Below are 121,691 nucleotides of genomic sequence, written 5' to 3'. Positions count from 1 at the left end.
ATCTACAACAATCCTTCTTATCTTCAGCCCTTCCCTTTCCCTGTGCACGCTGGCCCTGAGGCAGACCCGGTCCTTTGGGAAGGGGCAGGAGGGGACCGCGAACCAGCGCTGGAAAACCTCCAGCGAAATAAAAAAATGTTGCACAACTTCCTTTGCCGGTAAATCACGGAGCTGTTTCACCCCATCTCCTTCCCGCAAGTCGTTGCTGGCTCTTACATGTGATGCATCACAGCCCTTTTAATGCTCTCGAAACCTGGAAGACATCTCTGAACCCTCGGCCTTTCGTCAGAGGTCACACTTCGTTGTTCCTTGTACTCGTTTCTCTCACACAGGAAATCCCGCTCTCCTCCCCACGCCTCTCTCCCACGGCTTTGTGTGTGCGCTGGGCCGGGGCGAAACACCCGGAGCGCTTTGTCTGGGGAGACGTGAGGCCAACCAGGCCGTTCCCTCTCACTCGTAACGGCCCTGACGGGCCCCAGGGCCCCTGTCAGTGCCCAAACCCCGCTCACCTGCAGCTGCAGGGCGGAACCCGGACCCGCCGAGAGCCGCAGGAAAAGGAGGCGGCACAGGCGGGGCGGGGACGCGCAGCCCCAGCGGCCGCCCCAGCGCCGCCCCCGCCCCGCCGGACCCGCCGCGTCCCGGGCCCGGGCCGGGGCCGCCGCACGGAACAGGAAGTGTCGCCGGGAGCCGGGAAAGGCTCGGCGGGGCCGAGCGGAGCCCGAGCCCAGCGAGGCCCCTCCCCGAGCGGCCGGCAGAGGACGATGGGGGCGGCCGGGCTGCTGTGGGCCCTGCTGGGGGCCCTGCTGCTCCCTCCGGTAAGGACGGCGCTGCCTGCGCTGCCGGATGGGGCCGCCCGGCGCTGCCGGCCGAGGGGCTCCCTGTGCCCGCCCGATGCCCGTTCCCGGGAGCTCCCGTCTCCCGGGCCGGGCTGGGCTGGGCTGGGCTCCCCCGGCCCAGGGGCGGTTTCGCTCCGCAGAGCGGCCCGTGGGGTTTGGGCCTCGGGAGAGGCCCCGCGGTTCCCCCAGGCCAGGCCGGCTCCGGTCACGCGTTGGGAGTCGGGATAATAAATCTCTCGGGTGCCTGCGTGGGTAAACCTGTTGTTTCTAGGGGCTTTTAAATTATGGTGCAGGAAAGGGGGGAAGCTCGTGGTGTGTGTACGTGTCCTGTCTTTTGTCCTGTCCAGTGCCGTTTCGGTTTCGGTGTGGGACATCCCTTTCCACAGGTGGACATTGAAATCTGGCAGGCTGCTTTCTGCCAAATGGGGTAGTGAAAGGGGGAAGCCAGAAACCTCTGTAATCTGCTGAGGCAGTATGAAGGGCATATCTGCATTAAATGGTGCTCCACTAAATTGTTTGGTTGTTGTTGTTTGCTTTTTTTTGACATAGTTTTTATCTTGTTTTGGTAAGATAGGATGCAGTGTACTTCCTGTGTAGGAAGTCACCATTGGATATGTGACAGGTGCTCAGCACTGTCTGTTAATGCCTTGAGAATGCTTGTGGATGAAGTAACTCGTGTCTTCTCTCTGTGAGTCCCACATAGTTGTCACTATGTTGGGGTTTTCTGAAGAGTGATTTTGCTCCTTAACCCAATGGTTGGCTGCTGTTGACAAGGGAAGGGGCATCTGCCCTCCAGTAAAGCTCCAGCCCCATATCCTGCCTCCTCCTTTGCTCTACAAATGCAGTCGTAGCAGTGGTGAGCATTGGATACTGTATCTGGAGTATTAACAGCATGGGGAGTTGGCCCTCAGGAAGGTCATAGGTGTTCGGAGCACCACTGCTGCTCTCTGGGCAGGGGCACATGTTCCCCTGGGTCACAGTGCCTGGAAAGAGGGAAGAAGGGACAGTTTGTGTGTGTCACAAGGCCACTGACAGAACAACAAAATGATGCTTGTTCTGTTCATGGCTGTTCTGTTCTCTTTCTTTCTTTCTATGTTATTACTTGCTAGGTACAAAATACCTTCTCCCTGCTCCGTACCTTTGAGTTTCTGTATGTCTTACCTGCATGTTAATTATGGTGGATGTTGTAAATATAGGCTTGGTTTGGTCTCTGTGTCTGCTGGTTCATTTGAGTTCCTGTATTCTGGTTACTGGTACACTCCAAAGCTCAGCAGTCAGCTCAAGCTTATATCCCTGCAGTGACAGGACATGTTAGGAAAATTAGAGAGCAAGAGACAGAGTGATACTTCTTCTCTATCAAAGATAAGGAATTATAAAAAAAGTGTTTAAAGGTGCTAAGGGAGGGAAATACAATGAGAGAACTACCTTTCAAAAATAGGAAGGAGTTCGTTTGGAGGTGAGGGGCCATTGGGAACTGTCTGAACCTGAAGTGAGAGGAGATGGTGATGCCCCTTTAGGTAAGGACAGCTGTCACGCCTCTACACCATGTGGGAACATTTTTATGCTAGAGCAAGTCAGCCTATGGAAGCAGGTTAATCTTTTTCAGAACCTGTTTTTGTGGACACACTCTTAGTTTTTCTCTTAAGTAACAAGATTGAAAATGTGCTCAGTAAGAAATTTTTACTTTGCATGTATACTGAGAGTAGGATTTGTTCAGTAGTGCAGCTGACTGCAAGGCCAGGTGCCCAAACCAGTAGCCCTTGTCTGTTGTGAAAGAAGGACACTGAAGCAATTAGAAAATGAGAGAACTTCAGCTGGATGCAATGGGATTTCAGTAGGGATGTTCCAAATGTGGTCCATCAATAGTGTTTCTTTTAATTTTTTTGACTTCTAAATGCTGTCTTCAGAGCTCAGCAATGAATACGTGTGGGTACATGTCACGCTCTGGTCCTGCCTCCCTCTGCCTCATGAGGATGAATTGTGTTCCCTGATTCATCCCCAGGGAGGGAAAGCTTGCCAAACAAAACAAGCATATCAAATAGGCAAGTAATCACTCCTTCTAGGTAGATTTACGCTTGTGTAGCATTAACAGTTGATTTCCTGGGACCCAGAAGACACTTATTATTCTACTTTGTGAAGCAGAAAGAGCTTTTGATAGATAGAAACATCTGGGGTTTGCACCTGTTGGGAGTCTTTACTGCTTTTAATTTGCCGTTAGTTTGTACTTTTAGGTGAGTGCACTTAAGAGGGAAGCTTGATAATTTTTGTGCTGATCATAAATCATGGGACAATTTATTTTAGCTGACAGCTGAAGAACTGTTCTATGTTAAACAGTTAATGTGCTCAGGCCCTTTGACACAGTTCTCCCAGCAGATGTTCATGAGCTGTAGCCAATATAATGGATTCCTCCGAAGAAGGCTTTTTGCTATTCAAACCAGGCAGACATAAACCTCTGAAACAATATCGTCACATGCTTTTCTTTTCTATCCAGTTCACACTTGCTGAAGAATACAGATCTGTGAGCTAGAGGAGAAATGCCTCTGTAGCACTGTTAATGGTTAGCATTGTATATCACAAGTATTTGGGCTTTCCCCCCATACCCACTTCTAGCTTAATGTCTCAGTGTTCTTTTATACAAATCTGGAATTTACAACAGGATTTAAGTTTATTTGTTTTTGATCTAATGACACTTCTTGCTATGGAGGTCAGTTTCTGTCTCAAGACAGACAGATGAAATGAATTCATCTCCTAGTTTTCCTAAGGTGACACTTCTTTGAGATACAAATTATGTTTGTTTTCAGTACTATGCAACTGTAGCTGCAGTTAATCTTTAGTCTGTTCATTTATCCACTGAAGTACCTGACCTTTATTAATGCTTAGGGAGAGGCATAGATCATAAAATTATTAGAAGTTTTAAAATTCAGATATATTAGTAAATAACAGAAATCATGTTATGTGAGGGAGTCTAATCTTAAGAAACACCAGTATTTCCTTAACTGGACAAATTCTTTTTAAAGTACACTAGTTGGTCTCTGTGTTTACAGTTATTTGAGAAAAAATATTTCAGGAATTGTTATATCATACCTTTATTAGTAGGGGAAATTCTAGAGTCTGCAAGGAGGGAAAGACTTTCATCTTTTTTCCATGTGCTGTTCTAATTGCTTTCCATGTAAAGTTTTACACTTTTTGGAAGGCATGGGATACAGAATTTGAAATCATTTGCCTGAGTTTCTTGCTGGTATTCTATACTTGGTGACATGAGCTGTGCCTTTCATGAACACATTGTGTTTGCAAAGAGGAGAAGCAGCATTACTGTAACTAGGTTCTTGTTTTCTGGCCTGCTCTCAAGCTGCCCATCTCTCATGGAATCAGTCATTATGTAAAATAATTAAGTGAATAAATTCTTTTTCTCCTAACAGCTCTTTCTCTTCCTAACAGCTTTTTAGAGGGATGTCTGTATGAGTGGTATTCTGAGCTTTGTTTAATTCAGAACACCCTGGTTTCTCGCAGGTGGCCGCGGATGAGGGGATCCTGCACGCCTCTGGGAGCGGGCTACCCCCAGTGACAAAGGATTACTGCATCATTTACAATTCTAAGTGGACATCTCTTCCAAAAAGCCTGGACAATGCTGTAAGTAGCTTGTAGTCACAGTCTCTGAGAACTAGAATGCAGTATGAATTTGGGTCAGCTATAGCTGGTGTTCAAAATGTTGAGTTAAGCAGGTGCTACACTGAATATTTACCATTTTGGGTCATGCTGTCCCCTCCCTGTCACCCCTCAAAAAAAAATTAGAGTGAGCTTTTCTATGCTTTAAAAAGATGGCTTCTAAAGCTTACAAAGGGGTTCTCTCTCTGTGCTTAGAACCGGTTTTAAATGTGTTTAAGTGTTCGTTTGATACCGTTAATTTCTTCAGGTGTTATCATTATGTCTATGTTTTATATTTGGGAGTTAAAGTTCTGTTTATTTGTTTACAAAATTGATAAACTTTTGAAACAGATTTTTTTTATATTGGTTCAGCAGTTTGATGTACTGTTTACTTGTCTTCAAAACATGTGGTGTAATAGATTATCTGGAGTGCATCATCATGCCTTATTTTCTTAGTGTGTTGGTGTGAGGCAGAAATTAATGTCCTTTAGGCACTCTTCATATAAATAGGAAACACTTTGTGTTTGGGAGTGGTCAAGGCACTCTGCCTTCCCTTCTGTCATTCATTCACAGAGTAACTCAATGTAAAAAAGAGTAAAAATCATTTGTCTGCCTCAGACATCTTTGCTGGGCTGCTTTAGTTAGTCAAGACATCCAAGTGGCTAAAGAAAATTGACAACAATTTAAAGATAATTGTCAATATGAAATTAAACTTTGAAATAAGGATATAATTTTTTTACTACTATTTTGTAGTAAGTAATACATTATCAGACTCAACAGGAGGTTTTGAACAAGCATTATACTTTGGAACTCTGATTGTGTTGTATCCATCAGTGCCCTTTTGGCTTGTGAAGCCTGGAAGTATCACAGAGTGTACATTGGATTCCCCAGAACTGCAAGTAGGGGTTTTCCTACGTAACCAGTTTGTTATGTTTAATTTACAGGAACAACTGCTGTGAAATTGCACTTAGAAACAGCCTGATTATTTCAGTTATATGCTGCTCTAAATGTCCCTCAGTATTGCAGGCTGCAGAAACTGCTGCTGTGATTTTGTGTTCCTGAATTAATGATTGTTTTCTGCTACACCTCTTTGTGGCAAACCTCAAATTAAGGACCGTAGTAATGTACTCATCTAGGTTAGTTTGTAATATCAAATTTCCTAGCTTTGTCATGTTTCTTTTCTCTGCAGACTTTCAGGACTCTGGAAAACCTGACTTCCACAGTCCTCTGCAGTTCATCTGAAGTTCCTTCTGGCACAATGAAGGACAAAGCAGTTGTAGTGATGAGAGGAAACTGCACCTTTTTGGAGAAAGCAAGAATTGCACAAAGTTTGGGTGCTAAGATGCTGTTGATTGCCAGTAAATCCGGGCTGGTAAGTTATAACACAGTTTTCTTGTGTGGTGAAATAGTGTCTTATCTGTTTGATCCAGTGAGGTGTTGTACAGGGTTAGCTGAGAGAAGCCCAAAAGCAGAGGACCCTGGCTATGGGTGGGATTCCAGCAGGAGTCATTAACCCTCCCACAGAGTGCTGGGCTGGTGGGACTGGTGTTCTGAGACTGAGTTATCTCTGTGCAATGCTGGGTTATATCAGCTGCAAGTATCTACAACCACATTGTATTGTTATTCTCTTCCTTATAACTTCAGTCATGTTTCTGAATGCAAATACTTGTCTTTATCATTCCCTAATTTTAGTGCATTCTGAACTCCATGTAATCTTAGGTGATACTGTTTTAGACAGGTATGATAAAAATAAGCTACGAAAATGTAATCCAAATTTGAAGATAAAAGGGTATTTTGAGATATTTTCACAGATACTTCTGTTGCTTTTTTGTTGTCTGTCACAGCTGCAACATTTTTGTACCAATATGTGCAATTTATGAATTTGTGTGATTATCATGAAAAATCAATCTTGTTTAAGAGGTGTAGAGAATAAAAACAGTTTTGATTATCCCTTGTAATACTATAAAAGCACAAGAGCTGTATGAATCCAGATGTGTTGTTAGTATCACCTGTTTTGATTTAAGTACATCTGTCTTCATTAACCTTTTGCACAGGGTGATGAATGAGCTTTTTGGTTTTTTACCTTCCTGGAAAGACACTGAAATTTAAAGGATAATCTGCTTTTAGGGATCTAACCTGCTTCGCAAATAGGCTCAACGTACTTATCACTTTTACTTTGCCTTTTAGTCTGCTATTTCAGACAACAAGACTGATTTTGAAGATGTGACTCTTCCAGTTGCTCTTATAAGATACAATGACATAGTAGATATGCAGCTGGTAAGTAACAGAACTTCAACATGTTATGGTTTGTATAAACTTAGGTATTTGAACAAATAATAAAATAGTTTCAGGTTAGATACAGATGTCTGCCTGTTTTGAATGTGCATAGATACTGCTTTCAGTTTCTCAGAAGAGGATGGACATTAAATCATGGAAGTGCTGGTCTTCCTAACTCAGGTGAATGAGAGAGAATGATTGATTAGAACACTAAGAATGGGAAACACAAAACTGGAGGTAAGGAAATCTTAGAGGTCTTCCTGCTAAACAAGATAAGCTGTCTTCCAGTAGACTTGTGTACAGTTACAGATCCTGAGAGACGTGAAGAGCTACAGCCTGAGAGGGCTGTTCCTTTGGAAGCTACAACAGTTGAGCTTGTAGCTATGGCACAATAGCTTTCAGGCAAGCAGCACCTTATCAAGTTGGATACTGGGGAGGGTGAAAGGGTTTTTTATCTTTGCCAGATGAGGAGCTTTCTCTTTATATGGCGTGACAGCATCTGTTACAGTGTTAGGCAGTATAGTTTGAGTTTCTGCTCATGAGTTTATGGTGAGATGCCAAATGCTTGTCATTAAAATGAGGCACTTGTGGTATCTGCTACGCTTTATAAGCAGGGAAGTTTGTTTTGGGAAGTATATAGAATATTGCAGAGAGTTTTAAGGAAAACAGTATATTTTCTTCAGTGTGGCTTTTTCTGTTGTTTTCGTTGTTTTAGGTTTTTTATTTAGTGTTAAATAGTTTTGCTAAGCAGGAGTTGCGTTGCACATGTTTTTCTGTAGGGAGCAGAGGCTAGCTCTAACCTCTGTAGTCTTAGCTTCTTCAGATGAATTTGCAAGCTCACTTCACCATTTCTGCTCTTAATCTTCAGAGCTGCCATGGGAGATTGTCTTAGGTAAGTATGCAAACTGAAACTGCCTAGATTTATAGGACTTTTTGGTTGTTTACTGTCTGTTCCCATTGAAGATTGCTACTTGCTGAGCACTGACACGACTGAAGGTTTGTGGTGACTGTTCTCAGTCTGCCGTAGCCTTGATAAATAATGTGGATTGGTTCAGGTTGTCCTCTGTCTTCAGATTTGTTCCTTCAAGTCAGACAAGTGTCATTTGCTTAGTTGAGTGATTTTAAAATGCCCTAGTAACATGAAAGGGAAGTGGGGCAAGGTTGGGTCCCTAATTGGTTCTCTGAGTCTTCTCTGCACCACTTTATTGCCATGTTTTGCTCAGGGTGGTGTCACGTAGAATCACTTCTGTATAGCCATAGTAATTCCCCAAAGCAACTTTGCTGGTGGATTGGTATGCCACATGATGTCTCATACTGCTGTTGAATCAGAGAGTTCATATTTGTCTTACAATGAGATAAAAGTAGTGAGGAACACAGCCCAGACTACAAGTGATCCTTTCCTAGTTCTGATCCAGTTTTTTGCCAAAGCCTTCTGTCATGTCACTGGCAGCTGTTGTTTTCAGTGGTATGTCCTGCTTAGACTCTGACAGCCATTGTACTCTTCTCACTACAGTTGTATTTCTGGTCTAACTCTTTTTAAGGCTTCCAGCTTTCTCCTTTTATTTAGAAGAGACAGACAGCACCAGTCTGAGGGTAACTGGTTTGTATAAGCATTCTTTTTACTTTTGCTTACAAGACTTCATCTCTGTGAGCCTTCACCATTTGAGGCAGGTCTGTCATGTTCTTGATAGCAATAGCACAGTGTCACAGATCTGGTCAGTGGACAGCTGACAGCTCTCTTGCAGTTGTTATCTGATGCAATCTGTTCGATTGGAGTGCTCCCTGTGGAGGAAGTTGAGACTTTGCAAGTTTTTAGGGAAGAGAAGAACAATATAGGAAGAAAAGGAAACAGTTACTTTAGATTCTAATGCAAACTATACTTTGTAAGATCTATGAAACTTAAAGGAAGAACTGGATTAAGATATGTTGGAATTTAATACTAAAAATGTATGAGCCTTTAGGTTTCTTGGGGGGTTTGGCACTTTTTTGAATCTGGTTTGGGTTTTTTTATTTTTTTACATAGAGGATGCTGTAATTTGGATAGAGTTTTTTTCTCTTTAATGTTATGTTCCACTTCATACAACTGCAGTGTTTCACTAGAATTTAATTTTATTCCTTGTTTTCTGAACTTCCATAACTGCAGGCAAAAGAATGATTCTGACTTTTTTTTAGCCTGCAGAAAGGTTATTATCTGTAATTAGGTAACTCAGATGCTGAAATGAATCAGCTTTCTTCATGCGGCCACTGTATTCCCCTGCACTACTGGGCTTCCCATTCAGTCTCTCTACTTCCAGTTTGATCTTCCTGTAGCCAAACCTGCCTGGCATGTTCTTCTGCTCTCCTGCTTTTATCTCGCACGCAGACTGTAAACAAATCTGGGGTTTTTGCAGCATCTCTGAAGTCTGTTCTCACTGCAGGGTAACTTTAGATGTCTTGACTTCCTTTGACTGCAACAGCAAGCCTGTCTCCCCTACCACCTTCCATTTCCTGTCAAATTATCATCCATTCTATGCTTCTTAAATCTCACCTTTCAGTCAAATGGAAGCATCTTGGTTTTGCTTTCAAGATTTTTGTAGGATTCAGTACCAGTTACATCTCCGTGTTCTCTTCCATTTTCTTCAGCGTCCTTCAATTGACTGCTTTATTTACTTAGGTCTTAAATTTTATAAATAATGTGATATTGCTTTCTTCTCTTTTGAATCCATCTCAAATCATATTTGTGTAAAGCTAGTAAATAACTTTCTGCCACTTTGATTTTTCGCTGTGTTCTATCTGAAGCATCATGTCTGTATCTGAACGGTGAGATTTGTGGTTTCAAGAGCTAGAGGTAGATCTCTGCTGGTATCTTAGTGGACCTGTGAGTTTGTATTTCAAGTGGATTACCTTAGATATGCTTTCCTGCAAACAAGACATCTTTGGTAGTACTTGATATATTTGGGCTAGAGGCACAACTTCTGGGAAGTGTGGAAAGAATGCAAAGAAGTACCATTTTGTCTTGTGGTACCCCTGTGTTTCCACACTGGTAGTAACAGGATTGTTTGCAAACCTGACCATCCTGAAAGATAACGTGGAAAGCATTGCTTCTTGGCAAATATATGGGACCTTTTGTGCACTAAGTTGAAAACTTCCTCTCAGCATTGTATAGATCAAGAGCAGGAAACCATGATGTACATCTTGTTGGAAAATAAGCCCTATAATTTCTTTGTTCTCCTTATGAACCAACTTGTGTGTTATTTTTCAGACACTTGGAAACGAAGTTAATGTGACTCTGTATTCACCACCTTTGCCAGAGTTTGATTACAGCATGGTTGTCATCTTCCTAATTGCTGTGTCTACAGTGGCACTGGGAGGCTACTGGAGCGGAGTAGCAGAACTGTAAGTTTGTGAAATGGAGCTGCTTAAATTACATGGACTGCAAAGTGTGTGAAAACTGTCACTATCATCAGTGAGAAATTATTTTGCTTTATGTTGGTAGTTATAAAATTAGAAGATCCAAGTGCAATTAGCTGCTTTGCCATGAAATTTTTGAGCACTGCAACCTCTGAAAAATCACCTCAGATCTTTGAGGAGCCTTGAGTAAAAGTCCCTGAGGGATAATGCAGCTCTTAGGAGAAGGAATGAGTTAACATTTTGATGAATTACCAAGTAGTCTGTACCTGGCATCATAGGTCTCCAATATCCACAACAGAAATTAGGTATTTTCATGACACCTTTCAAGTCCAGTGATTCAAGAGGTATTTCTGTAGTCGTATGTAGTGTCTGTATTGGCAGGGATCTGTACACCTGCTCCATTCCAGCCGGCAGTGCAGCACTCCTGTCACTAGGAACACTGGGAAATGCAGTTTGGTTGAGTCTGGCTGGCTCCAGATAAAGTCCAGCCTGGCTTATCTGCTTCAGCTTTGTGTGTTATCTGGTGGAGCAGCAGACCTGGGGCAGCAGCAGGTCTAGGACTAGGAAAGGGCAAGGAGGCAGCAGCAGTCCTTGTGCGGGGAAGAGGAGGGAGTGGAAGTGTAGAATGTGGCAAAGGCAGAGAAACAAGCACCCTGTGCTGGGTGTGCATCTTTAACAGATGCACAGAACTGGTTTTAGTCTGGGGTTAGCTGGCTATAGCTGGCCTTTGAGAGCATGGCATTATGCTGCAGTATTCTTGGGTGCCTGTGTATGCTGAATAGGCCAGTGTGTGTTGCTACCTTCCATGTCTCAGTGGTATTCTGGTGCTTTGGTCCCCAGAACAACAGGGAGAGGATTGTATGTGATAACAGCAGCTTCCTCTTTCCCACTAGTTACGCAAATCTAGTGATTTTAAAGAGATTAAAGAAGTAGAACAAGGGGAGGTGTGTATGTTTCTTTTTTTAAAGGTTGGATCTGATTATGCTTCTTTTTCACCCTGCAGTGCTACAGGGTGTGGCTGCTCTGACTGCTAAAATAACAAAATGTGATGCTGTCTGCCATATTGAAAAATACCTAGGTGTAATTTATTAAACTTGTGAAAGTGCTCTTTCATAAATCTAGGGTGAGCTTTTTTTTTTTAAAGCTGCTTATTCAAAGCATGTCTTCTGAGAAGGTGATTCATCTAACAAAGTGCCTTGCTCCTGTGGGTTTTTCCTCTTTTGAAGGTGACTGTTTGTGCTGAATTCAGCGTTTTGTAGTAGGTCCTGGGATTCATCAGGAACATGTTATCTGATGGGCAAGTTGCACTGGTGTCTGTACTAAAGAGTAGAAGGGCTATCTGCTCAAAGAACAAACACAGCAATTTAAGTCTCCTTATTTTGCATGGTGAGGTATAAATATGGAGTATGTATGTACAGAAATTTTACTCCTAGTGAAAGTCCCCAATTACACCCCCTCTCTTTCACTTACCTTTACACCTTATAATTACAGAGTAAAAGAACTAGTACATAGCCAGCTTCATTCTGCTAACATGAGTGGGTTTTACGGACACTTAATGTCTAATTGAGGTGTTAAACCAGTGTGCAATACTCATGATTTTGATTTATTGTAGACATATTTATCAAATTGTCTACATTTAGCCCAAGAAATTTTGTAGGCAGAGGTCATGCCCTAATGGATCGGAGTGTGTGCATCCTGGAAAGGAGTTTAAGAGTATTGGACTACTTTTCTTCACACAGATCAGGGTTTTTGACTGGGGGATGCTCCTTAAAGTTGGCAATCACCACACAATTGGAAAGGAGTGCAGTTAAGAATCTTTTCCTTGTGATCTATGCTAGGCTGGAAGTGCATATCTTCATTAAAAATGGAGAGAAACTCAAACAGCAAGCATACCATTTTTTCTGTGGTTTTAAGTCTAATAATAGTTTGAAGGATTAAACTGGAACACTGTCAGTCTAAATGCTCTACAGCCAACAATTATGATCATAGTAAAAGATTTTCATAATCTGCCATTCAAGGTAAATGTGTTTGTCATTTTCTTAAAACAGGGAGAATCTGAAAGCAATAGCAAGTCCAGGGGAGAGAGAAACCAGACGGAAGAAGGAGGAAAATGTTACCTTCACCCCTGTAACAGTTATCTTGTTTGTTGCCATCTGTTGTGTCATGCTGGTCTTACTTTATTTCTTCTACAAGTGGTTAGGTAAGAAACAATGAATAATCTCATTTGACTTATTTTTTTATGTGATCTTATTAGGTGTCTAAGTCTGAAAGTAGATTTCTAAACTGGAATGAATGTAATTTTTTTAATTGTTCTCTCCATGTGTGAGTTGAAGGTTAAAAAGATTCAATTGCTACTTAAAGGAGAGAACCTTTCTTCAACTGTCTTGCAAAGACTGTCTTAACAATGCTTATTCTGAATGAAGTGATGGGGAGAAGAAGTGATTAGCAATGAGTAAAAAAAACTGTCAACATTCTTGGGAGGATGGCAATGACAACCTGTTAGTGTTTAGAGTTTGCTTGATGAGAATGTTTTTTAGTAGCTGGGATTTGGTGTTTGGTTTTAGTTTTTTGTAGTGAAGATCTGGGTAGAAAGCAATTTTGATACCTCTAAGTCAAGTTTTTGTTTGATGAGAACTTTGTCATGGCAGAGACACTCAGAATTGAGCACTTTCTGTCATCAGCTGACTATAGTCTCCAGTGACTGTATCAAGCACTGGTATAACTGTTAACAGTTTATATGATGAAATCCTAGAATCCTCAAGGTTGGAAGAGACGTTCAAATGATCCAGTCCAATGATCCACCCAACACTACCACCGTAACCCCTAAACCATATCACCCAGCACTAGACCCAGACACCTCTTGAACACAAAATATCAAATGTATGTTGTTGTGTTTGATTCCTGTTTGTTATTTTTTGTCACTGATTCCCATCTTCATTCTTTTTATTTAGTGTATGTTATAATATCAGTCTTCTGCTTGGCCTCTGCGATGAGTCTGTACAACTGTCTGGCAGCATTAGTAGGAGAAATCCCATTTGGGCAGTGCAGGTATTGTTCACCTTCAGTTATTATGAGTGTGAGGTTTCCTTTGCATATCTTCTGGTTGCTACTCAATGTGGCGTGAAAATATGAGTTTGACAAAGTATTTCCTGTATGGTTTAGCGCATGGGATAGTTACAAAAGAAAATTACAAGCTTCTTTAATAGATATTAAAGGTATCTGTTGCATAATCAACAGTTAAAATAGTTGTGGGAGATTTTCTGCATTCCCTTCATTGGAAAGCATTGCTGTAGTCAAGTTTGAAAGGCTCTGCTTGGCTGTCTGAGCTTGGTTTTACCAAATTCTGATTGCCTGTCATGTGCTCACTTTGTTCATCAAGGAACTTTGTAAGGGGGGGATCCTGCACATTTGATCCTGTTTTGAACAAGTACTACCTTGTAGGCAATAGAGGGGTTTTTCCCTCATATTACTCTATACTGTTCCTGTGAAATGCCAAGTATTAACTTTACTGCAAGGGCAACACGTTGCTCATGTCATCCATGTTGGAAGGCAGCAGTTACAGTCCTGACTTGGGTGGTGTGTTGTCAGTGTACAGACAGCCTCTTTTTACTACTCTGGGTTAAATATCCTGCAGTTATTAGTGAGTATGGGAGTGCCCCTGTTTTCCTCTCTTGTATTTTCACTTCAAAAATCCTGAATGTTTAATGCAACAAATGATTCTTTTTCCCAAAAAGAATGATGCTTATGAACTTGGAATCATGGAATTCTGTTTACATGTTCCTTAGTGCAGGATATTTGTGCCAGGTGATCCTGTAGCCCATCAAAGGTAGAGATCAGGTAGAAAAGACAGCAGGTTTTGTGTAAGCTGCAGGACAGGCATTACTTCTGTCAGTTAATATCAGTTCAAGAACTGTCCCAGAAAACTGGAAACAGATATTGGCTCACAATTTTGCAGTACATAGTTACCCCATTTTAAATCTTCTATTATGTGTCCTAAAACTGATTTTCCTCACCACCACCCTTTTGTGCAATCATGACATGGCTGTCCCTCACTGACAGTTCAGTTAACTGACAGAAATGGATTTAACAAACTCAGCCTGCTTGCTGCCTTCTCTAGATGTGTTTGCTAAAATGAGGACAGGCCATCAAAGCCCCAATTGGCTGGTTTTCAGTGTAGTCCAGAAAAGGATTGGTGCTGCAGTTGCAAGAAAAATGTCACTTTAGTCTGGACAGAACAGCTGGGCAAAGGAGAAGCTTTTGGGATGAGAACAGCTGGTCAGCTTAAGGAAATGTGATAGAACAGGCATATGTCTTGGCTGTTGCAGGCTTTCTCTTTTAATTTAATTATTTTCTTTTAGGATTACATGTTGTAACAAAACCATTGAAGTGAGGCTTATTTTTCTTGCTGTGTTCTGCACAGCAGCAGCTGTTGTCTGGGCAGTGTTTCGAAATGAAGACAGGTAAGTGGTGCATTCTAACTTCAGAGTAATATGAATAATTGGCATTAATGAACTTCCCATGCTACCACTAATCCTGGAGTGTAGCATCCTTCTAAACTCCAGTGCCAATTTCAAAAAAGTCATGAAAGTATTTATGAAGCTTAACAAGCCTGGGAGTAATAGAGAACAAAGCTATGCAAATGAACTGTGTGGTAATTTGAAGTTACAAAAAAACCTGTGAAGATGAGGAAGAACTAGCTTGATTGCTAAGGATTGCCCCAGAAGGAAAAGGTGCAGAAGAGGTCCTGTGCTTCCTCTGGGCCTGTAGAAGCACAGGACCACAAGTACACAAGTATTGCAGTACATCCCAAGTGCCATCTTAAGCCAGATGCTCAGTAGGGCTCCCAATCAAGTGAGGAATCACACAAGTGGACACCAAGGCCCTCTTCTAGCCCATGTTCAACTCATTTTCTCTTTAGAACACTGATGAAGAAAACTGTTAGGGTATAATCCCAGCTGAAAACCAAGCCCCCCACAGCTGTTGGCTTAGTCCACCCCCAGTGGGATGGGGGAGAGAATCAGAAGGATAAAAGTGAGAAAACTCATGGGTTGAGAAAAAGACAGTTTAATAAGCAATAGTTAAATCAGAAGCTGCACATGCAAGCAGAGCAAAACAAGGAATTCATTCACCACTTCCCATGGGCAGACAGCTGTCTGCCATCCCCAGGAAAGCAGGGCTCCATCGTGCATTACAGTGACATGGGAAGGCAAACGCCATCGCTCTGAACATCACCCTGTTCCTCCTTCTTCCCCCAGCTTTATATGCTGGGCATGGCACACATGGTCTGGGATATCCTTTGGGCCAGCTGGGCCCAAGCTGTCCTGGCTGTGTCCTGTCCCAGCTCCTTGTGCACCCCCAGCCTCCTCACTGGTGGGGTGGGGTGAGAAGCAGAAAAGGCCTTGGCTCTGTGTAAGCACTGCTTGACTACCTACAGCATCCCTGTGTTATCAACACTGTTTCCAGCACAAATCCAAAACATAACCCATACCAGCTAGTGTAACAAGCTGTAAAAATGTATTTTTATTTTTAGGTGGGCTTGGATTTTGCAAGATATTTTGGGAGTTGCCTTCTGCCTAAACTTCATTAAAACACTGAAAATGCCCAACTTTAAGGTACTGTAAGTTGCTTACCTTAACATAGTATTCTACTGCCATGAATCTGGAAGTTTATTGTCAGGAAATAGATTTTCAACACTCAAGAAATCTATATTAAAAAATGTAATCTTTACAATTTTTAATAATTATTAAAAGACACTAACCCTATTTAAAGTGTTATGCCAGATTAAAAAGCATGGCATGGGGTGGGGTTGGGTTGGTTTTTACATGGTGGCACAGTAATGGTACCAGAATCCAGCTATGTAATCCTTGAAAACCCACAGTAATATTTTCTTCTCTTTTTTTTTTTGCCAGTCCTGTGTAATACTTCTAGGCCTTCTGCTTCTATATGATGTGTTTTTTGTCTTCATAACACCATTTATCACGAAGGTATGTCTGTGAATTTATCTTAACAAAAATGTCTGGTTACTGGGGCAGTGCTTTTGTCCAACAGGTCAGTGTTTTCAGAATTCTCAAGAAGGAAAAACTGACTTTCTTTTCTTTTTTACCCATTTAAAACAACAGTGGCCTAAATTTTTATGGCAATCACATGGCCAAAAGTAAACTGTCCCCAATTGAGGGACAGTGTGATGATGAGAAATTGCTGCCCTCCAGTTTTTTTCCTTCTTTTGCTTTAAACACCTGTATATTGGAACATGCTCTAGTATTTTCTGCCATGCTCACTTGCAGTGTAGTATGAATTCTGTGCAAGCATCACCTGCTCTTGTTTTGAAGCAGAAAAGCTCATGGCAGAAAAAGCTGACATGTTTTTATCTAAACTTCCAGCTACATCTAGTGGACTTGTAGTTTGGGGCTTTTTTTAACAGTGGTTTTAGGCTGGACTACATGATTTTTATTGTATAATACTGTACAATACTCGTGCATTTGCTTTGATGTTCAGGATTTTTCCAATCTTGAATTGTAGGTGGAGGTACAAGCAGTTTTTGTAAATGTAGTATGAAAATTTTGATGCATTAAACCACTAACTTTTGGAAAAATAACTGTAATTTCAGAATGGGGCAAGTATAATGGTTGAAGTTGCAGCTGGTCCCTTTGGAAACAGTGAAAAGGTATGAAAAGTCATTTTAACACGTGCGGCATAAAAATACTGACTCTGCGTAGCTAATTCGTAGTGCGCTTTTTGGCATAACTTTCTCACAAAATACAGCAGCTTCTGCTATTTTCTTATAAGTATTAAATTCCTGTTGACTTGGGTTTGATCCTAGAGTGATGGAAACTTGGTGGAAGTCCCTACTGAACGCTCAGCTCCCCATGAGAAAGTAAGGATTGTATTTCAGATACTGGATTTTTAAATTATTCCCTCTGAAAAGACTATTCTTTTGGGGAAAACCTGACTGTCCAAATTTCTCTTCAGGGCCTGGATGTCATTGATCAGTATTCTATAGTTAGGTTAATAATCCAGATTTGTTACTCCGATTACATGGTTAAATACTGTTTTAACTTTTTTTTTTGGTGTGTATATTATTTGTAAATCTGAAATTCCAGCTTACCTGTTGCCTTAAGCTTTATCTATTTTCTGTGTTGGTTTCTGGTTTTTACTTTAGGTTCGACCTATTTTAAAGTTCTGCATTAACAATAAATTAATTATATTTAAACTGTTTATTAAATTAAGCAACCAAAAATCCAAAACACCAGGATGCTTTAGATGAGATTTATATGGCTTCTGAAATAATGTTTTCCAGTTACCTGTGGTTATTAGAGTGCCTAGACTTGAACACTCTGCATCGACACTGTGTGACTTGCCATTTTCATTGCTGGGTTTTGGAGACATTATTGTCCCAGGTGAGCAAAGGTTTTGGTAATTGTAACTTAAGGTTAAATATTTTGGGTTTGATTCTCAACTGACTTACAGTAGAGCTTATTCACAGAGTAATTACTAAATCAAATGCTGCAGTTTGCCTTGATCTGTCAGTGCAGAATACAACAAAAGCCACAATAGAAGAAAGCTTGGTGTGTTGCAGAACACTTCAGTTGTGACAGGTTTTTTCTATTGTGCTGGATTGTGTAAATACAAGTCACATGGATAAATCCAGTTGTCAGTATTAACTAAATTTCATCCAAATCTCACAGAAAGTAGGTATTCTGTGACTTCATGGGATTTTTGTATCCAAGACTACATAATTAGAGGTGAAGTAACAGAAAATGTGTTGCCCAATTTTTCCATCTTTGTCAGAAGAGCTGAATTTTGCCATAGTTGGAGTGTTGAGCAAACTACTTAAGCACATGCAGGCAAAATTGCTGAATTTTAAGTGTGAGCATTAGAATCCTGTTGAAGAAAAGTATTAAAAATGGGTTGTTACTCTTCTGTGTTAAAAAACTGAAAACAGCCTAAAATAGCATAATTACTGAAAATGTAATTAGCTTGCTTAAAAAAACAAACCCTTTTAATATTGAGCTCGCTTGGTTCATCTTTCCAGTATGGTTTTGAATTCCTGGGCTTACTGTAGGATTTCTTAAACTGGTTTTTGGCTTTCCAGAAACAAATGGGAAGAAGATAACATACAGTAGTGGGAAGTCTTACTATAAATTTTTTTATGCTGTTTTCATTTGGAGACTGGGGAGAAGAAAATTCATGGCCAAACATTTCATTAATCCTTTTCCTTTTTTGATTTTTATTTTCTTTCAAGGGCTTCTGGTTGCCTATTGTCGAAGATTTGATGTTCAAACAAGTTCGTCTTCTGTATACTACATTTCCTGCACAATAGGTAAATCATGTGATATTTCAGTATTGTTGGTCTTCATAATAGCTTTGTTTAAATGTCAGAACTAGGTAGTTTTCTTCAGGTAGAAGTTCAGTGTTGTCAAGAATCTCTTTATAAACTCTTTTTAGTGTGCCTGCTAATATTTAAAGTGACTATTCTTAAAGGCAGTCAGTTGCTTTGAGAAATCTTGCAAATGCAGAGCAACCAGTTGTCTGTCTTCAGTTATATTAACAAGGAAGATACTGCTTTAAAAAAAATAATTCTGGCTTATCTGACTTAATCTAAAAATTCTCCTGTTCTTGATTGTGTCTGTATAAATATCTTTTTGTAGCTTATGCTGTTGGTATGGTGCTGACTTTTGTTGTTCTGGCACTAATGAAGATGGGACAACCTGCCCTTCTCTATCTTGTACCATGTACACTCATCACCAGCTCACTTGTTGCCTGGAGGCGCAAAGAGATGAAGAAGTTTTGGAAAGGAAGCAGTTACCAGGTAGGCTGGATGCCTTGGGTTAATTCCTTTGAGTATATGCTTCTTTGAGTATTTGGTAATAAATCACCTGCAGTCCCATTTTTGCTGGTCTTCCTGTGATCTTTTGGAACTAATAAGGAAAAGCAGTTTTTACTCTTAGAAAATCTTAGTCTAGGAGTTGACATGGAGAACAGAGCTTAAGGGAGATGAAATAGCTGGTTCGGTACTTAGGGAGGAAAAGTAGTTTGTTCTATTTTCATAAATCTGTTCTCATAATTTGACATTCCTCATCGATCATCTTGATGTGGTATGACATGAGTCACTGAACTAAGCATGCAGACTCCAATCTGCACTAGTCCTGTATCAGAGACAGTTCCAAAAAGGTTGGTGATCAACTAGAATTTTAGAAACTTTCCATGCATCACTGATGTCCTGCACTGTCAGGATTGTACCGAGCACTCAGCAACAAAATAGCTGGGTGGTTACATAAGTGTTTCCTGTCACAGCACACACTGTGGGCACACTGCCTTGGGCATTCTGCATTTCCCCCTTGGTTATGTTTGACACTGCCCAGGAATTGCACTCCTTAAAATCCCACCTGCTGTCTGTTGCCACGTGCACATTTCCCCGCTGGAACTCGCTGTAGTAGCTGAGTGTGCCAGTAGCCCTTGTGAGCTGGCACTGATCATAAGGCAGACCAATCTCAGATTACTCTACGTTTTGCTTGAGACCTAAAGTCCAATATGGTGTGAGTTCAGACACTCACCTGTGTCTAGGCTGTGTTGAACTCTGAGATTGGGTAGTTTCTTGTGGGGGAAGGTGAGTGTCAGGTTGATGGAAAGGAGCAGCTCCTGCTTTTTCAACTTCTGGATTGCAAGGTTTAAGTGGGTTAGGGGAAGTCAAGGGTAATTCTTGTAAATGTAAAACTGCAGGCAGGCAGCTCCTATAGTATTACAAAGCTAAACACTGCAGCTGAACCTTTTATTCATCTAACTAATATTGTACACCTGCTTCAGCTGGAGGTTGGCTAGGTGTGAAATTACTCCAGAGATTTTCAGCTTTAACTAAATACCTTTTTGTCTACAAAAGCACCTTTTCTCCTTTCTGAGGTCCAGTGAATAGAAATGTTCCTCTGTAGGTCTGAATGAATTTGGCTTACCGTGCATTTATATATAAATTGGTGACTGTTTGCTATCCTAAAATGAACAGCATCACATATATGAATCCCAGTAGCTCTGGGTTTGTTGGGGGCAAAATGCTTTGCAATTTATTTTCTTCACTTGAGTTCTGAGTAAGATTGGCCTAAGTAAATTTGGCAGGACAAAAATTTCTTGTACTTCTTGTAGCAAAACTCATACTTGAAAGAATTATGTTGCCATAGTAGTTATTTCGTGTCCTTTCAACTGGTTTCTTGAAGGATTAAAACTATTCTGAACTTCAGCTTGTTTTGAGGTCAGATGACTTCCATTTCTAGCATGATTTAAAATGTTGATTTCAACCCCCACTCCACCACCCCAAGTAGACTCATCTGTGATTGAGCACCTCTTTGTAACTTTGCTAACTCCTATTTTTCTATAACTATCTGAAGAATATTTTTATATTAATTTTTCTTCCCAGAAGGTGTTATTCAAGTTGCACTCTGGAAATGCTGCAGTGTTGATCTTTTCATTTGATGTTCTCCTCACCTAAAGCTGTATTTTGAACTGTCTTTACTGCACTTACAAACAAACATGCCAAAACTCCAAACAAACAAATAAAACCCCAAACCACCCCAACCCACACAGGCCTGGGGTTGAAATGTCCAGTTTTCAGTGCTCAGTCTAAGGAAGAAAGATAGAGAAAGGTGTCAGAAGACCTTTTTGGCTACAGCTGTGGTGATTTTGACTTGGGGAGAGGTGCCCCATTGACAAGGGTAGTCAGACTTGTGTAGAGGTTTGCTTTGTCCTCATGGGAGCAGAGAAACCTTGCACAGTTGTTAGAGCAAAGTGTCCTAAGAATAGGGGTAGAAGAGCATGTGCAGTGCATCAGGTGACTAAACTTCATGATAGTTCATTAGTTAGCTTTTTTGAGTCTTGGGTTTTTCTTTTTTTTCTTTTCTTTTTCTTTTGTTGGTTTTGTTGCAAATGGTTTTAATAATTGAATGAATTTTATTTAGGTATCGGACTCGTCCAGGACGCCTTTGCTACAAGGTGTGATTATGGTCTTCTTTTAATGCAACTTTCTTAATCATCTTGTGGTTTCTTTTTTCCTTTTTTTCCCCTCCGCTTCCTCTTTTCAGTCTTTTTTGCATCTACTTTTTAATTTCTCTGAATAGCTCAATATAAGGGGATAGAACTGAAGACAAAATATAAATCTGTCATCACACTTGAGTGTTTTGGGTTTTTTATTTTTTTAAAGGAATACAGGAAAATGTAATTAAGTAGCAACAGAGCCATGATTCCTAAGCCTGAAGGCAGGCTTCCTATGCTTCTCTGCTTTCTAACTTCCCAAATCCTTAGGAGTGTCTTAAAATATTTACAACTGATGTTATTTTCTCTTCTGTTACCTATATTGAAGTCCTTCACCTGATTTTTCTGTGTCGGTGCATTGACATGAAAACCTGCTTAGTGCTAAACAAAAATTGTCATATTCTGTTATAACGCTGAGCATGATAAATTTGCCTTTAGTAATTGCACCTACTGTCCCTCTGTCACCTGACTGCTGCACAGTGTCCTTTACCCCATCCTGCCTGCACTGCTTGCAGTGGGAGCCGGGATTCAGACCAGCTTTTGTGGTCTTGCCGCTGTGCAGCGTCTGGACTGCAGCGAGGTTTGACCTTTCTTGGCTGTAGCTCATGACTGCTAACACTGATGGTATTTATTTTTACTGTCCACATAGCTTGGAGAGAGCAGTGCAAGCTTTCAAATTTCAGCTTCATGTGGAATTTAAATATAATCTTGAATTATAGTTGCTGGTCTGGAGTTATACATCTATTTATAAAGCGTAGGGTGTCTGCTCTGTACACTGAAGACGATTTGAGATGGTGAACTCTCCCTGACTGTGTCTGAAATTCTCAATTAAAAAGTACTTCTCATTAGCTTCTTTCTTCTAATAAAGAGAACTTTAACAATTCAAGTCTCATTAAAAAGCCTTAATAATAAAGAAATTAGATATAAACTGAAGATGATATTAGAAAGTGGGAGGGGTTGAGTGCAAATTAGAAGCAGATGGTGAGACTGTATTTTTATAGCTTAAAACCATTCTGTCCTGCTCTGTGTACTCAAGTTCTTGGATAGGTTTGTTAAAACCAGTTTTTCAGTTTCTGCTTTATACATATGACAAATACTTGACTCCTCAAGATAGCTCTGAGGTCCCATAATTCATAGCTGAGATCATTTGTTTCTGTGTAATGATGCAGTCTGAAATTCTAGTTATGCTCCGTGTGGCTTTTTTATGGAGTAGTCTTGAGCTGTAATGAGTTGCTGCACAGGAAAACATTTTAACTATTCTGAAGCACAGGCACAGGCATTTCTTGGGAGAGTAATGTACCGACTTTCCTGCCACCTAAATAGGCAGTATTGCTGCTGTGGAGAGTATAATAAAGGTTTTTCTGTGTTTTCTGGATTGCTTATACTCATCATGCATGCCTGCATGATAAACTGATTTCATTCTTATTTTCCAGTTATTAATTTTAAAATACTAGTTTTTTTGCATCAGTACAAGCTATGAAATACTTTTAGTAGTAACATGAAAAATCTAGTGGACTAATGCAACTTTGAAATTTTCTACATAGGACAGTTGCAACTTCTAAGAGTTTGTCAGTTTTAAGTGCTCGGCACTTCTTATCTCCGTTTGAAGTAATAAATCAACAGATTTGGCACTGGCATGTTACACAGCATGCACCTGCATTTTTATAATCACATTTTTAGAAACTCACAGATTCATCATACCTGTGAGTTGTTAAGAATTCTGTGAATGCAGCATCATCCAAGTGAATCTTGCAGGCAAGTGTGTCTTAGGTACTGTGTAGTCTTACAGGGAGGAGTTGGTATTGCCATTTCTAGCTTGGCTCTGTGGGAGTGCTTTTTTGGGGTGAGTTTGCTGGGTTTAGTCTTTAATTGTTCACCATGTTAGGAGATAGGTTAAACATAAATGTATTTCAGTTACAAAGCTGTCTTAACACCTCCCCCTTAAAAACTGTCAGGAATTCAGATGTGGGAGCAGAGCTTCTAAATGTCTTCCACTTTTAAACATGTTCATCAGCTCTCCACAATGTCAGATTGCTTTGACTCTTTTGAGGGTTAAAACAACAACTTTGTCCAGGATTGTATTGAGGTGCCTTCATTTTGCTGCTGGTTGTCATAAATATTCCTGCAACTTCTGCTGAGGCTTTGAGGATGGAGTTGTCCTGAGAGAATCTACAATGGAGATACATGTGTGGGAAAAGCTGCTTAATGTGATCTCAGACTTTTAGAGAGGCACCTGTTGTCCCCAGCTTCAAGTTATGGGCTCTCCTTCAATGTGGAAGAGAGATTAGAAATGGGGTGGGGTGGTTTTTTTAGCTTTGTAACATTTAAATAAAAAGAAAACAAAAAACCCCCCATCAAAACATCCTTGATGCTTTACTGGGCCTTTTAAAGTTCTTTTCAGGTTTTTAAAAGTTAACTTAAAACTCTGATTATTAAGCTGAGAACTTAAAATTTAAATACAGGTGCTGTCTCCAGCATTTGTACAAAAAAGTACATTTTTTGCTACTTCCAGTGTTGTAGGATTAAGAAAAGAACCTTTGACTATGGAATACACCGAATTGTTGCGAATAGCGGTGACTCTTAACTCTAGAAGCATCTTGTCTCTGCTGACCAAAATTACCTTTTCTCTGCCAGCTGTTAGATGAGCTTCCCTGGGATGAAGGAGGATATATGGCACGACTTGATGTAATATGGTACTGTGAGGGGAGGTTGTTCTTGTTTTATCCTGGAAACAAATACTTCAGTCTTCATTCCAAGGGATGGTTTGAGTTCTGTAATTGTAGGGAGTGTTTTGCTTTGGGTGACTTTTGATGTGGATTTTTGGTTACAGTGCAGGGAGAAAAGTCTGAATATACTGAAATGAATGCAAAATTGTCATTGTCACAGGAGCTGGATGTTCACTGCTGGACTGAGTGTGTGCTGTTGCTGTAACTCAGTTCTTAGGTCTGTTGGCAAGACTGGTGCCTGCCTTTATTCTTTTTGTCTTAATTCTGACACACGAAGAAAGAGTTGTGAAAGACCTTTTCTGGTCTGAGTCAAATTGATATTGTGGCCACTAGGCTCTCCTGAGCATTACCCAAATCCCACTGACTTGTTTTTTGGAACTGTCAGCTTACTGCACAGCATGTTGGTGTGGCTGGACTGTGAAACAGCTTGTTTAAGCAAACCTGTTTTTGATAAGGTGTATTTGTGTGCCTTTCAATGAAACAATTTTGTTGGCATAAAAGAAGGAACGGCACAGAGATGGGTCACAGCTGGAGAAGAAGAGAGAAGTTAATGGAACTTGCCTCTTTGCCCTGTACATAGAATTATATCACACTAAAATGTGTACAGCACAACAGTGTTAGAGCCTGTTGCCAAGGATTCTCCAGTGTGTGCTAGTAAACAAGGAACCTATTGTGTGGAAATCTGCCCAGCTTAGATCAGAACCCACACAGTGAGCAGCTGTTTTACAGAAAGACAGGGAGAATTCTCACTCCTGGGCTGGTTATGCCACTAAGGAAGAACGTCCGTGTGGTTTTCTACCTTGTGATGCTGAACGCATTATCCCTTGTCCTAATAATCCTGCCACGCTGGGCACATGAGCTCCTTGGCACTTTGTTTTTCAGCATTGGTTGTGCTACTTGTGTATCCTCTATCTATGGTTGTCAGCTACCAAAACTGTCCAGTTCTTGGCCTCTTGTTAATTATGTTTAATTCTGAAGCCCTCAAACTGATGGTCTTGGTTTGTCTCACTAACAAATGTGTATTTTACCTGTGTAATACATTCAATGACTTTTCCCAAGGGGAAAACCAGAGCCTTCATTGCCCTCTAGCAGTACAGCAGTGGATAGGGAAATGGGGCTTTTTAGTTGGGACAAGTACAAATTTGTCTTGTGTTATTCAAGTGATCTAATCAGTTACATTAATTGGAAAGTATAATCAGTCTACATAATAATCTGGTTTAGATTCTCATCTGTTGCAGGACTTTACAGTTCCATTTCCCTTATCCCCTTTAAAATAGAAGGAAAAATTACAAAGAGATGTTACCAATAGTTAGTTTTTACTAATAATAATAGGTAGCCTTTACAGCCATGAAAAGAGAAAGCCACTCTTTTCTGTTCAAGCTGTTGCTTGCTACCTGTAAATGTCAGGTTAGATCCTAGAGTCTACTTCCAGTTCTGAAAACTGTGTCTTTGAAAAATTTGCTTAAACCCAATTGTTTTTTTTGTTCTTTGTATTTAATAATCAAGACACTTCTGACTCATAAGTTTAATTTCTTGTAGAGGACTTGAGTCCTTGGTTGGAGAATGCTTTTGTAGTGGAAAGCATTAGCTAATGGAGCTTTGATTATTTAGCTTGAATACTTCTTTGATCTATAGAGGACTTCCTATCTGTATGCTGCTAAAATGTACTCTAACAAATGTTTAATTATATCTCTCTTAGCTAACAAATACTTCGGATCAATGGGGGGAAAGCAGTATTTCTTTATAAAGAGCCATCTCTTTTCCTTTCTTTTTTCTTTTTACATTTAGATGATGGAACACCTGGATTACACAGGAAATGAAGAAAGCACAGCATCGGCCCCTGAACAGCCTGGAGGACAATAACATATGGGATCCTGATTCAAAATGGCATTTGAATTTTCAACAACTGAATTACACTAAATTTGGTGAAATTTTACAATAGAGTGTTTCCCACTCTGTGTAAAAGGGTTTTTTATTCCTGCACCTATATTTTTATGGAAAATATTGTTAACGACATAAAAGTAATCAAAATAGACTTGCATTTTTACAGCCAAACCATAGCTAGTAAAACTGTGCCTTATTTCAATTTAAATAAAAGGATATTTTCTATGCAATTTTCCAACTGTGTTTCTATACAGTATATTTTTGTACGAGTTGCTTGCCCATATTGGTTTGATGCCTGAACTGTTTTTTTAAAACTTTGATTGACTAGTCGAGTTTCTTTAAAAGAAAACACAGTACCTTTCCTAGGCTTTCCTTCCAGATTTTGAATGCAATGTTGGATTGTAATGCAGCTATAGCAACTGAGGAATGAAAGTATAGTTCCATTACTACAAGTAATTCAGTAAACAGTGTGTGTGTGTCTATGTACGTTGTAAGCCATAAAATCATTAACAGGGCAAATTTAGTGTGGGGTTGTGAGCTCTTCCTCCCTCCCCCCCCCCGTTGTATCACTGGCTTATGCCTTAACTGTGAAAATTGCTAAGCTTGGGTGCAAGTCTTTGGATTGTATACATCACCAAACATTTAAAAAAAAAAAATAAAAGGGGGGGAAAAGGTACTTACACAATGATCCTGAAAACTTCTGTGCAGCTGCAGTAGTTGACAAACAAGATGGTGCAAAAGGCAAGAGGTTTTTTGCTCAATAAATGCTGTTTTGGGCCATGGTGTGAAATGTTAACTCTGGCCTGGTTCTTCTGCTGGTTAAGAGTAGGTCTGTACTAGGTCTCTATTCGTGGTCTTCATTTGGCTGTGGATCAATTCAAAGGGATGGGGGAAAACAGGACAGATTTATTTTTTTTTTTTTACCTTTTGCATCTGCACCATACTTTTTAACTGTTTTTGAAAATTCTTTGCAATTGATAGACAAACCAGGTTTGAATAGTGCTAGTAGTGCCTGTGTTAGTTAAAGCCAATGCATGTGTTTAACTTGTTTAATGTTAATTTGTTTTAGCTCTTAAAGACTTGGAAAAGGATAAATAGTAAGAGTTTGAGTTTGTTTGACACTTGTTCTTTTTTCAGGAAACTGCAAATTGAGGGGGATTAGGCATAAAAAATTTGTATAGCTGTAATGCTAACACCTCACACCAAAGAAAACTGGAGAAGGCAACAACAGGAGACCATTGAGTTCACTTAGTGCTCATGTCAGGTAGCTGTTAAAGCATTTTTCCTATTCTTTGAATGAATGTCATTCCTATAGCCAGCACAAGTTCAAGAACCCTGGGAAAACAACCGAGTAAGCACATGCTGGGCAGGGGCAGTGAAGACTTTTCCTGCAGTGCCTCATGCGAGTGCCTCCCTGTTTGTCTGAAGGTCACCTTTGGACATAAGATATTAGGAAGAAATTCTTTCCAGAGAGGGTAATCAGACACTGGACTGGGCTGCCCAGGGAAGTGGTGGATTCTCTGTTCCTGGAGGTTTTTAAGACGAGACTGGATGTGGCACTTAGTGCCATGGCCTAGTAACCACGGCAGTGGTGGATCAAGGGTTGGACTTGATCTCAGAGGTCCCTTCCTACCCGGCTGATTCTATGATTCTATGATTTAGAGTTAGTTTTGGGCGTGTTGGCTCAGGAAAACTTACCCAGATTAAATCTGGCTTAGCTAGATTTACTGTGACAGTATGCTAATTAAGGCAATTGTAAATCTATATCGGCAGTTAACAAAGGCTTACTGCAAATTCATTCGCAGCTTTATGTGATTTATATCAAGTTTAAACTTTGGTTTGCAAGAGGGAGGAGCAGCCAGACTGACAGTCTGGATGTCAGTTGTTGCCATTCACAGGGATTGACCGCGGTGCCGGTTGATACGGTAAGATAAACACCTTGTTTGCAACTTCCCTAAGGAAACAGGATTTACAAGCAGGTTTTGTATGTTAGCAGTTCTCCTCCTTGACTTGAGCTTGAACTGACAGCCTCAGAATGCAATGGTCATCTTCAGTTTTTATTTGACTGGCATTTCATAAATTACAGCATACCTCAGTGTTCCAATAGCAGACTGAAAATGTGTCTTCTGATGTGTTGTCGTGCTCTTTGACAAGCCCAGTATCTGCCAAAGTTCAGTGATTTTGAAGAAGTTTCTGAAAATTTCTGAAGCAGATAAAGAAGTCATAACTCATTCAAAGTCATGCAGCCTTCAGAAGCTTCACAAACCTATGTTATATGACTTCTTTGTCTCTTTTGAAATNGATTTACTAAATTTTCAACTATAAATGATAATGGAATTAGTATAAAAAAAGACCTTTGGCAATGTAAGTGTATTCAGCAGCTGGCTGTGGAACCTGTGTCTTGTTCTGTGCCTAATAATGCTCCATGCCTGATCATGCCTGAGGTTTCACACACGTGCTGCAGTTTAATGGGGTGTAAACTAACTTTTTCCTTTCAAATGCTTAGGTGCTTTGTTTACAAAAATTAAGAACGGAGTTTAAAATTTTATATAAATAGTAGGTTAGTATTGACTACTGAAATGAGGTTTTTATAAGTTCAACAGAACTGATTGCAACACTTCTAGCAATTTTGAATGTTTTTAATATTAAATTTGGTTGAGCTAAACACTGTTAAAAGCCTTGTTAGTCATACTTTAGTAGAAAAATCTTACTACCTTTTCATTGTATGTTTACTGACAACAGCCCCCTTCCTTATGACTCTTAAGTTATCACCTTAAGAATGTTATTAATAAATGTTACTTGGAAAAAAGATAGTTGAGTAATTGCTTTGTTCTAACTCATCTTTTTCTTACTGTGAATGTTCATGGCAAAACAGTTACCACTTCATAATACCAAGTAAATTAAAAATCTGTGATGCAGCCCCATAAATGTGTAGTTGCAGTTTTTATCTGTGTATCCAAGTTACGAATCTGTTTGTAGGTATCTGTGTGGTAGGTTTGGTGGATTCCTTTTCTCTATATTTTTAATTTTCTTCTGGGGTGAAGAGCAGGGAACTGAAGTCTGTGAACTAGCCTACATCTGTTGGACTGGTCTGATCAGGGAGTGCTCGCTGCACAGCTGTTAGTCATGAGCTCTGGGAAAGCACACCTGACAAAAGTGAGCGAGGAATTTATTTAACACGTGCAAACTTCCTGATGGTAACAAGCTGCTTGCACTCAGCCCAGGAAATAGTGCTGCAGAAGTATTTTCAGCTGAAGGTGCTCAGCCTTTGACATGAGGGCAAGAAACAGCCACACCTCGGACACGAAACCCAGGCTGGGTTGGAAATGTTGACAGGGAAAAAAGTCACTGAACCTGAATAGACTTGGTATGTGATCCTTGAGACATCCCTACAGCCCTGGGATAGTGTGTTTGTATGCAACATGTTTTTAAATATTTTGAGCCTCTTCTGCTCATACATTGGAGGTTCCAGTAGCATTGAGTCTCAGTAAGTGAGTACTTAAATTCTTATTTTCTTTTTGGTTTATGTTTTGAAGGAGACTCTCTAAAATGTTCTTCAAATATACTTATTTTAAAAAATAAAGAAGTTAAGAACAGACACAGCTGCAATCAGCAAACTTGTTTTTCACTGTCTGTTCCCCTTGCATTCCATTGTTAAGGCTGCTCCATTTGACACATGGGCGAAACTGTAAATCTCAAAATTGCAAGAAGAGAGGTAGTTTCTTCTGAGGAAGAGGATGCTTGCCTGTTTAGATCAGTCCAATCTTTACAATACAGTTCCATTTAGACACAAGAGCAAGCTTTTCCATGTGAGTGTGGTCAAACACTGGTGTAAATTGCACAGAGAGAGGGTGGAGTTGGAGTTTCCACCCTTGGAGATACTCAATATACAAGTGGACACAGGCCTGGCAGCCTGCTCTGAGCAGAGTGATTGGAGTAGGCTGTTAGACTTAAGCACATTTAAAAGTTGTCTTTGAATTTGCAATGCTTTCAAAAGCTGAAGCACTGTTTTATTTTCAAGTAGCCCATACAGCACATTTTCTGAGTGAATGGTTTATCTTTAGGATTTTTAAGGAAAGAAGGAGAAGGGCAACTCAGACTGTTATCCCTTTTGTCAGAAGTGAGTGATCAAAGTTCAAGGTTTTGTGTGCTTGAGAGAGGTTGATGGTGGAGGCTCAGGTATCTCTGGAATTCCTGTTATTGATAAAGAATGTGCAAGATCCTGTTTCCCTGAATATAGAGGGCATCAAATAGCTGAGAATAGGTTCTTTGCTTGCAGCTCAAAGACCTTTTAACCAAGAAAGTGTTTAGATCAAAGAGCTTTTAGCTTTTTGTCAGGAGTGTGCTCACAGGTATTCTGCTGTCTGGTTTCAGTGACAGTCATGTAAAACAAGCTGATCTTCTCCTTATCTGTGTTATGGCCCCACCGACTTTCTGGGGTTGCCTTGTTGTTGTAACAGCCAGATTTAGATTTGGAAACAAAACAAAGTAAAGGAAAGTTTTTGCAGTTTCATCAGGGGTTGAAATGTGCTCGTGTTGGTTCTCTCAGTGTTTGCAGAACTGCTACCACAATGTAGCAACTTGTGCGTTGTACACACTTGGGAATACGAGGAAATTTGACAGGTTAATTGCTGAATTAAAAGTTCAGCAATGGCTCAGTTAATTTAATTTCCACCTTTGTTGTGATGTGTCCCTGTCAAAGCTACAAGAAAAGTGGGCTTCTTTTAATTAAATATTTCTTTCAAAATGTAAATGGAAACTTAGGCTGGGAAATTGATCTGTCCTTGTGGATTTAAGGCAACTCCAGAAAATTAGCAAACAGGTAAGTGAGTATTTCTGTGGTAGCTGATTTCAAAAATAAATTTTATAAGTAAATTTACATTAGAGTAACAATGGAACCAAGACCAAATGCATGCCCACTGCTACCTTTTCTCCGAGAAATGGAACAGCAAGCCTCCACAGGACAAAGTGATACTTTTGTCATGGTCACTGTCAAATAAGAGTTTAAAGTTGGACAATTAAGACCAGTCCCATATAAATTAAATTTAAAATTTTACATTTTGATTAAGAGTTACCTATCCCTAAATTAAAACAAAACACAACAAAACAAACCCAAAAAACAAAACTGTAAAGAAGCAGAGCTCTGTGAACTTGTCCCCAGTTTCTAAAATTCAGGCACCTCTGCCTCTTGCTGCTTTGCTTGCTGGTTCAGGCAGTGCAGTCCTGGAAGGAGATGTTGCACCTCTGCTTCTTGCACATGGAGCTTCTCTGTGCAAAGGCCTCCTCACTCTCCGACCACTGTGTATCTGCTCAGTGAAAACACAAGAATTTGTGAGCCAAAAAATTGCAGCAGGAACAATTTTCACAGGGAAGCTTGAGAAATTCTAAAAAAAAAATTATGGGGGGAGAAAGTTCAGAAGGAACAAAACTGAGATAAAGTTGTTTTAGTTGCATTTTTAAAGGCAGGCACTGATAAAATCTTGCAAAGGGCCATTATTATGTTGTAAATGTACCCACACAGTTCCTGGCAGCTGCTGGTTTACACATCTAAATAGAGATGAATGTGGCACACCCTTGGCAGTTTTGTGCAAGACTTCAGCCTTTGTGGGTTAAGCTCTCAAATGCAGTTTTCTGAGCAGGAAGTAATGTGTCATATTCCCAAATACAGGATACACTTACATTTTACTTTAGATGATGGGTTGGGTAATGTATCTCTTTTTGTATACTCATGGAGCATCTGAAAGGACAAATCCCACATTCAGAACTGCATGTGCTCAGTTAGCTCATTAATTTGGTGTCCCTTTCTATTAATAGGGAGTATCTTTAATGCAGATTTTAAAAATGGAAAACCCACCCCTCAGTTGCCTAATTGGGATGTGACAAGCCATGTTGCAAAGCTGAACTTGAGTTACTGGTTTTGCACTCTGAGCTTGTGTTTGGTCATCGAGTCCTTTGTGCTGCCATCAGAAAGCCACCCTACAGCCCTTTGCTATTGTTAGTGGTGATTTGCCACTCCCAGCAAAGCACTGAAGCACTGAGAAGCCTCACATACCATTCCCTGCATCTGTGTTGCAAAGTAAATGGCTGACTTTGCCCTTAGCTAACACCTAAATGCAGTGTTGTTAGAGAGGAGCTGAACTGCACTGGTGGCCTTTAGGTGATACCAGATCAGTTCTTTTATCTCCAAAGGCACCTCCATCTTCTCTTTTTACAGTTTTGGCGGCACAGTAAGCCATCAGTGTTATTTTGTCAATTTTAATACATGAGCAGTTTTGTTACTTTAGTTTAAATACATACATTGCTTGTGAGGTTGGAGTCTAAAACAGCTACAGGGAATAATTTGTTTTATGACTGTTAAATATGCAAAATTAATTTTTGTACATTTTTCTCCTGCTATATCTTGAATTTACCCTGGATTTCATGATCTCTTTCTTAAATGTACAGCTATGACACTTGTTTCTTTTGAGGGAGCATGTCTTCTTAGCTGTTAAAGCTAACACATTGCTCAGACTAACTACTTTTTGACTTCAAAACCTTGGTATAACGCAAAAAGATTACTAAACCTTCGGGAGCTCTTCAGAAGATATGTGACTCTGGAGTGTACCACATGCCAACAAAGTAATTACTAAATAGTTGAAAAACTGTGATGTTACGCACTTTTTAAGTTTTATTTTCCCCAGCATCAATGGCAAGAAGCCTCCTCCTTTTAGGTTATGTTTCCTAAGTGGTGTGATTAAGAGCAATAGGCTGTTTCTACTTAATCCCATATTGAAACAGTGTATTTTGAATTGCTACAAAGTTTCATGTTTGTAACCTTATTTGGTACTGGACGAACTGTTTTCACAAAAAGTCAGCAACACCAGCACTAGAAAAACCTTTCACAAATAATGGAGGGGACTTAGAGTTCCCATTAACCTGTGTCATAGTATGGTTTTTTTCCCTACTTGACAAATTTTGAACTTGCATGTGGAAAAAAAAAAGGTTTCTTCAGTTTTCAGGAGTAGCAGTCACAATGTAAACTGCTGAGTTTCCACTGTAGCTGAACAGCTGATTTACCTGGATAAAGCAGAAATGGATAAACCTGTGTCCAAAGGAAAAAAAAAAAAAGGCATTTGGGATAATTCACCTTTGTTTGAAAATTGAACCAATTATAACTCTTTTCCACCACAGATTACTGTAGTAAGGGATAAAAAAGGTTTTCTAAACAGAATCTGTTTGATCTTAAGTTGGATAGTAACTAGATCTCCTTATCAGTTGGCATTTGTGATTGATTTAACTACTTGAATTTCAGCACTTATTTTGAATAACTGCAGAATAGCAGCACATATCTGGTAAAACTTTTTATAGAATCAAACAAAGTTAAAACCAAGGTTACTTTCGTTTAATAGTAACCCATTTAATTTATCATCAAGAGGAATGCTGTATTTTTTTTCAGTGCATGAGTCAGTAGTTCATCTATGTGAGGGTGAGTGAGTAATGAAACAGCAGCATCCTGGCTATTGGATATTGCAATATTGAGATAAGGGCTTCCTTAGAAAGATTTCTTATACTTTAGCACTTACAGTGTGATCGAGTTATAGCTGGTTTAATATCATGCAGAACCTATTAAGGTTAACATCACAAATTTTATTAGTGCTGGTTATGATTATATAACAAACTCATCATGTCAAGGACAGACTGGTAGCTTAATTTGAGATACAAAAATGAGATACAGGAACCACATAACCATATAACCGGTTATATTCAATTTGAGATAGTAGAAGCTTGCTTGAGGTTAAAGGTCCTTAAATGCAGTGAGGTATAAAATAATGCTTCATTATTTCCTTGTCATTCACAGCTGACAGCTGTTGATTTGGAAGGATATATCAGAGGAATTTTGAGTTGAGTATTAGTGTGATTGAAAGGTAACAGTGTGACAAGTAGCAAATATTTCTCCCATTGCTCATCCCTCTAAGGCTGAGGTAGAGAGATTCACAAGATTTAACATCTGAACGTAAAAGAATTCACCTTTGGGTGACTAACTCTGCTAGCTTAGGGTCAAATCATGCCATGTTTTATATGGTTGATCCAAGTAATAAAAGGATATAAAGTGACTTCCCTAGGCCCTGTGCCATCACTGCCAGGTCACAGGGGCACTGTGTCCTGCCCCCCTTCCCAACACTCTGAGAGCTGATGCTCCCCCAGACAGCATGAGGCAGAGAGGATGTTGATGACTCATTTTCCTTTCATTTTCATCACAAGCTGTTCCAGTGAAACAAATATGCTCTCTCTCCATCTAACCTTAATCACAGTTGAACTCTCCAACAATTTAATGTCAATCTCTCTACAGTTTTGCAGGATCAACAGGGAAAAAAAACATGGAAATTCCTCACCTCAAGCATGGGACTTGATGATCTCAGAGGTCTTTTCCAACCTAGTTGACTCTGTAATTCTATGTTCTCCTAAAACTGCAGCTTGTACCAGAGAAGATTCATGTTCAGGCTGGCCTCCAGCTACTTTTTTCTAATTTCTTTGCTCCTTCTAGCTCTTGGGTTCACAAATATGAAATTTAGAGGCCAACATGATAACCAGTATAGCCCAAATATTGCTGTGAGACTGTGAGATGAGATAAAGGATCCTAGTTATAGAAGAATTTGCTCATTAACTTAATGTGGAATGTGAGCTTTAGATAATTAATGAATTAGAAAGGGAAGAAGAGGAAGAGAAGAAGTAGGAATGGGGTAATTTCTCAGAAATGCTTTATGGTGTTAACTGAGGAATTCAGAAATCCCCCACTTTCTCTGCTTTCCTTTGGAAAGTTCTTGAATCATCTCCAAAAAAATTTTACTGGGCTTCCACTGCTCCTGTTCCTGCTCCCTAAGCCAAGAACTAGCACATGGGAATTCAGGCAGGAACAAGTAGCTGCAGATCAGAAGGCTTGGGACTTCTACAGTAAGAGAGTAAATGTAGCCTGTTCCTTGTGTGATCTTTTACTCAGAACTAATTTAACATTTTCCCGGAAAAGCCAAATTTTCCTATTCTATTAAAATTGGGAGTCCTAGGAACCTAATTTTCATATGTATGTAAAATAGCATGAATTTTTCAGAAGTTAAAACAAGCATTAGGAGCTCCCCTGCAGCTGAGGAACTCCCCACAGCAACACCCTAATGTGAGCTGGATGCTGCAGGTGCTGGGTCTTCTCAAATTTGCACCTATTGTTTGCAGTAAAGGGGTCCTGGTACCAGAATTTACAACTGGATCTTTTGTTTCTTGTTATCCACAGTTCTGTTTAAACTTTCAGCTGCCACTTCTGCGGCCATTTTTTTTTTAAGCTTGGTTTGATTTTTGATCATCTCTGTCTAATAACTGGAGTGTGTCTAGTGAATTTGGTAGTATACCAACCCTCAGACTCTTAAGAAACTGTTTCTGTCATGCTGTGGCTCATCAGTTTTTGGCTGCATGAGCAGAGCCCTGTTACCCTGTGATGCACAAGCCCATGGTTTAGGTGTGAGCACACACTGTCAGCTCAGCCCAACACTGTGGCAGTTAATGTTGGCATTTTGCAGCAAGGGGAGATAGATGATAATTGGTTCAACAACTCACAACAGCTGACAAATGATCAGGTCTGACAATGAAAAATCAAAGGTTTTAAATTAATTTGAATGTTTGGATGGAGTTTTTACATAATTACTGCTCTTGTATGGCTATGGCATTTTAAAAATGGTACCAGGACCTTTGAGCCAGATTTAACTCACTTTTCATTGTGAGGGAAACACTGAACTATTGAACTGCATATGTCTTAAATAAAAGTTAATGACAACATAATATTAGATACTTATTTTAGATGCAAGATTTTTCTAGGACGTCCTTAATTTTTTACATATAGGGAACACAAATAATTAGAGCCACACTTAATTAATCTCTCTTCCCTTATAAATGCTGTTTACTGTAGCATAAAGTTTGTTTCAAAAGATATATAATGACACATGTAGTAGAAATTATCGTATGAGCTTTTTCGTTTGCGGTACCGATTCTCCAAGTTTGGAGATTGCATACCGGGACAAAAAAAGACAAGTTTCCTGCCCTGGGCAGTTCCTAATCTAAACTGTGAAGTGAGTTGATTGCAGTGGAAGGAATGCATCCACCTTTTCCCTCCAAAACGAACTTTCCCTCAGTTTCGCTCAGCGCAGTCACAGGGTTTGGGCACTGCCATGTGTAAGCGGGGCTGGTGAACGAATCTGAACTAATGCTGTTCCCTGCTCTGTAGCTCAAATCAGGAAAAACGCGGGTCATTTTCCGAAGGCAGCAGCCGGCGGGAACGTGCCCGGGCTGAGGTGACACCTCGATATCGGTAAGCGGAGCCCCGGTCCCTGCCCTCGGGGCAGCCGCGCAGCCCGATGCGAGGCCCGTGTCTTTGCGGAGGTTGTGGGGTGTGGAGCCCCCACCTCTGACCCGCGCGTTCCCAGCCCGGAGGGCTCCTGTCCCGGGAAGGTCCGTTTTTAACATCTCCGCCGTTACCTCACCAGCACGGCCGCTGCCCACCGGCAGCCGCTGCCACCTTTCCGAGGCATCTCGGGGCTCCCCTGCCGTGCGGAGGGGCCGAGACACCCGCGCCCCTCCCGTCCGGGCAGCGCCGCCCCGGCCGCCCCCTCCTCCCCCGGGGGCGGTGCGCGCTGACGCGGCAGCGCCGCGGCTCCTCCACCGGCCGAGTCGCACAATTATGAGAAAGAGGCGCCGGGCCGAGACCGCCGCCAGCCCTGGGTCCCGGTGTGGAGCCGAACCAGCGCCGTCCTCCGCACCCCGCGCCTCCCTTCGCCCCCCGTGCGCCGTCCTCGCCCGGCCGCTCCCCACCCAGCGCTCCGCTGCCGCCGAGCCCAGCCCCGATAGATGGAGACAGGCCCCGCCACCGCCGACGCCGAACCACGAGCAGGAGCTGCCCGGCGAGAGGAGAACCAGAGTCGGCGCCGAGACCCAGCCCGGCCCTGAGGAGAATGGTGAGGGTGTTCGGGTGCCGCGGCGGCGGGGCCGGAGCGCCCGGCGGGGCGGGGGAAGGGACGGGGCGACCGGCTCAGACCTGTCCCAGCCGGCTGCCGCGGGTCCCGGCCGCCCCGAGCCGCCTCCCCGCCCGGGGAGGAGGGAGCGGGGGCACCCCCCGGGCCGTGCCCCCAGCCCGCGGGGGAGGCTCGGGCGCCGCGGGGCCGGCCCCAAAAACCGGCGGGCGCCCCGGCGTCCCCCGCTCATCGCTCCCCGCCCGCGGGCTCGGCCGGGAGCGACCCGACCCGCGCCGCCGGGCGAGGCTCCCGCCGCCGCCCTCCCCGCCTCTGCCCCGGGGCAGCCGCGGGGCCGCGGCCGCTCCCCCGGGCACCCTCCACGCCCCGGGCAGCGCCGGGTCCCGCGGCCGAGGGACCGCAGTGCCGGGGAACGGCAGCGCCCGGTTGGTGCTCCGGCCGAGCGCTGCCCTGCCCGGCATGACGGTTCGGTGTAACCCCGGGGTTCACACGGTGCGCGGTGTGTTCTCTGGGCTGCAGCAGTTTCCCCCTTCTCATCTTTCCACCTAGTGAATATTTTTTTTTTTGGTTTCTGCGTGTTGTCATGTACAAGGGAGCATATAAACAGTTAGAAAGCGATGCGTGAGGGTCTGTAAAGAAACACAGTTTTAATTCCAGCTCTTTCTTCTGGCTGCTGCTCAGTTCTTTATCCTTATAAGTTTATTCCTTAGTTGATATTTATAGAATCTAGAGTGATTCATCACATCAAGTGCTTTCAAATAATTTTGATAATCTAAGTGTGGGTTTCTACGGTCTGTTTGAACACCCGGTTAAGTACTTTGTTTCATTTTAATTAAAGGTGTTTTATTTCACGGTATTTTGTTCCAGCCCACAAGGATTCAATGCCCGTCAGTTCTTCCATTTCTGAGTATATCTGTGAACTGTGTGGAAATGTGGGTTGTCTTTTTCTAGAATCTGCAAATCCAGCACTCCCCTAGGAAGAAGCTGAAAATGCAGCCTTCTGTTCTGACTTGAAAGAGTGCTTGGCATCTCCCACTTGTGTGGTACTTGCTCTTCTCAACTGAAGTGATTTCGTGTTGGGTTTTTTTCTGTTTGTTTGTTTTTAGTTTTGGAGAGTGGAGTTTTTTGTTTGGTTTAATTTTTTAGTTTAGCTCTGGAGGGTTTTTTGGTGCTGACATAGCTTGGAAATGTACAAATTGGTTTTAGCCATCATAGATTTGTAAACTCTAGGCTCAGCAGTTTTTCTGTCATTGTAACATTTTTGCAATGTTTTATATTTGCTGTGTATTTACTAAATATTTTGAAACCACTGTTTAACAGGTGTTTTGTCTGAGTTGAATATAGGACATTTTATGCAAGTTCATTTTGTTAAAAACTTCCCTACTACTCCATGACTATTTAGTAGCTTTGAATAACTGCTGGACAGTGTCCAACATTAAATCAGGAATTATTCTAAGGAGTGAAGTTGTTCAGTGTAGCAATTCCGGCTGTTCAGTCTTTTTTTCTAAATGTGTCTGTGTGGGTGAGATAAGTGTCTGCTAGATCATCCTTCATGCCTTCTGGTATGAGGCCATTCCTGACTTTGCTATTTCAAGTGTGTGGGGGGAACCTTTTTGCATGTGGAGCTGTTTAGGCTGGATTTGGACTGTTTGTACCTTAGTTTCCTGATGTTGTACTTTGATTTTTTTTTTTTTATTTGCTTACCATACAAAGGCACCTTGAAACATCACCTCGCATTTGACAGTTATCTCACGTTTAAGGATACTGTATCAGATCATCTACTGCCCCACATGGGTTATCTTGGAAAGAGTTACTCCATTGTGTTTTAAACCTTCCTTTCTTTTCTTATCCCTTGAGGCTCTGCCTAACTAGTCCTGCTGCATTACCATTTTGTCTTACCACATCAGTCCTGCTTTCTCTGCTCTGCTGGTGGCAGACTACAGCATCCAAAGTCCTCTCTTTTCTCATAGTTGTCTTTGCCACATGCTGTGCTTCCTTTTCCTGGAAACTTTGGACCAACACCCTAACTTTTCATGCTTCTCCTTCATGTCACTTCATAAGGTGCATTTCTATTAATCATTCAGTCCTTGTGGATGGTCATGACAGATGAGTATTTTCTAAACAAAACAATATTGTTTTGAACTTAAATAATAATACTGACACACTAGAGTTTGGCCGTATTGGTTTACGATTTGATGTCAGTAAGGTTGCAAATAAATCTTTAAGAGAACTGTGTGTGAAGGGAGATGCTTTTAAAGTCTAAATCAGTGTTCTTGATAGAATTTTGCATAGTAAGTTGATTTTCTTTTCCAGAAAACCCTGATTAGCCTAATTAGGAGTTTAATACATAACTATACTAGCAGTGACACCTCTACTAAACCTCTGGTGCTGCCAACATATTGTCTGAAATAAACCCAAATTTGAAGTTTCAGTCTTTAAAGACTCGAGAATGGGTTTTTAAATGGTAGCTTATGCTTTGAAATACCAATTCAATTAAGAAATCATACTTCTCACACCAATATACTTAGCCTGAAAAATATGTATTTGTCTTTTTTTAATTGATATTTATTTTTATTGGAATTCTCAATTTTCATTCAGCAGTGTCTACTTTGGCTGCAATATTTGTGTGCCACGTTAATTTGCTGAAACAAGTAACATTAGTTCTGTTTCTTTGTCCCTCTTTTTTAAAGGCAAAAAGAGAATCAAAGTTTTGTTTTTAAGATGATGTTTCTTGTTTCTGTGAATAATTCCATCTTAGTGCATTTTAGCTTCAGTAGCTGAAATTTCAACAGTTGACTTTTCATGTGATAAACTATTGAATAATCTCACTCTCGGAGTATATTTAGATAAGATAGTTATAAGATTATTCACGAAATGTCACTTTTTGCCTCTGATACTGACAACTAGTTGTGACCTCTGACAAATGAGTCTATGTGCTTCATTGGTTCTACAAAAAATTGTCCACTTGACCTGTGGTAAAACTTGAACATTTGTTGCACACTTTCTTTGTGTTCCCTGGCCTGAAACCTTTTTCCTTTGTTGTAGTCTCTGCAGACTTGTCATAATCCTTTATTTGACTTAATCCCATCACTTTTGCTCACATAATGAGAATGTAGAGGTGACGGTGTCATATTAATATATCATGATACAACCTGTACTGAAAATGATCCGCCTAATCCTTGGTTTCTGTTATTTTTATTATGGCAAGCTTGGCTTTTCCTTTGCTTAAATTGTAGATGTTTTTGTATTTCAAGTAATAGAAAGCTCATCTAACAAAAGGAACAGAAAGAGTAAACCCCCAAAACCTTTGTATTGGCAAGCTTCACTCCCTGGCCTGGCTCAGCACGGGGTTAGCTTGGAACCCCTGCTGCTGTGCAGGAGGGGGGGTGGGATGTGCAGGAGGGGGGGTGGGATGTGCAGGAGGGGAGCTGGGATGTGCAGGAGGTGACTTGTCTGTTTGGCAGCAGCCTGTCATTAAACAGTGTGGTTGAGCACACTGGACCTGCTGCTTCTGCCTGGGTGTCCCCACAGACCCGAGCAGGGCAGTGGTGTCTCTATCCCAGCTGCTCCACTGATGGAAGGAATGCTGTTTTCCCTTGAGGAGTGGTGAGTTCTTTTCAGCCTTTACACCTATATTTTGCTTAGCATGTAAAGTAGGTGTGAGCCATTTAAAAGCAGGGACACCAGCCACTTTCTTTTGCTACCAGGTTTGCTGGACCTACACTACAGCTGGAGTTTGTTTTCCCTCTCAGCTGCTCTAATTCTTGCAGGGAAGAAAGGACAATGCAGGTTGTCTCATTGCTGTTAGGTGAGCAGGGATTTCTTACTCCCTTGTTCTTTCCCAGAAGGAAAGGCCAGTGAACTACTGATGGTATAATAAAACAGAAAAACCAAGAGGAAACTGGGATAAATAACATTGTTATCCTTAACTGTATAGGATTTTTTTTTCCTTCCCAAAATTTGGGCAAAAAGTGTTCTGAACCTATTGAAAATATGGGGAAAAAAATGACTGTATTGCTGATTGTGGTGTTGATAGTTCTGAAAAACTGCCTTATGAAAGGACTGGAATATTGAACTATGGCAAATGGTTTGACAGCACATGATATAAGGATGTTACAGGATTAGTCTGTAAGATAAATGTAGTGGTTTATTGCCAAGGAGAATTTAAAGTATGGTACCAAACTGACAGTGCATTGAAACCTGGTTTGTAAGTTATGCATTTTTTTCCCCTTAAGTAAAGATGAGGTGACATGGTACTGAAGTGGTAGGCTTGAATTAAACCTTACTTATGGGAATTTCTGTGTGGTGGGGGTTTTTTTGTTGTTTTTTTTTTTTTTTTAAATCCTGAAAGTTGCATCACAGTTATGAATTGTTTAATACTTATGTTATTAAGAGCAATATGTTTTTTCCTGAAGCCTCTTACTCACTCTAACTTGAACTGTTTCATACGTTTTATGTTGTCACATTGTCTGAAATGTTTGCACACTCTGTGTATATGGCAAACGTGCAGTTGCTGAGTTAATATCCCAACGCATCTTTATTTAATTTGATTTCAGCTGAAGGAGGATGCCATATGATTTGTGTGCTGGCATATCTGTTGATCCTTCTACAGCTGCAAAATCAGAATTTTAGAGGGTGATTCAGTAATTGAGTTGGTGCTCTGTTGTGTGTAGTTGGACAACCGATGTTTTCAGAAGATCATCCAACCTCAGGAACATCTACTGTAGACCCTCTGTGAAGCTTTTATTGTTACTTCATCTTCAACCTGTCTGTGGAGATCAGTGGTTTATATTCATATACAGTCCAACATGAAGTGTTTATTGTGTTTAAATGTGCATCATGTGTTCTGCAAAGAGCCAATACACAGTTTCAAAGAGTGTAGAAGTGTGCTTATAGTTCGTCTACATCTGAAAATTGTGCACATGTGAATCTTACCAATGTCTAAACTTCCTGCTATTAATTGTACCAGCAAGAATTTGGTGAGGCTTGTTTCTGAGTTGGAGAGCACTGGAACTCTTTTAAGGTCTGTGGCAGACTGGTCAAGCTTTTTGCTTCTTAGTCATGGATCCCAGAGCCTGGTCCGGGTGACTCCTGGTGCTGTTGGATTCTGTATTTAATTGTTTACTGCTAATCAAAGCAGACTTAAAAAAAAAAAAAAAGAGAGAAGCTGCAGATTCTGAAAATTGGCATATTTCTCTTAAGTTCTGGTTTGCTGATTTTTATCTTTTCTTTTTATTCTTTGCTGGCAACTTTTTGGATGATTACTGCAGTATATTTCTGCTGTGTTACACTAAAGCATTCTTGCTTGAGAATACTTTCTCAGTTACAGCTCTGAATTAGTTTAATCTAGGTGTTCAGTCTTTTACCGTAAGTCTGTAATCCTCAAAGCCTGGGAAAGTGTCTGTTACAGCTCAGTCAGTCTTAGCACAATGGTTTTTGTAACTGAATACCAGATTCTGTTCCATGCTTTGTTCACACTTACCTCTGCCCAAAGCAGTACTTATTTTCTTTATCTTATCTACTTGATTCTTGTCACCTCTGCTAAGAGTTTTCTACTTTGTAGTCCCTTGACTTGAGCTGGGTGGAATTTGGCAAGGTGTCCCTGGCTGATGGTTTTTACCCAAATGTCTGCTAATTTTTTCTCTAACACCGCAAAGTTTTTGTGAAATGTGGACTTGAAAAACTCGGCTCTTAAAATTTAATTTTAATAAATAAATGTGCGTTTTTGCCTTCTGCAAATTAATTTCTAGGCGCTTTGTTAGTGAAACTGTGTTTCACAAGAATTTACTGCTTAAAAATTTTTAGACTTTGGGCACTCTTAGAGCTAGTATAATTTAGCAGCACAGTTCTTCCCATTGTTACTCTATTGACAATATATTTCCTGGCTGACCTGGAGTGCTTGAGATGTGGCTGTGTGTATTGCAGGGTAATAATCTCAGATTATGGGTTGTTGTTCAAGCCCTTTGCTACTTGTTCCCACATCTGCCAAAACCCCTCTTAAAGGTGTAATCCAGTCTAAACTCATCTAAACTCTGGCTGTCACCCTTTCACTTGTCCCTTTATGCTTCTTCCTGTGCTCAGCCACTATTTTGGGGATCTGAACTGAATGAACTTCTGATCACCTTCTTTTTTTTCCTGGATTATTCTGTCAGTCGTTCCCCTGAATCGGCTTTCTGTGTGACTGCATAAATGCCAGTGCTGGTATGAGTTAGGTTGGGATCATGTGCAGAAGCTTAGGAAAATGGGATTGTGGCACCCCAAACTTGCCATGAGCTGTGAAGATGGATTGGAAGCTTGCTCTGCAGTGCCTGAGAGTTGATTTGTGCCATTGTATTAGTGTTTGGTTACTCTGTAAGTGTTGTGTTTGGTGTACATGAATGTTTTCTGTGTTGTGCACAGGCATGGATGGAGCTGTGCCATCACGAGTCAGGTTCTGTAGCCTCTTGGAGGTATAAACCAAATGGCATTGTAGGCCTTGCCTAATTGTACTGCAGGCACGTAGTAGCTATTCTTGAGTACTCTTGTACCTAAATTCTTGTTTACAGAGGATGTTTTTCTGACTTGCTTCTCTGAATGTATGCTAACAGATGCAAGATCACTTGCTTTTACCAGATGTGTTGTGCTCCAGCCTGTCTTTGTGAAGCTGGTCTTGTGAGCTGCATCAAGATGAGTTTGACCCCTTCCATCAAGTTATTTTTGTTAGCAAATGATTCACTGCTGGTAACTTGTCTTGCATAACAAAATCTTGCTCAGTTTTTTTTCTCTGTGTTCTTAACTTGCTGCTTATTTGCTTTTTAGTGGTATTCCCATTCCTGTTTAACTTTCTCAGGAAGCTGAACCTGTTTCTTTGGGGTAGGAGAGACCAAAGCTGCATTCTACTAATGAGCCTGCCAGAGCTCAGCACAGCAGCCGTGTGGACAAGGTTCAAAGGCGGTCATGCTGATGTGCAACGTCGTTAAAATTGCACGTAGATTGGCTTTGTGTAGGGAGCTTAATGCAGCATTCTAGTTTGTGGCTAGAGCCAGCCTGAAAAAGCTGTTTGCTTTCCAAGCCTGTCTCTGTGGCTGCTGCGGTCACACCAGTCTTTAGTCAGGCATAACTTCAGTCACCTGGATAGGTTAAATTATGCATGTGCTTAAGGGACACATGATTGGAGCCTAAAAATACCAGTTGTGTAATTACAGAACTGTTAATCAACTTTCTCTTCAATTATAAAAATCAGTTAATCTACAAGAGTAGGTGCAGTTAATGATGTTTTAAATGTCAGAGTCTTACCAGTTTCTCGTGCATTCACAGGCTGCAGTGTTTTCTGTAGTTTGCAGAATTCTGTTAAACAGCAAATTTAATAAAACTTCAGCTGAAGAGTACATGACTGGGTGATCTTCTGGCCACAAAGTTTGAGAGAGGTTGATCTTGAAGGAATTCCTGCTCACGGTAGTAATCTTGCCCTGGGGAAAGAGTGATGAATCACTGATCCCATAGCTGACATCCTACACAACCTTCTAGGAGCTTAACAGAGCTTAACAGAGGCAATGCCTCTGGATGCAGAACTAGTTGGAAGAGCCTCTCTCCTCCTCATTTCACAAACTCTAGTTTACTGACTCTGTAACTGCTGCTGAAGATGTTCATGGGGTTATGCTGCAGGCTGGCCCATGTGGAGTTTGGGATGGACATACGCCTCTTAAACTGGCATCAAACTGGCTTTGCAGCCAGAGGCATTGAAAAGCAGAAATATCTCCTTAACTAACCTTTGTCCTTTTAATTTGTGCCAGCTTCAGAAATACTCTTGATGAGGATTTATGCCTTTGCCTCATTAAGCAATTGGTCTGTCTTAGTCTTGGTTTCTTTTATAAAAATCTTATGCAGAAAAATCCCTTTTTAATTTTCAGCTGTAGAAAGCCTGTGGTTTGTATGCATGCAGTTTTTCTCCATAAATCTTACAGCTTTATGTGCAACTCGGGGACTCTTCACTGTTAAGTTCTCTGTAACTGTTTCGGCTGCATTAGTGAAACAATGTGGCCTTTTTATGTTACTTATATAGGGAAAGAGGGCGGAAAACACTCATCGTCCTTGTCCTGGTTTGGGCTGCCGGCTCGTGTTACAGGTGAAGGTTCTGTGGTGATGAAGGCTGCTAACAAACAGGTCATTCATTGTGTGAATGGATCATCTGGTTGTGCTTGGTGTTTTGTAGCCCACAAGAGAAATATTTGGTACCTGTATAATCATAGGACTTTTCTGGACAATATGATGCAATAAGCTTTGGGCTGTGTTTTCTTCCTGGTGTAGAAAATCTGCCATCAGAAAAATCTTGTCTTCAGGTTGTAGGAAAATGTTTTCTGGTCACACACATGTAGGCAATCTGCAGAATACAGGTGGGCTTCACAGAGAGGGGGAAGGATTATTCACAAAAGCTAATTAGGCAGCAAGTCCCCAGGCTTGCTCAGAGGAGATGGAGGGGGATTCAGAGCAGCTCTTTTCTCTTCTCTCTGCAAAGAGGATGTAGAAAAATTAGCACTGCTGAGATAAGGTTCGTCTTTTTGACTATCCTCTTGGGTGTCATTACTGAATTTTTCAGGTCTTTTCCAACAAATGTAAAGATCTTGCATGTAGGACAAGAAAAATCCTTTGTAATTAATGTATTAGGACTTGGATTTTAATTATACCGTGAATTAGAAAAAGTCTTCAATGCCAGATGAGAATGGATGCTACTCTCAAATACAGGGTATCTGCTCACCTAAAATGTGACCTTAGGCAACACGTTCCTGCTTCACTGGCAGCTCTCTGAGGAATAAAGAAATACAGCCTTAGCTTCCTTTCCTTCCTGAACATCAGGATACATGTGCTTAAAAAAAAAATCTCTTGGTGTGACAGATCTGTAGTCCTTTCCTGGATGCCTGTAGTCGGTGTGCTTTTGGGGATTATTTTGATGTACCTTGACAGTATGCTTGGATCAGCTCAGCTGTTTTGCCAACCCACTGTATTTCTGCTACCAAAGGGGATGTCCTACTTTCCTTGTTCCCACCCTGATCATGGCCATGTGATCCTTTCTTGTGCCTTGGTTTTCTGCCCAGTTTGCGTCTGAATCTGTTTGTTCTAACATCGAATCTACCTGTGTTTTTAGGGATCCCAATCAACCCCAAAGGGCGAGTGCACAACTGCTGGTGGGAGGGAAGTAACAGGAGAATGAGTGGAAGGGCAGAGTAGCTCAGGAGGGCACTTGCTCTGCTTTTCTTCTCTGACTGCACCCTCACTTCATAATTTGAAGAATTGCATCTGTTAAAGCAAATATTTCCCTTGTGTTTCTTGGCTTTGCCAGGATCTCCACCTCCTTTACTGGTGTCTTTTGTTTCTCTAGAGTGATTGTCTTCACTCCTTTCCCAGTAGGCCAGGGAGGAGTCTGTCCCAGGTATAAGTCCAGCGCAGCTTAGACAGGCCTTTGTGCCACATACCACTCAGCATGGGTGAGTTTTACTGGAATTGAGTATACTGGAAGAAATTTTCCAAGTGCAAGTTGTGCTGTGGTCTCTCAGTATCATTTAATTAGTTGTTTCCCTCAACCTGCAAAAAAGCCCGAACAACCCAAAAAACCAAAAAAAGGTTAGTTTATTTCTAAAAATAGTATATTTAGTTTCTGAGTAATTATTTAAATATGTAGTATTTAATGTAGGTGTGCCTCTAAAAGCATCAATAGCTCAAATAACTGTTTGTTCCCCTCAAAAACTGAGTGGAAATTCTTAAAAGTGCCTAAAGAAACATTATATATTATTTGAGACAGTAATTAGCTGCTTTCGCATTTACCTTAATAAAGACCCAGTTAAGTTTCTTCTTTGCATTTTTCTAGAGTAAACAGAAACTACTTGAATAGTTTTAGTGGGGAACTTTATCTTCTGATAAGAGTGTAGGTACATGGATGTCTCTAGAATGCTGTCAGGCTACTTATGCCCTGAGATGAGGGCTGTAGTCTGTGCAGTCCTGAGCAGCTGAGGGCCTTGCTGTGGCAAGGAGAGCTGGTTCTTTGTCTTGACAAGCAGTGCAAGTGTAACTGAATCCAGTAGCTCTTTGTTAGTGAGCTGGATTTAAAAATGCTTGAGTCTATGTAATTCTACAGCAGGTGAGCTATAGCAAATTCTTGTTTTGGCTTGCTTTTATCTCAGCTCATCCTCCTTTCTCCATCGCATTCTAATCTCCCAAGAACTCTGACTAAAATGTTTGCTTCCCCTACTGTAGCTGGCAACTACTGACACACTGGTGTGCACAGGCAGGGACAGCATTGAGGAGTTAATATGATGTACCCCATCACACCTTCACAGTCTTGCCCATGGGTGGTGCCCATATTTCCCTTAGCAAGGATGTGAAGGCAGTCAGGGCTTGTATAACTGACGTCGGTCTCCTTCAGACATCAGCTCCGTTCCTGATAGTTTAATACTAGCCTGAAACCAGTCTAAGACTTATTTTCTTCTCTGAGTTGAATTGCATAACTTCTACAAAATTATTTTCTTAATAATACTCACTGCTAAAGTGAACAAAATTCCAAATCTGTTTCGTATGGGTCTTTGGCTGTGTGTTTACTGACAGACCTCTTTCCTAGTGTTGGTGGTTTTGATTATAACACTGAATTTGTTTTTCCTGATACTGTGTCTAAAGATAAGTTATGTGAAATGTCCTCATCCTTAGCAGTGGTCTGGTGCTGTCACCTATTTCATGTGCCCACTAGTATCTTCTCTTGCTCTCCTATTCAGAGAAATATTATTGATCTATGATAATTAACGTGGGCATAAGGCTTACAGGTTTATAATTTTTTGGGGGTTTTGTTTTAAATATATATATTCAAAGGGTTGTTTGAGGCCAACTATGTCAAAAATTCCTTAGTGATAACAAGTTTCCATTGCTCTAGTGAGTTAATAATAGCCTACTTAAGTCAGCAGGCACCGAAATCTTTGCTGTGATGATAGAGAAGTGTATTTCTTTGTACGACATGAAAAATAAGTCAGATCTGTAAACTGAACAGACTTAAGAAAGTGGTAGAGCAAGATAAACAGCATCCACCCTTTCAGTTCATTTTTATAGTAGTAATGTGCTTCAGCACCTAGTGCATTAATCAGATATTCATGCACTTCATGAACCAGAAAGGGAGGACCTTCCTTAAATCTGCAGTTCAAATACTGCTGAAATACATCCTTTGCATCAGGGGAAGGAGTGTGCAGCCTGTTTGCTGTCTATGAATAGCGGCTGCCAGAGCTGGGCTTTCTTCATCTGCGAACAAATCAGAAGCAGATCAAGAGCAGGATTAATTATTTGACTGGTCCATGAGCCTTTTCCTGCTACTGTATTTGTGGAGGTGGCCACCACTAATTTCTATCTTGCATCTAAGACTTCTATTCCGTGTGTGATGGGGAAGGAACTGGAGGTTGCTTGAGGAGGACAGCCACGAGATTCAGGCTGTGTGAGTTGTTTTACCTCCCAAAGCTTGCCCCAAGCTTTCCAGAAATAACCCCAGAGTTTATAGTATTGTCTGTTTGTACAGCCTCTCTGGCACGTGCAAGGTAAGCCCTGCACTTGCCAGAAATGTGAGGTATGAACCAAACTAATACTTTCATGTGGAGTAAATCTGATGAGCCAGGAAGTGCAGAGGCTTCAGCAGCCAGCACAGTGTGTCCCCTGGGTCCCTGTGGAAAGGACCAGGGAGAGTGGTGGCCATCCTTCATACCCACAGAAATGCTTTGACCCACTTAAAAAGGCTTGGCATCGTTCTGTGCATGCTGGTGAGTAGGAATGCTGACTGTACCTTCCTGCTGGGCTTATTTAGGAGTGTGTGTAGGCTTGCAGTCTGCATCAATGGAACATCAGAACGATTGCAGGCTGGGGCTAAATCATGGGTGCTGAGAGAGGTGAGGAGGATGCAGACTATACAATTGTATCACTGTAGATAAGGAAAAGTAGGCTGTGTGTTTAAAAATGTGAGAGATTTGGGGTTGGTTTATATGGGTCATGAAACATAACTAAAAATGGATTTTAAATGAGGAAACCTATCAGAAAGAAGAGGGCACTGTATGACAGGCTTGAAAACATTCCTATGTACTTTTGCCATGCCTTTTTTTTTTTTCCAGTTTTTTAATATCATTTGAACAAAGTGTATATTAACAGGTAAAACAGAGGTAACCAAAAAACTAAATCTGTATTTTCCTTGCTCTTACTACCACATACTCCCTTTCTGTTCTTTTCTTTCATCCATTGTTGTAAATTTTAGGAAGTAATGAATTATTTTCATCTCCTTTGAAAACTCAGTGGTTTATTGCTTCTAGGTCATAACTTTGGTATATGTTTTGAAATACTTTTTGGTCTGTGAGCTCACAGGAAGTAATTTATAGATTCTTTAGCAGGGCTAAAATTTTTTAGCTTGGTATTTCATTAATTGGGAGGATTGCAAACATAAACTCTTTTAAAATTAATTTACTTACTCCAATGTACAGCAATGAAACTGGTTTACCGTCTGCTGTGTTTTCCTTTTCCTACCAAAATTCCAAATTCTGTCCATGAAAGTTGTTGGGAAATAAAAATCAAATACATTTCTCTCTCTGCTGCCCCTTGGCTTCTCTGAAGGCGTATTCAGGAGCAGCAGTGCCATCTGCTCTGCTGACAGTCTCAGGGAGTCTCTGATTTTGGCAGGTTTAATTACTGTATCTGTTATAATTGGACATTTAACTCTGAAGGTGTTTATTGTTATATCAGCTGAGAAAAAGCGAGTTCAAAATTCCACCAGTGTGTGCGTGTCTTCTGAAATCAGCTGATGGTTTATTCTCTTGTAACCTGAACTATCTCTTACTTTACAATCAGCTGTGAAATATTTTCAAAGTAAATTTGAATATTCCTTTTATGCCCTGTGTGGATGGTGTATTTTTCTCATTTTAAGATTCAATAGTTTCTAAAGAAGAGGAGCAATTTTATGGCTGGTCTAACTGCGGAACAGCATGTACCTTCACCTGTTAAATAAATGTATTTAAAAATGTGCTGCATTTACTCTGAATTTCTCATTGAAAGACCTGTATTGCAGTTAGAAGATAACTTTCCCAATAATATGGGTAAAGTGAATTGAGATTGAATGTATCTCATGTATGAATAAAAATATTCCACAAATATTAGGTCTGTGGGTTTTTTCTAGTGTGTCAGGGTTAAAAGTAATGATTTCATAATGCTAAATTCTGTACATCAATTTAGGGTATTCTGAATTAAATGGATCTGCAAAAAAAAATCCTAAACTACTGAATTATATGCTTTGTAATTATATGGTGAAATAATTCTCGCAGAATCAGCCTGTTCTTCAAATAGCAGGTTGGAATAATTTTCATAAAGTTTAAGAGAACTGTAAAAATCCCTTTTGACAAATCCCAGTTACTCTTTGCATCCAGAACTGCACGAGGGTTCGGCGAGTTCTGTGGTGGCTTTTTTACGTCAGAGAAGAACTTGATGAAACAATAGCTACTCTGTTAGAGACCTGGATTGCTGTGAAATCTGTTCAGAGCAAATCTCCTGAACTGTTTAATAAAGAATAGGATTGTTGAAGGTTTGTTTTTGGCACCAGGGGAGCCATTGAGATGAAGATTCCTATCGTTGCTTGCCGTTCATTTGAGGTTTGCTTCCCGTGAGCAGGAGAATTGACAGAAGGCTTTCTCTGACTGCCCTTTTTCCTTCCCTGCTCCAACAGTTTTTTATTTAAATAAAACCATGACTTTTTTTGCTGTCAAGCAGTGTATTTTCAGGGCTGTGGCAATATTTTCACTAGAGAAGTCTTTCAATCCAGAAAATTGGAGCTGTTTGGTTTCTTATGGGTCAAGTGAAGCCGAGTGAGCTGCTCTGCTCAGAACAGGATCTTCAACATAGCAGAGACACCTTTTCATGCATGATGGGTCTGTCTGAGTTGGTGACATTCTGTGACAAGAGATGCCCCAATGCATTTGGGAAAAAGAGATAAATGAACCAGTTTTTTCTTGTAGATGAGGCAAGTAGTTGTTTCAGGATAATAATGAAGTAGTCCCAATGGAGGCAGCAGGTAAAATATCCTTGCACAAATATTTTCATTTGTACTGGATTAAACAACAATTAAGATTAAAGCACAGTCCTTCTCATTTAGAGTGACATTCTTCACAGGGATGCATTAAAGCACTGTATAAATATCTTTTGGCATTGTGGCAATATTTGAACCTATTTGTCTTTCTAGTACTGCACGTATCCATACTTTTTGTAGAAGTTAGTACAAAAAATTGATGAGATTGACTTGTAGTGTACTTACTGCTTGAGGAACAAATTCTGTAGGTGTTTTGTGCATTCTGTGGACATACAACACTCATTCTTCGTCAGAGAGTCTTTTAAATATAGTTCGTAATACTAGCTGGCTAAATGCCTTGTTTCCCCCTCCCCCTTTTAAAAAACAAAAGAAAACAAAAAACCCCAAACAGAAATTATAGAAATATGTAATTCTAAATTGAAGGAAAAGCAAGTAAATTAAATGCCTGGGGTTTGCTGGAACCAAGAGTTTAAAACAAACGTTAGCAAATACATGGCATCAAACTACCTAACTTTTTCTTTTTTCTTCCCATCTGCTTATTTACTTAAAGCTAGCTGAAGTTTTGAAGACTTTACTCAAATGATAAATGTTTCCTTGAGGAACTAAGTTTTGTGCTCTGCTAGTTTTTTAATACAAAATTGGAAGGATTTTCTTTGGTAGAGAGACATAACTCTCCAACCCATACACAATGGCTTAGTTACTCAGCTCATCCTGTGATGCACTTTTTCAGTATCATTCAGTTAATCTGTGCTAAGAACAAGTCCAGGTGCTTTGCCTGGAGTGTGGTGCTCAGTGCCTTAAAGGTTTGAAGTGCCTGCTGGAAATCTTTGCAGTGAGAACTAGCATGCATTTTATTTATGGCGCCTCTTCCCACAGGAAGCTTTATGAATTCTAAACTCCTTAATATGCGTTAACTCAACTGGATGTTGTATTTATCACGGTTGCTTGGCTTTGTTTGGTTTTATTCAATGTATCGAGCATAAAAGTGCGAGGCTTTATGAGGTTTGTCTGGAATTTCTGCCTTTCAGCTATAGCTGCAGGAGCCCAGTGCTTGGCCAGGGGTTAGTTGTCTGGGCAGGGATCACAGGTCAGTCCCATGGTGTAGCACGTGTTTGGCTGATGGAGTGACTTTCTCAGATAAGAGATCCTCTGGTAAATCACGAAAAGAGTGTGTGCAGCATGTATAGTTATATAAGAAGCAGTAACATCGAGTTGGAACATTGTCAGTGGACATTTCCTTGACTAGACAAGCTAAAGGACGCTCTTAGTACAGAATGTCTCTTAGAAATGTTTTGAAATTCATCTTGTTGGCTGTGACCTAGACAGATAGGACTCCTCTGCGGCCATGCTAGCACAGCTATTCCTGCTGCAGAGTTTTCACTGTGTCTTCTTGTTTTCAGGCTTGCTGAAACCTTCCATGTATTTTCTTTTGTTCACATGGAAAATAAACTTTTTGGAAAATTCGAGGCTATGGGGAAAGAATATAGAGTCTGTATTGATTTTTACATAAAGGACAAATAAAATTGGAAGATCTATTCCTTTAAAAACTATTGCGTGTATCAAACTGCTGTATGGTGTAAGCAAAGATTTGAAAGAGGAAATATGAGATGGTGTAGAAAAGTGATATGACTTCTAAATTTGAAACTCAGGTCTGTGCAGTCAGTAACTGAAATCTCCACTGTCAGCCTTCCACAGAAGTCACAGTTTGGAAAATTATTTTTTAATCCAGGTTGTTTTCCTGGTTCGGCAGGTCAGGTTTGTTGATAAACTGTCAACAGACCTGTGGGTTGGGGTGCACTGTTGCAGGCTGCAGAGTGATATATTTGGGATAAGTTAGGTTTTAGTTTTGTAACAAATATTGTTACAATATTGTAACTTACTGTAAATATTGGAACTAATGAGCTGCCAACAGTATACAGCATCACAAAAAATAGAAAGAATAAACTGGGATCCCTTTGTACCTGAAAAAGTTCAGGATGGTCAGCTACACAATATATTTATAGCTGCCATATTTTTGTTAATTGAAAACCATGTGAGTCATTTTGAGATCTTGCTGAGCAGGCAGGCTTACTTTCTGTAGAGAAAACAGTTCAGACCAAGCTTGTTAGGTAAACTTGACAAATTTCACAATAGTTTGATAAGGTTTTGCCATACTATTGTGCACCCATTGCTGGCCTGCTAAACTTAGTTGTCTTCTTATTTTTAGTGTGTCGAATGAGAGGCTCTTACAAACACTTAAGTGAGCTGAAGGGGGGAGTGGTTGTTTGGTTTTTTTCCTGAGACCTGATCTCATACTGTACTTTGATTGTTTCCTTTCTTTGTTTTTTTTTTTTTTTTGGTGAAACCTGCTATATGCAAACCCTTAAATTATAATTTGTGGTAAAAGTTTCATTCTACGAAGAGCCTTGCTAAAGTTATCCATTATGAATTTCAGCAAAGGTAACATCTGCATCTGGAGCAGGTACACTTAGGTAATTTCTGTTACTGGAGAGCTAAAGCTATTACTGAATGAAAACCAGCTAATACTAAAATGGCTGTGGTCAAACTTCCAGCTGTTGTAAAAGGCTGTGGGATTATCTTGACATTTGTACACTTCCAGAACTCGGAAGTAGTTGGGCACGTTCTCTTAAGCTTGTAGTTCAGCAAATGTTTGTGTAAGTTGTGTTTCAAATGGCAATTAAAATTATTTCAGCATTTGTGAAACTGTTAAGAAAGGACTTATTTATTTGAAATAGTGTAAAGTATTTCCTTTAATCATGATCCCAGGGTGACCATATCTCTTCTAGATTATTGAATCAAATCTATGTGCTTTTTGCTTCTTGAAGTTCTTTCAGAAGTACTGAAAGACACAGTGTCTGCTCAGAAGTCAGTACAACCAGAATGAGATCTCTTGCATAACCAGCTACAGCTTAAAGTCTGAGCCACTTGGGGATGAGGAGTTAGTAGGAACTGTAGCAAACCTTCCAAAAAGTAAAAGTTAAGGATTATTTTGTGTGCAGACGAGGTCCTGCCAACACTGATTGTTAAGAAGTCTTAATGTGGTGAAATTTCTGTAGGTAACTCACCTGTAGGAAAAAGTGAAGGTAGTTCTGGATAATATTAATTGTATTAAAATTTTTCTTGTACGTCTTAACTTTTATTTAGCTTGAGAGATTGAAAATGCACAGGAGAGAATTTGGAAAGCTAAGGTTTTTCCTACAAGTGCAATTTTGAAAGAAAAGAAAGTAAACAGTTGTAAAATAGCTCACTATATGCTGATATTACTTGTGCTTCTTGCTAGAAGGCCAATGACCCATGTTGCCCATAACTATGGTGTAAAGTACACCTTCTAAAAATACACTGGGAAAACAGAGCACTCATCAGGGGTCACCCATTACTGGAAGCAGAGTTTGAGAGGTGGAGTTGTGTGTCCTGTACAGATGATGAAAAGCTTTAATAAGAGTAGGCAATTTTTCTGAAACAGTCTGATAACTCCTATTGATTTTGGACTTCTGCCTTGATCTCCTATTTTAACTTAATCTTTTGCTGATAAGGAAGTATTTCTTTGAGGTAATTGCTGCAACTGATTTATCCTTAACAGTGTCCTCATGTCATCTTCCTGTTTCTGATCATCACAGGAACGTTATGTAATAGTAGTTCTTATTTACATGGAGGGCAATACAGCCCGTAGTTTTAATGTGATTTTTACCTGTTTATGAGAAGTGTCTCTCACTTACTCTCTTCTTTTCTTGGTTTGTATTTAGCAAATCCCGTATAAAATCTCCTGCAATAAAGATTAATTAGCATACAGGCATGCTTCTGCAGAGAGTTTAATTTTACCAAATGACAAGTTCCAAGTATGTTTTAATAACATTTTAGAGCCTCCTCTACATAAATAGCACAGTGCTGTACTGAAAATATATTCACTGCTGAAGAATAGAGAGAAATCCTTGACAAGTGGTTAAAACTACATTCTTTAAGAGGAAAATTAACGAATCGTTGGTTGTTTTGTGGGTTTTTAAAATTTTTTTTATTTTCAGAACTGTTTATTATGAAAAGTGGTGTTGCACATTGTGAGCCAGAGTTCCTTGTCCCCAGCTTTGATCACCACTTAATAATAAAACAATATTGTGTGGAGCAATTGACGCAATTGCTTGTGGTTTATATTCTTTGGATTTTAACATCTGGCATGTTATGCTGTGATAGCTTGCTTGAAGGTATAGTTTTAGCCAGCTGGCTAAAACATCTAAGTATTAAATTACTCTTCTTTATCTTTTTATATTCTGGAGGATCTGCAGAGTTCACATATGAGCTTAAACTACTGCAGCTTTAAAGCAGAGCTCGGTTTTAAGAAATGAAGTACAAAAACACCCGTTTAAACTGTGGGGACTCAGCAGAAAGCAGCTTCCAGAACTGGGATTCACATCACAAGGGCTAAGGCTTAATAGTGTTAAGAAAAATTATGAGAGGAGGAAGCTAAAAATTTGGACCTGTGAATAGTATCTGTCAGGTTTTTTTCCCCTTGTTGTAAAATAAAACAGGTATGAAATTTATCAAATTTTTCTAAAAGTAAAATGTAAACGTAGAACGTTGCTGTTAGCAATGAAGTAATTTTAATGTATTCTTAATAAGGATTTAAAGCAATATTGCATAACATGCAAATTAGCATTCCAAGATTTTTCGTGGTTTTAATTACTAAAAATCACGTCTGAGTTCCTTTCCCAATGTATTGCTGAAACTTGACGTAGATGTTGTACATTATGATATTGTTTAGCATGTAATCTTAAGATTATCATGTAAGATAATGTTAATGTGGTTGTTTAAAGCAACTGAAATGAAATTCATGTCCAGTTATTTGAATAGGGAAGCATTTGAAATAGTGAACATCCTTGATTTCATGTTTCAGAGCATGTTTCAAGTCTAAGCTTAAAATGCAGTTCAGAGATGCCAATTAATTTTGTTTACTGAAATGAAAAGTATTTTGATGAAGAAAGAAGTTTATGACTTATTTATTGCTACTAGAAAAGATTGCCAATGTTGTTAGAAAGCTTCCTTACCCACAATTTCAAGATTAAAATTCTACTTTATTAAAGAGGGAAAAAGATCAAATTACTGTTATCTCAGTGTAGTGCAATTAATTTAAAAAAATTAACTGATTATTTTTCTTAGCAAGATAGGTCACCAGTGTATGTTATTTTTTTGTGCATCTTTATTTGCATATTAAAAGTTTTTGCTATTTGAATGTTAGCATTGAAAAATATTGCTTTGGATTTTAAGGGATTTGTGTATAAGTTANAATGATTCTGGTTGTCTCAACTTCTGGAGAGATATGTGGGATGTTCTTACAGGGTCATATGTGGTTTAAAGGTTTTTGAGGCAGCAAACCCCTCAATCTAGCTCTTGTTACCTTAAGAAGCATTTTTCATTGCAAAGGCTTATGATTTGTATTTTATAACGCTGTTATGCTTTTCTTTTTCAGTCCCAGAAATCCTGGATAGAAAATACTTTCACGAAGAGGGAGTGTGTGTACATTATACCAAGTTCAAAAGACCCCCACAGGTAAAAGTGAAATGATGCAAGAACCCATTGCTGCTCTTTAAAATTAAAGAAGTCAGTATTGTAAAGAGTGTTGGACTAACTGCTTTGTCTGTAAGAAATACTGTCATGAATCCTCATGCTTTCGCCATCAGGATTTTTAAGCTTCATATATTTGAGAGCAGCTTAGAAACCTTTTCTTCTGAGGTTGGGAGAACTTCTATTTCAGTCTTTTCCATAAAAAAACCCTTATGAATCTCTTTTGTTCTGTTGGGACAGAGTATTATTTTTCATTTAAGAACTTTGTTTTTAAACAGAAAAAGAACTAAGGAAATGCTGTAGAAATTTTAAGTTTTTGTAAATAATTCACCTTGTTCCTTGAAACCATGTGACATGAGAAGCTTTTAGAATTTATAGCCATGATTGTAGAACATGGAAAATTTGCAAATGCAAACCAAGTAATTAGGAAGCTGTTAAAATTTCCAGAGCGTTTAACAAGGAACAAAATGGTCTTCAGCACTTGCCCTATTACTTTAACCTGTTTGTAGCTTACAAGGGACTTTAAAACTTTCCCACCAGGTTCTGCCCTTCAGCTTCTAAAAATCACCTCCTGTTTTTGGTGAATTGCTCACTGTTGTTTCTGAGTTATGCATCAATTAATCAAATGTAGACAGGATTATTTGGTATGTGTTGATGATATTTAGCTTTTAGTATAGACACTTATAATTTAGTAATTTTTAGAGAAGACCTAAAGCTACAGGTCAGTGTAAAAAGCATAAATGATTAATAGCAGTGTAACTTCTACAGCGGACAAAATTTAAAAATCGTTTATGCACAACGTCTGAGTAAAACTGAAGACTTCTGTCTGACATCTCTATTTGTACACTTTTGCATGCTGGCTCTTAACCATAATTGGTTAACAGCTGCTTATGAAAGCAGCGATACAAATTTATCTGCTATGCTAATTTTAGATGTTAAGAAAGCTGTTAGCAGGAAAACATGGAAAATGTTTAATATGGAAGATGAGAGAAATTACATAATGAACTGTATGGAAAGACACTACTGTATAAAATACAGACAAGTTACCATGTTGAAAATGGACAAATTTAGGCATCATGTTTTCCATTTATTGGAGTTTTCTTTTGTTCAACAATCTTTCTGTAAGCACACAGTGGTCTGAGTGGTCATGTGTCCCATCCCATCCCATCCCATCCGTGTCCCTCCTTCCCCTGCCCTTGAAATTGAAGCTGAACTTAACTCACATCTTTCAATATTTCTTACAGATGCCTTCCAGGATGTCAGATTTGTCAGCAACTTGTCAGGTAAGAGTTCTTTCTAATTAAAATATTTATGAATATTTTTCCATTAAATAAGTACTTTCATAATAGGGTTTTTAGAAGTTTTGATCGATATTATGAATGACAAGTTGGTGAAAGGTTAGATATAAAATAAATTTAACTAATGTTTAAAGAACTATCTGCAATATGTAGATCACAAATTTGTGAATATTATATAAATTATTTGACTTCAAAGAATCAGTTTTTTCTGGCCTCCAGCTTGCTATCTCAGTGAGCTTCAATAATTTGCATAATAATATGTATTGTAATTACCTATTTCCATAAATATTTATGGCGACAAGGCTTGCTCTGGAAAAGAGGTTTTTCTAATATTTAGAATCTTTGCTTTCTAAATCTATTCTGTTTCTGTTATAGACAAAAGAAGTTCCTTTCTTTTATTTTCTAATAATAGGATTTACTAAAGTGTTGTACATGGTGTGGTTGGGTGCAGGTGCTGCTGTGGCCGCTTGGTCAGACAACACGCTTGTTTTACTGCGAGTCTGGCTATGAAATACTCGGATGTGAAGCTGGGTGAAAACAGTAACCAGGAAATAGAGGAGTGGTCAGTGGAAAAACATACGGAACAAACCCCTACTGATGCTTACGGTGTCATCAACTTTCAAGGGGGATCTCATTCTTACAGGGCTAAGGCACGTATGACATTCTGTTGTTTTTGTATTTTTTTTTGTTACTCTAACTGTGTTGATATTCTGGATGCCTCACTTCTGAAATTGTAGGCTGAAGTATTATCACCCATTTTGTGACAAGCCAGTTCCTTCTTCTGTGCTAGTATTTTTTGTTGTGATCTGAATTCTTTCCGATTTTCATTTGTTAAAATTAGTTTTTCGTGACTAAAGTTGCTCAGATCTATCAGAATTAGTTGTATTCAAGTACAGCCTTACCTTCAAATTGCGAATGGTAATAAGAATTCATAAACACTTCAGCAAAACATTGCATTAAGAACTAAGTGTTACCATTTCAGACTTCATGAAAATACAGCATAACAACACTCTTACATTTTTATAGGACCTGTTAAGTAATATCTGCTATCTTAACCCTCTAGTCATAATTTTCAAAATCTGAAAAAAATTTATTTAAAATTAAGGACAGATGTAGAATATGCTTCTTTATGAGATTTTTGACAGTCATTAAAACATAGCTGTACTGAACAGAATAACTAAGTTTTTGGGGAGAGGAGGTTAGTTAAAAGCAAGGATACCAATAAATCAAAATTTTGGAAACCAATTCTTAATTCCCAAGTGCACATGTACTGGAGAGGCTAAAAAAGTGGAAATTCTGACAGATTCTTCACAGCCATTTTGTGAAGGATTTTTAGTTGTGGTAGAAGTTATTTAATGCTTATGCAATTATAGGCTACGAGGGGTTCTTGTACAGTGTGGCTCCTGTGGCAGAACTGAAGTGCTTTTGAGGGAGCTGTGTTGTTTATGCAGAACCCCCAAGGACAGTCCAGTGCTTTAAGTCAGATCATCTCTGAAATGGGAAGGGCCCTTAGCAGAGTTCTTTCATGTTGGTAATAGCAGTGTATGGGTTCCTCTGTACTCTTAGTATAGCTTAAAATTGCTGTGAACCCTTTTCTAGGTGCACAGAAATAGCAGCTGCCCACACTCCTTCTGCAGAGTGCAAGTGGGGTTGCTCAAACCAGTTAAATGGAGTAGTGGTGGTTTTTTATTTAGAACTTGATTCAGGAAGGGTTTAATTTCTGCACACTATCCCCTCCTCTATTGAATAGCTTGTATTGAAGATGTGGCAGTATTTTAGCTAATCAACTAATCTACTTAATCTTATGCTGTTAAAGATGGCGAGTTAAAAAGCTACCGGTTTTGAAGTTTTCTATTAAAAAATGTAGGTTTTCTTCCCACCAGGAACAGGGGAGGAAAACCAAGCAACTGTCTGAAAAAGTCTTTGCAGGGGACATGAAAGCCTCTCCCCAGCAGAACTTTTATAAACGCTTCTGAATTTCGTCTAATTTAGAGATCATCCAGTGCTCTCATAAAGACTCTTTTTTCCAAGTCCCTGTGCCAGTAGGATGGAATACCAGGATCTTTTTGTAGTCGTGCCTTGTCCAAAACTTGCTTTCCAAACTCTTTACTGTCTTGTCCTTGACTGTAGAGGACTTGAAGGAAGCTTGTTCATTTATTGCATCTGCTGTGTTTTGAGAAAGTGAATTACATTTTCCATAGCCAGGAATAGGATAATATATCCTGAAATATGCCCTGGTTCTTCTTTTCACATGTTGGAACCTTTTAACTCTCTTCTTGTGCCTGCAGTATGTGCGACTGTCATATGACACCAAACCTGAAGCTATTCTGCAACTTATGCTTAAAGAATGGCAGATGGAGTTGCCAAAGCTTGTTATATCTGTACATGGGGGCATGCAGAAATTCGAACTTCACCCACGCATCAAACAGTTGCTTGGCAAAGGTCTTATCAAAGCTGCAGTGACAACAGGAGCCTGGATTATAACTGGAGGAGTGAACACAGGTAAAGAACTCCTAAAGAATGTGCACAGTTAACCGGATTATGGTTTATAAGAGCCAAAAGATTTAATGGATGCATAGCTTCCTCTTAAAGCAAAGTAAATTTGAGTGAGTTTGATCAGGTGAAATTAAAATAAATTTTGAGCATGTGTAGTTGGAAGTGGGCTGCTGTTTTGTTTTGCAAGGAGAAATAAAATATTGGGGAGGTGTTGGTTTTTGGGCTTTGTTTTCGGTTTTGGTGGGTTTTTTTTTTGGTTTGGTTGTTTGTTTTCTAGGTTTTGGTTTTGAAACCACAAGAGGAAAAACTTAATGTGATTAAAAACAAGTACAATAATGTACTGTAACTCTCTATTTCTTACTAGGCTAATCTTTATTTTGTTGAATTATTTTGTTTCCTCCTAGTAGATGTTGTATGGTGTTTTTTCTTTGGTGGTGTGTCAAATAAGTGCCCGAATCCTTAAAGGCCCAATTACCAAAATAAAACAGTTAAAGGTCCAGTTACCTAAATAAAACAGTTGTACTTCTTAGTAAGGTGCAGCATTCAATACATATGATCTTTTTATGCACAAACAGGTGTTGCAAAACATGTTGGGGATGCTCTAAGAGAACATGCTTCCAGATCATCTCGAAAGATTTGCACTATTGGGATTGCTCCGTGGGGAGTGATTGAAAACAGAAATGACCTTGTTGGAAGAGATGTAAGGATGAATTACCTAACTGAAATAACGATTCACCCCATGTATTTTTTGACAAATCTGCTCAAGCATGTTTTTTTCCCTGCTTTGCATCATTGGAATACTTGCTTTTCTGTGAAGATACACTGACACCTGTGACTTATGCAAGATCATTACGTATAAACAAGTTGCAAAATGTAAATGTGCTACAGGAGGAGCTTGTTCTTAAGTATTTAATCCTTTTTTTTTCTCCCCTACTGATACTGACTCAAATTACAAAAATGTTAAAGTATTACAGACAATTCACATTTAGAGAGGATGTTAAGTTGAAAAATTTTGATGTGGAGTCTTCAGTGCTAGTTTGCCAGAGCAAACAAGTTTTCCCCAAAACATCTTTTTAATGGATCTTTTTTCTGTTATCCCTCAGAACAGCTTCCTTTAGTGAAATAATTATCTGCTTCCCTGCACAAAGTTCAGAGCTACAGCTGTTGGTGTATCCTGACCCAAGGCAGGTTTTTATGTGTCAGTGCTTCTCGTTGAGCCACCAGTCCTCGTGTCTAGACAAAAAGTTAAGTTTCACAGAAACAAGTATGAATCTTCACAAGTAAAATATATTGTTGTGTGCTTATACTTAGGTGGTTGCTCCATATCAAACCTTGTTAAATCCATTAAGTAAACTAAACGTCCTAAATAACCTCCATTCCCATTTCATTCTGGTGGATGATGGAACAGTTGGAAAGTATGGAGCAGAAGTTAAGTTGCGAAGAGAACTGGAAAAAACCATTAATTTGCAACGGATCCATGCAAGTAAGTAATTCTGCTGCCTGAGGGTTGAGTGTTACTGTGCTTCAATGAAAAAGGTACTTGGCACCAAACATCTGAATGACAAAGTAGAAAAATTAAGTCTTTTGTTTATGTTTCAAGTCTGAATTTACAAATTTCAACAGCAGCTTTGGACCCTGGAGATCGCTGGTAGATTTATGGTTTCTCTGGGACCAGTGAGGAGAGTCTTTTGAATAAGGTTGTCTATTTACTTTGATAAAGCAAGTGTAAGTCAGTTCAGGTCTTGGTATGTTGTCAGACCTTCCTGGTCTGATTGATTAATGGTTTTGATACCATTCACTTGCAGTTGCACAATGGGGCAATTGAGTTTGTAAAACGTCATCTGTTTGTGCAAAGAAGCCATGACTTATTTTTGGGTGTCTTCCCAATTATGGAGCAACACGTTTGACTCTTCTAGGAATGCTTGCTTTCGCAATGTTTCCCATCAGTAGAGGGTTTCTGTGTACCCATATTCAAGTGATATATGTATTGTCATATGTATTGTATGTCCTTGTCAAACTATTTGGGGGAAGTTAGAGGAGGAGTTCCAAAAGAAAAATTTTTCAATTTTCTGCCTTAGTTCGTGAATATTTCTGTGAAGAATCTCCTCTGTTCTGTAGACTGTATTCCATTGTATTTACCAGCTTTGCAGTGCTTTCCTCCCAGCCCGAAGTATAAACAGTGCTTGAAACCACGTATTAACAACAGTTCACGTCTGGCAGGCAGCACTTTAATTTTTATTCAATGAAAGGGGCAAACTTGATTTATTAAATGTGTAAAATTGATCTTAGCATTCCCTATACACCTACAACATTGTCTGGTTTTCATTACTTATTTGCAACTTTCCAGGAATTGGTCAAGGTGTGCCTGTGGTGGCACTTGTGTTCGAAGGGGGCCCCAATGTCATCCTCACAGTTTTAGACTTCCTTCAGGAAAGTCCCCCGGTGCCGGTGGTGGTGTGTGAAGGAACTGGTCGAGCTGCAGACATACTGGCCTATGTTCACAAGCAAACAGAGGAGGGAGGGTAAGTCCCAGCACTGCCAGCCAAACTATCTGTCATACACAGGTGGGTTTTGAGATCATTTCCTAATGAATTTGTGCAAGAGCCTTTTCTGTTTAGTGCAGAAAACACTTGGCTATTTCAACTGTCATTTCAAATAATAAGAGGGATGTGGTCAGGCTTCACAATACTTAGTGACTTTTAGTTAGTTGTCAGCCTTGCATAAATCCTTAAACATACTGGGTCCTTGTTGCAGGGGCTGCCTCAGACAGGAGGCAGGGGTCTGATGTAGCTGTAAACCAAACAGCTTTGCCCATGGTAAGATCACAAGCAGATTATTCAGCGAAGTGTCAAAATCTTTTTGTCGATGGTATCTCAGAATTCAATAAGGGAAGGAAAGGGAGAGAGAGCTGAGTTACTTTTATGAGGCAGTAGCAGAAAATCGTAGATTAAGCAACCTATACTTTCTAAAGGTTACCCAAGGTTTTGCCACAGAAACAGTGATAATCTTATAGATAGTAGGACTCTGAATAGGCATGTTGAAACTAATTAAATGAGTTGTTGTTCTTTCTGTTCATGTATAAAACAATTGCTTTCCTGTTTGTTTGTTTCAATCTCAGGAATGTTCCTGAGGGTGCTGAGCCTGAAATCATTTCAACCATCAAAAAGACATTTAACTTTGGTCAAAGTGAAGCAGTTCATTTGTTTCAGACACTGATGGAATGCATGAAAAAAAAAGAACTTGTAAGTAGATCTTGCCATAAAGTTTTCTATGCAAGGTGGATGCATTTATGGATATATGATATGATATGATTTTTTGTTTCTTTTTTTTTGTACTTTTAGTTATGACTACTAACAAAAGTGTACTATCTCTGCATGTTTTAGACAAAATCACCTCATAGAGTTTTATATGTAGTTCAGGGACTGATGTCTCATTTAGACATCATATTATATTGGTTTAAAATTACCATATTCAGCTAAACATGTTTGCTGGCAGGTTAATCTCGACCTAGAATGAACTGGAGAGGTAAACAGGATCCTGTGTTATAGACAAGAGAGTATTGTAATCACAGTAGGAAGAGATGTTCAAATTGATTGAAGAGTGTGAAGGATTTGTGCTCTGCCTTTACCTGTAATGGATTGTCTTGTGTGACACCCAGTTAGGAAAACAAAACAAAAGAGTGCGTGCTAAATGCTTAAATCAAGCGTAGCAGGCTTAAATTGCATCAAAGACAAGGTGTCTTTTATGTCAGGAATTGAAATAGATTAAAAAAGACTGGAGCTAATCACCTTTGCCCGAAAATAACTTCAAAATATGTTTTCCTCATTTTTCCCTTTTGGACAGATTACAGTTTTTCATATTGGGTCAGATGAACACCAGGACATTGATGTTGCAATACTTACAGCTTTGTTAAAAGGTGAGACTTAATTTTAAGAGCATTTGGAACCTCCAGCTATTATTGTTTAGTCTGTATATGATGGATTATTTATACAACACTATAGCCAGTAGGAATCTTTAGTTTTTAAACAAAAAAAGTATTTATTGTGTTTTCTCATTGCATAATAGCATAATGTGACATAAATGATAAAATATGGTGTATAACTTCGTAGAGGATTGCTTGATTTGGTCTTTTTAGGAAGCAAGAATGTTTATTAGCTTGTATTTTAATTAATTTTATATTTTCTTCAATGTGTTTGCTTCTAAAGGCACGAATGCATCTGCATTTGACCAGCTTGTTCTTACACTTGCGTGGGACAGAGTTGACATAGCCAAAAATCACGTTTTTGTTTATGGGCAACAATGGCTGGTATGTAATGGTCTGGATTAAGCAAAATTATAATTATGATGATTTCTAAAAGAGAAGCACAATTTACTGTAAAGAATGAATCTTTTGACTTTTGTAGAGAGACTGTAGAATACTGACACACTTATTTGTGTACACTGCATAGTCTTACAGCTGTTTTGCTGTTATGTATTTGAAAATGGTTCAAAAATTTTAGAAATGTGCTAAGTCTCCTGAATAACTAGCAGAGCAAAGACATTACAAAAGGTGGAAGCTGAATTCATGTTAGTCAGATGCTCTTTATTCCTTGCAGCTGCATGATCATGGAAAGTTATTAAGCAGCATCTACTAAAATGCACTATTGGGACACTGGGAGTGTCTTTTGAGGCAGGGACAAAATGTCTGTTTCTTGCAGTTTGAAAATTAGTTTAAAAACTGCATGGTGGCTCTTGCCTTTTCCCCTTTTTACTGTAAAAATAAAACACAAACTTATTGAGTGTGCAGTCAGAAGTATGTACTGTAAGGCTTATTGACTGAAATGGTGGTTCCAGCCATTTGTCTTCAAAGCAAATTGTGCTTTAAGTGTGTTATATCTCTGTGTTTTATGCAATCTCAATCTGTGAGAACAGCTTAATCATGTTAAACCAAATGTCTACTTAGTCCCATGTACTGTCTCACTAGGAGATACCTCTGAAACAGTTAAAGTCTTCAGAATATTCTCTCATCTTGCAACTGGGTGAAATTCAGGGGATATTCTGAACCAAAGGTGACACCTTTATAGACATGTAAGGTTTCTACAGCTCTCTAAATGAATGAGGTTGACACATTATCTAAGTGCACTTTTGTGATGCCCTGTTTTACTGGCTCTCTCCAGGCTCTACCTTGTTACTTATTTGTTGTAGGTTGGCTCCCTGGAACAGGCTATGTTGGATGCTCTTGTGATGGATAGAGTTGCATTTGTGAAACTTCTGATTGAAAATGGAGTAAGCATGCACAAATTTCTTACAATTCCCAGGCTGGAAGAACTGTATAACACAGTAAGTAAATGATTGCTTTTTAAGCTACTTTTAGAACAGTTTTTTAGTTGCTCAGCATGGTGGATACTGGGTTGTGTGCACCAGTCTGAAGGTGTGTTACAGCCCTGTTGTGGAACTCATGAAATGTGTAAACCCTCCTCACAGCAGAGAACAAGAGAAAGGCAGATGGGTGAAACTTGTGCACAAAATGTGGGATCTGTAGGGCTTCATAGAATGAATTCTGTCTATAGCAGTTAACATTATCACAATAGTTGTAAAAATAGTTTAATTTGTGAACCTGCATAATTGTAAATATTACTTAGAAAAATTTTGTTGCTCTAGGTGTTGATTTAAGAATTTCAAGGTAGTTTTGCCTAACACTTGAGTATTCCACCAAAAATTAGCTAATGTAGTAGTACACATGTACTAATGCATGGTACACAAATATGGCTTAGGCTTGCATTGACAGTCCCGTTTTCTGCTTTTGCCAAAGAAAAAGAAAGAAAAAAGAATTAATTCTTTAGCCAATAGAGCTCTGTAAAGGAGCCCATGTGATAAGGTTTTTTTATTAACTGTATTTTTAATTATTTTTAAACAAGTAATTAAATAATTAAATTCAATTATTTAATTAAATAAATTAAATAATTAATTTTAAAAATAAATAATCCAGTGTTGCTTTTACTTGTTTGATGTGCTTTTGATAGAGTCTGTGTGGGAGCTGGGGCTAACCATATGTCTGTAAGTGTAACAGTTCATGCACTCACAGGAAATCAGAGAAGGTGTTAAAATCCACTTTAGTGAAAAGGGGGATTGCTCAGACTAAAATTTAAAATGTAAGGGAGCTTTTACTATGGATCCTACAATACTGTAAACATGAGTATCAGCCTGTGTTCCTGAAAATTCATTCTGCTTCTTGTATCCTGGTTTTGTTGGGATTTTATTTTTTGTTTGGTTTTTCCTTTTTTGGACAAACTGTGGGTGTAATATTATGCCCCAAACTAAAACGGAAGTAAAATGCAGCAAAAAAGGAAATAGTCTGTAGCTACTACAACACTGTGATGTATTTGCATCTGTTGCATTTCTGTTTGTTTAAAAGCTAGGGATTTTTTTATTTGAGCCAACATGCAAAAGTATTTGGCTTGTACTGTAATTTTCTCGTGTTGCCGCTGCACGTGAATTTCTCATTCCAAACTTTTTTCTTCTCTTTTTTTATAAAGAAACAAGGCCCAACTAACCCAACACTCTTTCATCTTGTTCGGGACGTCAAACAGGTATGCTGTAAATGTACAAGTCTGTCAAACCAGCAATGGTAGTTTTATGGAAATTTCTTGTATTTGACTGTCCATTTGATCTGTAGCTTATTAATTAAGTTTTATTGTAAGTAATAAGTTACCTCTTCAGACATTTTGTTGTTTACAAAATTGGTGTTGTATGCTTGGTGCCCTGCTGCCTGAAAGATGCTAAACCTGAAGAATGTTTTCTTCTTCATCTTCCTTTTGAAAATTTTCCTTCTTGGGGGGATGGAAAGCTGATACTCTCAGCTAGGAGTACTTCTGTTAAAACAAAAGACAAAAAACCAGTGTGTCCCTCCTGCCCCAAGGAAATAAACATCTATCCTGCTAAGGGAGATTGTATAGAACAGAAGCTATAACCTGGTCTTTCTTTGAAAATAATAACTATTGAGCCATGTAGATGTTTCTTTGTTGTTGTCTTGATGTGGTTTTTTTTTTTAATAATGAAATTTTGTTTTTGTTATTTAGAGCTGTGATAGAACATGTAGAAACACTCTAAGCAAGCTTAAGATTATAATTTGAAAAACTAAAAAATACCTTTTGTATTCCTAGGGAAATCTTCCTCCAGGATATAAAATCAACCTGATTGATGTGGGACTGGTTATTGAATATCTGATGGGAGGAACCTATAGATGCACCTACACAAGGAAACGCTTCAGAGCGATATACAACAGTCTCAGCGGGAACAACCGGGTATGTAGCAGTGGGGGAACGGGAACTATGTTCTCAATTAAAACGTGTTTTGGAGGAAAACTGGGTCCATGTTGTTTTGTTCCTCTTGTTAATGGACTACTTTTCAAGGCAGTGGTAAGGCCTATGAGGGCAGCTGAGAGCTGGTTTCGGATTGAGGGCAAACAAAAGGTTTTATTCTCTTGCTCCTTATTCTAGCACATCCTTATTTCTTCTTTGTGATTCCCTCTTTTCCTACTCATAGGGGAAGAATGGGCACTAAACATGCAGATTATGTAGGGCTTGGGATGCAGACATCTTAGCTCCTTGTGTAAGCTACACTAAACAGCAAGTGTAACTGCCTATTTGATGACTTCTTAAAAATAACAAAAACAAACAAGAAACCATGTTAAATATCCAGTGAAAATTCTGGTTGTGCTGTCATGTAAGTTCATCAGTGTTTCAGTAACTAGACACCTTCTTCTTATCCCTGTTACAGAGATCTAGTCGAAATCCTTCAAGTGCTACTCCTCAGATGTGTAAAAGCCACGAGTCTTTTGGTAACAGGGCAGACAAGAAGGAAAAAATGCGCCATAATCATTTCATCAAGACAGCGCAGCCATACAAACCAAAGGTATGCATGGGGAGGGGAGCACGGTGGGGGCTTGTTTCAAGCAGCTAAGACTGGAAAGCCTGGTTGAAATCCAAGTGCTCACTGAAATGTGAGTAGCAGCAATTGCACTGAGTTTGGTAAAGCTGGAATTTCAACCTTGCTTTTGTACTTGTTTCTAAATGGTAGCTGTTTTACTGGATTCTGTAAAGAGTGTTTCTCTTTCAGTATAGTTCTGGGTGAGCTTTGATATGCTGGGGACCAAAAAGCTTATCTTTAACACTAGCAATGGGGGAGGGGGGGTGGAACTCAGTAGATTCAGAGCAAGATTTGACCATGTATTACTACTATAAGCAGTTTCCATGAGTTTCCTCATTTGTATGCAGGTATATTAGCTACTGCTTTTCTTTTCATCTATAATTCAAAGTAACTCAGTCTCACAATTATTAAAATGATTTGGACTCAGCTGAAGTTTTCGAACAAAAGTTCCAGCTGCTTTTCAAGTCTTCAGAAATTCTTTTTTCCTTTTTTATAATTATATATAATTTGGTATTGGATCACTCAGCATTTTATTTCAGGTTTATGCAACGACCGAGTATAGAGACTTAAAAATGTAACTTCCTGCTTTTATTTTAAAGATTGACACTGGTGCAGAAGAGGGAAAAAAGAAAAGAACCAAAGATGAAATAGTAGACATAGATGATCCTGAAACGAGACGTTTTGCTTATCCTCTCAACGAGCTGCTGTTGTGGGCGGTGTTAATGAAGAGGCAGAAAATGGCCCTTTTCTTCTGGCAGCACGGCGAGGAGTCCATGGCAAAAGCTTTGGTTGCTTGCAAAGTGTATCGTTCAATGGCATATGAAGCAAAACAAAGTGACCTTGTTGATGATACTTCAGAAGAACTGAAACAGTATTCCAAGTAAATTACGTTTATATTGTTCAAAATATTTTCTTGGCATTTGCAATAAAGTATATATGAACTATATATGAACAAAACAAACTGTTCTATTAGCACACTTGAAGACAATTCCTTTTTGCAAAAAAAGGATTGAGTGGCACTCTAGTAGAAGTTTCATATTAGATATTGCTCCCTCTTGAGAGCTGTTACAAGTCTTTATTTATAGTTGAATTAAAAGAACAATGAATGTGCCATTTACTTCTGTGTAATTTCTGAGCGTGTTTTAATAGCTGTTTGTAGCATGCATATGTTTTTAATAGAAACCACAGATTGATGTGTTATAGTTACAAATTACTATGTATCTGCACAGAAGGGTCAAATAATAGTCCCTTCAAGTTGTGCTATTGGGAATTTGTACAGGAAAATTCACGCTAAACTGAAGGTCATTTTCTATAGATACTATATTTTGTTTTGTTGTTTTTTCTTCATTCTAGTGAGTTTGGCCAACTGGCAGTTGAGCTGTTAGAACAGTCCTTCCGACAAGATGAGACTATGGCCATGAAATTATTAACCTATGAGCTTAAAAACTGGAGCAACTCCACTTGTCTGAAGTTGGCAGTGTCGTCCAGGCTCCGTCCCTTTGTAGCACACACTTGTACACAGATGTTGTTATCGGATATGTGGATGGGAAGGCTGAACATGAGGAAGAATTCATGGTACAAAGTAAGTGTTGTCGCAGTTTTTTGGTGTAAAAAGGGCCAATGGAGTTTTATGTTTAAAGGGAAGGAAAGTGTGTGTTTAAATGCTATTAGTATAAAGCTTCCACAACTATAGCTTACATTAATAAATCCTGTAAACCAGTCTCCTATAACATAATCAAAACTGGAAGTATTTGTTGTAAACTCTTCTTTTGACACTCTATTATCTTTTCAAATAAGGTACAGAAATATAGAAGGCAAAAACCAGGCAAGTAGCCTTTAATCAGAGGCTTAAAGAGATCATGTGAATACTAATCCACTACTAAAAACAAAGTAGTAACAAACCTTAACAGATGGAAAACCCGCTGTAAGACTGTAGTTTTGTGCGTTTTGGCTTTTTACAGGGAGCACATAATTCCTATTTTGGAGGAACTGAGCAAAAGCAGGGCACAGAACAAAACAAGGGTAGGCAAATCGGGGACAGGTGTTCCAGTGGTGGCCTTTGTGGTATAGATCAATTGAACCAAAATGGGAGTTGCATATTTCTTTGAGATGGTGTGCCAAAACCTGATTGTTGCTAGAAATATAATGAAATAAAACTTTCCTACAAAATATCTACAAGCATCATTTAACTTGTGACCTACTAAAATCTTGTTTGATAACTGATTAACCATTTTCTTGCTTGCTTTGTAACATGCTAATGACAGTAAATAGCTTTCACTTACTCTCTTCATCTATACCTTAGCCCATTTTTCTGCCATAAATTGAAAAAACAACCCAAAACCAAACACACACCACTCCTCTCTCCCCCTGCAAATCACAACCTTGTATATGCATTTAAAATACACCTTAACTGTACACAGCTCTAGAGTTTCTGGGAGTGGATTAAATAACAGAGTGTGAACAGGGCATCTCTGTCTTCAGTCTTGAAGTAGATTCTTTCTAGTAGCTTTTAGTTTTGGAATTTGTTGGTTTTTTCCCATTTCCTTTATCTTCAAATCAAGAAACACTCTGAATATGTGATCTTAGGCTCTTAAGTGTATGTACAAGTAGTAACAACTAATTATTTTTTACATTTTCCCCCCTCAGTAACAAGCAAGTGAAATTTAAATTATATATTTTCAGAGGATATTCTGTATGTTGGTGTATTCTGATACTTTAATGTAGCTGTGAACTATTTGCACTTAGTCATCATCTTTTCCAGGTGATACTGAGTATTTTACTCCCTCCTGCTATACTGCTGTTGGAATATAAGACCAAGGCTGAAATGTCACACATTCCTCAGTCTCAAGACGCACATCAAATGGCAATGGATGACAGTGAAATCAACTTCCAGACTGTAGCAGATGAAATACCTATGGTAATGTGGGGCAGGGGGAGGTATTAAAGCAATATTCCTAACAAATAGTTACATTTTTAAGAGTTGAAATGAAAGTCAAAAGGCACATGTTTCTGTGTGTGAAGGTAACAGTCCTTTCATTTTAGGAGGTTTTTAAAGAAGTAAAGATCTTGGACAGTTCTTTGGAAAAGCATGATATGGAGACTCCAGCAAAACCTAAAAGACTCCCTATTACGCAGAAGTTTTATGCATTTTATCACGCTCCAATTGTGAAGTTTTGGTTTAATACGGTGAGTTTTTTTCTGTGTGGTGTGTATTTCATTTGAAAATGAAGGTTACATTTTGGTTCTTTTCCCAGCATGTAGCTCTGACTGACTCAAAGGTTAAGCACTATCCAAAAAAACCCTTACCTTGCTAAGCTGGAAATGAGAAGTACTTGATTTTGAAAAACTGCATATGCACAGGCCGTGCCCTGTGGTTTGGGTTGTTTTGAAGTTCATGATGTTGGCTTTAGAAATACCTTTTTTTAATTTTTATTTTTTTTTTAAACTAAGAGAGTAATTAGCATGAACGTTTTTATTCTGGTCTGAGTAATTAGTTTCATCAGTTGCTAGTTCTATAACCATCTGTTAGGCTGAAGTGTTCATGCACTGCTCTGTTTCAATTACTGTAATAGAAATGCTAGAATTTATACTAAAGGAAAATAGCTGTAATAAGAGCAAAGCTTTGCTAACAATAAATAGCTTGTTACAGCTATTTTTCCTCTTCTAAGATGAAAATGTTTCTATCCCCTTATAAATAGAAACTTGTCTGCTTAAATGGGTAAATACAGTCCTGTAATCTTATTTGAAGTTTTTATTGTGTACCACATCAGAAGATTCCATGCACATCTAAAAAGAACCTTTCAGTAATTATATGTATAATATTTATTTGTGTTTTTTAGTTGGCATATTTAGGATTCCTCATGCTCTACACATTTGTGGTTCTTGTAAAGATGGAAGAATTGCCATCCGTTCAGGAGTGGATTGTTATTGCTTACATTTTCACATCAGCAATTGAGAAAATCCGTGAGGTATGCCTTTAACAGTCTGGGATTTTAGCTTTTTTTGTCAGTTAAAACAATATGCTTGAAACTATGACTCATTAAGCAAAAGAACCCAAGAACTTCAAGCATCAGGGCGTGTGATGCGATACCTTTATCTTGAACTTTGGTATAGGCTGGGGATGGAGGACTATAAAACAAGGTGGATTTTTCTTTCTAAATATTAAGGAACTGGCAATAACATGCTGGTCAGATTTCTTTGGTTAAAACACATCACTCCCTGCCCTCCCCAGTTGATTGCTACTTTTTTTGATTCTGTAACTCCCTGCCAACAAGTTGCAATGCAATAAACAAACTTACTTTTCTGGCTGGTGAAATGTGTATTTATTTATTAGTGTCAATCAGACTCTACCACTGTGCCATGACCAAGATATCAAAACAAAAAAAAAAAAGCTTTACTGAGACAGGATAGCTATCATAACTACAACATTCCTGGTCAGCAAGAGACTTTTGAGGATTTTTAAAAGCATTTTTAAATGGGAAAGAGAAAGTTAGTTCTTTAATCTGGTACCTCAGGCCCAACTGAAGGGGCAGACAATGGGGCTTGTTTTGCAACAGTAACCTCCTCAAAAGAAATAAAAACACCACCAAACCCCACCAAACTCCAAATTCCTTCATAAATTGTTTAGACAGAGCGAAACATGCATCCTCCTCTCCTTGTTTTGAAGCTGACACAGATAAACACTGGCTTTGATTTCTCAGTGAATAAGAATTATCCATTTGAATAGATATTTTATTTTTGCAAGTATAAAAATATTAGTGATTCCTGTTTCACTGTTGGTCCCTGTGCAATAAATATGAGCAGTCCTGACCTTTATTTTTATTTTTTTACAGATTTTTATGTCAGAGGCTGGGAAAATTAATCAGAAGATCAAAGTGTGGTTCAGTGATTACTTCAATATCAGCGACACAGTTGCCATTGTCACTTTCTTCATTGGGTTTGCATTAAGATTTGGAGCAAAGGGGAATTTTGGAGAAAACACTTACAGAGAAAATTATGTCTTTGTTGCTGGAAGAATAACATACTGTCTCAATATAATTTTTTGGTATGTGCGATTACTGGATTTTCTAGCTGTAAATCAACAGGCTGGACCTTATGTTATGATGATTGGGAAAATGGTAAGTACTACTTTTGTTACTGATATTTTTTTACCAACTGAAATTTGTTTTCCTTGCTGCATCCATTTACAATTTCCCTCATAGTTTTATTTAGCAAAAGGTTGCTTATCCTGGTGTAATTTGTTAACAACTCTGTGTGCAGAATTAGCTTGCTGGAATATCACTTTAAGTGTTTCAAAGTGAGCACTGATTAGAAGGCTTCCTTTATTATGGAGCTTTCTGTGTCACATAATCGTAAGAAACTGGCAAATCTTTCTCCTCTGCTGTGTTTTGTTCTTAGCTGTCTTAAATGAATATGATGAAGCCTTTTTCTTGACTGAGCTGGCATTGCTTCCCGTTTGGGCCTGAGATTTATTTATAACTTTTGTGCTCCTTAGGGCAGGACTTTGACTTGTTTTGTGTCCTAAAGCACCTAATGTTTTTGTGCTGTGGAAAATTGGAAATAGATTGTGGCCCTGTTCTTGTCTTATCACGTAAAAAATATTCAAATTGTTTGAAATTAAATAACCTAGCTCTACTGTCAGTAGCTCTTGTAAATGTTAAAAAATATATTGAGTCTTGAGTGCTGTATATATGAAGGTGGAAAGGTTTTTTATGCTTCTTATTTCTATAAAACGGTTCCTAAAAAGTTGAACCTGTCATTCCTTGAAAACGAGGGCATCAAGTCGCTCATGTCTCACTTTGATTTCTTGCAAGAGGCATAGGTTCTGTGTTCCAGCCTTTGGAAAACTACCTCTGGGTTTTGTGCAGCTATTCAGTACATTTAGGAAGGAATGTTTCTCTTTGTCAGCTGCTACTCATGCACGTATTAAGTATTAGAGTTATGAAGGAAATACTTTCAGTTGCCTTTGGCCAGGGATACTAAGTAAGCTCTAAGAAAGGACATGGAAAAAACCCCAACATTTGTGTGGGTTTTTTAACACAGTTCGTTATTTAGCAAAAATTTCTGACTGAAATATAAGTGTCCTGGACTTTTTTCCATATATAATTCTTAGAATTCATCAAGTGTACACTGTCACTGTAAAAGTGTTTCAAGTTGTGAAATCATAGTTATGATCTCATGGATTAACTGACTTTTTTTTTGTGTTAATAGGTGGCCAACATGTTTTACATTGTGGTGATTATGGCCCTTGTACTACTTAGTTTCGGTGTTCCCAGGAAGGCAATATTGTATCCTGATGAGGCACCCTCTTGGACTCTTGCTAGAGATATTGTGTTCCATCCATACTGGATGATTTTTGGTGAAGTGTATGCCTATGAAATTGATGGTAAGACACTGCAATTTTGAAACAAATAAAGAGAAAACTTACTCTGATTAAATCTTCTCGAGATCTTACAAAATTCCAATTTTATGAAGTGAAATGCCTGCTGTTGTTGACATTGGTTCCATTCATTGAATTATCTCCTCTTTGTGGGCTGCAGCTGTGTAACTTCTTGACCTGACTTTTTCATTATCCTTTCTAAAGCTTGAATGGCTTAGAATGAAAACTTCTTTGTAATCAGTTTCTCACAAGGCTGTTCATAGCAAGATACTGGAATCCTTCCCCACAGCCGTCATGCCCTTTTGGCTGTGGTGGTGTACTCTGCTTTTTAAAAAAATATGATAATATGATTATGCCATAGTATTAACCAGATACTTTGGTATTTTTCTACCATGTCCTAAATGCATAGAGACATTTGGAATTGCAGAACCAGTGCATAATGGTTGTTACAAACTTTGTGACCTTTTTTTTTTTCTGTATCTCTACCTGCTGGGAGTTCTAAAAAATGTACATATCTTCTCTGTATCCTTTTTTTCCCAACACAGTATGTGCAAATGATTCTGATGAAAAAGTTGCTCATCTCTGTGGCCCAGGAACATGGTTGACCCCATTTCTTCAAGCTGTCTACCTCTTTGTACAGTACATAATCATGGTTAATCTCCTTATTGCATTTTTCAAGTAAGTATATGGATAACTGTTAATTTTTTTTAATAATTTGATAAGTTTATATTTCATTGCAATAAGATGACAAGAAAAGAAGAAGTGATCCCAGTTTTTCAGGTTCTAAGTGTGGTCTTTATCTCCTTCTCACTGCAAGCCCATGGCTAAGTTAGGGAACTGTGTGATCGATGACACCAGAGGAATCAGAAGTTTAAGAAAAATTGAAAGCATTTTGTAACTTCTCTTTGTTAGAAAACAAACAACATTGTTTCTTTGTCTTTATATTGACTGTTGTTCCGAAATTCATTTAATGTTCTCTAGTTGGTTGAGTTCAATTGTATTAAATTGCCTTTTATAGTTCTCCGCAAGTGTTTGATTTATGGGCATAAGCAGCTCACGAACACTGGAGAATGGCAGACTGCAGGATTAATGTGGTCTGATAGAAAAATCTGGGTTTAATTAGAAATAACTTTTTTTTTGTTTGGGAAACCTGAAATTTGATCTCAGTGTGATTTATTTCTGAATAAAGGTACTGAGATGTTACCAGAAGGGAAAATTTTTTAACCCTCTCCTTGCATTAAATCATGGTGTTTTCTTGAATGTGTTTCCAACATCCACCAAAATAATTTTGAAGCAAAAAACAAGTTCATGCTTTTGTCTCTTACTTAAATGACGTCAGAATTCAAGGTTGTTATTGAAGAGTTACAAACCCCCCCACCACCAACTACCGAACACACACCAACACCTTTCCCCCACCCCCCAAAAAACCACCTCGATGTGTTAATACTGTTCTGTTCCCTTTCAGCAACGTGTATTTACAAGTCAAGGCGATTTCAAACATTGTGTGGAAGTATCAGCGCTATCATTTCATTATGGCCTACCATGAAAAACCTGTTCTGCCTCCGCCGCTGATTATTCTCAGCCACATGGCTTCCCTCTTCTGTTGTATTTGTAAAAGAAGACAGACAGACAAGGCTTCAGATGGGCCAAGTATGAATAGTTATTATCCAAAAAATTGCAGTACCTTTTTTGATATGGTTAAAGCAAACTGTCAGGAAAGTGCTGTGTTCTTGGTTATAATGTATATTTTGGAGAAAGTCAAAGCGGGTCTTAATTTTCCATGTTTCTAATATTGGTTAAGAATCTAATTCTGTTCAGTCACAATGCTTTTATGAAGGGTATAATGCAGTCCCTAAAAATCTCCAGTTAAACTAACTTATGACAAAACCAAAAAATCAGAGAGATTTGATTTCCTGTTCTGTTAATGGAGAAGTTTTTTAGTTTTCTTTCTGTAAAACTTCTTTGAAACTTAAAAAAAAATTAATGAGGAGTTCCACAGAGAATAAAATCCAGCTAAGGAATCCAGCTTGTGCCTCAGAGAAAAAGAAACTGAAGGGTATGAGTGTAAGGAATGATAATATTGTGCACAGATCCTCTCAGAATTACTATTTTGATTCGATTGTATTGGAAATCTTTGATGTTGAACTTGTTTCTGTCAGTGAGAGAGCAAGGGTCTTAGGTGGCACTCTGGTAGGGTCTTTTTGTTTAGTTTTGGTTTTATTTTGGCTTTTTATTTTTAACACCCTTGGTAAAGTTCTGGCTATTAGTTTTCAGCACCTGTACAGCTTCACTGCATATGTATCATAACTGTTTAATCTCCTTTAGAACTCTTCCTGACAGAAGAAGATCAGAAGAAACTTCATGATTTTGAAGAGCTGTGTGTTGAGATGTATTTCAATGAAAAGGATGATAAATTTCATTCTGGAAGTGAGGAGAGGATTCGAGTCACATTTGAACGGTAGAATATTTGCAAATAAAATTTCTGAACAGAGAATTAGAACTTTTGCAGGTTTTTTAAAATGTACTTTAAGGGGAGGAATGCAGCTCAAGAACATGTGTTAACACAAACTTTAGATGGTATCTTTCCATTGCTATACAGAAACTAACAATGTGATTGATGCTTCTTGATCTGCAGCAGCACCCACGAAGCTGAGGCAATTGTATTATTTAGTTTCCCATGACGTTTTAACAAACTGATAGATTTGAAAAAGTGTTGTGGGCACTCTATTGATGTGTATTTTAATTCTAAGAGTCAGAAGTATGTACAAATGTAGTATTGCCAAACAATCCAGTAGTATTGTGTATACCATCTTATAATTTCAGAGGTTTCTTTCCTCTGATTAAGTGGGCAGAAAGTGTTACAGAGATATTTCTTTTGCATATTGAGAAAAATACTTTTCATAGCTACTTCATAATTTGATTTTTCTTAGGGTGGAGCAAATGTGCATTCAGATAAAGGAAGTTGGTGATCGTGTCAACTACATAAAACGGTCACTACAGTCTTTAGATTCACAGATTGGCCACCTCCAAGATCTGTCTGCTCTGACTGTGGATACCCTGAAAACACTGACTGCGCAGAAAGCCTCAGAAGCAAGCAAGGTTCATAATGAAATCACACGGGAACTGAGCATTTCAAAACACTTGGCACAAAACCTCATTGAGGACGGCTCTCTAAGATCATCTGTGTGGAAAAAGCACAGCATTGGAAATGTCTTTGGTTCTTTCCCACAAGGAGGCCTTGAAAGTAACAATGCTTTACTCTGTAACATTTCTATCCGTGATGAAAAAGAAGCCCAACATAAGACAATTGGTCAGGAGTTGGCTCCAGTTCCCCGAAGAGAAGAAAAAAACTTCCAAGAGGCAGGTTCCTCAGGCAGTGCCTTATTTTCAAATACTGTTTCCCCTCCAGAACTTCGCCAACGAATACAGGCTGCAGAGATCTCAAAGTCCACTAGTAAAAGTAAAAAATTAGGCAACTCATCCAACAGCATGCCACACGTAACATCCCCAACAGCAAAGTTCTTTGTTAGCACTCCATCTCGACCCAGTTGCAAAAGTCAGCTGGATTCTTCAGCAAAGCGTGAAGAGACTGTGTTCTCTAAGGCTACAGAAGGAGATAATAATGTAGAATTTGGTGCATTTGTGGGTAAGTATAACAAAGTAGATTCTGAGTGTCCTGAAGTCATTATTAGCTGCTCTTATCCTTTTGCTTCTGGCTCTGCTTGCCTTGCTTTCACCCAACCTTGTGTTGAAAATGGAGGATACGTTAATTGTGGTTTTATTCATGATGAGAGTGACACTAATGATAACTACAGCTGCAGAGTTGACAAATGTGATCACCAGTCCTCTGTCAAGTTATTGAAGAACAAGCCCCAAACGAAGTTCTCTTTGTCAACTGGCGACTTGATGTCAACAGTCAACTGTGGCGGCTCACATGGAAAATTGAATATTAAAGATGAACTTTCCAAAAGTCAGCATGTCCCTGCAATGGAACTACAAACCCGAGATTTATGTTCTAACATCCTTATGGGACTACTTCATAAACTGTGGACCAAATCTAAGCCACAAGGTTTGACTTATCAAGAATTGTATAGTATTTTGGGTGTATTCCGGTTGCAGGTGACTTCATTCTACCATTTTGCTCTGCTTTTTTTTTGCTTTTAACATCTCTAATTTCCCTATGTTGCTTGAATGTTGTTTTTAACCTACAGTATAATTTCTCCATAATTCTGTCACATAGACAATATTTTTCTGCAAAACATTACCCAGTTGTTGACTTCAGCAGTTTTGTGCAATTAGCAGCTGTATGACTTGGTATGGGCATTGTAGGCAAATATTTCTGACTCATTCTAAGGCTCATACCTTCTCATTGCATAAACCAAAAATATTGTCTATTTCTTGACGTAATTACAGAACACTTTTTAGGCTGATGGAGTCCTGGACAAATATCTCTGTGGTATCTGTGTCAAGCTGAGGGTTCCTCCTGTACTGTATTTCTAAACACTGTTATAACTGGGATCTTCCACTGTTGCCTAGGATAACAATGTCTGGGTACTCATTTTGGAAGCTTCCAAAATTCTTTAATTCAATACAACATTTTACCTCCCCTCAAGTTTTGCTTAACAGTAAAAAGGTGGATGTTTTTGATTAGTTACCTACATACTTGAATGGTAAAACAGTGGCAGATTCATTGCAAAACACAGGTGTGGGTTTACTAACTGATTCCTGTAAAGTAGATAATACTTTAAGTACGCTTAGTGTATGGCAGAAGATGGTAATCTGGAATTGTCAGGTTGCCTGCAGAGGTATTATCTTGCCCTAATTGTTTAGGGATGTCTCAGTGTTTTCCAAAGGTTTGCTGAGGATGTAGAAATTTAAATCTCTAGACAAGGGTTTATTCTACTGCTGTGAAACTTGGATTTCTAAGAAGGTCCCTACACGCACTAGTGTTTTTAGATTGGCATATGCATAGGAAGAGTATCTCCAATTTGCACACTCATTAGCTATTTGTTTACAAGTGCCTCAGGCTGAAAAAAAAGGTTTGTTTTTTTTTTTAAATTCAGAAAGTAAGACTAAACAGAAATAACGGACAATGATTGTATAACTCTTATCTAATCTTTAAATGTACTTCACCACTAATAACTTTGAATACTAACTGTACTTATTTACTGGAGCCAGATTTTTTGTGTATGGTCCTCTGACATCTCTAGCATTTACAACATACTCTTCATTCCTCCTGCCCAGGATTTGTAAAACTTATGGTACCATGCAGGTTTCAATTGTGAAGCCAAGTAGATTTCCAGTTATTATAAAACCACATGCTTGGGAAAATTCTGAAAAGTATTTCTTGCAGCTGTGAGGATGAAGAGTGTGCTGTAAAAGCTACCTCCAGAAAACTCTCTACTTTCTTCATTTGTCATACGTACATAAAAGTATTGTAATTCAGACCTTGTTCCTTCCCTGTGAGGAGAACACGTTGGAGTAAAATTTTGAAATATTAGCTTTACCTTTTGAATTGTGGTAATCCACACCTTGGTGTGGGAAAAGCAATAGCTTCATATCAACTCTGAATTTTTACTTTAGTGTGTTTGTAATGTCTTTTCTAGTGCCAACAGGCACAGGGACCTTAGGTGGTTTGTAACCCTTTGTTTGCTGTGGTGATGCAAACTATTGGCATGGTCAGAACATTGGAGGTTGCTTTGATTTTGAATACTCTTTTTGAATTCACTGTGTCAAAGGTCACAGAGACAGCATGGACTTGCAGCGCTTTAAAGAGGCAGCAAGCAAAATTAAAGACAGAAGTGCCAACATCGAGGTAAGCGTGAAAGGCTTTGCCAAACATGTTAAAGGGGATTGTTTTCTTTTAAACTGTAATCTTTTGAAAGAGTCTTAAGAGCAAATATAATCAAAGAACTTACATGTTCCTTGCAGACTGCACTCTGCATCTGGTTATGATTGAAAAAAAAATCTAGTGAAAGCTCGTGCAACCTTAACTGCCATCAGATACTGTTGCTTCATAATAGGATACTAATGAAATAATAAACAAGATCTGAGGTTATGAAAGCTGAGATGAGTACAACTGTGAATTAAGATCAAATTAAGTATCCCATAATTAGTGTTTCATGAAATGTTTGACACTCATAAATTTCAAGATCAGCCTTTAGGAAGGCTAAAGTGACTTACATTATAATTTATGGAGCAAGATGACAGTGTATATAATTTTAAAAAGGGAAGAAAATTGTTCATTATGCTTCCAAGAAGAAAAGGCTTTTCCAATAAACTTGTCATAAACTAAAATGAATAATTTCCATTTTCTTAAAGAGTAATAAAAATAACTAAATAGAAAGTGATTAATCATAATAAACCTGTCCTTCAAGTGCCGTAGTGTATATATATATGTAGAAAAGCTAGTTTTCTCCATGTAACTGTTAAGTTAGTAAATACAAGTTATCATTTGCAGTTACCCCACCCCAAGGGGAGAATATGCCTTGAGAATTGCATTATGACCATTTGCAATGTTTCTGTTCTGCTGAGTTGCTTCTTCTGAACCTTCTGATAAGTATAATATGTGACCAAAATGCTTTTTATGTGTATTTTTGGCATGGGTTTTTTGGTGGTAACCTTTGTGATTTGCTTTGGTTTTTTGATAGGAGCAACAGGAGGACTTCAAAAAAGCTATATTGGAGGGCATAGAGACAACTAGACTTCAAGTAAGTAAAGTTTTCATTTATTAGGGACATTATTTTGAACAGATACTGAATGCATTCTTTACAGTAAAGACACACAACTCTGTTTTATTATCCCGTTCTCTGTAAGCTGGATGTCCCCTTTATGTAGGTCTAAATAGTTTTGGTGTTTGGTACTATTGGGATACAAAGTCCAGTAGCATTTTCAAACAATACTGCTGTTCTTAGATGCTTAGTGATAGAGCTGTCCCATCGTGACTTGGGACTGGTTTGATTCTTACTTTTCATGTAGGCACTACAGTCATTGATTGTAAGATGCTGAAGATGTGCCGAACACTGAAACACGTATAGACCTAAAAACGGGTCTTCAGGAGACACTTTCAGCAGGTGCATTCTCTGTGTTGCCTTCCAGTGAAGTGTTTGTTTAGGGATGTAAAGAAATAGTCTTTACACAAACACACACGTGTGTATAGATACACACATACATACACAGAGGCCTGTATGTATGTGGTTAGGTGTGTGGGGTGTATTCCTTAAGAGGGAAGGGTCAAAAAGGGTGGTAACAATTTCCTGACTGTTATAGATCTTGAAATAAAAATAGGGCATAGTGAATTCTTGCATTTTATTCAGGTAACCGTTGGAATTAATACACTGGTCCAGCCCTACACCACTCTACATATAGTCCAAGTTTGTGATGAAACTGCCTTTCTCCTTTTTTGCAAAAGAAAGATTTTGTTGTCAAAAGTCCACCACCTCAGTATATATTCCAAGAATATGTAATTACTATTAAGGAATATGTCCATGAGGAAATTCCATTCATAACCTATAGGTTTTTATGTGGCAAGAGTTTTCTACATTTTGTTCCTATTTTAAGTGGGTGCAAACTGAACTTTATTTTCTCCCAGAGCCACGTTCTTGATAACCAACAAAGACATGCTGAAATAGCTGAATTTCGTGCTTGTAGAGATCCAGTGTAAAGTGCATTTCTGTAGTTGTATCCTATTGTAATGTTCCCTTGTAAAGAACCCTTTTGGTGTGGGTCAGGAGTCTTAATGTGTGCCTGAAAATGTTAGAGCTGATGGTTATGGTGAGGAGCATTTTAACTGAATTATGTGCTCAGCTTGTACATTTTGTCCAGCAAGGTATTTGAGGTACATCGAGAATTTTTTTTTGAAAAAAGAAAGAATCCTAGATAGTCCTAAAAAAGAAAACTGGGCAGATTGTCTGCCAAGAGTGGTAGTTGAAAGCAGTAATGATAATGGTGACTAATGGCAAATGTCATCTTATTTTCTTTCTTTTTTTTTCTTTTTTTGGTAGGGTCTTCAAACTGACTCTGGTCTGAGACAATCCAGTTCCTGTGGTGGGTTCACTGACCCTCTGGCAGTCCATTCAGAGCAACGTAAGTTTGTTGTCTCTTCAGGTGATCTAATTTTGTCCCTAAATTGCGTTGCTAATGGATATTCTAAGAAGGTACAAAGGAAACACAATATGTTAAAGCATCTTTAAATATTTTCATAGTCGCTGCTACTTGAATCTGCTCCTCCAGCTTCTTATGGTTCTTCAGGTCATGCCAGCTCAATTCTGTGACCTTGTATTTGCCACAGACAGCGGGAGTCATAAAAAGCTAAGTGATCCAGTTAGGACTGTGCTGGAAACCTTTTTTTAAAGATCAGATAGCTGTGGATCAGGCTCTTGTTATGAGAGCCATGTTAAGCTGTCTAGTTGCTCACTCTGTTAGGAAATAGTTAACAATGACATGTGCAGTTCTTTGTCCAGTTACAAATCTCTTTCCTTTGTAGTTTACAGCAACAGCAGAAGAGCATCGAGTGAAGACACTCAGCAAGTGGACTCTAAGGCAGCCTTACTGCCGGTTTGTATCAAGCTTTGATGACATTGTTGAGCAGAACTACAAACTGAACAAATAAAGGAGAACAAACAGTGTAAAGAATAATTCTAATTTGTGGGCTCAGTTGTTCTAGGAGGCAACGGGAGACCTGTTTTGACTAAGGGAAGAAGTTGTGTATGTTCTCACTATGAAAATCTATGCTGTTTCCTGTTTATAGAAAACTCCACAACTTTTAAAGAAAAGAATTATTTATATAATCCATGAAACAGTAATGAATATATAGCCTTATCCGTTTTAATTATAGTTACCATTTCTCAGTTGTATTTGAGTCTTTCCAGTAAACTGAAGTTCAGTACAACCTGGTGAAGTATTTCTGATAAACAGGCTGTTCTGCAAAATCTTAAAACACATTACCACCCCACCTCCAATTAAATATACTATGTTTTCCTTACAAAACTGAAGCCTTCTTTGTTTTTCCTCTCCTTTGTTTTAAAGGATTGGCTACAAGGTAGACCTTCAAATAGCAGTCAAATGTAAGTAAGCTTTCTACTAATGGAACAATTTTTTTAGTCACTCTCTATTTTTATTTTTCTTATTGATTGTCTTTTGATTATAGTGGTATTTTAATTGAATTTAATGAAAAAAAAAAGAAACAACTCAAGGTTTAAATTCTTTTTCTAACAAATAACCAAATTTCAATGTTCACTGAAATCATAGGATCAAAAAAGGATGGTTTGGTTTGGAAGGGACCTTAAAGATCATCTAGTTCCAACCTCTCTACCATGGGCAGGGACACCTTTCACTAGACTGGGTTCATCAAAGGCCCGTCCAACCTGATCTTGAACACTCCAAGGATGGGGCACCCACAACTTCTCAGGGCAACCTGTGCCAGTGTCTCACCATGCTCATAGTGAAGAATTTCTTCCTAATGTGATCTAAGTCTGCCTTCTTTCAATTTAAATTCATTACCATTGTTCTGTCACTACCTGCCATTGTAGAATGTCCCTCTCCAGCTCTCTTGTAGCCCCTTTAAGCTGCTGTAAGGTCTCTGTGGAGCTGCCTCTCTCCAGGCTGAAAACCCCATCTCTCCCAGCCTGTTTCTGTAGCAGAAATGCTCCAGCCCTCAGAGCATCTTCATGGCCTCCACTGGAGTGGCTCCAACAAATCCATGCCCTTCTTATGTTGGAGACCCCAGATCTGGACACAGTCCTTCATCTGGAGTCTCATGAGAGCAGAGTAGAGGGGCAGAGTCACCTCCCTCAACCGGCTGGTCACACTTCTCGGGGTGCAGGCCAGGATTTGGTTGGTTTCCTGGGCTGCAGGCGCACATGGACGGGTCATGTTGGGCTTCTCACCATGCTTTGACAAGTTCCATTTAGATTAATGGCATCACATGTCAGAGGGCAAAACATGTCCCTAAATGAAAATGACTTTGTTGACACTTAGTGAGGAGCTCACTTCTTTACTCAACCTTTCAAACTGTAACCACCTCTGAAATTGTGCAGTCATTGCTCTTGTTAACAATTATCCCCTGAGTTAACTGTTAAAGCCATTACCTTATTTATCTGATAACAGAAGGGTAAGCTGTTGTGAACAAGTTTTAATTAAAGCACCTCTGTGGGAACGAGCTCTTGTGATGCAAACTTTACATAATGTTGTACGTGACTTGGTGGTATTTAAAGTGTAGCTCTGAAAACATGAGATTACTTAACAGCTTTCCATTACTGTTTTGTAATTAAGAAAACTTGTACTGCCCTTGAAAAATAGGATAAAAGCAGTACTGTGGGGTTAATAAGGTGACCTAGGATAATGTGTCAAAATCAGGGAATACAAAGTAAGTTTTGAAGAAGCAATGACTGTTGGTTTTGTGGCATTTCACAGGCCATCAGAAGAAGATGCATTGAATGGTAAGTTTTCTTTCTTTTGTAAACATGGTGAGATCTTTTCATATAAGCAACTGTTTGGGTCTTGTATAAGAATATATTTAATTACTGGTAATTTAGAATTTAATGGACACAAAATACTGTGGTTTTTATTTTTTTAACAAACGGCCTATCATTAAGCACTACAATTTTTATTTTTTCCCCCCCAAAGTACTGAAGAGCTAAGTGCAATACTTAATTTTTTGCACAGCAGATCTTTTTCAAACTCTGGTTACTTGGCGAGTGTTCTTTGCATGTGATATTTTAGTACATTATACAGGTAGCAAGCAGTATCTTCTTTTTTTCCCCCCTTAATCTCTTTTCAGGCATTGCTTCTCCTTTCAAGCCTATCATGGATATCAATTACTATTACTCAGGTCAGTCATTCTTATGAACTAATGTTTGTATTTTTACTGATGCTTATTAGATCCCTAAACTTTAACAAATGCTGTATTTTTCCTCCAGCTGTAGAAAGAAATAACTTGATGAGATTATCACAGAGCATTCCATTCACTCCTGTGCCTCCAAGAGGTAAGAATTTTATTTCCTGTTGCTGGTTCACTGTGGAAGAAAATAAAAGCAAACCTTATATAGACTCTAATTTGGCTTGATCTTTCTAATATAGAATTATCAAGGCAAAGTTCACACTTGCTCACAGCAAGTGTGAAAGTCATAATAAACTAAAAGAAATCCAGTTTCTGTGTTAGAACACTCCAAAATACTTATGACACCTTTTCTAGGGCAAGTCACTTGATTATGAAATGTAGATTTAATTATAGTTGTCCTCAGAAATGGTGATACAGTGATGGTAGTATTGTGCTAACAGTTTTATTACAAACAAATTTTGGAAGGATTCCTTTAAGTTGTCTTGACTCGTATAAAATATAAACAAACATTTATTCAGTGTTTGAACAGTGTCATAAATAGTTCTAATTAGGAGGACAAAGCTGCTGTACTGTTCTGCAGCTGTGTGAAAAAAGTTGGAGAGGGGTCTTCCTACTGGCTAGTTAAAATTTTTTGTTAATTCTGGATGATAGTAATGACTTAATATTGCAGCATGTTGTAATCTAAAAGACAGTAGGTTTTCAGTGCTTTTAAATTTAAACTTGGAAAATTCAATGCAGTAATTTCTGTCCGTGTTGTAACGCAGGTGAACCAGTCACTGTGTATCGCCTTGAAGAAAGTTCTCCCAGCATCTTGAACAACAGCATGTCCTCCTGGTCACAGCTAGGACTCTGTGCTAAAATTGAATTTTTAAGTAAGGAGGAGATGGGAGGAGGTTTACGTCGAGCTCTTAAAGTAGTGTGCACATGGTCAGAATATGATATCCTGAAGTCAGGGCATCTTTATATCATCAAGTCTTTTCTTCCTGAAGTTGTGAATACTTGGTCAAGCATTTACAAGGAGGACACTGTGCTACACTTGTGCTTGAGAGTAAGTTTTATCTTTGTCAATTATTATACATAGACATGCATTATATGTTAAAGAGGAATAATTTTCCCACTCAAGAACTAGTATATACTTACTACACAAAGGAAAAAATGGTTAGTCTGGGGTTCTGTGTGAATCTAAAGGGTTAAAAACTCTGCTCCAGGCTTACTTAATCAAGGAGCTCAAACTCTTAAAACACAGACATAATTTAAAAAGCAAGTAATCTGTTATGCTGTCTTGGGGGAATGGACACTGTTCCCAGTGCCTGCTTGGCTCTTCACTGTTCCCTGCTCTGCAATGCAGCTAATGAAGGGTTTGATTTGTAGGAAATTCAGCAGCAGAGAGCGGCACAGAAGCTCACCTTTGCATTCAATCAAATGAAGCCCAAATCCATCCCATACTCTCCAAGGTGAGTATTTGAACTGCCATTATGGTGCATGCTTTTGACACAGGAGGTTGCCTACAGGCTTGTTAACAGATGCATCAACTATATTAAGGTACTGATATGTGGATGTATGTCTTGGAATATTACTGTGAATATGTCAAGCAGAATTATCCTTGGCAGTATTTTCCATTGACACTTATTGCACTGATTCTAACCTAGTGTGGTAACCTAAATGGCTTTGTATAGTAGTTTATAATTATTTAAATTATTAATAAATAAAATAAAAATCTAATAGTAATGATATATTTGTCACTTATCTTGTAAATATATTCATTAAATATGTTTTTTACTAGGTTCTTGGAAGTTTTCCTGTTATATTGCCACTCTGCTGGCCAGTGGTTTGCAGTTGAGGAGTGCATGACTGGAGAGTTTAGAAAATATAACAACAATAATGGTGATGAAATAATCCCAACTAACATGCTGGAGGAGGTTATGCTGGCTTTCAGCCATTGGACATATGAATATACAAGAGGAGAATTGTTGGTGCTAGATCTGCAAGGTAATGTCTTTATTTTGAAATTGGGATTGGGGCCAAGATAGATGTATGTGAGTTTTTTTCTTGATAGCATTTTGTTAAGAATTTGTATGCCTGTAATAAATAACAAGCATTATTTAGTTCTTCTTGGCCTAATTAGTTTGAATCTATGGTTTTCTTATTTAATCACAGATTCATTTAGATTGGAAAGGACCTCTAAGATCATTTGAGTCCAACTGTTAAGCCAGCACTGCCAAGTCCACCACTAACCCATGTCTCCAAGTGCCACACCTACACATCTTTTAAATCCCTCCAGGGATGGTAACTCCACCACTTCCTGGGCAGCCTGTTCCAGTGCTTGGCAACCTTTTTAGTGAAGAAATTTTACCTCATGTCCAATCTAAACCTCCCACTGGTGCAACCTGAGGCCATTTTCTCATCACTTGAGAGCAAACCCCATCTGGCTACACCCTCCTTTCAGGGAGTTGTAGAGAGTGATAAGGTGCCCCTGAGCCTCCTCCAGGCTAAACAGCCCCAGCTCCCTCAGCTGCTCCTCACAGAACTTGTGCTCCAGACCTTTCACCAGCTTTGTTGCTCTTAATATAGCATTAAATCATACAACAACACAGAGAATAGAAATATATACATATTTTCCTAATGAAATGTGCTATAAAAATTCTATTTTTTTGGTGCATTTGTGCAGTGCCAATATGATAAGCTGTATTTATTCTGAACTGTGTGCCAGATACTCTGGCTGTGGGAGCTATATAGGGAAATTTTCTTACAGGTAAAAACTCAGGTTAGGAATTGCAGGCAGATGTAAAAATAAGTGAAAGAAATCTGAGAAGTACAAAGTGCTCATTTAGGAGCAATTTTGTAAGGACAGAGAATCATATAGTTTGGGTTGCATTTGTTGGGGATTTTTTTCTGCTTTTATTCTTGGGGAAGCTGAGAAGTCATAGCTAAGGATTCCAATGCTTTTCAATATTAATGCATTTATGTAATCAGAAATGTGTCAGATTTAACTTTTTCTTCATGTTCTCTCTGAAGGTGTTGGTGAAAATTTGACAGATCCCTCTGTGATAAAAGCTGGAGAAAAAAGGTAAGGTTAAAGAAAGACTTAAAGTATTATAAAATTTTCACTAGACAGACAACACATGCAACTAATGTTTATGATCACTTTATTTCGAAGGTCTCATGATATGGTGTTTGGTCCAGCCAATTTGGGAGAGGATGCAATAAAAAACTTCAGAGCAAAGCACCACTGCAATTCCTGCTGCAGGAAACTCAAACTTCCTGGTAAGAGCTGCTGTATTTCTTCTTCTGAGACACTTATGTCATGAGATGTTGTATGGTACATAATGAAATAGTTAAGTCATGCTGTGGAGGTGGAATAAGTAATAAACAGTGGTTTTGTAATTTGACTTTGGGTTTCTGATTACATGAATGATAAAAGCATCCCTTTTTTGACGCTATATATCTAGGAATTCTTCTTTACCTTTGCATACCCAATTCTTTGCTACACTTTTATGCCCCACTGATTCTACTAGCTCAAGAAATAGTAATCATTATGACTTCATTCTGTTTGTACAGATCTGAAGAGGAACGATTACACACCTGACAAGATGATATTTCCTCAGGATGATTCCCCTGAATTGACAATTCAGCCTGGAAGCTGCACCAAAGAATCCGATTCAGCTGGTTCTATTCGTCTGATGCTCTAAAGATGTGACCAAATCCATGGCTCCACTCAAACTTCATGGAACATCACAAAGTTGTCACTTACCTGTCCTTCACTATAATTAAAAGAAAGACATGTCAAAAGAAGGATTACTGTCTCATAAGTGGGATTTTGGCTGGTCCATAATCTAAGGACCTTACAACTTGTGATAACCATCTACAGAGCAGCGTGGCAGCTGATCATTCTAAAGGTGGAATAATGAGAAGTATTTAAGATGTGTTTTTAAAGGGGCTTTTTAAACAGAAAGTTTTATTTTTTATTTTATTTTGGTTTAGTGGAGGATTTTCCTTCTGTAGTCCTCTGGTGGGAAATATGCCTTCCACCAAAAGGATTTTAGTAGTTGATGTTTTAAGGTAAAGCATTTGTCTTTTTGGCATTTGTCTTACTGTCAATGAGCAAAACCAGGAGAAAGCACCTACCTCTGTAATGCCAGAGTATTCTTAGAGTGTTTTCGGAAGTGTTCCACTAATGTTTCCTCACCAGGTGTCTTTTAATCTGGCCTTTTGAAGAGGACAGAACTAAATGAGGTGTATATAGGATGCCAACAGAATGAAGTTGAAGGTAGGAACTTGATCTGTTCCAAAAGAGAGAGAGTCTCCTGAATCAGGATTCATGCAGCTTCATGACTGTAAAGCTGGGCTTGGTTGTTTTGTGGAATAGAGCCCTAATTGTGCATAATAAAAATTTCTTGTTTTTACACATTTCAATTTTATCAAGTCACTGTCAAATAGTAACAAAGCCATGATAGACTGGTATAATCATATTTAATAGAAGAATTAGTATGTGCTGGTCCAAATAAGTTGCCTTGTAAGAACACAAGTTGGAAGTGCTTTTCCTCGTCCGTACGTAGTGACTGCTTCAGAAGCTCTGCCTTCCAAAGATCTCGTAAAACCAGTATATCGAAACCGAATGTACACATACCTTGTAAATGTATTTAAAATTGTGTAGAAAACATCCTTAATGTTGCGTTGTTTGTGGTACTTACTTAAGAGAGACTAGGGTTGGATTAGCATTGTGTAAAGTACGGGAGATTGCAATGCACCTTCATGCCAATAAAATGTAATTTAACTGTCCCAAATATTGTTGAGCATTCAGCAAGAAAAAACTGTTGTCCAACTGAAGTTTCATGCTGCGATTTTTTTTTTTTTTGTTACATAGGTACTAATTTGTAATTTTTAATTAAAAGGGCAGTATATAGCTCTATAAATTTTTTATTGAGTAGTGTATCTTATAGATACAGACCTAAGGCACGAACACAATAGCTGTTTAAATGGTGTTTTATGTTTGATGGGGAAAGGTAAAATGTTATAAGGATATAATACTGTATACATTTTGTATATCATTAAATCTTTAAAGAATCTAAAATAAATTTATTCTTGTTTACAGACTTCTGCTGTCCATCTCAGTCTGAAAGGTTATTTTGGTGAATTTAAGTAACTCTTTATGTGGAAAAGTAGACTTTGCCATGCTGGATCAAAGCAGTTGTTCGCCTTTGAGGTACTGCAACTTTGGCCAACTCCAGAAACTAGGGAGGTAAAAGAGTGAAAGCTGTCACAGACAAACACATGTGAGGGGATTAATGAGCAAATAAGACAAAAATAACTCTACAATGTTTGGTTAGGAGCTGCTTCTTAGATATCTGACTGTATCTCCTCCTGTTACTGGGAGGGAATGGGCAGATATTCAAGGTGTATTTACACCTTTTTAATGCCAGGTAACAGCAACAGTTAGTCTGGATGTGTGACTGACTCTGCAAATTGAGAAAGATTCCTAGAGCAGCCTGTGTAATTTTGAAAATGCAACCAAATTCATTGTATGAAATAGGAAAAACATTTTGAGAAAATCGCAAGTAAAAGTTGGGAAAGCTTTTGTTTCCTGACAAACACAGTTTTTACAGCCATGTCACTGGTCTTCAGGAGTTTTGCATGTGACTAATTTCTTAGCAAAATAAACAGATGTGACTGTGTGATGGGTGTGAGTGACCGTGGGGAGTGTTCCGTCTGCTCAGTGTTGCAGTGACTCAGACCTGAAGCTTTTTCAAAATCAGAAGGAAAAAACATGGTCGGGAAATTCCTGTAAGCCTTGGAGTAGTTAACACTGTTCATATTTCTGTCCATCTCGCTGGCACGAGCACTGGCGTAACTCTGTTTGACTTACAGCTGGAATTACAATGAGAAGCGTTTGTCTAAATTGAGGGGGGGAGAAATGTGTAACTTTCAGAAGTGATCTGCTCCACACTAGCAGAAAAAAATAAGAAATGTCAAGTGTCCTTCAGGGAAGGCATTGGAAAAGTGTGGTGGCAAAGAAAAAAACAAGTTGGTCTGAAGAAGTAGCCTGACACTGTTTGGATAGTGCCACATCCTGCTGGTGTTGGGCAGTAGGAGCACGAAATTTAACTTGTTTGAGAACATCAAGTGTCACTTCTCTGTTGAAACCTTTAGCATTTTAATTTCCTTCAGATTACCAGAGAGAAGGAAAGTAGAAGCAGCACTGGAACTTCTGATAATATCCAAGAACAAAGTATTAGCGTATCTTCTTAGAACCTGGTTTTTAAATACAGGAATATAATTCACACCTTCTCTATTTTTTTAATGAAAATCTGAAATGCTTCAGTGACATTCCTATTACAAGGGTATTTAAAGAGTATTTCTCACACAGGGAAGTAAGTAAGCTACATACTTTAATTATTTAATCCACCCAATTCAGCATTGTTGACTGCTTTCTTGCATTATTTAGATGCTGAAACATTTCAGAGAAAACCAATCCCAAATATGTTGTGACAAAATACACAGCTCCTGAGGGAGCTGGTTTTCTAGCTGCTGCTCAGCAGCTGTGTGATTTGGAAAAGGAGAGGTTTGTTTTTTAAGCCTGTGACAGTGGTTTCCTACACTTTAATTTGTGTTTGCATCTCACTTAATGCCATAACACTTAACACTGCAGGACTTTGGAGAGGGGAAAAGACTAGACTACAACTGAAAACCTGGTAGTAGCAGTTCATATGGAATGTTCCTAAAAGATCAGTTGAAAAAAAAAATAGCATTTTTTTACACGTAACAATGCTTCTTAAAAAAATTCTGATAATTTAATATTTCTTTTTACAATTAACACTTTACCTTGCAAGTAATGCATTTTGTGGTGAAAGTAATGGTAAGTTAATTCTCAGCCCCAGAACTTGCAGTAGGTAGCACCTATGTGAATTTGTGTATCATGTTACATTAAAATAGTGAAAGTCTTGATTCAGATTCCACAAAAAGTAGGAATAAGCATATCCAGTTCCATTTACAAAAATGTAGACCAGATTTTCAGTAGTTTTGTGTGGAGGTGTTGCTTTTGTATCTCAGTTTGCAGGTAACCAGTTGGGGGGATTAACAGCAGTGACAGCTGTCCCAAGAGTGCTGGGAGACATCCTTTGCTTGAAGTTTAACAAGTAAAATAATTAGGGATTTTTAAAAATGGTTTCCTGGGCCTCTTCTGAGAATACTTGTTACTTCCCTAATTGTATGTTAAATAGGGAAAAGCTGCTGCTCTTCTGTGTATGGCATTCAGACATTAACTACACTGTCTTATTAGCTAAATAAAAGCCACTTCTCTGCCACTACCCTTTTTTTTACTTTTCCCCAGGAAAATCTTCATAACACAAATAGACTAATTAAGTGTGATGTTTTGAGGTAGTTGAATGTTTTTATGGTCAACACTATCATCACTGCCCTTCCACCAGAGCATATGAGCAGACATGGATAAACGTGGGTCAGGCTGAAGCTCCCTGCTCAGTGCAAGGGGTGGGTGCTCCTCTCTTCCCAAGGTTTTCTGTTCTGGGTGGCACATAGGGAGGAGATAGAGGCAGGTTGGGCCAGGCACATTCCCCTGCCTGAGGACCAACGTAACCAAGTGACATCACAAAGGGAATGGGGCAGGAATAGCTCGGGTGACAGGATGGAACACAGGACACAACACCCGAGGCATTGCTTGGCTTGTTCTACAGAGATTGCTGTGGTTTCTAAGTTCTCTGCCCTGCCTCAAAATAGAGTATCAGCCTCTAAAAATTCAAGAACAGCAACATTGGTGAGCACCTCTGGGTGGTGTAGTGTTTGTGTTCAGCTTCTCTATTGCCTGATTGGGGATGGGGGACAGTTTCATCCAGGACAGACTCATGCAGCAAGAAAAAAACCTACTAGAATTTTCTTAACATAAGTAACATAGCAAAAATCTAAGGAACAACCTGTTATTAGTAGCATCTGGACTGCAACCTATGGTTTTAGAAAATATATTAAGTACCACACCTCAGAAGAAATGAAATATAATATGCATTCTTTAGGGTGAAATGCTTAAGGCAGCTATTTTGAGTAATTGAATATGAAGTCCAAGACTGAATGGAATTTTAGGAATAGCTCTAAAACCTCAGGTATTTAAATAATACCTCTTAATGATGTATCTCACCATCTTGGGAAGAGCCTAGTGTGGCAGATGGAGAGTCTTCACCACTGTATTAGCCCAATGAAAGTAAATGTGTATGTAGTTTATAAAGATCCTGAAATAGCAGGAAATGCCTCCTGAAGAGGCATTTTAAAGAGCATAACACAAAAAACACTGTAGCATTTTAGATTTCCACTGCTGTGGGGTTTTTTTTTCCTAGTAGGTGGAAGGATGGCTTGGAAATGGAAGTATTCCCACAAGGAAGAGATGGAGGACACGAGCAGCCGTCACCCAGGGCTCACTGGCCTGCAGAACCTGGAGAACACGTGCTACATGAACGCGGTTTTGCAGTGCCTGTGCAGCCTGCCCCAGCTGGTGGAGTATTTCCTCTCAGGGAGGTGGAACACAGCCCTGCGCACGTGAGTTGGTTTGTTTCTTGCCTTGGCACTGCTGTTTTCCTCCCAAAGGATCCATGTTGCCATGAGAATGTGTGAGGCTCCAGCTACCAGCAGTTATAGTCAAATACCACAAGCTGGTTTCCTTGTCCTTTGAGACCCTGGGTTGTTTCCTCACTGGGTACCTTCAGCATTACACTTCTTTTGTCATTTTGATGGTAATACCTGTTACAGTCACTGCTGCCTTGACCATGATCCCTACTACTTCCTGGGATCTGCAGAGTCCCTCAAACCCGATGACAGGCTGTCAGAGCTGTGCTGTACCTGCACGTGTTTTCCAAGTTTCTATAGTGTGCTCCTGTTTGAAGGCAGAGACACTGTTTTTTCATACTCTACCTGAAACTTAAGTGTATTTTTTCCAAGGGAGATTGGAGAGTCTGCAACTGCCTTTGGCTGTTTGATGTCCGATATGTGGCTTGGAGACTTTGACTATGTTTCCCCTGAGGCTTTTCATTCAGTCTTTGGGAAGCAATACCCAACATTTAGCAGGAGGACTCAGCATGATGCGCAGGAGTTTCTGATCTGTGTGCTCGATGAGCTCCACGAGGCTTTCAAGGAGGTGAGTCCAGCTGTGGTGTTTTGGAGACTGTAGCAATTCCCTCTGCATGTCATGATTTAGCATTCCATGTAATAATTGTCTGTCCTCCCTTCTGAACTCCATGATGGGGCCACTAATAATTGCTCTTTTCTACCTTTGTTTCAGACCTATTTACACACAATTATTAATTTGCTTCTCTTCTAATGCTGCATCAAATTGCATCCCCAATTTAAATGACAATGCTGTCTGTAGCTTCATTGTCCTAACCTCCCTCTCTCCTTGCTCCTTCCACGCTCAATGTTCTACTTTCTCATCTGCTTGAGATCTTCACATATCCATGCCCTCACATCTTCCTCCTCTTCAGATTCACTGATAAAGAGCTTTTTAAGCAGTTAAATCCTGTCAAATGTCCAGATTATTATATTTTTGTTAAATTTCTCTGTGAAGAAAGGAATTAAGCTTACTCTGCTTGTATGAAACATCAAGAAGATTTTAGAGCCAAGTTCTATGACAAGACTAACAACTGACCTACCCAGGCAGTGGCAGCAACCATTAAAACCCAGTGAAGGCAACAGTTGCTTATCTGCATTTTAATTTTTTTTTCTTCTGTATAGTCAAGCCGACACAGAGCTGGTGCAGAAGCAAGAGGGAGTGGCAGTGGCACATCCATTATAACACAGTTATTTGAGGGACAGCTCAGTTATGGTATCACATGTCTGAAATGCAACACCATCACTGACAGACCTGAGAGCTTCACTGTCCTTTCCCTGCCCATCCCTTCTAGGAGAGTGTGCTCTCTGCAGGTACAACTGCCAATGCATTCCTGCTGGGTTCTGCTTCATATGGGAAGAGGTGGCTTAGACTAGTGAATGTTATTGAAAAGATGCAGGGTTTTAGTTACTTTGGGTTTCCTGGGAGCTAATGGATAGTCTTGGATCTGGTCCTTAGAGAAGTGCTGTTTCTTCACTGGTCTCAGGACTACAGAGGCTGGTAGGGTTACAAGAGCAATGTTTGTGAGTTGCAGGGGATGAGGGACATCAGGATTGTTAAATAGCAACCATGAGGGTTTCTTTCACTCAAGTATTTCCTCACTTGGGGAAGAAAGGAAGCCAATGTTGGTTGCTTTGTCTTTTAAGTGTATTTGTAATGACAGCCTTGCTGCATCACACCTCCAATTAAGAAGAGAGCTCTGAAGTATGGCAAATTCATCTCTTACTTTGCTTAGGATCTTCAGGGGTGGAGGGAGATCAGTTTGATCAAGTGGTTTTGATTTTATTTTTTTCCTTTGACAGGAGTGTCTTGACTGCTTCTTTCAGCCAGACACACTGACTCGGAACAACCAAATCCACTGCTACTGGTGTGGAACAAACCAAGATGCCACAGTAAAGGCCACCATAACCAGGGCACCGCAGATCATTATTTTTCACCTAAAGAGGTACAGTCTAAAATGGGGTAGGACATGGCCAGTTCCTGGGATTTGTGAGATGTGAAAGACAGTCACTTGCATTTGCACAGAAGGAAAAAAATCACTGCACACCAGTGTTTTTAGTACTTTTGATACCTGAAAGCTAAATGGGCAGTAACAGAAATACAATTAGTGCAGCAGCTCACAGTCAGACATCCCTGGGAATCAGAGTTCCTGTGGTCAGTGGGAGAGCTTGTAATTTGGGTTCTAAGTGCAGGACTGACACAGAGTGTTTTTCTTGTCATTACTGCAGCTGAGACACTGCTTTGGTTTTATCCCTTAAGTAAATCAGGCCTAAACACCTGAGGATACTAAACAGAGAGGTGCATCAGTGTAAGAGCTCCTGGATTAGCAGACCTCACTAGCTACATGTGGCCAGATGCTGAATTTACTCTTAAGGATTTTTTTCTGAACAACTTTCCACCTATAGAGAAAACTACTCTGGGATGATTTGGCTTCCCAGAACTATGTTATCTGAAGTCATGATTTAATTTTCCATTCAACATCTGCTTTTCTCAATGTGCTCAAAGAACTTGTGGTCCCCAGCTGCAGCCCTTGGCCACATTTGTAAATGTTTAAAAGTGCAGTTTGTACTGAAAGTTACAGAGGGAAGAGGGATGGAGCCTGGCATGAGAGAAGAGCTGACAACGGCAGTGCAGTCCAGTTCAAAGTGTTTAGGACACAGTGAGAGCAATGCTGGACATCTCTTGTGGGTTTAGTGCACTTTCTGTCAGTATACTGTAAAACCCAAGTTTAATAGAGATCTTTCTCTTTCAAACGCTGTGTTGTCAGTTGCTGGTTTTCCCTTCCCCTAGGAAAGTCAGTTAAGCAACCACTACAATGCAAAAGTAAGTCGAGGGTTATTTAAAATCATTCAAAATTTCATTTCAGGTTTGCCTGGCAGGACAAGCACAGAAGGAAACTCTCAACCACTGTCGACTATCCATTACAGAATCTGGATCTCTCTCCCTACAGCTCCACGTTTTCCTACAATGAAGTGTACAGCTTATGTGCTGTAGTGGTAAGCTTTGCCTTTCCTGCTTTTAGTTGGAATGCTCTCTCTCATGGAACAGATGATGCATGTGTTAGTTTGGACTTTATGTATACTGATTTATATTTTAATGTATGGCTTTTTGTATACTTTTTTTTTTACCTGCCATGGACATAATCCAATAACAGTATGTAAACCAAGACGAGAGAAATTGTCATTTGTCCTTCTTCCCCAACATCCCCAATTTAAAAGCATGCACTCTTGACACATAATGCCTGGTTGGAGCCTCCTCAAAATAAACTCACAGGCTGGTCCTGCATGAATCCTGTTTATAAATAAGGACTAGATGGTCTCTTTTTTTCCACTGCTCACAGCAAGTGGGGCCCTTTTATAAAAGTGACCAAAATCAGGGCTAATAGTTGGGTTGCAAATGTAAAATTGCAAAATAGAGAAGCATAATGATAATCCATTTGCTCTGTTTTAAAGCATTTACTTGAATTAACATTCCTTGCTTGTAGGCCAGTGGGGGCTAGAACCCTCTCTCCCACCTTTTCCAAGTGCAAACAAAAAAAATGATGGGCAATTCTTCGGTTTGCCTGTGAGGAGACAGACCGAGACTGGTTTGAACAGACTGTGTTGTTTGTTACAGAACCATGCTGGTGATATAGATTATGGCCACTACACAGCATTCTGCAAGCACTCAACCACCAAACACTGGTACAGCTTTGATGATGTCCAGGTCACCAAGATCTCAGATTCTGCAGTGCAGACTGACACAGCTTACCTCCTCTTCTACACCTGTCAAGGCTATTGAGAATCTGCTGACCCTTGAAGACCAACAGGGAGTAGGGCAGCAACTAGAATTCATCAGCAGCATTAGCCAACTCCTATTTCATCAATAAACTAGAGCATTTGCATTACTGATTATCTGTTGTGGTCTTTCAAGAAGTAATTCCTAGAGAGAACAGTTACAGCCCCTGAGCCTGCACAGGAACGTGAGTCTCCTCCATTTGGACAAGGTCTGATGGTTGTTTTCCATGACAACCCTCTTGCAGCCCTCAAAAGAACACAAATGTTGAGCATACAGATGGACTTACCTGAAAATTCCTGGTTTTCTGCTGGTTAAGAATAATATGTTGTTTTAAGCTGCCTTTCAGGAACTGACAGTAGGATGCCGAGGCGAAAGCACAGAACCAGAGCATGGAGGGTGTGTGTTTCAGAAGAAAGCAGAGGATGAAGTGACCAGTAATATATAAGAAAGAAAAAGACATTATTCTAGTAATGTCATTTTTGTTCCTCTAGCACTGCAAACTTTTTTGCAGCTTGTAGGCTTCTGGAAAACAATCAATTCTGGTCTTAATTCCATCAGCAGGACACACACAAACAGGTAAAAGCTCAAAATGCATGATGCCAGGTTTCTGAATGCCAACCTAATCAGCAAGGGAAAATTAACCCAAATCCACAGCAGAGAAACACATAAAATACAACTCAAGTAAGTTTCTAAACTAATCAGTTCTATGCAAAATAGTACTTTTTTTCACCTGGAGAACCTTTAAACTGTGTGACTATGACTCAGACTATCATTAAATAGAATCCTGACTATTACACTACAAGCTGGTAATGAAAACACCAAACTCAAACATACATTTAACAGGATATATTTTTAAATCATTTCTTCATTAAGGTTTTTAATGCATGTGTACATGAAAATTTATATTAAAAAATTAAAAAGGAAAATCTTGTTTGTTTAGAATAACTCTGAAGTGCACAAATATTGACAAAAGCTAACAGAAAAAAAATAATACAGCTCTGCTTTTTTATTAAGTAGTGTTGCAATTACTTAGAGCTGGCAAATAAACGCAATCCTCTGAGTTTTAGAGATTCTCACAAAAAGGACAACATTTTATTATATACATAGTTCTGATGTGCAAGTATGCAATCAATATGTACACTTACATTCCTAACTGTTTACATCGTTCTAGAGTATTCACAGTAGAATCAAGCTTAAGGTTAGAAATGTGAAAAGGCCATTAACAGTGAAAGAAAAAAATAAACCAAGATATGCCTTGGGATTTTAAGACATTTTAAACTACTTGTTAATAGATTTCAGATGACTAAGCTAGAATTTAATTTTGGAGCAGACTAAAAATATAGTTGTTTTTTAAATAAACAGTAATGCGAGTATGCCTGTAAATGGTTCCACAGATGGCAGTATTACCACAAGCGTTACTCATCAGTCTTCTGATTGTTAAGCACTACTACGGACCAGAGCGAGCCTGCTTGCAGAGACACTACTGCAGCCATCCCCACACCTGGGAGCGACTATGTCTGTCAGAGTTTTGCATATTTATATGCATTCCCATGCCTACTTTGCTCCTATAGAAAGAAAACCAGTTTCCTTAACCCGCGACTACTTTACGTGGCCATATCCACTGCTCGCTGTTCATAGGAAGTATAAAAGAGAATATAAGCAGCTGAGGACTTCACCGACGACGCTGAGATCTCAGAGACTTCATGGTCATCAAACTTAAACCAGCGCTGTTTTGAAGCATTTTTGCAGTAGGCTGTGTAGTGCCCCCCATCCAGCCCACCATAATGATTCTGTGAAGGTAAGAAAAGAATTAGTGGCCTCAAAAGCTGCCATTTCTTCCCTGGTAAGGGAAATAATCTAGAACATGAGATTTTTTACTAACTACCAATCAATCTTTTTAGAACACAGCTTAATCTGCAACTGGATAGGCAGCCTGGAAACCTGGATGAATCACACAGGCTGTGTGACCCTGAGTCATTGCATAAAGTCCAGCTCAGTTTCGAAATGTGCCACGGTTACTTACCGACACTGAGAACAGATTGTATCTCTTCAAGGTATTCTTTGGACCAATAACATACTGTGAAAGGTCAAGTGTTTCCAATGGAAAATCTACAGAAGTTTGAAGCTTTTGTTTCCATCTTCCATCGTAGGAAAATCTAGAGAATTAAAAAGCATCATTAAAAGTTACAAGTTATTCACAAGGTACTTAAGAATATTAAGCATGTTTGTTTTCCCTTATTTAACCAGGATGTGATCTCAATTAAAGCCCCCAGTTTTGTTAATGTGTTAACAAACACGTTAATAGGTGTTTCTTAGCAAAAAATGAAAAGAGGTCACTTGTAAAAGTGCTTTGTGAACTACAGCTTTATAAAACAAGCATCAGATTAAAATAAAATTCTTGCAGCATTACAACTGGAAATACATCCATAATTTTCTGTAATTAAAAGTAGTCAGCTACTGTCCTAGAACAATCACTCTCCATCAAAGCCTGATCACCCTAATTTTCATCCATCACCATTTCCTTACCGTTTCAAGTGCACAAGGAGAACAGGTGGTAATTTCCAAATTTCTATTTTTTTCAAAGAATCCCTTCGAGTTTTGCAATGGCTACAGTAAAACCTATTATTATCAGTAAGCTTTTCCTCTTTGGAGAACAATCTAAGGCATTCCTAAAACAAAACACAAATGCAGATTGTGAATGGCAGGTGCTTAGGAAAGCGTAGCAAAAACGTTTGTTTCCTATTTGGTTGTTAACCTGCATCAATTATCTGCATCCTAAATTTCATAAGAATGAGGAAAAGTGAGTTAAATTTCAGTGTAGAAGCAAATGTTACTATATTAATTAGTATATTTTAATTTACATATATATTTAATTTATATATAAAATTTATATATATTTAATTTTAATATATTAATTAGCTGCAAGTCCTTCAAAATATATTGACAGTGTTTTGTTTAAAACCACAAAATACTTACACTATGACCTACAAAAGCAAATCCTATATGTCTTCTCTGCTACTACAGCTTCAATATTTCTATCCTGCTTGTATTTTAAAACTTCTAATGGATGACCTATTTTTTTAAACTTAAAAGGAATTAAAAATTGTGAAGATTCAGATCTGTTCATGTTTTCCATTAGTGTAAATTAGATGGGAATTTTGACCAACCCCTTCAACAAGAGGATGAGCAGAATCAACATCATAATGAAGTCCCAGAGAAGTGTTTCTGCCTCAGGAGCTGTTCCTCTCTGGTTGCACCGTACCTGCAGAGTGCATTTACTGGAGGACGCGAGCGGTAACGACAAATACATGAAAGCCTCAAAGGTTCGGGACTTCTTGTGACACGTGAGACACTGCACCGTGGACTTGAACTGGCCTTGGAAGAGTGCCACAATAATGGATTCATTGAGCTGTTTGTGCTTGTGCCAGGCCAGTTCTGCTGCTCTGAAGTCATCAAGGTGATCGTTGTTTTCTTCCTTGTATCTTTTCCTGTTGTCAGCCTGGATAACAGAAGTTTAAATACCACATAAATCAGAAGTCTCATCTATAGGCAAGCATACTATTAAATATTTTCAAGTATATTTAAACATCTCAGTGTAGCCATCCAGTTCTTATCTAGTTAGGTTTCTTCCATGGCTCCCTTCAGTACATTATACTGTTTCATACTAAATTCCTAATTAAATTCTGAATACTTGCATTTCTTTCTATTCAAAGTTGCAGTAACATAACCTTCTTATAAAATAAGAAGGTGTTTTTAAAATTTATTTCTCTTGATCATCTGACAGATATATAATTTGTTACAAGTGTATTGCTTACTTTATTTAGGTCTTCATGCAAGCCATCCATTAGAAAGAGAAGCAATTCTTGGGAGTCCTGTTGGCTATATCCTGCAAATTGGTCATTAATCTTTCCAATTGTAATTTTGAAGTCTTTTGGACTGATATATTTATACTGTCCTGTCCATAAAGCTTTCATTATTACACCAAACTCTTCTGCCACTTCACCTTTATGCCCCAGGAAATTTGACCTATAAAATAAAGACAAAAAAAAAATTGTGAGCCCTTCCAATAACTGTTTTTTAGTATTACTGTTTTTAATTCAAGACATTATCCCAATTTCAAAATAATTTATTTAGACCAAGAAAAACTGTCTGTTAGATTGAGCTAAAATTTTTGTCTACATTAGCATTGTAATTTGATTCCATATTCAAGACAGAAGGTACAGCTGTTTTCAGCTTGTTTTGTAAACTGCTATTTAAATACAGAGACTGGTTTTAGGAGGCACTAGTACGCTTGTATTTATGAATGTGATGACCACAGTTTAATTACAACTGTCCAGTAAAACCTATTTGGTGACACACATGAATTTTGAAAATGTTGAGGCTCCTAAAAGGTACCATTTCTCTTCTACTTAAAAAAAAAAACAACCCCACTAAGTGATCTTTTTGAATTGGCAAATATAAAGGCAGATAAGAGATTGTTACCTGTTAATATCATCCTGATACAAGTTTCTGTTAAAATAGTCAGCCAGGTGAGGTGCATTGCACAGACACTGTAATATGGAATTCATATAGCAAGTGTTCCCAAGGTTACGGAGTCCTGTGAGAGCTGGTCCCGATCCCCCAAACACAGGATTAAGATTCCGAATCTGTGATGCAGAGAGTCTTGAAATTTCTGCTTTGGTGTAACAGATGGGTCTGTAAGGAAGAAATTGTTTTTTAGGAGTCTCAGACTCGACAAGGCTGTACACATAAACCAAGACACCCCCTCTCCTCACCCCCCACCCCCAGGGACTGAACTATCCTTGCACAAGATGTCACCAAATGCAATCATTTAAAGTATTCAAAACCAATCAATGCAAGTGAGATCCATATTCACTGGCCTATAATGAGGCTGAGTTTTAGGCTTCATCAGTTGTGGAATTTATGGGGGTTCTTTTGCTTTATTTATTTAATTCGGAGATGAAAAGTTAGCTGTTGATTTAATCTAGTTTAAAGTCTCAATACTTTGCATTTCACAAGCTGTGAGAAGACAAGCATTTAGCATGTTAACACAAATACCACAACTTAAAAAGCAACTGTTGTCCAATTACATGGACTGTGACCTCTGAAATTCCTTTTAATACATAACAATTACATTGATTCTCCAAAGATAACTACCATAATGAAATATTTAGCAATGAAATTTCAGTCTATCCCTCTGGCATCCTTTCAAACCTAACTAGAAAATATTAATGAATTTTGGTTGGTTAAACAGAAAGAAGTCCTATGTGCCATCATATTGCCATCATATTGCATGAGTTGTGATATAAATTATAGAACATACTTATTGTCACGATTGACTGCAGGAGTTACAGGAATTCTTTTCTTCTCTTCCTCCTGAATGGCTTGGGTTATATCTGGGGAAGAGTAGGAGCGCTTCAGTTTGGAGTGTTCTCTCTCTCGTTCAACAGTCACCTGTGGCTTGGGTTTATGAGTTGGAGGGGTTGATGGAGGAGTAGATGAAGGAGCCATTTCTGGTGGATACATATGAACAGTATTTGTTGGCGAGTGATAGTAACGAAAGGTTCCAGTGATTGGATCCAGAAACTTGGGGAAAAAAAACAAATAGTTTCAAAACCAAGTAAAAATCCTTCATTAACTTACTTACCTACTTACAAATTACTGTAAGAACAGTGCATGAGTTTTTCAGACATTGAGATGTTAACAGTCATGACTGGCCTCAACATTTAATAGATTAGATTTACTCGAAGGGAGCACTTTCACCAAAATGTCTATTAAACAGCAACGGCTTCATACCAGGAACAGCAGATGAATTCTCCTAGTTTCATTACAAATAATAATAAAATTCAGAAAGCAACCATGTGGAAGTTGAAGAGGAGTGAAAAATAAACAAGTTCTAACTTAGAAATAAGACACAATTGAAATGCAGGACAAAACTGCACAAGGCAACTTGATTTTAGTATCAGAAGAGGAGTTACCTTTGCCCAACCTGCAGGCAGCCCTGGGATTATCCTTCCCATTTCTTCACTTCGTGCTCTCATTAATGGCTCCCGCTGAGACTAATAAACAAAGAGAAGTATAAGGTACATACAGTTACCTAAACAGAGCAACAGGCTGCCTGTGACTTCCCTATGGAGTTACATGATTCAATGCAAACCAGTACTATAAGAAATTCCTTGATTATAGCTGGAAATACAGTTTATTACAACAGTAATTTAGTACTACTCTTTTCTATCACTCAATCTAAACAAAACCCATTTGTTGACAGTCAGTATTACAAAGGTCTCACAATTCAATTTCTTCCCTAAAGAATTAGGAAATATTAGGGATATGTGCTTTTGTTAAACACACAAGGATGAGCTTTCCTGCCTCTCAAAGCAGCGTGCAAAGGAATGTGCGTGAGATGATGAACGCGCGTAAAATGCTTTATAATGCCATCAGAAACAGTTCAAGACTTCTAATGAAAGCTTCAAATATTTTTTCAGATGAATATGGCAAATGAAAAAAGCAAACAAACAGCTGTAAACATGGCACAGTCTTAAGATGATGACTTTAAAAATTGAAATGAGGTGGAATTTAACATAATTATGAAGCATCTGCGCTTGATTATTTTGGCTACATACAATACATTTGTATTTACTTTAAGTTTTTCAGTATCTTGTTCAGAATCCTCTCTAAGGGGTCCTGGCTTTTGAGCTCCACTGTCTGGTTGTCCTTTAACCCCAGTTTGCTGTAAAAGATTTTGAGAGAAGGCTTCAATTTTCATCTAGCATGCCAGTAAAGAATGCTGATAAAGCAGAGTTATACTTTCTTTTTTGGCTGTTAAATGCATGTGTCACAAAGAAGTGGTTAAAATAGGTCTTTTTTGTTCTTCCTACTCTATATTATAAGCAATTGACTGGAATAGTTTTTGTAGCTGAATGTTGTATTACAGTTTCAAGAGCTCACAAATAAAACACAGAAGTTCCACCTACACTACTTTCCCCCTGAAAGTTGTTTATATATTTCAGACTTTTTTCCCTTTGACTCCTCAGTGGCAAAATCTCTCCATGAAAAAAAAGGCAAACTGTGAAGTCAACCTGAACTTATCACAGGCAGTCATTTTGGGATTATGTGAAGTTGCTCTGTCAGTCAAAAGCTCATGAATGACTGTGCTAAAGTTGCCCACAGGAAGATTTATTTTGGCTTCCTTGTGCATTTGGATTAAACAAGCGTGAGAGTTTGATCAAATAACAACTGCAATTGCAAAAGAAGAGAAAAATATCCTAATGCATGTTCTTGAGAAATGGTTGTAAAGACGTGTTCCATTGTTAACTCAGCTTCACAAATGGCTCTTGTTTCATGATCAGATGACTTCTACACTCTGAGAAATTTTGCAATTTTTTTCAAGAATGGGGAAAGAAGAAACTGTGACACAATCCCCCAGAGATTTGGAAGTGGACTGTTCTCAGCAAAAATACTAGATTAGGGTGTTCCTTTGCTTCCTGTGCCAGGAAACAAAATCCTGTTCTGTCAGCATTTATACAGCTGGGGGCACTAAAGTGTTTGTTATGACAGCACCATTCTGTCTCTAACAGTGTAATATACAGTACTGGTTGCCCACCTACCAGCAAGAAATAAGGCTGTCTTGGGGAAAAAAAACCCCAAAATCTATTTGTGTCTTGGTTTTAACTCTCTCCTCTACTTTTATGTAAAAATGGTCTAAATAAACTTCAAATTATGTATTTCAAATTTCTAGATTGACACTGAACTATTCAGGATGATCTGAGTGCATAACTACTCCACATTTGATGATGATTTTCTTTTTCACTAACCTTGCCTGAAACAAAGGTCTGAGATGCATCACCCAGTGCCCGTCTCGGCGTTTCTGGTGTTCGAGTTCCTTTTTCTCTTTCTTCCACGGATGTTTTGTCAGTCTCAATCCTTTTTGCACCAATGTTTTCCGGTTCATTTTTATTTTGCTTTTTTGCTTCAATTGCTTCTCTGCGTGCTCTTTCTTGTTCCTTCTCCTCCTGTTCTCTTTTTATTTGTTCATCCCTCTCCTTCTGTTCTCTTTCCTCTTTGGATTGCTGTAGCTTTTCTTTGTGTTCCTTTTCTTTCTGTTCTTCTTTTGCTTTCTGCTCCTGATGTTCTTTCTCTTTTTGTTCTTGTTCTTCTTTTTCTCTCTTGAGCCTCTCTTTCTGTTCTTCTTGCTGCCTCTCCCGGAGTTCTTTTTCCCGCCTGTTTTTCTCTAACAAAGCAGCAGTTTCTGCGTGTACCTGACTTTTTTCTTCTTCTGTCAGAACACTCTTCACATCCCATACCGGCTTTGTGGAGCGGTCTGGAACCACTCGTCCATTCTCAACAGGCTGGATGTCACTGACTGTACCTGGAGCTTTTGGTCTGGTATCATCAGAGATTTTTAGTGAAGGCTTTTTAGTACGATCCACCTGTAACACAGGTGCAGAACACAAAGTGTAGAACAACAATTTACTACAAGCTACTGCCACTCTGTTTGCTAAGGTTTTCCTAAGTGAGATTTGTAAGAGAATAAACATGATAAGTTGACTTCTGCCAAAGAGAGTGATCTTTCAATTTCATTAAATCTGATCTTGTTAGCAGAATTAGCAATTCACTTATCTTCCAGATGTGAGATAATCAATGAGATCATCACAAGCCCTACAGAACCACAAGGACAGCATTAAGCACTGATTACCACAACTCTTTATTTTCAAGCTTTCAAAGGTGAACATTCTAGGGAAATCAGGCAGCCTAATTTGGGCTTGGCTCTCTCAATCATGTGACAGAGCATGTGCTTAAGGCAGATCTGCTTGATGGGAAGGAGTATTTAAGAATGGCTTAGAACTAGGATAGCAAGTTGGTTTTGATGCTGAAGTGAACGTTCTGATGGACTATAAACTCATCTGGTTCAGGTAAGAACATAAATAATGTCTTTAAATTTTAAAGTTTAGCGTCTCCTGGCTGAAATCTGTACTTAAGCCTGTATGCAGAATGGTGAAAGTAAACAGCTTTTAGCCTTCTCTCCTGAGGAACGCTATTTTGGTATAAGAACTCTACAAAAGTGTCTTTAGAAAGTTTTATTCATGTCAAAGGAAGAAACAAATCTCTGTACTTTCACTACTGGGCCAAGGGTGACGAACCACCTAAATATTTTGCTATTTGAAGGAAGATACATTTGCTAGAAAGCAGATCTTTAGAATAGCCAAGGTAAACCACAGCCTAACTGCACTGCCTGTATTTCATCCCATGTGTTTTGAGTATAAAAGTTTGCTTATAGACTTTCTGAATTAATGATCAACTGGTGACCTTTGATTTCTCAGGTGCTCACATAAAAATATTCATGGAAAGTTCTGCAATTCTGTTAAGTATATTTAGTTCATAGAGTTCTGGAGATCAGTTCCCATGGCTTCACAGACCACCAATAGTCTCTGTATTAGCATACTTGTGTACAAGGCTTGAACAAATGTATTGAGTATGTTTGCTTGTGGATTTAGAGTTCTGTGTGTGGCAGGTGTCTAACAGATTTGCTATATATTAACTCTGAAAAAAAAGGAACACAACTTACCTCAGGGATACTTCTTGTAATTGATACTGGATTAACTACCAATGAACTGTCAGATTTTGGAACAGCAGCATCTTGTATGTTTGACCTGTTAAGTGATTTTAGTCTCTCTTCCAAATTATCTCCTGTTTCTTCATTTTCAATTGCTTCTGTTGGGGATGGCTTTACAGCAGCAACAGGGGGAACAGAAGTTGGCTCTTCCAGAGATGGATATGTAAAATCCACTGCGGAAGGGGAGAGAGGAGGGAAGCTTAAAAGAGCTCTTAAAGCAAAAACACAAAAGCAAAATAAACGCCCAAGTTCCAACCCAAAATTTAGTTTTTAGCCAGAACAAGGCTCTCCCAAAAGCATCTGAATGAATTAAAGATATATCCAGTGATTACAAAAGCTTGGTGGGGTGTCATCCTTTTTACTTACAAGAAACAGTCACTGCTTCACTCCTGCCATGCTGGGGTGGAGTTACTCTAGCATTTGTTGTATATTGGGGAAAACAAAGGAGCCAATTTTCATAACCTCCTTCTAGAATTAAAGGTTCATTCTGCAGTATGGTTTTGCTTTCCCACTGTATGGAAAAAAAATTTGAAATTAATTGATTTAAAAATAGAAAGGAAACTTTTACAGCTTGATAGCGTGGTTGAAATTTCTGTGTCTAGTCATTAAATTGCGAGGTTATTTTTGAGATTTTTAAGTAAGAATTAAAGAGGCTGCAAAAACAGGGATCCTCTCTGTGTTTGGAGAATGTTCAACACAGGTTCCTGGCTCTATTTACAAGAGGGTGTGAACATTTTCAGTACAGAAAGATCCACTTATTGCTACTTCACATAACAATCCATGCAGAAAAATATTTTTATTATAATATTTGCTTCAGTTTCTTATCTGGTTAAGTTTGCTGAGTGATTAGTGCTTTAGAAAGCACAACATTAACTTTCTGAAAACCTCTTGAGAGTTCAGGCTCCAGACTGCCCTCCTCCTGAGGGCCTCCCCAGTATTAGAACATGAACAAGGCACAGAGGGCTCAGAGACTATTCTGTAAAGCAATAAACAGGGAGAACTCCCTGAACTATCTTTGAACTCCAGTCTTGAATGTTTAGATAACAGAAAGATGTGTGATCTTTCACAAGAGCCACCTCTATAGAGAAGAGGGACAACACAGCCAAAGCTAGAGTTTGACTTGAAAGTGTTGGGCATTTGCTTACTATAGAGTCTATAAACTCCCTGCACTGAAGAAGCTCAAATTTAAATTCATACTTATCTAAAAGTTATATTCAATAATGCACAAAAGTTAACCATGCTCAAAATATTTCTGGAGCCTCCCTTACTCTGCTGTTAACCTGTTTAATAAAAGATGCTGTCCTCTACTAGAGCACGAGTATGGGAATGGGAAACTTCAGACTACACTTCTGCTATTAAAATAAGCAGGCTTTGAAAACTGAACCAAGATGCTTGCCTGAAGTGTCATTAGGGTTTCCACATAGTTTGTAAACACAGGTGCTTTAAGACCTTCTGATTTATTGAGATGATTAGTGTAAACCATGAAACTTGCCAACCTTAAACAGCGCATCTTTCAGGCTCTGAAGAGTTGTTCCTAACTTTAAGTCTTCAGCAGAACTAAACCAGTCCAGCAGTATAACATAATGAAACTGTCCTCTCCTCTTCCATGGATCTCTAGAGTCCTCTGGGAGTCTAGCTTCAATCCAATTAGCAGTAACTCTGAAATGTATTAACATGCATTTAAAAACAAATGTACAAGTAACGTTTTATCCAACAACATATGATCCATATATGTTTATGTGCCTGGACAAAATAAATATGCTTTGTGTTGAAGTCAGTATGTGCAAGAACAGAGCTGTCCAGATACATCTTACCTGCTGGTGTACAGCAGGGACTCTGAAACTAAGTGTACAAGCACTAAAAGCATATAATTTTTTATAAAATTAAATATTTCATTATCATTTAACATTATGTCATACCCAGGACTGATAGCTTCTTCTGGGACACTGATAGATCTTGGAATACAGGATTCCTGATAATCCTTCAGTCTTCGAGCATCCATTATAAGCAATTCAATATTTTTGTCCGACATCATTGCAAACAGTTTCTCAGGTGTGACTGCTCCTTGAAATAGAGAAGCAAATAAATATAAGAAGCTACATTATAAATGGAGATAGCTATGATATCTGACTGGTGCAGTCAAGACTGCAAATAGATGAAATAGAATTAAAAAGTCCCACAAAGTCACAGAGGTGAGACATTATAAACAGATTGGACCTTTTGCTCCTACTGCTGTAGTGATTAGCACCTGATCTGCTAAATTAGGCCATACTGAATATTTCAGTGATAAACCAATTTAAATTTTTGTGGTCTCACTTAAATCCAGCTATATAGGCAAGCATTTGTAAAATATATAGTGCTAATGCTCCTTCTCAGTTAAGAACTCTAGAGAACATTTTCACATATTTATTGCAAGAACAAGAAACAGAAGGTTGTGAGGGGAAAGGAAAAATTTCTTATTTAGCAGAGAAATATTTCAGCCTTGCCTAGATTTTTCTTATCAGTTGAGGAGATGTTTTTCTTTCTAACTTGAACACTTCAGAACTAGTTCAACTTTAGTTATTAAACAGTTGAAAAACTAACTACAGCTTTTTAAGTTATAAGTGATTATAGCTGCAATACAGAGCCTAATTAATTTATAATTTGCTATAACTGAAATACAGGATACTAGAATTCCATCAAATTCTGTGAAATAACTTCTTAAAAGAATTGCAACTGCTTAGGTGATTGGTACACAGTCATATGGAGACCTTTTTCACACTTGTGGCAGCACTGCATTTCTTACCACTCAGACTGTCAGACTGATCCTTTCTTTCCAGCGAATGCTTCCTCTCACCATTAATCTGTTATAAGGGGGAAAAAAAAGTTTAATATGTTATACTCAGAACCAAGGTGGCCAACAGACACTGACTCTCACAGACCCTGAAGGAAACTGGTGGCTGTTAAGACACAAGAAGGAACCTAGCACAAGTAAGCTGCTTCTGAAGATGTGCTGACAAATGTACTAAAAAGATACCAAGGCTGCTGCTCTGCCTAGACAGAAAAGAGTTAAAAAGGCAATACAATCTAGGACAGCATCATCTACTAGATGAAATTCATGCAGTATTTGTGGAGAAGTAAGTTTGTTTCCACACGTCCTGCAAAGTCAACCATCTCCTAAAAAGCTTATTTAACATCAGTTTATTACCATTACCTTGGGTTTCTTGCACTAGGTAATTCTAGTATAAAATAGACTGAGCTTTCTTGTACAGTCAAATTCTATCTTATGCAAGACTTGGAGGTTGTGGACTCAACATATTCCAAAAAAATGTCAAAGAAGGATTACAGGGAGTGTAAACTAATTACTAAAAAAATCCCCCACCATGATTCTGAACTGGACATAGTTACTAGCAGAGACCAAATGCTAGATTGAAACTATATATTCAGACTGAATTAAAACGTTTGTAAACATCTTCAGTTACCCTTTGGCTTTTTCCTTTGGAATCCACAGCACTTTCTGAGGAGTTTTTGGCTGAACTCTTTCCATCATCCTTTGGTTCTTGCTTTTTCTGCAGCTCTTGTCTGTCCCTCTCTTCAAGTTTTTTCCGAACTTCAGCTTCCTCATATCTATCGAAAAAAAGAAAAAAGTCTTTTTTTAATATTGTGCTATTGACTAACCTTGGATTATTAACATCAGAATCATTAAGTCCTCAGGAAGAAATTTAAAAAAAAGTATTCAAAGTTTTAAGAAAGTTAAAGTATTGTCAGTTTTTGTATTCCAACAATTCCCATTTTCCTGCATGACTGTGTGATCTTATTTTTCCCACTTTTTGAGCTGGTTTTCCTATTCTGAAATCCTGTTTTGAGTCCTATTTCATAGCCACTGCTTGTAAAGCTATTTTTTCTTCAAATCTGAGGTCATTCTTAGCTTTGGTATCACTAAATGTTTTTCATTTCCCACTGGAAAGGATAAGTACTGGTGATTTACAGGGAAACTTCAATATATAACAACAGTCATCCCAGGTATTTTATTTTAGTTTGCATTGGAGCCAGTTAGGAGTAAGTTAGCTCAGTTATCTAAATGTCCTTCTCCTGAGAAGTCAGATCACAACTTATTATGTGCCTGGTGCTTGTTTGAAACACTGGACCTACAGGGAAGCCAATGCAAGAACTGTGTACACTCGTGAGTTTTGATGGACCTGGGTCTTGCTGTCCTTCTCATAAAGCCTCAGACTTCGCAATTAACCTCCCAGCCTTTTGCTGTTGGAAGGACAATCATGGTATTCTAAGCCAGTGACCTCCAAACTGCAGTTTTTAGATCAGCCACTGGAGGTTTGTACAGTCACGTCACTGTTAAGTAGCATTTGCTTATATTTAATACAACTGAGAAGTTTAAGGGTTACTAGGGTTCCATAAAACAAAGAAGAATGTTTTGAACTAATGATTTTGATTACTCAACCAAGCAGTGAAACATGAACACTGAACTGTGTTGACAATTGCTTGTTTGAATCAGATGTTGCCTCATCAGAGTTAAAGTAACAATGACAATACAGCTGTATTTCGTATCAAAAAGTACAGTGTTAATAAACTAGATCATTAAATCAAATTCTGCCTCAAAGTCTACTTCACTAACTGGTCACTAACAGGAAGGAAGCAGCAAGTCTGTAATTTTATCTTTTAAACAGGCTTCTTAATTTGGCACAGGCATTGTAAGCTAGAATAAAGCATTTTGTTCCCACTTGGAGTTAATGACACTAAAGCATATTTCATATTTTAGTTTAATTTGGTCAGTATGGAATATTTGCCCATCAATTTCCCCTTTTATACCTCTGAAGCACATAGTAGGTCATTCATGTAGGTATTCCTGCTCCTATACAAGTGGTGTTTCAGCAGCTCCACTTTTAGTTAACAATTAACATTGAAACTATTTGCTGGCCTAGTGCCTGGGGAAGAAATTATACAAATAACTTCCCTGAAACCACTTCTGTAGTTACGTAGGAGTCATGTTTCATTTCTATTCCCTTTAAATATTTATACATTTTACCCAGAGTAGTTGAAAGTTATTGTGTCAACTTCAAAACTCTTTTCCTTTCATAAAAAGCCGAAAGTCACTAAACAAGTCTCTAAATTTGGGGTTTCTATAAGTCTATCAGTGTTTACTCATACAGTGAAATCATAGCTCTGTTGAATTGTAAGACTCAACTAAAACCAAAGAAAATCTAAAGGTTTTTTCATATACAGTATCATGAGACATCTTTGCAAAGTCCCTCTTCATATAGGTGTAACTACAGTCTTATTGTTCACTGAAACTTAACTTTATAGATTAAGCACTTGGAAGGGCATAAAATGCTTTCACAAGAATATTTGGGAAGGGCAGGGTGGGACATGAGACACAGGAAGGGAAACGTGTCCAGCTGCAGAGAGAAAGTTAAAAGGGCAAGAAAGAGTTGCTAAGCATGCAAGAAGCAGACAAGGCTGGAAGCAACACACACTGCACTAAATATCATCTAAAGACAGACTCTACCTTATGACTTCTTACCAACACCACTTTGTGGCTTATGGCACAAAGATGTAACTTGACAGCTGTTAATCAGGTACCCAAAAGTCCATTAGCATCAATTCAGTTACATACTGGCAAAACCATGTATTGCATATACTGGCTGCACATAGCAGAGAAAAGGTAAACTATAACCACACTAGGAGGACTTTTTAACATATCTGATTATTAGGAACATTTACTAATAGATTTGGTTTCAGATGACCTTATGATTAAGGAGAAAATCGCTCTTGATCATCTCTAGTGTATGTATCATTTAGATCATATGGTTTCTTTTTATTAGTCAATAAACAAAATTAGAAGACCATGTCAACAAATCATAACTGCCAGGAATTAGGAGATAATGTATAACGTGACAAATTATTGGAGTGTGTGACAGTGAAAATTATTTCTAGTAACAGACTTCTGGGGATAAACAGTTTAAAGGTCTCGAGTTTCAGCTATCTATGGTCTACTCAAGTGCAATTGCTTATTACTAAATAGCATGAAAATCTGAAATTGCACATGTATGGGCTTCAGGTGCAATGAATAAAATCTTATCTATCAACTGTATTCACGTACCTGAGTTTAAGGCTGTCTGACAGTCTTTCAGCTTCTTCAATAGCTTTTTTTAAATTTGTAGGTCCCAGAATTGAATGAAAATAATCCTAAAATTACAAGCATCACATTGCATATTAATAGTACAGCTTAAGAATGCCTACTTCTGTACATATACAGAGTCATCAATTTACAGAGAATTGGTATTATAATGATATTAATACCAACAAAAGGAACTGGTTTGAATCAAAATATTTTCCTCTCAAACATGAGTTTGTAAGTAAAATTGTTTGAATGGGAAAGATGACAAGAACACCTCTCCATGAAAAAATATTCCCAGATTTGACAATTTATACACTTTATGTACTAAAAGCAAACTGTAAAAAAAAAATTAACAACAGACTTGTCAAAAACAGGAAGGAAGGAATAGTGTCATAAGTGAGGCAGTTACTTAATACCAGTGTGATCCTTTGAATGTGCATTAGTGTAACTCTCTGTACTTCTCATACTTTTACCAATGCAGAGGAGGTCAGTCAGAAAGCTTTTATACCTGTTGCTGCTTAAAATCAGGTCTTTTTTTAATAAAGTTATAAACAGTCACATATTTCATATATAGGATGTAAGCTTTTTCTTCATCTCGGTCCAATCTGCTTTCTTCCGCTGCCTTGAAAATCTTAAGGGCGCTCTGCACATAACTGAAACCAAAGAAGAGGATAAAGCACATGCTTGTTGACTTGTCTCCAAACACCTGTGCATTACAACATGCCATATTAAGTGTTTACGGCCTCTGCTCATATATTAAGCATTTGATTTTACCATCTTAATATAAGGTTTTTCATTAAACATGAATTACAATCATGTTCCTCCAAATGAAGTTCATTTTTGCTAGCTTGTTTACTAGCCTTATTTAAAGACTTCCATAATTAAAGAGCATACTGAGACAAGGAAAAAAGTACTGTTCCCTTCTAAGAATAACTTTTTTTTTATAGGGGAAACTAATTCATAGTAAGACAAAATGAAATCGTTGATTATCCAAAAATGCTAGAGGCAAAGCATTTTCTATTCACATATTTGCTGAAGTTTTTATAACTTTTAAGAATTTGCATTTATGTAGCCTTTCCTCCAAGTATGCAAATCTTCATGGGCATCATGCTCTGTCCAAGCTATGTTTTGGCAGTATGTCAAGTGACCTCCTGAAAGCAGTAAGCACTCCAATGCAACAGCTGAGATCCATACATAAGACTAGCAAAGATTTTAAAGCTAACAGAAATACTTGAGGAAACTTAGATCCACAACAAATTTGTTCCGAAACCACTAATACTTTTAATATCGGTTCAAAATCAAGTATAACATATATACCTCTTTGTACTTGTCTTTTCAGGTTTTATTTCTGTCTTCTTGTTGAGATCTTTCAATGAAGTACAGAGATACAGCTCCTTAGGTACAGATGCCACAGCAGGCATGTTGTTACTTATGTCCCTCCTAGGATGGTACCGCTTCTTAGAGGTCTCTATCAATATTTTTCTGGAGGGGGGAAGAGGTAGGAAGAGCCTAATTATATTCCAGTGACTTTTAATACACTTATAGAGTTACCTGAGTGGGTTTATTACCTAACCTATCTTACTTTATGTGAGCTAGCACTAGATGCCAACAGACTGGCTGAACACTTAACAGTATAAATTAATCCTCCCAAAGTGACAGAATTGTTTGAAACCACTCTAGGTAATTTATCAAGGATGTCCAGCAAGATACTGCTAACTAAAGAATAAAAAATAGTAAGTAAAGAAATGCTGACTTAAGAATGTTGAAAAATCATTGTATCCAGCAAATTTTTTCTACTGAAATGCCAGTAAGTATACTATAAAAAATTAGCTGACTTCTCTGTACTCTGCAAATACACACCAGCCCCTTGGAAAAGTGACTTCTAATGTCTTGGTAAGAGTAAGCTGAGAAAAGCAAGATTGCTATGGGTAAAGTCAACTTGAAACTTCTTGGTCTTCAACTCCTTGGTGCTGTTGTCTTTGTGCTTTCATTTGAAAGCGCTCTCCAGGTAGCCCTGAAATAGTTAAGCAGAGCTGGCTAGAAGGGACTATTACATCATCCCATCTGACACAGAGAAGTCCATTAAGTCTCCTGCAGATAGTCTATCTAAAACTCTTTTCATCTAATACACAGGAAGCTATTTTAGCCCTTGGAGGTGGTGGGGGAGGAACTGAGCTCCCTCACATGTAAGTGGTGAGACGTTAAGATGTGAGCAACACTGAAGAAACTATGGGGAATTCCTTAGAAGAAAGGTGCTCAAATGATCCCAACAAATCAATTACTTCCTAGCAGAGAAAAAACACATGGATTTTGACAAGATGAAGGTAGAGCATTTCCCTTTCACCCTCAAGGTGATGATCAGCATGACAAGTGTGACTAAAGCCACCATCAGCCAGTGACCTCAGAGTGAAGTTTCACCCCACTGAATCGATCTGTAGCTGACTGCCACCAAATTAGGTGATCCTGATTTCCCTCCCTCTTTCTCATGCTGGTCTGGTGCTTTTCCAACCTCTTATTGAGCCAATTCAGCTTGCTGAAGAGGCAGAAAGGCTACACAGCTTGTGCAAGGACAGCAGTTGGCATGTGCAGTCAAGAAGGAGAAGCCAAGCTGGCAATGTGATCCCTTCCCATGGCACAGAGCTGTTGTATACCTTGAAGCATCAGTGCACACAGTATTACTGGGTTAACTGTTGTTGGTCTAGGAACTGGTTATCAAATAACAATACTAAGTTAACCCAAACCTTTGGTAAGTTCATGTTGGAAATAAATGCAAAAATAAGATAAAGATAAATGGCTAATGATGGTTCTTTGGTTTAAGGTCTGGCATGCCAAGGTCAGACTAAAGAACATCAAGCAAGACAACGTACTGCTTGAACATAGATGCTGTACTTGCTAATTTCCAATTATGTAGCAACTTTTTAAAACTGAAAAACTTGTCAAAAATCCTCCCTAGGAGACTTATTTCCACTTAATTCTATAAAGTAAATAATAAATCCTCAAATACTACCTTTAATACATAAAATGAAAAACATATGCCATACCTACTTATCTTAAAACATTGTCTTTCCTATATAAGGTGTCTTATGTCCACCTTTAACTTTCAGGGTTTTCAACACTTAGGTGCTGAAAACAAGGCAGATGATTCATTAGAAGAACTGTACTCAGCAGAAACAAAATACAGACACTCTGCCCCAAAGAAGAGGACCTTTCCAGTGTAAAAGCCTCTTAGCCTAAAACAACGTTTTACATCCTCATAGCTTATAAAGAAAGCCTTCACTCTTACTAAGATTTTAGCATTGCTTGTCTAATCGTCCTGTCAGAGCATGTCTTTACCTGGCTTTTTTTTTCTCCTTAGAACTGTAAATAGACTTTTCCTTTGAAGCTTTAAGTCCCTTCCAAATATATCTTCAATGTTTGCTCTGTTATGTAACCAGTATTTTCTTAATCTTAAGTGGCAGCATTTGGTTGTGTTCTGACAGAATATTGTAACTAAATATGTAGTCCAAAAAGATCTGAATATAACACTAGTGTGATGTGTGCGTATGAGCAAAAAAGCCCCAAGGCTATGTGGAAGATGAACCATTTAATGATCTCAGTAAATTCTCAAGTGTTGCTGACACACTTTGAAAAGGGCAGCTCTTCTGGAGCCTCATCTATACAAGTGTAGAACTAATGAATAGAAGCCAACTCTGAGCTTTGGCCTGAAACAAAAAGGGCTTTTCCATTTTTTTCCTATGGTTACGAAGTTATTACTGCAGGTCTTTAAGTTGCCAGGCAAGTTCAATGCTGAACTTTTATTTAAACTTATTTAATAATAATAAAAGTTCAATGCTGAACTTTTATTTAAACTTATTATTTAAAGAAATTTCTATACCTTTTTTCAAAACATGAGCTTCTAACCACAGTATCTGATGAATGAGGTATTACTCTTTGAACTCCCACAGCACCATAATTGACACAATATGCTGCAGTGAAATGAGTAAGAACGGATAAAGAATAACATTTTCTAAATTTTTTTGAAAATCAAATTCTCAACAGCCTACTTAATGGAATTACATACAATCTATGTCGCAAAATGATAGATTTCACACGCAGTTTCTAATTCATTCTTCTATACAGAATCTTAACTTTGGAACTGTAACTAAAATTTTCAGTTTTATGCATCAAAAATCCCCTAACTTGATTTTGAATACTACAGACTGACAACTAGTTGCCAGTTGACTGCTCAGTCTTAGCTCATAAGGACCCTTAAAACTTTTTAAGCTTCTATGAAATTTCAAGATGTGCTTTACCTTAATTTTTCCTTATACTCAAATGAACAAGTTTTTTTCCCTTCATCTTTGAGCAGGCTTTGGGGAAGACTATGATTTCAGAATCCAAATCACCTCCTTCATAGATAAATATTACCATCTGATTTTGAACACAAGTTTTGCAGAGATTCAATTCCTAACTGGCCTAGTCTCAATGGGGGAATCTGGCAAAAGAAGTGGCACAAATAAAACAGTCTGGGAGTAGTCAATGTCCATCAGGGAAATGCACTGAGACAGACCAGCTACTGCAGGTTATGGACAAGGCCTGGAGTTGTTTCCTCTAGGGGAGCTGCAATAAATTGCAGTCTAACCAGAATCCCATCCACTTTATCAGGATAAAATCCCACTGCTCCAGCCTGTACTGACTAGATTATGCTCACTTTTGTGGAGCATTTCATTTCCCTCCACACTTAGAATCACTATATGAATACCATGGCAACACTAAGGCATGAATGAACCCTTCCAATCACACCTGGGGTCTTTCATACATCCCTAAAGAAGAGAGAGATCTTCTTTCTCAGCAAGAAAAGAAAACTGGATCACAAAACCATGAAAACAATAGATTGAATAAGCCATAATAGCTAAATCTATGATTAGTCAACCTGTGACGAAGAAGAAACAACCTATTTCAGGCTTGTCAACTCTTTTCTTAAAAATTAAGGTCAAATTCAAGACTTGGGATCTTTTCCACCCCCAGCTGAAGTATTATCTCAGGCTCCTTTTTTGTACTTAGGAGTGCTGAAAACAAGGCTAATATCCCAAAAATATGAGGGAAGTCACGCTTGAATGACTATGGGCATTTGACATACTTGGAATGGATTAGTTTTACCCTGACAGGGAAACATACCTGTTGGTAACAGGTTTGTCAACATCTAATTATCATGCCAGTTTTACTAAGGATATGAGTAAGCTTTAAGTGGAATGACACTGTAGCAGTTACGTTGCAAGCAGCACACACTAACGCACTCTGAAATACATTGACATGGTAAGTACTGTGCATCACCAATTCAGGTACGTAATAAGGTATTATTCACTTATTTTTGTCTCTGACAAATGAGCAGAATGAGTAAATGAGAAATGGGTTTCTCATGAGAATTAAGTTCCTCAATTCTCTTGGAATTACATTTTACTATCTGCATTTGGTACACAAGAGTTGGCTTTGTTAAGATTATCAGTGTTAGTCATATAGCGAATTTTAAGATGATTGACCTACAAAACCCACCAGCATCTTTAGCTCTGGGAGGCCTCTAGCTCTCTTCCAGGCTCTGGTACTGTTAATACTACAGGCCCTGGTTCTGTAACCTAATGTGCATAGGCTGATTATAACCACTGGGGCTTCTTACAGCAAGCCCCTTATGTTCACGCAGGGTAGCCAAACTTTCACCATTGTGCTGGTCACCACCAGGCACAGGGCAGCAACACAGCACGGGTCTGTCTCTGCCCATGGAGGTGCTCAAACCTGCCCTGCCAGGCCTGGGAACGACTCTCTCCGCAGTGAGAAAACCCTTTGACAGCTCCTTCATCCAACAATTTACCTGACACCGAGGTGAGGGGGAAGCTATTATAAAGTTTCTTTTAAAAAAATATGCTGAGTTTTCTGCAGGAAGTTTAAAAGTTACTCAATCTATGCAAGAACACAAATAGTTCCACTTCTCATTTAGATAAACGAACGTCTGCAAGGAGTACGCAAACAGCAGAGGTGATAAGAAGCCGGGGAGGTCGCAGAGAGGCAGAGAACTCCCCCAAGTTTATAACCGGGCGGTCAATACCGCTGCGGCGGCCCGGGGCCGTGGCAGTCTCCATGACACCGCAGGAGTGCAGCACTCTGGGAAGCGCCGCTTCCCTGCCATCTTCCTCCGGCCGCTCCCGGGCTCCGCGGCGGCTCCCCGGCCCCACTCACTCGCCAACCCGGCCGGGCTCAGGCCGGGGTACTGCGGACCGCCCAAGGTCACACTGCCGGCCCCGGGCCGGGCCAGGCCCGATCCCCCCGCGCGGCCCGAAGCGGGTCCCCGCCCGCCGCAGCCCCTCGAGGGCCGCCCCCCCGGCACGGGGGGCTGGGCCCGGGGCTCCCCCCGAGGGCGCTCGCCCCTCCCGCCGCTGCCCCGCAGGCCCCGCTCCCCGCCTGCCCGGCCGCGCACTCACCGCCGCGGGGACTCGCTGCCTCCGCCCGCCGGCCCGGGGCAGGCCCATGTCCGAGCGCGGCTGCCGAGGAGACGCTACGCGGCCATGGCTGCTGGGGCGGAACTCGGCGGCGACCGTCCCTCCCTCCTTCCCTCCCTGCCTCCGTCCCTCCCTGCCGGGCCCCCGCTCCCCGCGGGGGCGGGACTCTCACGGCCCTATCCGTGCCACGGGGCTGGGCTCGGGCCGCGGCGGGGGCCTGGCTGCTGTCCTGAGGGAGCTGCGGGGCGCGGCCGCGCTGGGTCGGGCGGGGACACGGACCCACGGCCGCCGTGGAGCTGCAGGGGGGGCGGTGGAGCGAGGAGGGGAGGGACAGGCGGGTCACCTCGGCCCGACGCCGCCCGCCTGCCCCGGAGAGCGCGGGGCTCTCTGCCGTGCCCCGCCTGGCCTCGGGAGATTTGTTACCGAGGCCAAGCCACTACGAGGGGCCTCTGGGTCTGTCACATTCTGTGAGGCGTCCAGTCTTTGTACGGGCTGTTAAACTGGCTCACTGCTGCACTTTGCGATCAGGTGTGGGAAGGCAAGTCACCTCTCCTTATAAAAATATCCTGTTTTTTGTCTAGAGAAAACTGGATTGACAGGGGACATCGTGAGTTTAGATCTCGGGCTTTGCTGTGACTGTCTTCTGTGCAGCTTGTGATGTTATTACAAGCGTCATACCTCAGGGATGGCAGGTACGTGCTGACACACTGATAGCCATGCTGGGAGAAAGGAGGTGAGAGGCAGGTCGTGCCATCGAGATCTTACACAAACAGAAAGATGCTCTGTACTGCCACAGTCCTGGCCTGCCCCCAAACTGTGTCGGCGGGAGGGGAGGGGTTCAGTTACTCCAACCTACTGCTCCATTTTGCCAATGGAAGTGTCTTGTGAACTGAAGCAGTCTCCTGCAGCCACTTTACAAAACAGGGAGGTCATGAAGCCAAATGAGAAAGCTGCCTGTCTCCATGTAGCCTTCCAAAATACTACCAATTAATTGCCCAGAAGGCTGAATTGTATCACAGCACTTAGTGGTACAGTAACCTTGGTTGGTATGGAGCACAGGAAAGGCTCAAGCATGTCCTAGTTAGAACAGCTGAGACCAGTTCATCATTGTATGGGTGTAACCCAAAACTGTGTATTCTATAGCCTTCCATGCCATTTCCCAGAAACTGTTGTCAATAGACTATTTACACCCTCTGCCCAGAGCAGCCTGACTCCTCAGGCTATAAACTAGGTGTTAAGAGGCCTTTGAGATAGGAGGGTGCTTCTGTCCTCATACCCTTTGTGGAACTCCCCGCCATGAGGGAAGTACTGAGCATTCCTGCCTGAACTAGAGAATATATAATCTTGGAGTCTTGGAGCTTTTTTAACCACTCGTGGGATCCAGAGGAAGACTGCAGATCACCGCTCTCAACCAGACTGCAGACCACCACTTTCGACTGGACTGCAACCACCACTTTTCAACCAGACTGCAACCATCACTCTCGACCGGACTGCAATTACCATTCTTGACCAGACTGCAACAGCACTTTCACCAACAGGTTTTCCCCCTCTCCCTTTACTTTGGGCTCAGGGGGCCCAACAAACACCACTCTGTTCATGCCCCAGGGTGCTGGGTTATACATTTGGGTTTTGTGGGTTAAAACCAGTTGTTTGTCTGTATAATCGTACTTATTGTATTATTTTATTAAATTGTTATTCTGATTTATAATCTCTCTTTTGAGTTGAGTTCATTTCCCCTGCTGGTTTATCTTTAAACCAGCACACCTGTAAAAAAAATAGACATTATTATTATATTATTGTATCATAATAATGAAAA

General features: G+C 39.1%; 4 protein-coding genes across 14 annotated transcripts; 3 read left to right on the top strand and 1 right to left on the bottom strand.

Moving 5' to 3' along the window:
• The first annotated feature begins 683 nt into the window (after positions 1 to 683).
• On the top strand, positions 684 to 26,012 carry SPPL2A (signal peptide peptidase like 2A). 4 transcript variants are annotated; one of them, XM_017804994.1, is made up of 17 exons: positions 684 to 815; positions 4,347 to 4,466; positions 5,671 to 5,853; positions 6,669 to 6,758; positions 10,000 to 10,133; positions 12,197 to 12,348; positions 13,100 to 13,196; positions 14,507 to 14,608; positions 15,679 to 15,760; positions 16,058 to 16,132; positions 16,756 to 16,812; positions 16,969 to 17,022; positions 17,446 to 17,545; positions 18,391 to 18,468; positions 18,797 to 18,957; positions 21,092 to 21,125; positions 25,679 to 26,012. In XM_017804994.1, the coding sequence occupies exons 1-17, from the start codon at positions 762 to 764 to the stop codon at positions 25,708 to 25,710; spliced, it is 1,605 nt and encodes a 534-aa protein (XP_017660483.1). In that variant the 5' UTR covers positions 684 to 761; the 3' UTR covers positions 25,711 to 26,012. The 4 variants fall into 4 exon arrangements, with proteins under 4 accessions (XP_017660483.1, XP_017660485.1, XP_017660482.1 ...); XM_017804996.1 differs by lacking the exon at positions 16,969 to 17,022; XM_017804993.1 differs by lacking the exon at positions 21,092 to 21,125.
• Positions 26,013 to 36,497: 10,485 nt separating this feature from the next.
• On the top strand, positions 36,498 to 90,526 carry TRPM7 (transient receptor potential cation channel subfamily M member 7). Of its 2 annotated transcripts, XR_001873141.1 has the most exons (41): positions 36,498 to 36,747; positions 56,283 to 56,362; positions 57,622 to 57,660; positions 58,127 to 58,325; positions 59,964 to 60,177; positions 60,747 to 60,871; positions 61,483 to 61,654; positions 62,519 to 62,693; positions 63,290 to 63,413; positions 64,015 to 64,087; positions 64,377 to 64,477; positions 65,356 to 65,490; positions 66,687 to 66,740; positions 67,314 to 67,454; positions 67,930 to 68,064; positions 68,679 to 68,959; positions 69,433 to 69,661; positions 70,841 to 70,996; positions 71,122 to 71,265; positions 71,919 to 72,047; positions 72,912 to 73,196; positions 74,290 to 74,464; positions 75,004 to 75,136; positions 75,924 to 76,108; positions 76,784 to 76,916; positions 77,389 to 78,104; positions 80,197 to 80,273; positions 81,109 to 81,168; positions 82,462 to 82,543; positions 82,944 to 83,014; positions 83,486 to 83,523; positions 84,872 to 84,897; positions 85,239 to 85,289; positions 85,378 to 85,443; positions 86,063 to 86,346; positions 86,670 to 86,752; positions 87,082 to 87,287; positions 88,314 to 88,365; positions 88,456 to 88,562; positions 88,857 to 89,565; positions 90,391 to 90,526. XR_001873141.1 is itself a non-coding variant. In XM_017804970.1 (40 exons), exons 1-40 carry the CDS (start codon positions 36,745 to 36,747, stop codon positions 88,985 to 88,987), a joined length of 5,670 nt encoding a protein of 1,889 aa, XP_017660459.1. In that variant the 5' UTR covers positions 36,498 to 36,744; the 3' UTR covers positions 88,988 to 90,125. The 2 variants fall into 2 exon arrangements, 1 of the variants encoding a protein (XP_017660459.1); XM_017804970.1 differs by lacking the exon at positions 90,391 to 90,526 and having other exon boundaries at positions 88,857 to 90,125.
• Positions 90,527 to 92,787: 2,261 nt separating this feature from the next.
• Positions 92,788 to 97,783, top strand: USP50 (ubiquitin specific peptidase 50). Of its 2 annotated transcripts, none has more exons than XM_017804991.1 (7): positions 92,788 to 93,066; positions 93,641 to 93,836; positions 94,236 to 94,431; positions 95,025 to 95,213; positions 95,703 to 95,845; positions 96,767 to 96,896; positions 97,516 to 97,783. In XM_017804991.1, the coding sequence occupies exons 2-7, from the start codon at positions 93,649 to 93,651 to the stop codon at positions 97,678 to 97,680; spliced, it is 1,011 nt and encodes a 336-aa protein (XP_017660480.1). In that variant the 5' UTR covers positions 92,788 to 93,066; positions 93,641 to 93,648; the 3' UTR covers positions 97,681 to 97,783. The 2 variants fall into 2 exon arrangements, with proteins under 2 accessions (XP_017660480.1, XP_017660479.1); XM_017804990.1 differs by having other exon boundaries at positions 93,638 to 93,836.
• Positions 97,784 to 98,508: 725 nt separating this feature from the next.
• Positions 98,509 to 119,988, bottom strand: USP8 (ubiquitin specific peptidase 8). Of its 6 annotated transcripts, none has more exons than XM_017804971.1 (20): positions 119,858 to 119,988; positions 114,723 to 114,887; positions 113,914 to 114,058; positions 113,388 to 113,473; positions 110,752 to 110,896; positions 110,076 to 110,133; positions 109,210 to 109,354; positions 108,787 to 108,949; positions 107,657 to 107,801; positions 107,243 to 107,463; positions 105,492 to 106,106; positions 104,318 to 104,407; positions 103,656 to 103,736; positions 103,001 to 103,263; positions 102,160 to 102,372; positions 101,493 to 101,703; positions 100,940 to 101,176; positions 100,204 to 100,346; positions 99,701 to 99,833; positions 98,509 to 99,467 (listed from the first exon to the last, which is right to left on the bottom strand). In XM_017804971.1, the coding sequence occupies exons 2-20, from the start codon at positions 114,824 to 114,826 to the stop codon at positions 99,282 to 99,284; spliced, it is 3,384 nt and encodes a 1,127-aa protein (XP_017660460.1). In that variant the 5' UTR covers positions 114,827 to 114,887; positions 119,858 to 119,988; the 3' UTR covers positions 98,509 to 99,281. The 6 variants fall into 6 exon arrangements, with proteins under 6 accessions (XP_017660460.1, XP_017660463.1, XP_017660464.1 ...); XM_017804974.1 differs by lacking the exon at positions 119,858 to 119,988 and adding an exon at positions 119,616 to 119,635; XM_017804975.1 differs by lacking the exon at positions 119,858 to 119,988 and adding an exon at positions 119,485 to 119,501.
• Between the last annotated feature and the right edge of the window lie 1,703 nt (positions 119,989 to 121,691).

This window comes from Lepidothrix coronata, unplaced genomic scaffold (genome assembly GCF_001604755.1).
Source record: "Lepidothrix coronata isolate B3197 unplaced genomic scaffold, Lepidothrix_coronata-1.0 Scaffold11, whole genome shotgun sequence".
Classification (NCBI taxonomy): domain Eukaryota; kingdom Metazoa; phylum Chordata; class Aves; order Passeriformes; family Pipridae; genus Lepidothrix; species Lepidothrix coronata.
This window is presented reverse-complemented; position numbering and strand designations above follow the sequence as displayed.

Coding starts and splice junctions, on each gene's coding strand:
- TRPM7 (XM_017804970.1), top strand. Junction 62,694..63,289: donor AAGCAAACAGAGGAGGGAGG/GTAAGTCCCAGC, acceptor TTTCAATCTCAG/GAATGTTCCTGAGGGTGCTG. Junction 82,544..82,943: donor GGCAGTCCATTCAGAGCAAC/GTAAGTTTGTTG, acceptor TTTCCTTTGTAG/TTTACAGCAACAGCAGAAGA.
- USP8 (XM_017804971.1), bottom strand. CDS start 114,826: ATGCCTGCTGTGGCATCTGTACCTAAGGAGCTGTATCTCTGTACTTCA. Junction 103,737..104,317: donor AAGATACTGAAAAACTTAAA/GTAAATACAAAT, acceptor TTTGTTTATTAG/TCTCAGCGGGAGCCATTAAT. Junction 99,834..100,203: donor CTCCTTGTGCACTTGAAACG/GTAAGGAAATGG, acceptor TTAATTCTCTAG/ATTTTCCTACGATGGAAGAT.
- SPPL2A (XM_017804993.1), top strand. CDS start 762: ATGGGGGCGGCCGGGCTGCTGTGGGCCCTGCTGGGGGCCCTGCTGCTC. Junction 14,609..15,678: donor GTGTTTCGAAATGAAGACAG/GTAAGTGGTGCA, acceptor TTTTATTTTTAG/GTGGGCTTGGATTTTGCAAG. Junction 17,023..17,445: donor GCTCAGCTCCCCATGAGAAA/GTAAGGATTGTA, acceptor AATGTTTTCCAG/TTACCTGTGGTTATTAGAGT.
- USP50 (XM_017804991.1), top strand. CDS start 93,649: ATGGCTTGGAAATGGAAGTATTCCCACAAGGAAGAGATGGAGGACACG. Junction 93,837..94,235: donor TGGAACACAGCCCTGCGCAC/GTGAGTTGGTTT, acceptor ATTTTTTCCAAG/GGAGATTGGAGAGTCTGCAA. Junction 94,432..95,024: donor TCCACGAGGCTTTCAAGGAG/GTGAGTCCAGCT, acceptor TCTTCTGTATAG/TCAAGCCGACACAGAGCTGG.